The sequence below is a fragment of the Arvicola amphibius genome, chromosome 7, assembly GCF_903992535.2.
Source record: "Arvicola amphibius chromosome 7, mArvAmp1.2, whole genome shotgun sequence".
NCBI lineage: Eukaryota > Metazoa > Chordata > Mammalia > Rodentia > Cricetidae > Arvicola > Arvicola amphibius.
In genome coordinates, this window is record NC_052053.1 from 59,660,000 (window position 1) to 59,804,178 (window position 144,179).

The 144,179-nt window shown below is 41.4% G+C and overlaps 2 protein-coding genes across 2 annotated transcripts; one reads left to right on the forward strand and one right to left on the reverse strand.

The window, feature by feature from the left end:
- The first annotated feature begins 12,411 nt into the window (after positions 1 to 12,411).
- Positions 12,412 to 117,299, forward strand: Abcb5 (ATP binding cassette subfamily B member 5). The gene is given in 32 exon segments (XM_042055397.1): positions 12,412 to 12,453; positions 13,692 to 13,796; positions 13,798 to 13,858; positions 24,414 to 24,468; positions 28,350 to 28,541; positions 28,615 to 28,649; positions 28,652 to 28,785; positions 33,317 to 33,441; positions 33,517 to 33,576; positions 33,578 to 33,692; positions 35,521 to 35,634; positions 35,926 to 35,981; positions 35,983 to 36,039; positions 36,353 to 36,377; positions 37,879 to 38,034; positions 38,037 to 38,090; positions 43,053 to 43,223; positions 63,333 to 63,494; positions 68,423 to 68,572; positions 78,485 to 78,632; positions 79,809 to 79,927; positions 80,042 to 80,140; positions 85,209 to 85,227; positions 85,230 to 85,294; positions 96,694 to 96,887; positions 96,990 to 97,000; positions 100,270 to 100,369; positions 101,144 to 101,284; positions 109,510 to 109,646; positions 110,686 to 110,792; positions 111,178 to 111,364; positions 117,112 to 117,299. Coding segments are annotated over 32 exon segments (3,384 nt in total).
- A 13,985-nt stretch (positions 117,300 to 131,284) lies between these two features.
- Sp8 (Sp8 transcription factor) lies at positions 131,285 to 133,839 on the reverse strand. The gene is made up of 2 exons (XM_038337963.1): positions 133,819 to 133,839; positions 131,285 to 132,775 (listed from the first exon to the last, which is right to left on the reverse strand). Exons 1-2 carry the CDS (start codon positions 133,837 to 133,839, stop codon positions 131,285 to 131,287), a joined length of 1,512 nt encoding a protein of 503 aa, XP_038193891.1.
- Between the last annotated feature and the right edge of the window lie 10,340 nt (positions 133,840 to 144,179).

A 144,179-nucleotide genomic window follows, 5' to 3' on the forward strand; every position in this document is an offset into this window, starting at 1 on the left:
GACATGGGTAAGCTTCCACTAAATTTTACAATTTTTTCCTAAAGTTTTAAACATACATTATCCTTTCACAACTGGCACAAAAAGTTTTTCTTTTCAAAATTAACAGTTTGCAATTTGCTGTAATTTAATATAATTGTTATTACCACTACTATAATTGCTGTTACAACAGCTCTCGCATTGGTTTCAGGATAGGGAACTGTGACAGGAATTGTTGAGTTGGGACTTTGGCTAGCATCTCTCTTGAATTCTTTGGGGTAGAACAGATAGTAGAGGAAAGGGGGCTACAGAGCTTTATTTCAGCATTGATGGACAATTGTTTCTTTTTGGTACATTCCTTTCACTAAAGAGATGCCTTTGTGACTGTGTACAATATACTGTTTTCTATACACAAAATGCATTTGTGCAGAGATACAAAATAGAGTTTTAAATCTGTTTTCACTTTTGCCATAACTGCAGGTTATATTTGGATACATGCTCTGTATAACTGAAGAGCAATTCCCTAGTTCACATGGTTTTTGATGCCAAAATACCCAAAGAAGGGTCTCCCACCATTTTAGCAGTTTCAAACATTCACCAGTAAGACACCACCTACCCTACTCGACCTACTCAATCACAGCGAGTGTGACTTTTATTTTGCATAAGTGATATTAATGATCAGTGGTTGTTAACTCCGGTCATTATTTTTTTTTTTTTTTTTTGGTAGTAGAGTTTGTGTGTTTCCCTTCTTTGAGATGTGCTGGTGAAGGGTTGCCAGATGAATGAAAGCTTGGCTGGGTATAGTAATCTGGGCTTGCATCCATGGTCTCTTAATTTCTGCAAAACATCTATCCAGGACCTTCTGGCTTTCATGGTTTCCATAGAGAAGTCAGGTGTTAGACTGATAGGTTTACCTTTATAAGTTACTTGACCTTTTTCCTTTGCAGCTCTTAATATTCTTTCTTTATTCTGTATGTTTTGTGTTTTGATTATAATATGGCGAGGGGATTTTTTTTGGATCCAGTCTATTTGGAGTTCTGTAAGCTTCTTGAACCTTCATAGGAATATCTTTCTTTAGGTTGGGAAAGTTTTCTTCTATAATTTTATTAAATATATTTTCTGAACCGTTGAGCTGTAATTCTTCTCCTTCTTCTACCCCTATTATTCTTAGGTTTGGTCTTTTTATTGTGTCCCAGATTTCCTGAATGTTTTGTGATGAGAATTTGTTGGATTTGCTGTTTTCTTTGATCAGTGCGTTTATTTTCTCTATGGTATCTTCAGAATCTGAGATTCTTTCTTTTGTCTCTTGTATTCTGTTGGTTATGCTTGTTTCTGTAGTCTCTATTTGTTTATGTAGATTTTTCCATATCCAGCCAGCCCTCAGCTTATGTTTTCTTCCTTGCCTCCATTTCAGTTTTCAAGTCTTGCACTGTTTCCATTATCTGTTTGACTGTTTTTTCTTGGTTTCCTAGAATATCATTTACGGATGTACTCAATTCTTCAAACTTTTTGTTATTCTTTTCATCCATTTCTTTAAGAGAGTTTTTCACCTCTTGTTTAAGGAACTCTATTACTTTCACAAAGTCAATTTTTTCTACTTCTTCTTGATTAGGGTGTTCAAGTCCTCCTGTTGTAAGTTCACTGGGTTCTGGTGCTTTCATGTTGTTTTTCAAATTGTTGGAGGAATTCTTGCATTGGTGCCTGCCCATCTCTTCCTCCCTAATAATCCCCTATGGGTCTTCTTTTAGAAGTTCAATTCTCCTTGCTGTCCAGGCAGTTCTAAGGCAAAAGACCTACCTTGCTACAGACAGGCTATTGAAACAAAGGACCTCCCACCCACCTGGTGGCACTCAGTACCTGGTCCCAGTGCCCAAACAGGCTGAGCTGTGGGATTTTATGGCCCCGAAGACGGGAGGATCTCAATTCACTCATCTTTAAAATGGTCACAACACCACTGTTCTTGTGGGATTTTCATATACTGCCATGAACCATAGAAACGAGTAGATTCATGGGAACACAACAGCAAACATTTGCCACCTCAGAAAAACTAGAGAGGAGGAGGAGGCAGTTTTGTTGGTTATCAAGCTTAAATGAAACTGCACATTTGACTTCACTTGGAGGGGACAAGACTATAAAGGGGATGCAAGAAAACAGCCTGTGGCAAGGATTAAAGGCTAGGTTGGATGATTTTGAAAAGCCAGATTCCTGGAATAAGAGGTTGGCTCTGGCCTCAATATCTGGGCAAGATTCTGACAAGGTAAGCATGGCTCAGTTCACACTAAGAACAGAAATGTAGGTGCTTTGGGCCAAATAAAATTAATTATTAAATCACTAACTTACCTCAGCTTGCAGCCAAGAAGAGAGCACGTGGTGCCGGTGTGCGGGGACCCTGACAACCTTGTTGTACACTGCACATTGGCAGCTGGGCAGCTGAACGAGAGACAGCCTGTGGTTCCTCACTCACTTCTGGTAGAGAGGAAACAGTCATATAAACTGACGTAAACCCTGTGAAGGTCAAAAGCTGAGGTTAGCTGTGGGAAAATGACTTTACACTTTCAAAGCACCAGGGTTTTGTTTGTCTGTTTCATCTATGCCTTCCCCTGGACACTGGCCTGTATATAAATTATCCATTAGCCTGAGGCAGGAGAAGGGACACAGAAATTAATCACTGTGACAAAATTTGCACAGCTTGTCATCCATGAAGGCCGACAGAGGAGTACATATCAAAGCTGGAGAGAAGACATGGAAGGACACCTTTACAACACCTTACACTGTTCCCTTCTTAAAATGCTTTATGTGCTTCAGAAATGTGCATATTTGGTAGGAAGTTAATGTACAAAAGTCACATGTTGCAGCCCAGTGTCCTCCAAATGTGAACTGAGTTATTTTCAAAGAGACGACGAAATTCCGAGTGTCCCACGAAATGCACCTAACAGAATTCCCTACTTGCAAAGATCTCACAACTGCTCTGCAGAACCGCATTAGAGATTTCAGGGTTTTTGCTTCCCACTTCAGGCTCAGCAGGATGTGACTGTCGGGAAGAAAAGACCAAGTGGTAATGAGTTTGTGAGCAGCAGACTCTTGTGCTGCCCCTAGGAAAGTGCAGGAAACTACACACCTTTCCTTGAAATTTAAAACACAGGGCCAGCAAAGTGGTTCAGTGGCTAAAACTGCTAGCTGGACAAGAGTTGTGCCTGCAGGTCAACCCCTGGATCTCACGGTGGAAGGAGAAAACTCCCAAAAGTTATACTCTGTCCTCCATCCATGTGCTATGGCAGGCACGCTTGCGCGATCGCGGGCACACACACACACACATGATGCTGCAGAGATTTGAAATAACCAAAAATAGTCCTTTTCAAATAAATCAGTTTTAATAAAGGGAGAAAAATGGGATAAACTTACACAAACCAAGAGGAAAAGGGAAAAGAGAGGAGGGGCCTATCCCAAACCAGGTTCTTTTAAAGGTATCCTCTGCCCCTGGGGCGGCCACGCCCCTCAAACAAGGAAGTGGTCAGCCGCCCCAACATCTCCCCCTTTTGTCTAAATAAGACAGATACAAAAACCAAATACAACTATATACAATGGGAGCAGGTCATATATAATTACAAGAAGCAAACAATATTAGGCGAGGAACATATAACAGAAATTTTACTAAACATTCTACTTCAGGAAGTCTAAATAATGTAGAAGGTAGCTACAACTATCTAATCTTCAACCCCATCAAAGATCTGAGAAGGGAAATAATATTACTAAAGCAACCAGGAAGCACAAATGAGAAACTTCCAAAATGTGCAACAGATGACAGAGACAACTGACTATCTGGGAAAACACACAAAGTCTCAGCAATGTTGAGGCAACCAACTTTGGCTAAAGTCTGATACAACCTGACATACCATTTTTCAATGGCAAGGAACCTTTAGTAGAACTATCCTATCCTTTCTGGGCAAGATAAGACAATTCTGTTTTATCCACTTATGGATATTTTGTATCTTAGTCAGTAGTGGAGGCATGGGCTTTTCTTTGCCCAAAGGCCAGTTCTGCCAAGAAGACAAACTCCCAGTAGAGTGTCTTTGGTGCTCAACGTTCTCTCGGGAGTAGAGAATTGTTGCCAGGAGTGATTGTGTCTCATAAGTACAAAACTCTAGGTTAGATTAAAGGCCATGTTCTACAGCTCTTCAAAGAGGTCAAAGATTATACTATCTATACTAAATATAATCTCTATGTGTCTAAAAAAACTGATTATCCAAAATATAAATATGACAAACATATAATTCTCAACACTTGTCTAACTGTATGACTAATAGAATAGACAACTGTGCAATAAATGAAGACAATGATTTCTAAATGTAAACAGGGTCATTACATAAATAATATCCGAGCTAGGAATGTACATTTCAATATGGTAAACAATGTCATTACATAAATGATATCAGAGGTAGAGATGTACATTGCAATATGGTAAACAATGTCATTACATAAATAATATCAGAGGTAGAAATGTACATTGCAATATGGTATATATCTCAATATAACAATTGTTTCAAACAGAGGTAGGATCATACTCTCATACAATGTTCAATATATCAATATACGAGAATCAGTACCAATACAGTTTTCAAAAAACAATAACTCACAAATATCAATTATTCCTTCAGACCAGTTAATCCCTCCTTTTTTGAATAAATATATACATATACATAGTTTATACCCCTGAGTCCATATAATACCTCCCTCAACCCCTCAACCCTATACCAGCCACCAATTAGTGTCCCTAAACCTGAGGGTAAACTTTGTTGGGAGAGGGGGTGTCATCATCTAAGATTGCTTCCAGCTGACATAGGGGCGACTTTTCCTCTCAGGGGGTCCTGTGAAAGCAAATGATGGTAAAATACCCAGGGTAACATTTCATCTAGGAAGAATGTGTCTAGCCTCTGAATATTTTGAGGAGATCCAGCCACAATGTAACCAGTTGGAGTTGATGTTGCGGGGCCCCGTCTTCATCCTGGAAACCGCAAAGATTACTGAAGAAAAAATTTGTTGTTTGTTACGGGAAAGATAAGCATTATCTACAGAGACATATACAGACATATACGTGTATATATTCAATGAAAGTTGCATTAAAGACAGACATAGATATGAGGGAAGGCAAAGAAGGCAAATATATTAGTATCATTATTAACATTATTATTATTATTATTATTCTGTCTCATAACATGACTCCTGATCTGAGACAGAAACTCTGAGAAATCTTTTATAAACAAGCTTGGAATTGGAGAGGGACTGGGCCAGAGTCCAACTCCAAAAACCAGCTCTAAATATTTATAAAGAAATGCACATTGACACACATTTTTAAAATTAGTATTTCATACTAATGAAGATTATCCAATGTTATTGCTGATCCTTGGTGGGTTGTAACTGGTTTCCATCCATCCATATTTAGATATCCAGGGTCCCTCAGATCCTTTGAAGGTGAGTGTTTTCCTGTGGAGATAAGAAGAGAACCCTGCCCCCAAACTATATTTCTCTTACCATCAGTATGATATAACCAACTACACAAGGGAAAGTATCACATGAGTTCACTTGAATGAGACATCTAGGGCTGTCAGGTTCACAAAGACAAGAAGCAGAATGGTGACTGAGGAAATAGGACAAGGAAAGGTTTTCAAGAGGCACAGGGATTCAGTACTGCAGAAGAAGAAGAGTTCTGTGGATGGTGTAAACAATGCTTTGTGTGCCCTCATTGCTGTTTAAAATAGTTACAATGATGTCATCTGCTTTGAATATTTTGATATAATTCAAACATTTTTCACCCCAGACTCATGCATTCATTTCTATACAGAGAGCTCTTACCAATTTCCAGTGATTTTTCTTTAAAAAAATTGTACTCCCTCTCATTAAATCAGCTTTTGAAATTTAATAATTTGCATAATTTTGCTGTCAATGGTAATAGTTCACACTTTGGCAAAATGTTAACTGGAGAATTTTGTAAATTATATTAATAATTACCTTTTCTGTTTTCATATTTATTTTTCAAACCTCTGCAAGAACTGCCAAAAAAAGCAGGAAATCAAACTGTTGGACCTATTGAAATAGTAAGCAAAAGCAGGACACAAGTGTGTGCATTAGAAATTGTGGAAATTTACAGTAGCACATGGGATGCTCACATTTGTTTTGTAATTTACAGCCTCTGTGTGGAAAAATGGAGAAATAGAAAGAGATTCATCATAGTGATTGTCACAGCCGATTCTCCATTGTGTGAAGTTACACCATGACCACGGCAACTCTTATAAAACTGGGGGCTTGCTTACAGTTTCAGAGAGTTAGTTCATTGTCTTCATGGCAGGGAGCATAGTGGCAGGCAGGTATGGTGCTGGAAAGTAGTTGAGACCTACATTCTAATCCAGAGGCAGAAAGAGAGAGGAGATACTAAGCCTGGGCTTTTGAATCCTCAAAGCCAGGCTGGAGAGATGGCTCAGAGGTTAGGAGCATTGCCTGCTCTTCCAAAGGTCCTGAGTTCAATTCCCAGCAACCACATGGTGGCTCACAACCATCTGTAATGAGGTCTGGTGCCTTCTTCTGGCCTGCAAACATACACACAGACAGAATATTGTATACATAATAAATAAATAAATAAATAAATAAATAAATAAATAAATAGAATCCTCAAAGCCTATACCTGATGTTATACTTCCTCCCACAAAACCTCACCTCTTGATCCTTCTAATCCTTGAAACAGCTCTACTCTCTGGTGACTACACATTCAAATATATGAGACTATGGGGGTTACTCTTATTCAAACCACCACAGGTGTGCTTCCAAAATGACAAAATAAAACTGTCTCGAGGCTCCACAGTAAGAGATAGGAAAAACATGCAGTATCTGCACAGCTTTCCAGCAGCATAAAGTTCTAAATGCGATGAGCATAAATGCTACCATAAATGCTCAGCAACAAGAATAGTTACGCATGATGTTTGCTATGTTTACATTGGGGAAAGTTCCAATATATACGCATTAATGTATGTTGCTAGTATGCAAATCCTTTTTCAAATGTCTATTTTTTATTCTTTGAGAATATCATATATGTATATAATGAATTTTGATCAAATCAACCTCCAATTTCTTCTTCAATTTTTTCCAAATCACATCTCACCATCATTCTCTCCCACCCTCATGTGCCATTTTATAACAATCCTCTGAGTTCACTTGGTGCTGCCAGTATGTGTGGGGATGAAGGACTTTCTATTGTAACATGGGTATCCTCTTATGACATCATCCCTGAAGACAGCTAACTCTCCCGATACTACAAGTCATCAATTGTCAATGGCTCCTCTTAGGGGTGAGACTTCATGGGCCTCTTCTGAATTCATTCTGGGATTTTGTTTGGCTTGATCCTGTGTAGTTTTTTGGCACGCAGTCCCAAACACTGTGACTTCATGTGTGTCATAGCCTTGTCATATCTGTAAAATGCTACCCTCTGGATGTTTAATACTATATTTTTAAAAATTTTTTCTGCTTCCTCTTCCACAAAGATCCCTGAGATTTGGAAAAAGGAAAAGTCCTACTTAGAGCTAAGAACTCAACAGTTTCTTATTGTCATCATATTGATCAGTGGTGGGTTCCTATATTAATTACAATGTACTTTTAAAAAGAAGTTTCTCTAATGAGAGTTAAGAAATGCACTAAATGTATGGGTATAAATACAGAACTTGGGGACAGTTTAATTCTATATCCATTTATCAGAATTATACTATTAGGTTCTCCCCTAAAGTCTGCAATCTACCAAGCCATTGGATTTTGCCCAATTGACAGTACCAGGCTTGATTTACATCTTGTGAAATAAACCTTAAATCCATTCAGAAAGTAGTTGGTTATGTCCATGATGGTTGTGCCACTAATACACCATTAGACATATCTTGCCAAGTCAGTTGTTATTGTAGCTCAGAGGGTTTACATTTGGGAGAAGTCTGCTGATTCTTTTCTCTCCCCAAAGCTAGAATAACACCTCCTAGTCAGAAATGATAAAGCTTTCAATGGAACAAAAAACATTAAGCAGTTAAGGGGGGGGTGAGAGTGAGCATAAAAAAGAAAATACTAAGAAGGGATGAGTAGTACTAACAACATTTAAAAATACCTTATGAGCACCTACTACTGTAGAAATGTTTATATGTGTGTATACACGCATGTATATATACACATGCATATGTGTGTAAGTATATATGTATATATATATATATGTGTGTGATACTTGTATGTGTGTATACACACACATGCATGTATATTATGCATATATAAAAAGAGTTTAAATGAAGTTACCCTACAATAGAGTGACAATCCCTCCCTGGATTGGAATAGGCTCTCAAAGAAAAAACCTAGTGCCTGGAATTTGGTGCCTCTTTTCATGTTATTGGTCAATTAAGGCAATTTCATACACAGAGAGAGTTTTTAGTGGCCAGGTTATCAAGGAACCCAAACTTGCCAGCAGCTGTGAAGAGCGAATAGGGTGCAAATAGGGTCTGTGCACAACCTGCGGATATAGAGATCACTGGAGGGAAAAACATGGAAGACTGGAGAGGTTGCAGCAGTGTGCTATGGGTGGGGATGTCTGGGTGCCAGCTGGAAAGGCAGTAGCAAGAAGTGATGAGTCATCTCAATAGGTAAGGGCTTGTACCCATGTTGGGTGGCAGATGTACAGAGATGAACCTTTTTTACATAAGTTTTTAATTTTCACTTGGTTTATGTGGTAAAAAGATCTATTTTAAGATAATATATTTCCTCTGCATTAAAATTTCTGTAGAGGAAATTCTGGAAGTCAATATGACTAGAATACAATTAATATTTGGATCCACCTGATCCACATGTGCCTCCTGCAATTTTTCTTCAAGCACAGCTATTTTTTTTTCATCTTCAGTTATTAATTCCCTGAAACTATTTAAGTCTTTATCACTATCTAAGGTTTTGTTTAAATGAATTATCAGATCACGTGTTATCCAAACATCCGATTATAACCTGGAAATGTCTCCTAACAATCTTTGAAAGCCATTTAGAGCCCACAATTAGTCTCTCCTAATTTGCATCTTTTGTATTCTAATTTCTTGTAAATCTATTTTATAACCTGGGTAATTGACAGAATCTCCTGTTTATGTTTATAGGAGCAATTTGTAGTCCACATTTAGGCAAAACTTCCTTTACTTCTTTAAGCATTATTTTTAATGTACCTACATTTTAATCATATAAGAATATGTCATTCATGTAATGGTAGACTATAGACTTAGGAAATCGCTTACATATTATTTCCAATGGCTGACTTACAAAGTATTGGCATAGGTGAGGCTATTAAGCATTTCCTGTGGGAGGATGGTCTATGATATCTCCTAGTAGCCTGAGAATTATTATTATTATTATAAATAGGCACTGTGAAGGCAAATTTTTCCCTATTCTTTTCTTGTAAGGGTATAGTGAAGAAACAATCTTTCAAATCTGTAGGGCCCGGGTCTGCCCTTGTTCCTGGGGCTCATCTTGAGGACAGTTTCTGGTCAGATGACTAAGCATCCTGTTTGTTCCTGTGCTCCCTCTGCCCCGCCTGGTGATTAGCTGTAGGACATTGTTGACTCTATTGTTGGTATGGTAATTTCCCACCTGCCTGGGTGGAAGTCCTTGTGCAGCAGTTAGATATATAAGATTTTCCCCAAGGTTAAATAAACGGCATTCGGCTGATCTCCTTTCGAATGACACAGGTCTCTTTGTCTGTTCTTTCAATCTCCAGGCCCTTGTCTGACTCGCCTAAGGTACAGTGGTGCGCGAACTGTACCGAGGTGGTAACACAGAATCGGGTGTTACACAAATCAATAACTATAAGAGGCCATCCTTTAGGTAATAGGGAAAGCAAAGGAATTCTGGATTGTAGAGGGCCCATCGGTTGAATTATCTTGTTAACAGCTCTTAGATCTGTCCCCATTCTCCATTTTCCATATTTCTTTTTAACAACAAATACAGGAGAATTCTAGGGCTTGTAGATTCTTTAATATGTTGAGCATCTAGTTGCTCCTGTATGAACTGTTCTAAAGCCTGCAGTTTGTCTTCTGTTAAAGACCATTTTTTAACCCATATTGTTTTTTTTAGTTAAACATTTTAAAGGTAGGGTCTTTGGTACCTCTGATGGTTTGCTAGTTGCATTGTGTCCTTGTACTGCCTGAATGGCTAGTGACCATTTTTTACAGTATCTTAGAATATCCTTCACAGAAAAAAAATGAGTTTCTGGGACTACAGAATTGTTAATCTGGGTATTCCATTGCTGTAGCATGTCACAATCTCATAAATTCATTGTGATATTAGCCACATACAGCCTCAGCCTTCCTCTCTGTCCTTCTGTCCCTTTGCATTCAACCCATCTTGTACTTTGTTTCACTTGAGATAGGGTTCCAATTTCTAGGAATTGAACATCTGCCTCTTGAAGAGGTCAATTCAGATGCCAAAATATTGGAGTAATCATAGTGACATCTACACCCATCTCCATTATTCCCTCAATTGCAATGTCATTTATCAGCACACATAGCTTTGGTCTTTGATCATTTATAGAAGTCTGCCAAAATATATGTTTCCTATTTCCTAATGAAATTTTTGATTCATCCGCAATGTCTGTTTTAGCATCTAGAACAGTACGGTTTTTTATAGCAAGCACTGGATTTTTTTTTTAATTTTCCTAGTGAGACATGTCCTCCACAGTGACTGGGGATAACTGGACCATGTTTTATATGGGGACCTGTGAGAGGTACCCTCAAAGGAATTTTCTGGTGGTATTGGGTTACTTTGTCTGTCTTTTGTTGATCTATATTCATTGATCCAATATTGGCATTTGCCATATCTACTACATAATCCAGAAGGTTGAGACAGTTTCTGTGTAATTCTTTTGGGTTGGGCAGCTGGGAATGAACAAGCAGCCTCTGTCTACAATTTTGGTTCCATAAACCTCCCCCAAACATTAGAGAATATTGGCATTGCTCTTGTTTTCCCTCCAGAAGTGGATACAAAAATCCTATTGCTGAATTCCACATACTTGAGCTATAGGACACAGAGAAGTCAAGCTGGTACAAAGAGTTTTTAAATTATTACCACATGAATTTTGTGTGACAGAAAATATATCGACACATATATTTGGAACTATGCTCAAAGAATGTAACATGAAGGAGCCAGGCCTGATTGTTTGGGTTTCTGTCCTGCCCAGTACCCCACAGCTGGCAAGCCCCAAAGAAATAACACAGAGATCTCTTTAAGTTATAAAGCTGATTGGCCCATTAGCTCTAACCTCTCACCGGCAACTTTCACATCTTAATTAACCCATTTTTCTGATCTATGTTAGCCATGTGGCTCAGTACCTTTTTTCACTGGGGCAGATCACATCCTGCTGCTTTGGTGATCTGGGCAGGAGTGGGAGGAATCAACTTCTTCATTCCCAGAGTTCTCCTGTTCTCATTACATCATTTCTCTTTCCTGTCTGGTTTTCCCACCTTTACCTCCTGCCTGGCCAATCAACGTTTTATTTAAAACATGATTGACAGATTACAGACAATTCTCCTCACCAAAAGAATACTGTAGTTGCCGGGCGGTGGTGGCGCATGCCTTTAATCCCAGCACTCGGGAGGCAGAGGCAGGTGGATCTCTGTGAGTTCAAGGCCAGCCTGGTCTACAAGAGCTAGGTCCAGGACAGGCTCTAAAAAAAAAAAGCTGCAGAGAAACCCTGTCTCGAAAAACCAAAAAAAAAAAAAAAAAAGAATACTGTAGTGGTGTTTTGAACAGATATTGTTCCCCCACAGACTCATGTGTTTGAATGCTTGACCCATTAGGAGGCATGGTCTTGTTTTAGTAAGTGTGGCTTTGTTGGAGGAAGTGTATCACTGTGGAGGTGGGTTTTGAGGTCTCATATTTGCTCAAGATACAACCATTGTGAAGTCTACTGCACATTGCCCATGTTCCTGCCATGATGATAATGGATTAAACCTCTGAAACTGTAAGCCAATCCCAAATAAATGGTTTCCTTTATAAGAGTTGCCTTGGTCATGGTGTTTCTTCACAGCGATAGAACTCTAAGATAGCTGTCATGCATATCTTCTTGCATTCTACCCCCCAACACCAATCTCTTTGCTCAGTTGTCACTGCTATAGTTTGGTTTATGTCAATGTGATAAATGTCATGGCAAAAAGCAACATGAAGAGGAAAGGGTTTATTTCAATTTACATGTATAGTCCATCATCAAGGGAAGCCAGGTAAGAGAATAAAGAAATAGAAACCAGGGAGGAATGTTGCTTACTGATTTTTTCTCAGACTCATGCTCAGGTAACTTATTTAATAACCCAGACTCACCTGCCTAGGGATGGTAGCACCCACAGTTGACTGGGCCTTCCTACATTAATTAGCAGTCAAGCAAATCCTCTTATAGGCATGCCTTCAGTTCCTTCTGATGAAGGCAATTCTTTAGTTGAGGTATCTCCTTCCCAAGTGTGTCAAGTTGACAACCAAAATTATCTTTCACAGCGACACACATGAAACCACTTCTGAGTATTTCAAAAGTTAAAATCCTAGAAAGTATCAGATTGTAAAGAACTTTGCCAACAAGACAATACACAACAAACACATAAACATGTGGACATTAATGAATTTAGTAGTGTGTGGAGGGTATGTGTATTCATGCATGTATAGATGGGTGTGTATGTGTGTAACAATAATAATTATAGAAGATATTATGAATTCAAGACGAACTTGGAGTGATATGAGAGGACTTGGTGATGGGGGGGGGGGAAGGGGGAAGAAATGAAATATATCCACATATGAAATTCTCAGAATTTTTAATCTCAAAAATAAGAAAGAGCACTATGGTAGTGAAAGACAGGAACAGACACTTATTTATCTTATCATGTGTGGTGCTGACAAAATGCTATGGCAGTTACTTCATAACTACTGCTGAGCTATTGCAATGAGTGAAGAAAACATGCAGTCTGCATACACATTGTATGCACTAAGCCTGCCTGCTGTTCTTCCCATCTAATGCAGCTCAGCATACACTCGAATCCTCCTCTCTCAGCATGATAGAAAACCCACCACATAAGTCTCATTGTGGTTTGGTTTTAGATTGGTATTATGGATACTTGTTACAAGACAGAGCATTCCAACACTTGGCTTTCAAGCATTCTGTCAAACTACCAACACCCCTAAAAATCATTATTGACCCTTGTTTACAAGATAGGAATTGTTTGGGGGCAAATTTAATTTGAGAAACTTTAAAAAAATCAAAAGTATAATTGCTCACATTTTTACCAGCAGAATGTTTATAGTTAGTGATGGCAGCACACCAATGCTAATGAATGAAAATTTGCTAATTGGCTTTTCATCAAGCCCTTTAAAATAATTCATTTCGAACAGAAGATTTGGAATCATGCCCACATAGGATCTGACATTTGTTTTCTTATAGATTGTATTCCTTGGGCTGATTTGTTTTTCAGCCCCTTTTCAAACCTTGTTGTGAATCCTTAATAGCTAAGACTGAGTGCTTGTTTGTTTCCTTTTCACAGTATAGACAAAGGCATGCCCATAGTTTTATGATTGAGTTAATCTCATAATCGGATGGTTAGGTAACATTTGTTTCATGAAATGAGTTATTATTACAGGTTGGCAGTTTTGCTTGAGTATTACAACAGTAACATTTCCATGCTTTATTTTCCCAGTTCCGCTTTGCTGATAATCTGGACATTGAACTCACAACACTGGGGATCCTAGCATCCATCGTAAATGGAGCCACTGTTCCTTTAATGTCTCTGGTTTTAGGAGATCATTTTATTAATTTATTTTAGTGATCATTTTATTAATGGATGCCTACTACAAAATAACAGAAGTAAGTTCAAGATTTTTCTTTTACTGGAGACTCAAACACATTAAAGTAGTCAAAAATTGATCTTATAGATCATTATAAAACAATATTTGTATAATATGAACTTCAGTCTATATTATTTGATATTAAATAACCAAAGTCTGTATTAGTGCTCTTGAAAAAAACCACCAATAAGATGTGTGTCTGCAAAAATATGTAAAGGTGGTGGAAAGAAAGAGAAAAAGGGAAAGGAAGAGAGAGGAGAGAGGAGAGAAGGCAAGAGGAAGTGGGGGTAGAAAGGAACAAAAAAGGAAAAAAGAGGAGAGGGAATAAGAAGAGATAGAGGAGAAAAGGGGAGGGGAGGGAGAAAGAACTGCTTTATGGGACTATGGAAACATGCACCTACAGACACATGTGTGAATACACACACAAAATGTGTGTGCAAAAATGAGGGGGATACTGCAGGTGTTCAGGCGCTGAAGTGAACCTGCAAAGAGATGAGAATGAAAATCCAATTCATATTGATTTCATCATCCTGGATCAGTCTTTGGGGAATCTAATTCCAGATTGTTCTCATATTTGAAACAGAGTAAAACTTGGGGAAAAGTTTCCAGGCAACAATCATTCCAATTCCGGATACACAATAAAGTTTAGGTGTGACTAATTAGAAATTCCTTTAAAAAGTATATGTGACCAAGGGTGATGGGTTCTCTAGCTAAAGATAAAGGCCTAAGATGAGAGAGTCTGGGAGAAACATTATGGGGGATTTGAGTGAGGTCTGCCTCTATAGCAAAAAGTGAATGAGTTCTGGCACCACAGATAACAAAAAGGTCACCACATCATTAACAATATCCACTCCCAGTTCTCTGGGCAGGAAACAGGTATTTTATCTCTTCCATTGAGGAGGGGTCCCTGTGTGATTAACATTCCTGGTTTGCCTAGTGATCTGTGATCAAGAAGACATTTGTGCCCCATAACAAAGACATTTACATTTTATTGATATAAGCTAAATTTCTTTTGTTGTGAATATTGATTCATCAGTTCACTGAGTAGATATTTACTGATTGTTAATACTCAGTGAGGGAATGGTAAACCCAGCAGCCTAAGACTGTCTTCTGAGTAGTATTTATTTGGGTTGATGTATTCTATAATTGTCTTACTTGCTGTGGTGCTTTGAATGAGAATGGCCCCCATAGGCTTATATATTTGATTCCTTGGTTCCCTGTTGATGGAACTGTTTGAGAAGGTTTGGGAAGTGTGGTCTTGTTGGAGAAGGTGCTGTAGGGCCCGGGTCTGCCCTTGTTCCTGGGGCTCATCTTGAGGACAGTTTCTGGTCAGATGACTAAGCTTCCTGTTTGTTCCTGTGCTCCCTCTGCCCCCGCCTGGTGATTAGCTGTAGGGCATTGTTGACTCTATTGTTGGTATGGTAATTTCCCACGTGCCTGGGTGGAATTCCTTGGGCAGCTGTGGGGTATATAAGGATTTCCCCAAGGTTAAATAAACGGCATTCGGCTGATCTCCTTTCGAATGACACAGGTCTCTTCGTGTGTTCTTTCAATCTCCAGGCCCTTGCCCGACTTGCATAAGGTACAGTGGCGCACAAACTGTACTGAGGGGGTAACATGTAATCGGGTGTTACAATTGGAGGCCCCAGTGAGATCATCAGCAACTGCAGTCGGAGACCCATCTGCGAGATTGGGAAGTAGGGATCCCTGAGAGGTCACCCTCGGAAGGCTGGCCAGCAGGTAAGAAATTGAGTGGTGAGGGTGTATTGGTTATGGATGCAAGTAATTCTGTTCCAGTGTTAAGGGGCCAGTTAACAGGCCAGTTGTTAGGTCTTTTGGAGAAACAAGGCACCGGTATTAAAGTTGAGACAGCACAAGAGATCGTTAAGACTGTTTTAGAGTTTATTCCCTGGTTTTTACATGCAGGAGGTTTTAATATTACTGACTGGGAGCAGGTAAAGGCTGACCTTCAAAATGCACTGAAAGAGCGAGGGCCAGAAGAATTCCCCATAGCAATAATTTCGTTATGGCGCTTAGTCAGAGATGCTCTTCTCAGTGATGATGTTAAAGTAAGAGAGCAATTAGAGAATTTGAACAAAACCCTTGAGGAGATTCAGGAAGTAGAATCTGTGAGTTCTATTAAGAGTTTTGAGAAACAGGAAGTTAAGAGTATTAGAAGGGATATAGAACAGGAAGAAGAAATTTTAGAAAAGGAGATCGCACTGATAAAAAAGAAGTTAGAAAAAGAGGAAAGGAAGGAAGCAAACAGAGATGTCTCCATGAGACCTCTGCCGCAAAATACATTTCTTGACACTTCAAATCCTTATACCAGTGCTTCTGCCCCTATAGACTTAGAGGCAGAAATCTGAGAGATCCAAAACAGATTAAATAATCTAAGTAGAGAGAGGCAGATTTATTTTGTTGTGGAAACTATTGATCCACAAGAACAGAGGGTCAGGCAGCATAACCTCCTGGCCTTTAAGGATATTAAGCAGTTAAAAGAAGCAGTTATAGACTATGGAGCTCATGCTCCTTTCACTATAGCTTTATTGGAATCCTTTGCAGAACTCAACCTTACACCCAGTGACTGGAAGCAGCTTTGCAGGGCTTGTCTTTCAGGGGGAGATTATTTGTTATGGAGAGGTGAAATGCAGGAAAATTGCAAAAAGACCGCACGGAAAAATGCCGAGGCGAGTTTCCCCCAACATAACCTTGACATGTTAACTGGTGAAGGACAGTATGCTGGTTTAGCAGCACAGATTGCATATGATCCTGCAATTTATGCTCAGATCGCTGCCGCAGCTGTTAAAACTTGGAAAACTTTACCTAACAAAGGAACAGGAGATCAGCTTTCTAAGACCCTTCAAGGATCTTCAGAACCTTATTCTGAGTTTATTGACCACCTGCTACAGGTGGGGAGTCGCATTTTTGGGGATGTGGACTCAGCTATGCCAGTCATAAAGCAATTGGCCTATGAAAATGCTAATAGATTTTGCCAAGAGGTTTTATACCCCCATAGAAATGGAGATTTAAATGACTTTATCTGGTTATGCAGGGACATTGATAGCACTCATGTGAGGGGTCAGGTAATTGTTTCTGCCCTTAAGGAAGGTCAAGTGGAGCTAGGTCAAGGAATTGTATTCAATGCGGAAGGTCAGGACACATCAAAAGAAACTGCCCTGCGGGTAAAGGGGAAGTTAATCAGCCCAGAGGAAATCCAGGTATTTGCCCAAAATGTCAAAAGGGGGCTCATTGGGCCAACAACTGTCACTCTAAGACCAACAGTCAAGGAAATCTCATCCCTGTGTCAGGAAAAGGGAGGAGGGGCCTGCCCCAAGCTCCCAAAACACAAGTGTACGGGGCCATGAGCCGGCCAGCTGCTCCCATCAGATTCATTCCTCAAAGGAACGCCTCACAATCTACGACCTTGTTCGAGGCACCTCAGGAAGTGCAGGACTAGACCTCTGTACCTCCGCCCGGGCAGTATTGACCCCACAAATGGGTGTGCAGGCCTTGGGGACTGGAGTATTTGGTCCTATTCCAGAGGGTTCAGTAGGTATAGTCTTGGGTAGAAGTAGTTCTGTGCTTAAAGGAATTAAAATTTTACCAGTAATTATAGACTGTGATTATACTGGAGAAATTAAAATTATGATTAAAGCTGGGGTGGGAGTCCTTGTCATCCCTCAAGGAGCGAGAATAGCTCAACTAGTGCTTTTGCCCATGTTTCGCTCTACTAATCCATTCTTTAAACAAGAAGAAGGGGACAAGGGGTTTGGCTCCACAGGATTCCCTGGAGCTTTTTGGGTCTCTAATTTAGAGAATCGACCCACGCTTACTTTAACAGTCAATGGGAAAAGGTTCCAAGGCCTTCCAGATACAGGGGCTGATTCTTCTATGATTGCTAAAAAACACTGGCCTGCAGCCTGGCCTCTACAGCCAGCCCCCACGACTTTACAGGGGGTAGGAATGGCCAGTTTTCTAGAGTGCAGTACTCAGTATTTAAATTGGGAGGATGAAGAAGGCCATAAAGACATTTTTAAACCATTTGTCCTGGAACACCTTCCTCTTAATTTGTGGGGAAGAGATGTTTTGCAATCTATGGGAGCAATTCTGACCACTGAACCTGTGCAGCGCATGCTATCTAACCAGGGCTTTGTCCTTGGTCGGGGTTTGGGCAAAAATCTACAGGGAGATATATAGATTTTAGCGGACAAGAAAATAATACAACAGTTACCTGGACAGCGTGCAGGGTTAGGAAATTTTTCCTAGGGGCCATTGCAGAGCAGCCAGAAAGCATTCCCATAAAATGGAAAACTGAAAAACCTGTATGGATAGAGCAATGGCCCCTAAGTAAGGAGAAATTACAGGCTGCTCATACTCTGGTCCAGGAAAAGCTAGAGGCAGGATGCATAGTGCCATCCACTTCTCCCTGAAATACTCCTATCTTTGTTATTAAGAAAAAGTCTGGTAAATGGAGGCTGCAGCAAGATCTTAGAGCAGTAAACGATTGTATGGAAATTATGGGGACATCTCAACCTGGGTTGCCTCAGCCTGTGGGTATACCATCTTTTAGTTATTGACCTAAAGGATTGTTTTTTCAGAATTCCTTTGCATTCCTTTGATAAATTTGCTTTCAGTGTACCATCTATAAATTTCAAAGAACCATACAGGCACTACCAATGGGTAACTTTGCCCCAGGGCATGTCCAATAGTCCTGTTATTTGCCAAATGTTTGTGGCCCAGGTTATTGCCCCAATAAGGTATAAATATTCTCAATTGTATGTAACTCACTATATGGATGGCATCCTATTAGCTGGACAGGACACAGAGATAGTCCTTGAGGCTTTTGCTGATTTGCAAGAATGCTTAGCATGTGCTGGGTTAATAATTGCTTATGAAAAGGTACAACAACAGTTTCCATATCAATACTTGGGGCATCAGCTGTTGCAGACAGGAGTAAAACCACAGAAAGTTACTCTTTGCTTAGATAAACTACAAACTTTGAATGACTTTCAAAAATTGCTTGGAGACTTCAATTGGGTCCGGCCCAGTCTGGGAATTCCTACTGGAGACTTAAAACCACTTTTTGACATTCTGCAGAGGAATCCAGACCCAACCTCCTTTCATGAGTTGACACCTCAGGCAAGGAAATGTATTACTTTAGCTTGCCTCTGCTCATACTCATTATATTGACTATAGTCAGCCATTGCTATTGATAATTTTTCCCTCTCAGCATAGTCCTACTGGAGTTTTTTGGCAGCAAGGACCCATCCTATGGGTACATGAGCACGTGTCATCTGTAAAAATTGTTATCTCGTACCCATCAGCTGTGCTATGTGTTATTCAGAAAGGGTATAAACTTAGTTTGCAAACCCTTTGGAATGTTACCTGATAAGGTTATTACATCATATACCCAGGCAGAAATAACGTAGTTACAAAATTTTGCTGGAGACTGGACCTTGTTTTTATGTACTAATCCCTGAAAGTTTGATAATCATTATCCTTCTGATAAGTTGGTCACCTTTTTCAAAAATCATCCAGTATGTTTCCCTAAAGTTATTTCTTTACAGCCTCTGGCAGGGGCTCGAAATGTGTTTACTGATGGATCTTCCAGAGGGAGAGCTGTGGTAACCTCCCCTCCTGATTTTGATATTCAGCCTGTTGATACTAAATCTGCTCAGGTGGCTGAATTGATCGCTGTACAAATGGCCTTAGAGAAATATGCTGATATTCCATTTAACCTTTTTACTGATAGTCGATATATAAGCAAAATTCTTGCACCTTTGGAAACTGCAGCTTATATTGCCTCTGTATCTCAAGTCCAGACGCAGTTATTGGTTATTCAAACCTTGCTTTGGGCCCCGATCTGTTCCCATTTACGTAGGGCATTTACAGGCTCATACTGACCTCCCTGGTCCCTTGAGCAAGGGGAATGCATTGGCTGATCAGCTTACCCGCCAAATTTATGCGGTTAGTCTAGAATCTTATGAAGCTGCGGAAAAAGCTCATAATCATTTTCATCTCAATGCTGGGTCGTTAAGATTTCATTTTAAGCCACTGGCATTGTTAAAAAATGTTCTCTGTGTACAGAACTTTTAACTGTTCCCCATTTCGGAGTTAATCCTCATGGGCTTGCTCCTAATCATTTATGGCAAATGGATGTTACCCATGTTCCTTCTTTTGGGTGTTTGCAATATGTTCACGTAACCGTGGATACATATTCTCATCTTATTTTTGCCTCAGCTCATACAGGAGAAAAATTACGTGATGTTAAAAGTCACTGTCTCCAGGCTTTTGCCTACATGAGAGTTCCAAAAACTGTAAAAACTGATAATGGGCCAGCCTACACCAGCACTGGCTTTGCTAAATTTTGTTCTGAGTTCTTCATTTCTCATAAAACGGGAATACCTTATAATCCTCAAGGACAAACTATAATGGAATGAGTGCATCGTACGCTCAAAGCCTATTTGCATAAAACAAAAAAGGGGGAATATGGTTCCACCCCCAGAGACCATTTGTCTTTTATTTTATACATTTTAAACTTTTTGACTGTTGATGCTCAATCTCATACCACTGCTGACCAGCACTGGTGGCCAGATTCTTCTGGGATGCCTCATGTTAAATGGAAGAATCTAGCAGATGGCACCTGGTATGGTCCAGATCCTGTATTAGTGTGGGGAAGAGGGGCTGTTTGTGTTTTCCCACAAAATGCTGACAACCCAATATGGGTACCTGAGCATCTGGTGCATGCTGTGGATTTTCCTGTCCAGAAGCCTGAAGACAGGACAGAGCCAAGAGATCAAGTAGATACTGGCTTGTCAACTGAAGAGTTGCTGGGATCCTGAGGAGCTAGCTATGGTGGTCCGAATGCTAAGGACCTATCTACCCATCCCATGATAATGCAGCCATTGCTGTCACTACCAGAGCAGTTAGAGCTGCTGGATTTTCCATTAGTCCAGTCAGTTGCTTCTGCTTGCACAATGGATACTCTCTCAGGGCAGGTTGCAAATTCCTTGGCCATTCAAATTGAGCTAATTTAAAAAATGAATATTGCAGTTAATTTTGCTATTGGTTGTGGTTAAAAGTCCACTGCTAGGTTACAGTAAAGGCTTATTGCTGTTATTCACGGACACTGGAATATACAATTCACTAATTGGCTCTTGAGATTATTCTAGTTTACTATACCAGGGTTCCTTTCACCAACACTGAGACCGACTCCAATTTGGGCGAATTTATTAAGGTTTGAGCAGGCACAAGTCTCCCTAGGAGTGCTTATATGTGCTGGAGCATCATCTTCATGGTTTCATGGTGCCAGAGCCAAAGGCAAGCTCAGGTCAATGTTGCCACGTGGCAAGTCCTCTTAGCAATTGCCCCAGAGAATCTTTCAGCACATATCTGGCTGAACTCGGTGATGGGTGACTAGTGAGCCAATGATGGGAAAGATTTTTGGGGGGCTGCCCCAACTTAAGACAGGAAATGTGTTTTGACCTGGATGCTTTCCCATGACAGGAAAGGGGTATTGCCTGATGTCCAATGCCACCCAAGACAGGCCTAGTCATAATTTATATAAAAGGGGGACCTGTAGGGCCTGGGTCTGCCCTTGTTCCTGGGGCTCATCTTGAGGACAGTTTCTGGTCAGATGACTAAGCTTCCTGATTGTTCCTGTACTCCCTCTGCCCCGCCTGGTGATTGGCTGTAGGGCATTGTTGACTCTATTGTTGGTATGGTAATTTCCCACCTGCCTGGGTGGAATTCCTTGGGCAGCTGTGGGGTATAAAAGGATTTCCCCAAGGTTAAATAAACAGCATTCGGCTGAACTCCTTTTGAATGACCCAGGTCTCTTTGTGTGTTCTTTCAATCTCCAGGCCCTTGCCCGACTTGCATAAGGTACAGTGGTGCAGGAACTGTACCGAGGGGGTAACATATAATCAGGTGTTACAGGTGTGTTATTGGAGGTATGCTTTGATGGTTCAGTTATCTATGCCACTCCCAGTTAGCTTGCTCTCTCTCTCTCCCTCCTGCCCTCTCTCCTCCTCCTTCTCACACCCCCCACTCTTTCTCGCTTTCTACCCCATGCTTGTGAATCTGATGTGAGTTCTCAGCTACTGCTCCAGGACTAGCCTGCTTGCCTGGTGCCACATTCCCCAACATGGTGACCATTGACTCTAATCCTCTGGAACCATTAATTTCAAACTAAATGTTTTCTTTTATAAGTTGCCTTAGTAATGGTGTCTTATAACAAAAAGACACTTGCTTTAGGTAGGAACATGTAGCCCATGTGTAACAGATATTGTTGTGCTGTAATTTTTTTTTTCTTGGTTTTTCGAGACAGGGTTTCCCTGTAGTTTCTAGAGCCTGTCCTGGATCTAGCTCTTGTAGACCAGGCTGGTCTCGAACTCAGAGGTCCACCTGCCTCTGCCTCCCGAGTGCTGGGATTAAAGGCGTGCGCCACCACCACCCGGCTGTTGTACTGTAATTTTATCAGTGCAGTATACTATCATTTTTTTCAGTGCAGCAAAATACTTTAGATAAGTTTTTTGGGATAATATTTTTATATTATATATTACTAAAGAGTTGTTTGTGGTCTGGAAAAGTAGATCAGTGGTTAAGAGCACTTGCTATTTTTTCAGAGGATGTGGGTTCTGTTCCTAGCACATCACAGTTTCAAGGGATCTGATGCAGTCTTCTGATTTCCATGGATACCCGGTACACATACATGTAAGCAATACATTTATATACATTAAATAAATCTTTTAAAAGAAGTAGAAATATAAGGCATAGTCTTTGAACGTTTTACCAACAGCTTTGCTAATTATTAATGCTTATTTTCTAGAGAATAATAAAGGAAGGCTATTTATTTGCAACAAACAAAATAAAAATGGTAACTACCATTGATTAACTGTTCCTTTTATTGCAAACATCATACTTTTGCTTAGACTACTTATATTAATGTAATCTCAAAATTGAAATTGCACTATTTCTATTGTAGAAGCAGTGTTGATTATCGTTAGCAGTCGGGTTAAATCTAATTTAATATTTCTACTAGGATTATTTTCATTCCTTCTACATTAATTATGATTTTTTGAAATGGGCTAGTTAAAATTATGTATCTCAATTCCATAAATGGAATGATGGGGAATGACTATTTGCATATTAATAAATTCAGACATTATTATATGGGATATAACAGATAAAGGATTTTGAAGTTTCCAGTTTTTTTTCCCAAATGTTTACCACAACGATTTATTTTAAAAAAACTGTAATGTAGGGTAGTGATTATGACTTTGTGTTGTTGGCTAAATCAGAACTTGGATGTTGCTAATAATGGTAGATGCTATTTTTCCAGAAGATACACACACACACACACACACACACACACACACACACACACACACAAATTGCATCAAAGACTGCTAAACAAAGCATTGTTTGAAATGTTTTGGTTTTTTTGTTTTGGGGTTTTTTTTGCTTATTTTTTGGTTTTGATTTTTTGGTATGGGAGTGGGATTTGGTTTTGGGGGATTTTGGTTTGGTTTGGTTTGGTTTGGTTTGGTTTTTGGTTTTTGGTTTGTTTTGGGGGCTTTTTGGGGGGGTTGGTTTATAGTTTTTGAAGACAGAGTTTCTCTGCATTGTTTTTCTGTGTTTTGGAACTCACCCTGTAGACCAGACTGGCCTCAAACTCACAGAGATCCGCCTGTCTCTCACTTCTGAGTGCTGGAATTAAAGGCATGCACCACCACTGCCTGGTTGTTTGAAACGGTTTTATTATGTGGTTCTCTTAGTTATAACCCAATTGTTAGGAATATTTTCCTAATGCTTGCTCTCCACCAATGCAAAATCTCAGTCAAGCCAAATCAAAACAAGCCAAATTAAGAGATATCCAGGTTTAATGGGAGTTCTGTACTCTCTGGTGGTCCCCGAGGGGAGACTGGGAAACGGCACAAAACAACCATTGGAAGGATAAAAAGGAGACCACATGTTCCTCTTTTGGGGGGTTCACTTAAATATTCTTGGGCATGGTCCTGACCTTCACCCCCCTGGGAGGGGTCAGAACCTGACCTGCTGGGATTTGGAGTCCAGAGTGCTTACTCTCAGGGTCAGGGGGCTGGATAGATGCAAGGGGTTGGGGCCTAAGCTCCCAACTTAACACCAATATATTTCAAAGAGATTTGTGTCCATTTTTTGCCATGACAACTCTCTCTGGGACATGTTGAATTTAATTCTAAAAAGCATAACCATGGGCAGGAAGTGGGATGCTGTGAACCTGCTGGCAGACAGTGAATTAGTAAATGTTCTCCTAGAGGAGAACTTTCTGTGAGCACCCAAGTCAGTGCTCTCTCTTATTTATCATTTTGGGAAAATAGTTCTTGACAGAAGAGACAGCTCTTGCAAGTTCTCCTTTAAAAACATGGGCAGCAAAGAATCATGAAACCAGGGACAAGAACTTCATTTTCTATAAAAGCAAGCAAACAAACAAAAATTGTGTATTTGGTTCAGAGGAATGTTCATGAAACATAATAGCTAATTGTTAATTTCCTTTATAATTAAAAAGAGAAAACCTTTTTTTTTTGCAGCAAACTATCAGAACTGCTCTCAGTCTCCAGAGAAGGTAAATGAAGATATCATTATGTAAGTCCAGATGAAGAATTATGTTCCTACTTCTTGCTTGCTACTTTATCAGTCAATATCTATAAGAAAAAAACTGGAAACGTTAATCATTCATATTTGACAAAAGTGGTTAATGTAACCATGCTTTTCTCTCATCCCATATATAGAATGGTGAGTACATAATTTTCCCATATACTTAAAGGGTACGAGTCTGGGGAGATGGCTCCTTCAGTAAGGTGCTTTCTGTGTAAGTGGAACTGAGTTCAGGCCCCCACCACTCTCTCTAAAGTCAGGCATGAGGGAGACAGACAGATTCTTGAAGCTCATTAGCAAGACAGTATAGGCAAGTCAGCTAGCTCCTTGTTCGGTAAAATACCCTGGACAAATAAAGTTGACCTTTGGCCTCTGTATGTGAAAGCACACACATGTGAGAACATAAATATACTTTACAAATACAAAAGAATGAAAAATAAAAAGTATGTCATCATATTCTCTGAGTTTTATGGCAAAACTATCATCAACAGAAAAATAAGGATCTGTGTTTTTATTGCCAGTTTTACCCCTAGAACTGCAGTACCCCAATACCTCTGTTAAAGGATAAAGGATTTATTTTTCCTCTCCTAAAAAATTATTTTTAATTGTTATAGAAAAATGCAATTTAAATATATTTTAGAATTTGAAAAGATGAGCTAGCAATACAATTTCCTAGAAGAACTTAAATTGTGTAAGGCCTTGGGTTTGAGGCTCAGCATCACAAAAAGAAAAACAAAGGAAGGTGTTAGAAGGAAGCACGGTGGAAGATGAATCGAGGGAAACAGTGAAGTGAGTATTTCTTAAAATAAAGTTTAATTGAGACTAAGTTGTATCCAGATTAACAATCACAAAGTCTGAATAATAGAAAGCCATAAAGGCATTCTGTTTCATAAATCTGAGGTGACAGTAAGCTTGACTTTACTCACCACCACATGCAGAGTTAGTGTTTCTCTTTCCTGGGTTTCTTCACAGGATTTCTATACTTAATCACTAAGCTTTTCAAAATCTGTAAACAGACCAGAACGACACCTAGTATTTTCTCTGGCCCTTGACTGTTCATTTATTTGTTGTTTAAAATGGTCTGTATAACTGGGACTTAGAACTCTCCATGTAGCTCAGAGTAGCTTTGAACTCATGGTCATCCTTCTTTAAGGTCTATCTAAGGGTACAGTCCTGAGACTGTGCCACCATGCACTATCAATATGTTAAGCACAGCCTCGTGTGTCTCCATAGATACAAACTAATTGAAGTCAAATAAATTCTAAATTCACTTCCTCCTTCTCCATTTTTTCTAAGGACTCAGTGTGTGTATGTGTCTGTGGGTGCTCCTGTTGACTCATGTTCTGTGAAGTACACATTTCTTAAACTGTAGCATGGTTTCATGATTGAGCTGAAAGAGCTCTGTACAAATTCTGAATACACATTCTTTCCCAGATAAAGACAATTGTTTTTTCCCACTACGTTTTCATTTTCTTAAAGACTTACTGTGAAACAGAAAAGTTTTACATTTTGATGAATATCAGTTTATTGAGTATTTTTTTTTATAAACTGTGCTTCAGAACTTTAGAATTCTTTGAGAAACCCAGAATTACTGCTTTTCCTGTAGATGTTTGCATGGTTTATCCCTTACCTGAAGACCTGTCTTTCAGTTTGACTTACTTTGTGGCTAAAGAAGGGTTCACCCTCATCTTTCTCAAACGTTGTCCCCACATATTTTTAAAAACATGGCTATACTTTCTCACCCACACAACTTGTTACTTTTGCTAAAAGCCAACTATCTGTAACTGTAAGGATAAATTTCTAACCTCTAAAATGTTGTAATTATCAATATATTTGTCTTTACACTAGCACCATACAGTGTTCTTCTTTACTATAGAATTATTTAAATTAATAAATAAAATCAGAAATTAAGGTCCAGAACAACTTCTTTTTAAAAAATTATCCTGGATCTTCTGAGTCCTACAAACATTTTAAAATGTCATTGTCATTTTTTAAAGGAAACTATTAATATTTTTGTTTGGTTTTTGACACAGGGTCTGTCTGACTATGTATCCCTGGTCAGCATAAAAATTTCTGTGTGCACTAAGCTGGCCTCCCTGAAATCTACCTGCCTATGCTTCCTGATGGTATTGAAGGTCTGTAGCACCACTCCACAAGATGCCACTTCGGCTTGATGCTTAAGACTGCTTATCAACAGCAAAGACAGAAACAGAAGCACAAAAAATGAGACCCGCAGAATGGTAGGGTTTTGTTCAGAAAGCTAACTAAGATGACAGAGTAGCCTCAGTTGGGAATGCTGCATCACTTTGGAGATAAAAACAAAGTTTATTACTAGACAAATCTGTAAACCAAATCTTCAATGGACACCAGTCTTATTTTATTATTTAGTTCTACTAAGTGCTTAGCTCCATTGACTTCCAACCACTTACTTTCTTTGTAGGCTCTTTCTCTTTGGGCTAAACGCCACCTGTCTGCAGAATTTCTGAGCTCAGGCCTTGTCCCTCTTTTCTTAACCTATAGTTTAATATTTGTCTCCCAGAGTTATTTTGCTCAGGTTGTTTGTTGGAATTCTGCCTGGAAGCTCTGGCTTCCAAATTCCATCTCCAGCCTTCTCCAGTCCTAGAGTCTTTAGACTCCCATTTCAGGACATTGAATATGTCCAAACCAGAACTCTTGATAATACCTGAAAATCTGTCTTATTCTATGAATGGCACTCTACTGACTACACTGCTCAACCTTAAGCATACTATCATCTGTGCCAGCTCTTTTAACTCATGCTTACACACCAGTTACTCCCTTCAAGTACACCTGAACCTTTCTTTTGTGTCCTACCTTCCCCAGAATGTCAGTATCTGTACTGCACATGAGTACAGCTCTCGAACCTCACACAGTAATTCCCTCTAAGTGCTTATTAAATAACCCTGTTTCTTACCTATCCTCCTGGTTAGGTGTTGACTTAGTCAAGGTTTCTTTTACTGTGAAGAGACACCATTACCATGGCAGCTCTTATAAAGGAAAATATTTAAGTGTAGCTCGCTTACAGTTTCAGAGGTTTAGTCCATCATCATCATGGTGTGACATGGTGGCATGCAGGCAGACATGGTGCTGGAGAACGAGCTGAGAGTTCTACATCTTGACCTGCAGACAACAGGAAGTGGTATGAGTCGCTGGGCATGGCTTGAGCACATATGAAACCTTAAAGCCTGCCTCCACAGTGACACATTCCCTCAAAAAAGGCCATACCTACTCCAACAAAGCCACACCTATTAATAGTGCCATGCCCTATGGGCTTATGAGGGTCAATTACATTCAAACCACCGGAAGTGTTAAAACTTCTTTCTACTCTTCCATATTAGTATGATCCGTAAAATGACCACCCACAATATTTAGCCTTTATATACATTACCTTAACGTAAGTTCCTTACATTGAATTCTAGAATAAGGGTTATATATGTACACACACACACACACACACACACACACACACATACACACACAGTGTTTAGTTGTTAGTTGTTGTTGTTCCCCTCTTATTCCACTTGGACCTATCTTAATTACCTCAACATAATGTCTCCACCTGAAAACATTATAAATACTGGAAGAAAATAGAATGAACAGGTTTTAAGTACTAGTTTCTACTAATAACATCAAAAAAATGTTCTAGATCTGTAAATAGAAAATTAGAATATTATTTAATATTTGTTCATATTGTTATTATTGGTGCTTTTAGTCATTTTCTAGGTTCCAGAATAAATTTTATCAAATATTAGCTTTCTTTTCTATTTTCAGTAGTTGCTGATGGTCTTTGTTTTGTTTTATCACAGGGGAAAGCTGTGCTTCTGCCTAATGTTCCAATCATCTTACCTCAGGTTGGCTCTCTACTATGTTGGGATAGGAGCAACTGCCCTCATTTTTGGCTACGTACAGATTTCCTTCTGGGTCATAACCACTGCCCGGAAAACCACAAGAATTCAAAAACAGTTCTTTCATTCAATTTTGGCACAAGACATCAGCTGGTTTGATGGCAGTGACATCTGTGAACTTAACACTTGCATAGCTGGGTAAGGGAAAATACAGTTAGTGTATGGACTTGGTGTGTATGTAACTGAACCACAGGAACCTTCTTTGTTGCAGTGACATCAACAAAATCTGTGATGGTGTTGGAGATAGGAGGCGCTGCTGTTTCAGAACATGTCTGGGTTTTCTGTTGGCCTGGTGATGAGCTTGATAAAGAGCTGGAAGCTCTCCCTGGTGGTTCTGTCCACATCTCCTGTCATAATGGCTTCATCAGCAATGTGCTCGAGGGTGAGCAAGCTAGGTTGGGGCCTGGCAGCAGCAGAATGATCCCAATGTCTAACCAAGTTTGCAAAAGAGAGAGGGGTGTTTCTGTTTATTCTGTATGTCCTAAAGTATAAGAGATATTATCAACCTCTGATCATTTAATCAGTAATTACTTTTATATCTTAAAATTGTATGACTAAGATGTGATTTTCATCAATATCTTCTAACAGAAAAAAATAGCCTAGTGCTGCTTCAAAGGGCAGCAAAGGTAGAGGATGACTACACATTGAACATTAAGTTGTTGCTGACAGAGCTTTGTGTATTTGAAATCCCCCAATGAATGCACTCAGTGGAACTGAAGATTAGAAACCCCCAAGTAACACACTTAAAATATTGCGTAATATCAGTCTCTTCAGTTTTACACTTTACACACCTTTAAATGCTTCAGAATATATATTAACACCTAAGTAAATATATTTCAGCTTTCTACACAAGTTTCTATTTTCATTCTCAATTGCTTTCTGAGCAATGTTCTAGTGTACGTACCAGAAGATTGTGATTTTATCCGCAATCTGGCTTTGAAGCTACTGTATATGTCTGTGCATCTCTGTGTAATCTCTCAGAATCATGTCTCTGCAGCTCTCTAGTGGCCATGCCCAGTACTTACATCAAAGGCACTATAACTTTTAATTTTTTAATACTCATTTTTCAAAAATGAAATTCATAAAATCTCCTGTATCCCTTGCTATCATTATACAAGTCCAATCAAAGATTTCTAGCAATAAAAATATCCCATGATTGACTGATTTCTTAAAAGGAAACTTGGATATTTATACAACAGATATTTTTAAAGATTTCTATGAACATACATTAATTTTACATAACAATATATTTTGAATAAATATATTTTATACATGTATAAAATGTAGTTTATCATATTCACCTCAATGCCCTTTCTTGTCACCCTCACTCTGTAGAAAGAAACGGCAGGGCTGTGTCCGGCCCCCGGCTAGCTTTACCCGAAATAATTACACGGAAACTGTATTCTCTTAAACACTGCCTGGCCCATTATCTGTAGCCTCTTATTGGTTAATTCTCACATCTTCCTTTAACCCATATTTAGTAATCCGCGTAGCACCACGAGGTGTGGCTTACCAGGAGAGATCTTAACCTGCGTCCATCGCAGAGAGGAGAATCATGGTGACTCACTATGGCGACTGCCTGAATCGTCTCCCCAACTCTCCCAGAATTCTGTTCTGTCTATTCCGCCTACCTAATTTTCTGTTCTCTTAAAGGGCCAAGGCAGTTTTCTTTATTAATAAACCAATGAAAGTAACATAGACAGATAACTCTCCTCCATCATCACTCTCACCCCCTTGCACTAGTCACATCTTCTGTGCACATGACCCAGTGTGTTTCAATAGGGTTGGTCAACACAGTATGAGTTCACTGGAGTATGAGGGGTTCTTTGGAGGAACAGGAACAATGTACACTGGCTATTCCTCTGAAGAACATTGGACGATAGGGCTGTAATATTCTGGCTTTTGATGTTAACCTTGTAATCTTCATCTTTATTTCAAGCTTGCGTGAAATAAGGATCACTTGATAGGAAAAATACCTAGAATGTGTTACCAGGAGCAGATCTTTCTCTGGTCACGAGAAGATGGACAGAAGCTGTAAAGGAGCAGCAGAGGGGTCTAAGTTTCACTATTGTACTAATGGAAGAGCAAGCAAATGAGAGCCGAGGTTCCCCCAAATGACAAGAGGCATTAGGGTGGATGATCCCCTTCAGTTCAGTTTCTTTGTGCATAAGGAAAAAAAATCAATTCAAATCAGATTCACTAAAATCGGTGTCCATAAAACTAATGTTTCTAATGTCCTTTCCCAAATCAGATACTCCCCATTGTAACAATAAAACCACTCACAGCTAAAAGAAGCTTTTCAAATACAGAGAAAACAGTGGGATTTTCCTGGCAGAAGGAAAAGTCAGTAAGTGTTATTCTTTGGTCGCTTGTGCCTTTAAGAGGCAAGCAACGCCCACTCCCACTACCTTTGACCTTCTGCCGCCATCTTGGCCCCCCTTCTCACTGTTCTTTCGCATGTGTACACGTGTCTATCCTTTTCCTCTCTCTCTCTCTCTCTCTCTCTCTCTCTCTCTCTCTCTCTCTCTCTCTCTCTCTCTCTCTCTCCCTCTCTCCTTTAATAAATGTTTAGTTTTATGCCTATTTTCTGTGTCTATGTGCCTTTTTTTTTCTATGTGCCTTTTATCCGCTGCTGCCTGCACCCACCTGCTGTTGGGAACCTGCCGCCGCAGCTTGGCTCTCCCATTGGCGGCAACACCGTCACTGCTCGGGCCACTGCTCTGGGACCAGCAGCAGTCTCTGCCTTGGGACTGGCTATTCCCAGAGCTCATTGCCTGCCTACAGCTGCTAGGGACTCGCCAGCATTTCCCGCCATGGGGATTTTTAAGGAATAAAATTGGTGCCATGTGACTCCTGAACCGGGTTCTTTTTCCACTCCCACCACTGGCTTCCCGGCTTCGCTATGACTGCTTTCCTTTACCAAAATCGTGTTTGGACCTATCCAGAGTTCAGTCTGCCCATGTGTTAGCACTGTACACTTTCTGTCTGGTGCATTCGACTGGGGACTGGGTCCTCAGTTTCTTTATCTTTTTTTCATTTTTTTCACTTCTTCACTTTCCTTTTTTCTTCTCTCCACAGTTATGGTTAATCGCAGCTCGGAGTGGCTCCCCCTGGCCTCTCTGGGTTCTGGGTTACCAGAATCCAGCTAGATCATAGCACCCAGCTTGCAGTCTCCACAAGTCCTGGGTGTTCAAGCCATCTCTTTTGGAAGATGTTCCAACGGCCTTGGATGCCGTTCTTTGTGCGGGTTATCACGATTTTGGCTCTGGATAGCAACTGGCTCCCCGGCTTTTAAAATTCCAGCCAACTTTTTCAATTCCAGCCGTGGAATGGTGCAGTTTTTTTTTTTCGGTTCCAGCCTTTTGCCCTTTCCCTCTGCGGCTTCTATTATGTCATGGCAGCTCAGCAACAGAGCAAATCACACCTTTAGGTCCCTCTCATTAAGACAGCATGTGGCTGTGGCCATCTTGGCTGACCAGCTATGCCAAGATGTGACCAGCACCCAGCCTTCTCTCAGGTCCCCCCCCCCAAGATGACACCCACAATCAGCCTGAAGCAGTTTTGAGAATCCACCACCCCAATTCCTTCAAACTGTGGTGTCTAATCTGCTTTTTACTGTAAGCAAGACCTGGGAATGTTATTCTTTTGGTCCCCGCCCCTTTGCACGCCCACTCCCAGAGACCTCTGATCCTCATCCTGAATTTCCTCTCTTGCTCTCTCTCTCTTCCTGGACCACGCATGTTCCCCGCTTCTCCCTTCTTCCTTTCTCTTTTCCTTCTTTCTCTCTCTCTCCCTCTTCCTCTCTGCCCCTCCTTTATCTCTTTCCCTTCCATAACCCCCCTAAATAAACATTTAACATGTTCTGTCTGTCCATGTCTCTGACTCCTGTCCCTCTGGCCCTGCTGGCTAGCACTTCCCTCCGCTAGCTGTTCCAGACTCGCCGGGCACCCACTGTGAGCTCCCGCCCACTTGGGTGGCTCTCCTGGGAAAATGCAAGTCTCTGCCCTGGGACTGGCTGTTCCCAGAGCTCTCTCGTTGCCTGCCTACAGCCTCTCGGGACTCGCCAGCATTTCCCACTGCGGGGATTTTTAAAAAATAAAAATAAGGATGTAGATACTGGGTCATGGACATAAATTTTAAATTGTGTGTGGATGATGTGGTTAATGCCCAGGTTTCCTCTCCTGCTGCTGTGGCAAACAACTCTGACAAAGGCAAAGTAGGAGAGGAGGGTTTGTGTTCATTCACAGTTCCTGGTCTGTCACAGCAGGGGCGTCAAAGCAGCAGTCAGGGGCTGAGAGAAAAATGTTGCATGCTTGTGCTTAGCCTTCTCCTTTCCCACAAAACCCATGACCAAGGGAATGGGACCACTTGAAAAGGGCAGGTGTCCCCACCTCTATTAATATAATCAAGAGATTGCTCAACAAGCATGCTCACAGGTCAGGCTGATTGAGTTCTAGATATGTCAAGCTGACAATTTAAAACTAGCCATCAGTTATGTGTTCCTGTGGCATAAATAACAAGAGAAAGAGAGAAGTTTTATTTTAGGCTCATAGCTTGTTTTAGTCCACCATAACAGGATAAATAGAGGGGAGAGCCAGTGGTGGTGAAAAGGTATGGCTGGGCCTCCTAGCTCCAAGGACCAGGAGAGAGGGAGAGAGAGAGAGAGAGAGAGAAGGAGAGAGAGAGAGAGAGAGAGAGAGAGAGAGAGAGAGAGAGAGAGAGAGAGAGAGAGAGAGAGAATAGCCAGAAGTGGGCTCTACCCATCTGTAGGAGCCTATGTCATCAGCTAGACCCCACTTCTAAAGATCCCATAGACTCCCCAAAAATATGACTAGTTGAACCTCTGGAGAACATTTCACATTCAAACCACAGCAGATTCATTCTTTGTTTAACAGTGGTTGTGTTTACTGCAGATGGTCGTCTCATTGACCAGTAAGAAGCTTGATGCCTGTTCCAAAGCCGGGGCTGTAGCTGAAGAAGTCTTATCATCAATCCAAACAGTCACAGCCTTTGGAGCCCAAGTGAAAGAAATTCAAAGGTCTGTACTTTTAACTGTGACAGAGTGCTTGGTTTTGTTTTCTCCAAAGGTGACTTGGTGTTTCATCTTTGTAAGATATACACAGAATATAAAAGATGCAAAGCATGCTGGCATAAAGAAGGCTGTAGGTTCAAAACTCTCTTGGAGCCATCTACTTCTTCATGAATAGAGACTATGTACTGGCTTTTTGGTATAGAACCTCCTCAATTTTCAGTGGAGAGTCTGGCTACACCATCAGAACTATTCTTGCTGTAAGTCTTGTTTGAAAACAAAGGTGATAGGCTTAGGCATCTTTACTTACCTAGAGTTTAGTAAGAAAATTCCATTTTGAATGAGGATGATTTTTCAAATATGTTTTAAACAAATATTTTTCCTTCTCATAATTTGCATTTACTTTTAGATTCTAATATATAGAGAAAACTATATATTAGAATATATAAAACACATTTACATATAAAATATATAGTTAAGCTTTATTAATCTAACTTGTTTTGTGAGCTCATTATGCCAAGGATTGTGCTTTCAGAAGAATCATAGTCATAATTGAATTCCCCACTAATAAATACAGTTTTTTTTTTGTTTGTTTTTTGAGACAGAGTTTCTCTATGTAGCCCTGGCCATCCTGGAACTCATTTTGTAGAACAGGCTGGCTTTAATCTCAGAGATCTGCCCACACCCATGCCCGGCTCTGAAGACAGTTCTGTTAATCCAGCAGTGTAGTAATGCTTTTCCTTTCTGACTTCGTGGGATTAGACCACAGTCCACAGAGATGTTGCTAACTGAAAGGTTCCCTCTGTTGCTCTTCTATCCTTTCTAGCATTGAGCCAAATTTAAAACAAACTACATGAGGCTGGAGAGATGGTTCAGTGGTTAAGAGCTTGAACTGCTTTTGGAGAAGACCCGGGTTTGTTTCCAGGACAATTTGGGATGGAAATGGTTCATAGCTGTCTATATTTTCAGCTCCAACTCCAGAGGACCTCATGCCCACTGGTCTCTTCTGACACCTGAACAGATGCACACGCATGCGCACGCGCACACACACACACACAGAGAGAGAAAGAGAGAGAGAGAGAGAGAGAGAGAGAGAGAGAGAGAGAGAGGCACATAAATTTTAAGAAAAAAGAAAGCTTCACCTAGCCCTTTCCAACCTTGCAACCCAGATCCTTTAAACTGCTACAGTTATGTGTGAAATTGTAACTATCCTTCAGTTTCAACAGCAAACACATCAGTAAAGGCTGGAAAAGTCCAGCTCACTGAGCAAAAGGACCTGCTCTACTGCTTCCATTTCTGTTTGGTCTTCTCATCCTATCATATGTCTTCTTGCAACTAAGTAGAACTTTCAGATTTGAGACTTTCGTAGTTAATGCTTTAAGTTCAATCATCTCATATGAAGAATTTGCAGCTAATTTTTGCTCCTCTAGTTTCCACATCTACTTTGTAGAATTCTCTCCTTATTGGACATTTTCTGTCATAAGCGTTTTTCTAAATATGGACAGCTGTCCAGTGACAGATGACAGAAACAGTTGATTTTTTGAGACAGGGTTTCTCCATAATTTTGATACCTTTCCTGAACTCCCTCTATAGGCCAGGCCGGCCTTGAACTCACAGAGATCCACCTGTCTCTGCCTCCTGGGTGTGGGGATTAAAGGCATGTGCCACCACAGCCTGGCTGACCAGAACAGTTTTTAAAACAGGAACAGAAACCACACAATGTCTCTGAGCTATCAACTTCTATTACTCTCTTGCTAAAGCTTCCAGGGAAGGCCACAATGGAGGGGAGGAGTGCACAGCAAGAGCTGCTTGCTGGCAACTTCCTGTGGGCCAGCACAGTTCAGATGGCTCCGGTGTCACTGCAGGTGTAGAGACACAAACCCGTGACACAGCTGTTGAATGGAGAGTCGCCCTAAGAAAAAGCCAAGAACACTGGGGATCGTTTGTGTTTCTTTTATAGTTTATCACATCTTCCACATTCTTACCTAAGTTACCTCACATTTCTCTGTGAACCTAGACCACACATGGCCTCCATCCCATCGATTTCTCACTGCGGAAAGGTGACTATCGTTTGCTCTGTTTCTGCAGGTTTTCTTCAGTGTGATCCATAGTAGTTATTGCATTGGATCTGCAGCCCCTCCCTTGGAAACCTTAGCCATAGCCCGGGGAGCTGGCTTTAATATTTTTCAGGTTATTGATAAGGTAGGAGCTTTGAAATATAGCAGTCATTACTGCACGAAGGAGCCCAAAAGACAGACACACTCATTTCATTCAAACCATAGTGGTCATTTGGTTATGGGATGAAAGACTGCTTTTAACTCTTTTGTGGGGAATATGGGTCTTATTGAAAACTTCATGGCTAACTTCATGCACTTCTAAAACAGGAAGGAAATTTGAAAGGAAACTTAAAGCTCATCTCTAAAGTATTTGGGGAGAGGGGCATTATTAGCTTGGCCCTTTAAAGATGTATATCAATCTCTTTATTTTTCCAAGAAAGCCAATATAGATAACTTCTCAACAACTGGATATAAGCCTGAATGTGTAGAAGGAAACAGAATTTAAAAATGTTTCTTTCAGCTATCCATCAAGACCGTCTGTCCAGATAATGTAAATTCAGTTGCACTGTACTATTTTCTGGCATTATCTTCTGACGAGAATATTCTATTATGAGATAATTTCTTTCCCCTTACCTCCCCACAAAAGATGGACTGCACCCAAATAAATGTCATCACTCTAGAGGCAGTGGGACCAGGGCTGGGATTTTTTTTTTTTAAAGATGCGTTTGTTTGTGTATGTGTGATACGTGTGCGTGTGTGCATGTTCACTTGTGGGTGTGCTCATACGTGTGTGCATATGTCTGTGGAGGCCACAGATCAACATTTGGTGTCCTCCTTGGTCATTCTCCACCTTACAGATCAAGAAAGGATCTCTCACTTAAACCCAAAGCTCACTAGTTCATCCAGTCAAGCTAGCCAGTTTGCTCAGGGATCCCAAACCCCGGGATTACAGGTGGGCTGCCCACACACCTCCTAGCATTCTGCTAGCCTCACACTTACATGCCAAGTGCTTGCCCAGCGAGCCCCAGTCCCTCTCTGCGATAATTTTGATCCACATTTTGGCTAATTGCTTAGAGAGTCAATTAGACTGAGTGCGAGGCTGACTGATGAAAAATGGGGAAATATCTCTTAGGACAGTGTTTTATCTTTTCCAGCCTCTCTCCTATGGTTAACTGATAGGCACTTTTAACTCCGTGTTTCCTTGCCCTTTATTTCTGAGCACACCAAAATGTCTTGGATTGATGAATGCCGCCACCTCCTGGTAGCTCCTGGGTATTATCCAGTTGCACTTGGACTTGGGTGTTCCAACCACCAGTTATTATGCACTTGTTAGGCCTTCCCCTCTCCCAGCTCTGAGGCTTCTACTGCATCAGCAACTGTGTCTTTGATACACTTCCTCTCACTTTATAGGCGTTTGCATGCACACACACAAGCGCACGCACGCACAGAGTGTGTCCCACTCTTAGAAGGGGACTGCAGTCTAGCCTACTGCCCTCTTGGAGTGCACTCACTAAACTAATTTTTAACACCCTAATAGCTCTTGAAAAAACATATCTGTCCTTCCTGTTAACTTTGTCCTTACATTTAATTAATATGTTTACTCCCTTTGCTACCCACCCACAAAATAGTATTGTTAAAGATTGCAAAAGACAGCTATTAACAAAATTCATAATTAGGAGAAAAGGGAGGCACAATTTTAAGCAAGACAGATGAGATTACTATTGCATCAATGTACCTTAATTGTACCTAATGCACCTTACAGAATTTGGGTTAAAATTATGTGTCCACTCCCACTACCTTGTTTTTTCTCTATCCCTTTTACTTGGATTCTGTCATCACAGTCTTTTGTTTTATGATTTGTTTGTCACTGACTATTTGTTGCCCCAGGTTTTGCCTTTTCACCTCACCAGGCCGAAATTAAGGTAGCATTTTAGACTATATTTTGAATATACATTAAGGTTGGCTTCTGAGCCCGGAGCACCAATTGTGTCTGATGTGTCTGCGCTCTGGGAAGCCTGCAGTGAGCAAGGCAGACAAAAGCCTCTGCCTTTTGGAGTCCACATTCTTATATGTAGATTGACAACAAAGAGAGTAAATAGACTATGGACCAGGTTCAAGGTTAATGAGTGTAGGGAAAGAGTAGAGTTTGTAGTGCCAGTTGTCCTAGTGAGGGCTTCCATTGCTGTGAAGACACCTGACCATGGCATATATATATATATATATATATATATATATATATATATATATATATGTATATATATGTATATATATATATATATCCAATCCTTGTCAAGATACTACGTTTCGTTTTATTCTTCGGTTTAAGAAGATAGTCGAAAGCCAAGACCTCAGACAGCATCATAGCCTGCTTGGTTCCTTGATTTGGCAGATCACAGTGAATGAGAACGACATCCGAGATCAAAACGTGAGGCATTACCGAGATCACATCGGAGTGGTCAGCCAAGAGCCCGTTTTGTTTGGTACCACCATTGGTAACAATATAAAGTTTGGGCGTGATGGCGTTAGTGAAGAGGAGATGGAGAGATGGAGCCAGCAGCGAAGGAAGCGAATGCCTACGACTTCATAGTGGCCTTTCCTAAGGTGAGCATGGTGCTGCCCGGATTCTGAGCACTCCCGGGTTCTGCACAGCCCAAGGCGGGCTAACTCACACTGTGTACAGTGCCAGGGTTGATGTGGGGACTATTTCAGATGCAACACCTGCAGAGAAGGGAAAGCACTAAGTCCAAAACAGAAAGACCAGTTACAAAAGTTAATTATTATATTTATTTTTATTGTGTTTTACTGTACCTTGAAGAGAGAGAAAGATACCTATGTTAAAGCAGGACAAAGAAATTTGAGAAAATCCTGAGTGCAAACTTGAGAAATGGTTTCTGCAAAAATATTGGTTTGTACCACCACCTAGTGGTTAATAGTGAGAAAAGAGTGCTCAAAGACACTGTCAGGATTGTTTAGCAAGGTTGAGGGGACCGAGCAGAAGAAATGAACAATGCTTAAGAAATGGGGAACTGTACAAAAGACGTAATAAATTTGAAATTCTTGACAACAATACATGTATCAGTGAGCATTGTGTGATAATTATTAAATCATGTATCTACTTATCCTGTTTTTAAGTTCATTAGAACCACTTAAAAATTGTGGGATGCACCCAATAAGACATATTATATAAAAAAAATCTGACACTTGAAAGTTGAAATTAAAGTACATCTAAAATTCATCATTCCAGAAAGTTAAAATAACAAAAGCATTCATTTTGAAGGACATACTTACAAACCACACTGTGTGCATTCATTGTAACAAAATAACTCTTTTTAAAATAAAGTATATTATGCCATGATTTATCATAGTAATTAGCATGGAATGTAAGTCATAAATATAACTAGTGGCTTAAAGGCTTTTTCCCCCGTAGTTGAGAAGGTATTTTCTTTTGTTGACATCATTCTTTTTTTTTTCTTTTTTTTTCCTCATAGTTTATTTTTTTATATTTAAAAATTTCCATCTCCTCCCCTTCTCCTCCCCCTTCCCTCCCCTCCTCCTCCCCCTTCCCTCCCCTCCCCTCCACCCATACCTCCCCTCCCTCCCTCTCAAGGCCAAGGAGCCATCAGGGTTCCCTACTCTATGCTAAGACCTGTTGACATCATTCTTATCAACAAATTTCCTTATAACACACGGTGCTCTCTTGCCTCTGACTTAGATTGGGGAGAGTTTCTGTGTGCTCTTCAGCCCAACTCTACAAGTTAGTGCTCACTTTACTAAAAGAACATTTATAGACAAGATGCCTCTCACAGTAAACCTAATAGTAAATCACAATGCTGTAATCCAAAAAAGAAACTACATAGTAGCAAGATGAGTACTGAAGTCCACAGGTGTGTTTAACTAGAAAAGCGAGAGAGAAAGAAACATGAGAAAGGGTAAAGGGAAGAGGGAGCTGAAGAAGGAAAAAGAAGGAGTAGAGAATGGGAGAAGAAGGAATAAAGGAAGAGAAGGAGAATCAACAATGGAAGGTAATTCTTGACCACAGATCCTAGTCACTTAAAAGCTGTCCATATGGGAATGCCATGAGCTCCACTGGCCTGTGCACTTAACCATCTGGGAAAGGGTCACCCCTTTCAAGACACAAACTGCCAAACAAATTCAAGAAAAAACAACCAACTAATGATCCCAAACTTCCTTTAAAAATCAACTGAATCTTTAAAAAGTAGAAAACATAATAAAAAAAATTAAAACATTCACAATATCATCAAAATTAAGATTTCTTAAAAGTACATTTAATAAAAGATTGACCAAAATAATGAGAGAAGTCCAAATTAAGTTGTATCTTATTTACTAAAGATTCAGTGTGTTTAAGGTGATATATTCTTCCCAAGTTGACCTATAAATCTGATTCTTCACCAGAAAGAGAATTCCATGAATCTTTTGTATATGTATAGAAAATGATGTATGAACAACAAAATCATTCTGTATTTTTTAAAATCAAAATGTGAGAAGTAGACAAAGCAGTTTTAAAACAGAGCAACAAAACTAGCACACACTCACAGCATCTAGTCCAAGAGAACAACCAGTGCAGAAAAGGAGGAGCAAGAGGATGTGCAGAGCAGCAGGGCACAGGCTCCAGAAACGGCCCACGTACCCATTTTTAACAAGTGGAATAGAATCAAGCAGGTGAAAAAAATATAAATGGATGGTCCTGGAATAAGACAACCAAGGAACTGTGTGGGTTATGCTCATACCACACTCAAAAATTAATTTGTCTTAGAGCAAAATATTAGCTTGGATTTCAAAAATGAAAATTTAGAAAAGCACTTAATAGGCTGATGCAGGAGGATCACCATTTAAAGGCCAGCCCACACTACTTAGCAAGTACAAGACAATCTGAGCTATGTAGTAACACAGTCTCAAAAGAATAATTTATTAATACTGTAGATGAGAGAAGAAAATCACAATGTTGCAATAAGCAGAGAATTTGGAAGCTATGTAGCATTGTTTAAAGGGGTAAAATGAAAAGTAGAGAGACAGCTCAGCAGTTAATGGCACTTGCTGCTCTTCCAAAAGACCCAAGTTTGGCTCCCAGCACACATACTGGACAGCTCACAACCACCTGTAACTCTAGTACCAGGGGACGACATACCCTTTTCTTGCCTCCCTAGGCACCTGCACACACACAAACACACACACGCACACGTAAACACAAAGACTTAAAAAGTAAATCTTAAAAAAGAAATACTAAACTGGCCAAGCATGTGTGATCCAGAGGCAGTGGCAGGAGAATGTCATGTTTGAGTAGTCTGAGCTGGATAATAAATAAGACAATGTCTCCAAAAAGGAGTGAGGATATGATCAAGCTACATTGTACACATGTAGGAAATTTTTCTTAAAAATATTTAAAAATAACTGAAACTAAAGGCTAGGTATGTAATTTAGTGTGGAGTGTTTGCCAGGAGTGCACAAGGCCCTGGGCTCACCTACCTCCCCCCACACCTAAGAGAGGAGGAAAGAAACAAAAGATTAAATTAAATTAAGACCTTCTTTCAAAAACCACCATTTAGAAACTGAAAAGGCTAGACACATGGTACCAGAGCATGTTCTGAATGTCTCTGCTTGACCAGCTGCAGGGTACAAGGAGCTTCACATTTGGAACCCAACCCAGACAGAGTCCAGGAGGAGTTGGGAGCTGGATGGACTGAGGTCCTAGAAGGTAGACATAATCAGAATACATTGCATATGTGTGAAATCACCAAAGGAAAGAATGTAAAAACCAAAAAAACAAAACCCACAACACTACCACACTGGTTTGCCTGGCATGCAAGAAGCCCCAGGTTCAATTCTCAACACCATATAAATCCTGACATGGCCCGTGCTTGTAATCCCAGCACTTGGGAAGTGGAGGCAGGAAGAGAGACACAAAAACAGTTCAAGGTCATCCTGGGTTGCAGAGCAAATTTTAGATCACCCTGGTCTGCACTAGATACTCTCAAAAATAAGTAAATAAACCAGAGAGAGAGAGAGAGAGAGAGAGAGAGAGAGAGAGAGAGAGGGAGGAAGAGGACAGACAGACAGACAGACAGATAAGTTTGCATTATGGAAACCAAATGTAAATATTTTGAAACAATGTCTGCTTTGGACTCAGAACGATCCTGAGATTTTGTGGGTCACAGTAGTGTCCTGTTCCACGACTGTGTGACAGTCATGCTGTAGTCACTTGTTTGCCAAAAACAATAGGGCTGTATCCATAAAATGTGTCCATTTATTGTGCATGAACTATTTTACAGCAAGACTATTCTTTTCAGAAATCTTTCATCCTTTTAAAGGTTTTTTGTGTATATGAGTGTTTGATTCGTTATCTGCACTACATTTGTGCTCTGTCCATGGAGAGCAGGAGAGGGCATCAGATCCTTGAGAACGGGAGTTACACAAGATTGTTAGCACCGTGTAGGTGCTGGCAACCAAATGTGTATCCTCTACCAAAGCGACAGGTACTCTTAACCACTGAGCCATCACTCCAGCCCCAAGACTAACATTTTTTTAGAGAAAAAAGTCTCTAGAAATTAAATGTTTAGAAAGAATATTTAAACTTCTATCCTTGTTGAAATGTGTGCCATAATCCAACAGAATATGACTAATACAGATGACAGATGCTAGAAGCTATTTCACTATAATAAAATAATGCTCAATTTATTAAAAATGCTTTTATCAAGAAATAAATAAAGAGCAGAGCCTTAAATTTTTCCCAAGACTGAAAAATGCTTTTAGGAAAAAAATAAGGCTTTTAAAAAAGAAGTTGTGATAAATTTTGGTTCAGCTTGTTTGAGTTTTGTGTGGTGTTTTTGTTTTTGTTGGTTGGTTGATTTTGTTGTTGTTGTTGCTTTTGTTTTGTTTGTTTGTTTGTTTAAGACAGAGCCCTTCCTGTCCTGAGACTCACTACATAAACAAGACTGGCTTGAACTCACAGAGACCCACCTGCCTCTGCCTCTGCCTCTGCCTCCTCAGTGCCGTACACCACCCTGCCTGGTCTTTTGGGCTTGTTTCTAAGGCAAGTTCTCCTATACCCAACATCGTGCACTTGAGAAAGGCCTTGACTCCTGAGCATCCTGCCCAGACGTCTCAGCACTAGGTTTCCCCATGGGCACCAACACACCCTGCTAACTGGCGTTCATTCTTGTCATCCTGCTTTTCAGAGTCTCCGAGAGAAAAAGTATAGACAACCTATCAAACTACGAACAAACACTTACATTACAGTGTATGCTTCATATTCATAGATTTTTTTAAAGTATTCTGAGGTCATCTAAAAGAGATTTGAAAATTCACTACAACTAAGAATTTTTCTGTTTATCTTGTTTGGTCCTAAGTCACCTTCCCTTACTGTCTTTGCACGGACCTTTTCTCAGAGATGTTTGTTTTTACAATGATCAGATCAAAGAGTCTGGATGGCCAAGCTAAAGTAGTCATTAAGCTGGTACCAAAACACAAAATGTGCTTGTCATTTCCTCTTCTAATCATTTAATCACCCATCTATCTTTGTGCTTTTTCCTCTCTGTATCTCATTAGAAATTTAATGCACTAGTAGGGGAGCAAGGAGCTCAAATGAGAGGAGGCCAGAAACAGAGAATTGCCATTGCTCAAGCGCTAGTTCAAAACCCCAAAATTCTGATCTTAGACGAGGCTACATCTGCCCTTAACGCAGAAAGTGAGTCAGTTGTTCAAACTGCACTGGAGAAGGTAAGTGGACAGAATCTTTTCTGAGTCCCACATTGCTGGTTCACAGTTGTTTTAAGTACAAGAAAGTACAGATTTGGGGTTCTTTGGATACCAACTTGCAGTTCCCAGGTATGGGTCCAGGGTGTGACTTGGAGAAATAAATTCTATAGTTGACATTAAGCACACACACACACACACACACACACACACACACACACACACACACAAGCCATCACTCTGTATAGCATTCCATTCCAGCAGGTCTCACCTCCCTGTAGAAACATCCTCATCACAGAAACAGCAGTGAGTGTCTTGCTTCTTCTATTCACACTGATGGATTTTTCTCTTCTCTAATAATTTTTCTTCTTTAATGCCTCGCAGGGGCATTCACATTAACACAATTTCACTTAAAGCAGAGAAGCATTGACTTCCAGTACTGGAATCTGAGAGACTATATATCATTCAGTGTCCCAGTCTCATTTCTGAATGACACATTTTATTCTTCATTACTAACCCATTTATTCCATCACTGCTTTCCTAGCTATATTGGCTGATATAAAAGGTGCATGTATATAGATATAAAATGCACACATGTATAAAGATACAATCATATATGTATATACATATCATGTATATTTGTTTATGGATTACCTATGTATGTGTATACATTCAAAGTAAATGTGTGAATATGGGGTCAATGAGATAGTTCAGTTAATAAAGGCTGAGGTGACAAACCTGATGATCTGAGTTTGATCTGGGGGAAGTTGTCCACCGACCCTCATAAGTACACCTTGGTGTGAGCACACACACACACAAAGATATATATGCGTGTGTGAATATATATGCACATATATGACATCCACAAATACTTTAACATATTTTAGACTTAAAACTATTAAAAAGATCTGCATAATGCAAAAAATGGCTTTGATTACAATTCTCATGCCCAGATTAATTTTCTGCATAATTTTAAAGTCAAATCCCAAGAAGAAGACTCTAGTGTCATCTGGGCATGGGTGGTAATGTTCTAAATCCTAGAGCATAGATTCAACTGTTCTTAAGACATGGCTGCACAGCCCCTGTCTTCTAGTCTCCCCTTTTTTCTCACTAAAATGTCCTAGTGACGTTAAGAGATACTGGCTTCAGTGGGCAGCCTCTGGGATTTACAGGTCTCTGCATCCTGGAACAAGCGATTTGGAAAGGAGCAGAAGGATAGTAGCAGAAACAGAGGTAGTTTATCAAAAAATACATTTCCCAGAGAGGAAGCAGGTTAGAGTTGAGAGAAAAGTTAGCACAATGGCCTCAAGCCCAGTAGGCTTAGCATGGGCTTGCTTACTTTTGTGCACATTGGGGTTTCTTCACAGGGTCTTTCTTTTAATTCTGCCTTGGTGATGGGAGGGGCTTCCAGTCTTCAACTCTCCCCCTGGTTTCTTTCAAATAATAATCCACAGTAATGCTGAAGGTTTTCAGGCTTGTGCTCTGCCTTACTGTCCTGGATAGTAAAGAATTAAATGTATCCCAGTAGTCATTTCTCCAAGAAATCATGAGATGCTTTAAATAAAACTAGCAAAAGACCTTAATCACACCAAGGAACTATTTTCTGTTCTTCATGATGGGCATGGGCTCATTGGTGTGCACGCAGAGGTTACAATGGGGACACAGCCTTTCAGACAGATAATATTTTCCCCAATTATTTTATCACTTTAAGCAAAAGTACAATACATTTATATTAAATAAAATTCTGAAAATTAAGAAAATTACAATTCATAGGTCCAATAAGTAAATACATGCACTATTAATATTTTAATGTATCTTATTTAGTCTTTTTTCCTACAGATATTTTAAACATTGTCATAACAAAAGATATTAACTTTCTTCTGCATTTCCCATGTAGCATTATAACATAATTTCATTGGTTTTGATTCTGAATCACCAATGCTTTGAAGAGTTTCCTGTTCTTATAGATTGGAAATGCAAGACTTTGAAAGCAAACCTCCTTCACCTCAGGAATCATATCCATTGCAACAGAGACCTTTCAGAGGGATGAGGAAGAAACTGCATCTGAGCCTAACACCACCCTTCCAGGGCTGACAGGGGATCAAAACAAGCTTCTTGGTGTTCAGAGTTCCACTTTCTTCTCTGAAATGGAGGATAATATAATTAGAAATAAGAAAATTAGATGTCGAGTTCCATCTGGACTGGTGAGTGAGTATGGACCCTGGGGCAACCTGCCCTGGAAGAGAGCACAGAACCCCTTCCCCCAGCTCCCTCTGCAGGCTTGTCTTTGTTTCTCACGTCCATGCCTCTCCCAAGCCTTCCCTAGTGTTTTCAGGTGTCCTGCTCCTGTACTAAGGCCATCCACCCAAAGGGGTCAGACTCTAGCCTCCAGGCAGGTCTGAGGATTCCTGCAAGGGAATGCAGACTCCTTCAGATTGTGCTGCCAGGTTTGCTGTGTGATATTCCATCCCGCCCTGCCCCCACCTTGGCCCTTTTGTCTGGGCAGCATCCCTGGGCTGCCAGGAATCCCTGATCCTGGGCCCTGGAGTTCCATCTGGACTGGTGAGTGAGTGCGGACCCTGGGGCAACCTGCCCTGGAAGAGAGCACAGACCCCCTCCACCAGCTCCCTCTGCAGGCTTGTCTTTGTTTCTCACATCCCTGCCTCTCCCAAGCCTTCCCTAGTGTTTTCAGGTGCCCTGCTCCTGTACTAAGGCCATCCACCCAAAGAGGTCAGAATCTGGCCTCCAGGCAGGTCTGAGGATTCCTGCAAAGGAATGCGGGCTTCTTCAGATTGTGACGCAAAGAATAGTCCTCCTCTGGCACCGGGAGATCCAGCCAGATTCAGTCACAGCAAAGATTGGTCTAGGACACCAAGCACCTCCCGGCTCCATTTGAAGGAAGAGATGGGCAGGCGCCAATGCAAGAACTCCTCCAACAACATGAAAGGCAACATGACATCACCACAATCCAGACATCCTGAAACAACAATAATTGAACACCCTACCCCAGAAGATATAGAAGAAACCGACCTTAAACAGTACTTTATGAAAATAATAGAGGACCTTAAACAGGAGGTAAAAAACTGCCATAAAGAAATGGAGATGACAAACAAAAAGGTAGATGAAATAAATAAATCTCTCAAAGATACCCAAGAAAAACAAGAAAAAGCAATCAAACAAGTAAGGGAAACAGTACAAGACCTGATAAATGAAATGGAGGTAATGAAGAAAACACAATCTGAGGGAAGACTAGAAATGGAAACTCTGAGTAAACGAACAGAAACTTCAGAGACAAGTATTTCCAACTGAATACAAGAGATGGAAGAAAGAATCTCGGACTCTGAAGATAGTATAGAGGAAATGAATTCACAGATTAAAGAACTAAACATATCTAACAATTTCTTAACACAAAACATCCAGGAAATCTGGGACACCATGAAAAGACCAAACCTAAGAATAATTGGGGTAGAGAAGGAGAAGAATTACAACTCAAAGGCCAGAAAACATATTCAACAAAATATTAGAAGAAAACTTCCCCAACCTAAAGAAGGATGTTCCTATGAAGGTACAAGAAGCCTACAGAACACCAAATAGACTGGATCAAAAGAAAGCATCCCCACGCCATATAATAATCAAAACACAAAACATACAGAGTAAAGAACAGATATTAAGAGCTGCAAAGGAAAACGGTCAAGTAACATATAAAGGGAAACCTATCAGAATTACACCTGATTTCTCAATGGAAACCATGAAAGCCAGAAGAGCTTGGATAAATGTGCTACAGACACTAAGGGAACATGGATGCAAGCCTAGACTACTATACCCAGCAAAGCTTGCATTCACCATTGATGGAGAAAACAAGATATTCCAGGACAAAAACAGATTTAAACAATACGCAGCCACAAATCCAGCCTTGCAAGAAAGTAATAGAAGGAAAATCACAAACCAAGGAGTCCAACAACGCCCACAATAACTCAGGCATCTAGCAGTCCTTCACCAGCACAACTCAAAGAAGGGACACACACAAACTCTACTACAAAAAAATGACCAGAGTTAACAACCACTGGTCATTAATATCACTTAATATCAATGGACTCAATTCACCTATAAAAAGGCACAGGCAAAGAGAATGGATATGAAAACAGGATCCAACATTCTGCTGTTTACAAGAAACACACCTCAACCACAAAGACAGACACCTACTCAGAGTAAAGGGTTGGGAAAAGGTTTATCAAGCAAATGGACCTAAGAAAAAAGCCGGTGTGGACATACTAATTTCTAACAAAGTTGACTTCAAATTAAAATCAATCAGAAGAGATGGAAAGGGACACTTTATACTCATAACAGGAAAAATCCTTCAGAATGAAGTCTCAATCCTGAATATCCATGCCCCTAATATAAAAGCTCCCACTATGTAAAAGAAACACTTTTAGAACTCAAGGCAGCCATCAAACCATACACACTAATAGTTGGAGACTTCAACACTCCTCTCTCACCAATGGACAGGTCAATCAGACAGAAATCTAACAGAGAATTGAAAGACTTAATGGAGGTAATGAACCAAATGGACTTAACAGACATCTATAGAACATTCCACCCAAATAGGAAAGAATATACATTCTTCTCTGCGGCTCATGGAATCTTTTCAAAAATTGACCATATACTTGGTAACAAAGCAAACTTCCACAGTTACAAAAAAATATTAGTAACCACCTGTGTCTTATTGGATCACCATAGATTAAAATTAGAAATCAAAAACAATGCTATCCCCAGAAAGATTACGAACTCAGGGAAACTGAACAGTCAACTACTGACCCACACCTGGGTCAAGGAAGACATAAAGAAAGAAATTAAAGTCTTTCTTGAATTTAATGAAAACAAAGACACAACATACTCAAAACTATGGGACACAATGAAAGCAGTGCTAAGAGGAAAGTTCATAGCACTAAGTGCCCACTTAAAGAAAACTGAGAAAGCACTCATTGGTGACTTAACAACAAACCTGAAAGCTCTGGAAAAAAAAGAAGCAGACTCACCTAGGAGAAGTAGAAGACTGGAAATAATCAAATTGAGGGCAGAAATCAACAAAATAGAAACACAGAAAACAATCCAAAGAATCAATGAAACAAAAACCTGGTTCTTGGAGAAAATCAACAAGATTGACAAACCCTTAGCCAAACTAATCAAACGGCAGAGGGAGAACACACAAATTAATAAGATCAGAAATGAAAAGGAGGACATAACCACAGACACAGAGGAAATTCAGAGAATCATTAGATCTCACTACAAAAGCCTGTATGCCACAAAATTGGAAAATGTAAAAGAAATGGACAGTTTTTTAGATAAATACCATATACCAAAGTTAAACCAGGACCAGGTAAATGCTCTAAATAGTCCTGTTAATCGCGAAGAATTAGAAACTGTTATTAGAAACCTCCCTACCAAAAGAGCCCAGGACCAGATGGTTTCAATGCAGAATTCTACCAGAACTTTCAAGAAGACCTAATACCTATACTCCTTAAGGTATTTCATAATATAGAAACACAAGAGTCACTGCCAAATTCCTTCTATGAAGCTACAGTTACCCTGATACCTAAACCACACAAAGACTCAACCAAGAAAGAAAATTACAGGCCAATCTCACTCATGAACATCGATGCAAAAATTCTCAATAAAATACTGGCAAACCGAATCCAAGAACACATTAGAAAAATTATCCATTACGATCAAGTAGGCTTCATCCCAGAGATGCAGGGCTGGTTCAACATACGAAAATCTATCAATGTAATCCATCATATAAACAAACTGAAGGAAAAAAAAACATATGGTCATCTCATTAGATGCTGAGAAGCATTTGACAAAATTCAGCACCCTTTTATGATAAACGTCTTGGAGAGATTAGGGATACAAGGGTCATTCCTAAATATAATAAAAGCTATTTACAGCAAGCTTACAGCTAACATCAAATTAAATGGAGATAAACTCAAGGCTATTCCACTAAATTCAGGAACACGACAAGGCTGTCCACTCTCTCCTTATCTCTTCAATATAGTGCTTGAAGTTCTAGCAATAGCAATAAGACAACATAAGGGAATCAAGGGGATTCAATTTGGAAAGGAAGAAGTTAAACTTTCATTATTTGCAGATGATATGATAGTGTACATAAGCAACCCCAAAAACTCCACCAAAGAACTCCTACAGCTGATAAACTCCTTCAGTAACGTGGCAGGCTACAAGATCAACTCCAAAAAATGAGTCGCCCTCCTATACACAAAGGATAAGGAAGCAGAGAGGGAAATCAGAGAAGTATCACCTTTCACAATAGCCACAAATAGCATAAGATATCTGGGAGTATCTCTAACCAAGGAAGTGAAGGATTTATTTGACAAGAACTTTAAGTCTTTGAAGAAAGAAATTGAAGAGGATACCAGAAAATGGAAGGATCTCCCCTGCTCGTGGATTGGGAGGATCAACATAGTAAAAATGGCAATTCTACCAAAATCAATCTATAGATTCAATGCAACCCATATCAAGGTCCCATCAAAATTCTTCACAGAGATTGAGAGGACAATAATCAACTTTATATGGAAAAACAAGAAACCCAGGATAGCCAAAACAATCTTATACAATAAAGGTACTTCTGGAGGCATTACCATCCCTGACTTCAAACTCTATTACCGAGCTACAGTATTGAAAACAGCTTGGTATTGGCATAAAAACAGAGAAGTTGACCAATGGAATCGTATAGAAGACCTGGATCTTAAACCACAAACCTACGAACACTTGATTTTTGATAAAGGAGCCAAAATTACACAATAGAAGAAAGAGGGCATCTTCAACAAATGGTGCTGGCATAACTGGATGTCAACCTGTAGAAGAATGAAAGTAGATCCATATCTATCACCATGCACAAAACTCAAGTCCAAATGGATTAAAGACCTCAATATTAATCTGAACACATTGACCTTGATAGAGGAGAAAGTGGGAAGTACTCTACAACAAATGGGCACAGGGAACCGTATCCTACGCATAACCCCAGCTGCACAGACATTAAGGGCAACATTGAATAAATGGGACCTCCTGAAGCTGAGCAGCTTCTGTAAAGCAAAGGACATTGTCACTAAGACACAAAGGCAGCCTACTGACTGGGAAAAGATCTTCACCAACCCTGCAACTGACAAAGGTCTGATCTCTAAAATATATAAGGAACTCAAGAGACTAGACTATAAAATGCCAATTAACCCAATTAAAAAATGGGGCGCTGAACTGAACAGAGAATTCTCAACAGAAGTTCAAATGGCCAAAAGACACTTAAGGTCATGCTCAACCTCCCTAGCTATCAGGGAAATGCAAAGAAAAACAACTTTGAGATATCATCTTACACCTGTCAGATTGGCTAAAATCAAAAACAACAATAATAACCTTTGCTGGAGAGGTTGTGGGGTAAGGGGTACACTCATCCATTTCTGTTGGGAATGCACACTTGTGCAACCACTTTGGAAAGCATTGTGGCGGTTTCTCAGGAAATTCGGGATCAACCTACCCCAGGACCCAGCAATTCCACTATTGGGAATCTACCCAAGAGATGCCCAATCATACTCAAAAGCATTTGCTCATCTATGTTCATAGCAGCATTATTTGTAATAGCCAGATCCTGGAAACAACCTAGATGCCCTTCAGTGGAAGAATGGATGAAGAAACTCTGAAATATATACATGCTAGAATACTACTCAGAGGTAAAAAATCAATGACATCTTGAATTTTGCAGGCAAATGGATGGAAATAGAAAACACTATTCTGAGTGAGGTAACCCAAACCCAAAAAGATGAACATGGGATGTACTCACTCATAATAGGTTTCTAGCCATAATTAAAGGACATCGAGCCTATAAATTTGGGATCCTTGAGAAGATAATAAGAAGGTGAACGCCCAAAAAAAGATATAGTAATCCTCCTGGATATTGGAAGTAGACATGATCGCAGGCAAAATTGGGAACTTGAGGGTTGGGAAATACTGGGCCAAGGGAAGATGGGGAGAGAAAAGTGTGAAGGGGAGAATGGGGGGAGCTCAGAGGAATGGGATGCTTGGGATACAGGAAGGGTGGATATGGGAGCAAGGAAGCATATATCTTAATTTAGGGAGCCACCTGAGGGTTGTCAAGAGACTTGACCCTAGAGGGGTTCCCAGGTGTCCAGGGAGACGCCCCCAGTTAGTTCCTTGGGCAGCTGAGGAGAGGGAGCCTGAAAAGGCCAATTCCTATAGCCATACTGATGAATTTCTTGCATATCACCATAGAACCTCCACCTGGCGATAGATGAAGAAAATGACAGAGCCCCACATTGGAGCACCGGACTGAGCTCCCAAGGTCCTGATGAGGAGCAGAAGGAGAGAGAACATGAGAAAGAAAGTTAGGAACGTGAGGGGTGCGTTCACTCATGGAGACAGTGGGACAGAACTAATGGGAGATCACCAACTCCAGTTGGAATGGGACTGATGGAACATGCGACCAAACCCGTCTCTCTGAATGTGGCCAACAGTGGGGGCTGACTTAGAAGCAAAGGACAATGGCGCAGGGCTCTGATTCTTCTGCTTGAATGGGCTCTGTGGGAGCCTTCTCAGCTTGGTCGATCACCTTCCTGGACCTGGGGGGAGTTGGGTGGACCTTGGTCTTAACATAGAGTAGGGAACCCTGATGGCTCCTTGGCCTGGAGAGGGAGGAAGGGGAGGTATGGGTGGAGGGGAGGGGAGGGAAGGGGGAGGAGGAGGGGAAGGAGGAGGGGAGGAGATGGAAATTTTTAAGTATAAAAAAATAAACCATGAAATAAAACAGAGAAGTTGACCAATGGAATCATATAGAAGACCCAGATCTTAAACCACAAACCTACGAACACCTGATTTTTGATAAAGGAGCCAAAATTACACAATGGAAGAAAGAGGGCATCTTCAACAAATGGTGCTGGCATAACTGGATGTCAACCTGTAGAAGAATGAAAGTAGATCCATATCTATCACCATGCACAAAACTCAAGTCCAAATGGATTAAAGACCTCAATATTAATCTGAACACACTGAGCTTGATAGAGGAGAAAGTGGGAAGTACTCTACAACAAATGGGCACAGGGAAACGTTTCCTACGCATTACCCCAGCTGCACAGACATTAAGGGCAACATTGAATAAATGGGACCTCCTGAAGCTGAGCAGCTTCTGTAAAGCAAAGGACATTGTCACTAAGACACAAAGGCAGCCTACTGACTGGGAAAAGATCTTCACCAACCCTGCAACTGACAAAGGTCTGATCTCTAAAATATATAAGGAACTCAAGAGACTAGACTTTAAAATGCCAATTAACCCAATTAAAAAATGGGGCGCTGAACTGAACAGAGAATTCTCAACAGAAGAAGTTCAAATGGCCAAAAGACACTTAAGGTCATGCTCAACCTCCCTAGCTATCAGGGAAATGCAAATCAAAACAACTTTGAGATATCATCTTACACCTGTCAGATTGGCTAAAATCAAAAACAATAATAACCTTTGCTGGAGAGGTCGTGGAGTATGAGGTACACTCATCCATTGCTGGTAGGAATGCACACTTGTGCAACCACTTTGGAAAGCAGTGTGGCAGTTTCTCAGGAAATTCAGGATCAACCTACCCCAGGACCCAGCAATTCCACTATTGGGAATCTACCCAAGAGATGCCCAATCATACTACAACAACTATGTTCATAGCAGCATTATTTGTAATAGCCAGATCCTGGAAACAACCTAGATGCCCTTCAGTGGAAGAATGGATGAAGAAACTGTGGAATATATACATGCTAGAATAATACTCAGAGGTAAAAAAACAATGACATCTTGAATTTTGCAGGCTAATGGATGGAAATAGAAAACACTATTTTGAGTGAGGTAACCCAGACCCAAAAAGATGAACATGGGATGTACTCACTCATAATAGGTTTCTAGCCATAATTAAAGGACATCGAGCCTATAATTTGGGATCCTTGAGAAGATAATAAGAAGGTGAACCCCCCAAAAAAGATATAGTAATCCTCCTGGATATTGGAAGTAGACATGATCGCCAGGCAAAAATTAGGAACTTGAGGGTTGGGCGAGACTGGGCCAAGGGAAGATGGGGAAAGAAAAGCCTGAAGGGGAGAATGGGGGGAGCTCGGAGGAATGGGATGCTTGGGATACAGGAAGGGTGGATATGGGAGCAGGGAAGCATATATCTTAATTTAGGGAGCCACCTGAGGGTTGTCAAGAGACTTGACCCTAGAGGGGTTCCCAGGTGTCCAGGGAGACGCCCCCAGTTAGTTCCTTGGGCAGCTGAGGAGAGGGAGCCTGAAAAGGCCAGTTCCTATAGCCATACTGATGAATTTCTTGCATATCACCATAGAACCTCCATCTGGCGATAGATGAAGAAAATGACAGAGCCCCACATTGGAGCACCGGACTGAGCTCCCAAGGTCCTGATGAGGAGCAGAAGGAGAGAGAACATGAGAAAGAAAGTTAGGAACGTGAGGGGTGCGTTCACTCATGGAGACAGTGGGACAGAACTAATGGGAGATCACCAACTCCAGTTGGAATGGGACTGATGGAACATGCGACCAAACCCGTCTCTCTGAATGTGGCCAACAGTGGGGGCTGACTGAGAAGCAAAGGAAAAAAGCGCTGGGCTCTGATTCTTCTGCATGGACGGGCTCTGTGGGAGCCTTCTCAGCTTGGTAGATCACCTTCCTGGACCTGGGGGGAGTTGGGAGGACCTTGGTCTCAACATAGAGTAGGGAACCCTGATGGCTCCTTGGCCTGAAAGGAAGGGGTATGGGGAAGGGGAGAGGAGGGATGTGGAGGAAGACGGGAGGAGATGGAAATTTTTAAATATAAAAAAAAAAACCAAAAAGATCATTCTTTGGGGTGAGTGAGGAGTGAGTGCCCGAACCGCGGCAGCTGCCCGGAGAGGGACCACCTACACTCCACAACTCCCCCTGCCTCCAGCACACTTCCTGCTCTTCCTGCAGGGGTTATTCTCCCCAGATACCACCTCTCTCTCCCTGTCCCTTCCCAGCTTGCACCCAGAATCCTCCCCCCCCTCCTCCTGCCTCATCCTCCCATCTTTGGGACCACAAAATCCTACAGCTCAGCCTGTTTGGGCTCTGGGGACCTGGAATTGAGTGCACCCAGACCGGTGGGAGGTCCCCTCCTTCATTTGACTGCCCGGGGCAAGGTAAGCCTTTGTCTGAGAGCTGCTTGGCCTGCAAGGGGACCTGACAGTCTGCCAGAGGATCCATCATTCTTTGGGGTGTCCTGCTCCAGTTCTAAGGCCATCCACCCAAAGGGGTCAGACTCTGGCCTCCAGGCAGGTCTGAGGATTCCTTTAAGGGAGTGCGGGCTTCTTCAGATTGTGACGCAAGGAATAGGTCCTCCTCTGGCACTGGGGAGATCCAACCAGTTTCAGTCACAGCAAAGATTGGTCTAGGACACCAAACGCCTCCGGGCTCCTTTTGAAGGAAGAGATGGGCAGGCGCCAATGCAGGAGCTCCTCCAACAACATGAGAGGCAATATGACATCACCACAAGCCAGACATCCCGAAACAACAAGAATTGAACACCCTACCCCAGAAGATATAGAAGAAACTGACCTTAAACAGTACTTTATGAAAATAATAGAGGACCTTAAACAGGAGGTAAAAAACTGCCATAAAGAAATGGAGATGACAAACAAAAAGGTAGACGAAATAAATAAATCGCTCAAAGATACCCAAGAAAAACAAGAAAAACAAGAAAAAGCAATCAAACAGGTAAGGGAAACAGTACAAGACCTGATAAATGAAATGGAGGTACTGAAGAAAACACAATCTGAGGGACGACTGGAAATGGAAACTCTGAGTAAACGAACAGAAACTTCAGAGACAAGTATTTCCAACCGAATACAAGAGATGGAAGAAAGAATCTCGGACTCTGAAGATACTATAGAGGAAATAAACTCACAGATTAAAGAACTAAACAAATCTAACAAATTCTTAACACAAAACATTCAGGAAATCTGGGACACCATGAAAAGACCAAACCTAAGAATAATTGGGGTAGAAGAAGGAGAAGAATTACAACTCAAAGGCCCAGAAAACATATTCAACAAAATTATAGAAGAAAACTTCCCCAACCTAAAGAAGGATGTTCCTATGAAGGTACAAGAAGCCTACAGAACACCAAATAGACTGGATCAAAAGAAAGCATCCCCACGCCATATAATAATCAAAACACAAAACATACAGAATAAAGAACAGATATTAAGAGCTGCAAAGGAAAAAGGTCAAGTAACATATAAAGGGAAACCTATCAGAATTACACCTGATTTCTCAATGGAAACCATGAAAGCCAGAAGAGCTTGGATAGATGTGCTACAGACACTAAGGGAACATGGATGCAAGCCTAGACTATTATACCCAGCAAAGCTTGCATTCACCATTGATGGAGAAAACAAGATATTCCAGGAGAAAAACAGATTTAAACAATACGCAGCCACAAATCCAGCCTTGCAGAAAGTAATAGAAGGAAAATCACAAACCAAGGAGTCCTACAACGCCCACAATAACTCAGACATCTAGCGACCCTTCACCAGCACAACTAGAAGAAGGGAAACACACAAACTCTAATACTAAAAATTACTGAAGTTAACAACCACTGGTCATTAATATCACTTAATATCAATGGACTCAATTCACCTATAAAAAGGCACAGGCTAAGAGACTGGATATGAAAACAGAATCCAACATTTTGCTGTTCACAAGAAACACACCTCAACCACAAAGACAGACACCTACTCAGAGTAAAGGGTTGGGAAAAGGTTTATCAAGCAAATGGCCCTAAGAAACAAGCGGGTGTGGCCATTCTAATTTCCAACAAAGTTGACTTCAAACTAAAATCAATCAGAAGAGATGGAAAGGGACACTTTATACTCATAACAGGAAAAATCCATCAGAATGAAGTCTCAATCCTGAATATCTATGCCCCTAATATAAAAGCTCCCACTTATGTAAAAGAAACACTTCTAGAACTCAAGGCAGCCATCAAACCACACACACTAATAGTTGGAGACTTCAACACTCCTCTCTCACCAATGGACAGGTCAATCAGACAGAAACCTAACAGAGAATTGAAAGACTTAATGGAGGTAATGAACCAAATGGACTTAACAGACATCTATAGAACATTCCACCCAAATAGGAAAGAATATACCTTCTTCTCTGCGGCTCATGGAACCTTTTCGAAAATTGACCATATACTTGGTAACAAAGCAAATTTCCACAGTTACAAAAAAAATATTAGTAACCACCTGTGTCTTATCGGATCACCATGGATTAAAATTAGAATTCAACAACAATGCTACCCCCAGAAAGCCCACAAACTCATGGAAACTGAACAGTCAACTACTGACCCACACCTGGGTCAAGGAAGACATAAAGAAAGAAATTAAAGTCTTTCTTGAATTTAATGAAAACAAAGACACAACATACTCAAACCTATGGGACACAATGAAAGCAGTGCTAAGAGGAAAGTTCATAGCACTAAGTGCCCACTTAAAGAAAACGGAAAAAGCGCTCATTGGTGACTTAACAGCACACCTGAAAGCTCTGGAAAAAAAAGAAGCAGACTCACCTAGGAGAAGTAGAAGACTGGAAATAATCAAATTGAGGGCAGAAATCAACAAAATAGAAACACAGAAAACAATCCAAAGAATCAATGAAACAAGAAGCTGGTTCTTGGAGAAAATCAACAAGATTGACAAACCCTTAGCCAAACTAATCAAACGGCAGAGGGAGAACACGCAAATTAATAAGATCAGAAATGAAAAGGGGGACATAACCACAGACACAGAAGAAATTCAGAAAATCATTAGATCTTACTACAAAAGCCTGTATGCCACAAAATTGGAAAATGTAAAAGAAATGGACAGTTTTTTAGATAAATACCATATACCAAAGTTAAACCAGGACCAGGTAAATGCTCTAAATCGTCCTGTTAGTCGCGAAGAATTAGAAACTTTTATCAGAAACCTCCCTACCAAAAAGAGCCCAGGACCAGATGGTTTCAATGCGGAATTCTACCAGAACTTCCAAGAAGACCTAATACCTATACTCCTTAAGGTATTTCATAATATAGAAACACAAGAGACACTGCCAAATTCCTTCTATGAAGCTACAGTTACCCTGATACCTAAACCACACAAAGACTCAACCAAGAAAGAGAATTACAGGCCAATCTCACTCATGAACATTGACGCAAAAATTTTCAATAAAATACTGGCAAACCGAATCCAAGAACACATTAGAAAAATTATCCATTACGATCAAGTAGGCTTCATCCCAGAGATGCAGGGCTGGTTCAACATATGAAAATCTATCAATGTAATCCATCATATAAACAAACTGAAGGAAAAAAAAAACATATGGTCATCTCATTAGATGCTGAAAAAGCATTTGACAAAATTCAGCACCCTTTTATGATAAACGTCTTGGAGAGATTAGGGATACAAGGGTCATTCCTAAATATAATAAAAGCTATTTACAGCAAGCCGACAGCTAACATCAAATTAAACGGAGAGAAACTCAAGGCTATCCCACTAAATTCAGGAACATAACAAGGCTGTCCACTCTCTCCTTATCTCTTCAATATAGTGCTTGAAGTTCTAGCAATAGCAATAAGACAACATAAGGGAATCAAGGGGATTCAATTTGGAAAGGAAGAAGTTAAACTTTCATTATTTGCAGATGATATGATAGTATACATAAGCGACCCCAAAAATTCCACCAAAGAACTCCTTCAGTAACGTGGCAGGTTACAAGATCAACTCCAAAAAATGAGTCGCCCTCCTATACACAAAGGATAAGGAAGCAGAGAGGGAAATCAGAGAAGTATCACCTTTCACAATAGCCACAAATAGCATAAGATATCTGGGAGTATCTCTAACCAAGGAAGTGAAGGATTTATTTGACAAGAACTTTAAGTCTTTGAAGAAAGAAATTGAAGAGGATACCAGAAAATGGAAGGATCTCCCCTGCTCGTGGATTGGGAGGATCAACATAGTAAAAATGGCAATTGTACCAAAAGCAATCTATAGATTCAATGCAATCCCAATCAAGGTCCCATTAAAATTCTTCACAGAGATTGAGAGGACAATAATCAACTTTATATGGAAAAACAAGAAACCCAGGATAGCCAAAAAAATCTTATACAATAAAGGTTCTTCTGGAGGCATTACCATCCCTGACTTCAAACTCTATTACAAAGCTACAGTATTGAAAATGGCTTGGTATTGGCATAAAAACAGAGAGGTTGACCAATGGAATCATATAGAAGACCCGGATCTTAAACCACAAACCTATGAACACCTGATTTTTATAAAGGAGCCAAAAGTACACAATGGAAGAAAGAGGGCATCTTCAACAAATGGTGCTGGCATAACTGGATGTCAACCTGTAGAAGAATGAAAATAGATCCATATCTATCACCATGCACAAAACTCAAGTCCAAATGCATTAAAGACCTCAATATGAATTTGAACACATTGAGCTTGATAGAGGAGAAAGTGGGAAGTACTCTACAACAAATGGCCACAGGGAACCGTTTCCTACGCATAACCCCAGCTGCACAGACTTTAAGGGCAACATTGAATAAATGGGACCTCCTGAAGTTGAGCAGCTTCTGTAAAGCAAAGGACATTGTCACTAAGACACAAAGGCAGCCTACTGACTGGGAAAAGATCTTCACCAACCCTGCAACTGACAAAGGTCTGATCTCTAAAATATATAAGGAACTCAAGAGACTAGACGGTAAAATGCCAATTAACCCAATTAAAAAATGGGGCGCTGAACTGAACAGAGAATTCTCAACAGAAGTTCAAATGGCCAAAAGACACTTAAGGTCATGTTCAACCTCCCTAGCTATCAGGGAAATGCAAAGAAAAACAACTTTGAGATATCATCTTACACCTGTCAGATTGGCTAAAATCAAAAACAACAATAATAACCTTTGCTGGAGAGGTTGTGGGGTAAGGGGTACACTCATCCATTGCTGGTGGGAATGCAAACTTGTGCAACCACTTTGGAAAGCAGTGTGGCGGTTTCTCAGGAAATTCGGGATCAACCTACCCCAGGACCCAGCAATTCCACTATTGGGAATCTACCCAAGAGATGCCCAATCATACAACAAAAGCATATGCTCATCTATGTTCATAGCAGCATTATTTGTAATAGCCAGATCCTGGAAACAACCTAGATGCCCTTCAGTGGAAGAATGGATGAAGAAACTGTGGAATATATACATGCTAGAATACTACTCAGCGGTAAAAAACAATGACACCTTGAATTTTGCAGGCAAATGGGTGGAAATAGAAAACACTATTCTGAGTGAGGTAACCCAGACCCAAAAAGATGAACATGGGATGTACTCACTCATAATAGGTTTCTAGCCATAATTAAAGGGCATCGAGCCTATAAATTTGGGATCCTTGAGAAGATAATAAGAAGGTGAACTCCCAAAAAAAGATATAGTAATCCTCCTGGATATTGGAAGTAGACACGATCACCAGGCAAAAATTGGGAACTTGAGGGTTGGGCGAGACTGGGCCAAGGGAAGATGGGGAAAGAAAAGCCTGAAGGGGAGAACGGGGGGAGCTCGGAGGAATGGGATGCTTGGGATACAGGAAGGGTGGATATGGGAGCAGGGAAGCATATATCTTAATTTAGGGAGCCACCTGAGGGTTGTCAAGAGACTTGACCCTAGAGGGGTTCCCAGGTGTCCAGGGAGACGCCCCCAGTTAGTTCCTTGGGCAGCTGAGGAGAGGGAGCCTGAAAAGGCCAGTTCCTATAGCCATACTGATGAATTTCTTGCATATCACCATAGAACCTCCACCTGACGATAGATGAAGAAAATGACAGAGCCCCACATTGGAGCACCGGACTGAGCTCCCAAGGTCCTGATGAGGAGCAGAAGGAGAGAGAACATGAGAAAGAAAGTCAGGACCGTGAGGGAACCTCCAGCTGGCGACAGATGGGGAATGTGACTGAGCCCCACATTGGAGCATTGGACTGAGCTCCCAAGGTCCTGATGAGGAGCAGAAGGAGTGAGAACTTGAGGGAGAAAGTCAGGAACGAGAGGGGTGCGTTCACTCATGGAGACGGTGGGACAGAACTAATGGGAGATCACCAACTCCAGTTGGAATGGGACTGATGGATCATGCGACCAAACCGGTCTCTCTGAATGTGGCCAACAGTGGGGGCTGACTGAGAAACAAAGGACAATGGCTCTGGGCTCTGATTCTTCTGCATGGACGGGCTCTGTGGGAGCCTTCTCAGCTTGATCGATCACCTTCCTGGACCTGGGGGGAGTTGGGAGGACATTGGTCTTAGCATAGAGTGGGGAACCCTGATGGCTCCTTGGCCTTGAGAAGGAGGGAGGGGAGGTATGGGTGGAGGGGAGGGGAGGGGAGGGAAGGGGGAGGAGGAGGGGAGGGAGGGGGGAGGAGGAGGGAAGGAGATGGAAATTTTTAAATATAAAAAAATAAATAAACCATGAAAAAAAAAACCAAAAAAAGAGAAAAAAAGAAATAAATAAAGGAAAAAAGGTAAAGACAAAGTCAAAAAAAAAAAAAGGAAAGAAAATTAGATGTCTGTGATGGATGAGCAGCGATGCGAACAATCACCTGCAGTGCGCCTGCGCAGGCCTGCTCCTGGGCCGGGCTTCCATGGGAAGAGCTCAGCAAGGTTAGCACGTGCAGCCACGTGGAGCAAAACAAAGCTCAGAGGCTCAAATGGGTTCACAGAACTGTTTCAGCTCTGTGCCAGGTAGCACAAAGTATCATAGTATAGTGACAGGTGCCCGGGAGGGCAGAAACAGACCTTACCTATGATGAGGTCACTAGAACACTCATTTAATTAAAAGCTAACAATGACATCATGCACAAAAATCCACTCCAGGTAAATTGAAGGTTTAAATAGTAAAAACTGGAGGATAAGTCAGAAAATATCTATCTGTGTGTGACAGATGGTAATATTTCTGAAACAGGACTCAAAAGACACATTTGGAAAAGAGACGAGTCACTAAAGTGGACATCACTAAAATCGGAAGTTTCTATCCATCGGAAGACAGCTAGCGTGAGAAGAAAACCTCATATGTGGGAGAAACAGTTGTGATAATACATAGCTTCCCACCAAGTCCCCATAGCTAGACTGTGCAAACAACTCCTGATAATTAGGAAGAAAAAGATGGCTTCCAAAGTAAAAAGGGCAAAAGATTTGGGTTAAACACAAAGCACAATGTACATATTTTTACTAACCAGGTGAAAAGTTGGTCAACTGCATTAGCCATTAGGAATATGTAAACAAAGATTTCAATGTAATAGCACTCATCTATCTGATAAAAAGAGATCAACCCATTGGTGCAGATAGAATGCTGCCTGCACTCCCCTGCCTCATGGGGCTCTATAGATTGGACACCCTATGCCTCAGCAGTTCCTTTTGAGGTGTACAAATGATAGATCTTTATAAATTTGTTCACTAAATAAAGACATGCAAAAATCTATATTATAGAAAAAACTAAAGACAACTCAAGCCCAGTTAGCAGTAGAATGGACTGTTGTAGGAGGACGGTGGGCCTGCTTTTTGTCCCGCCCAGCTAGCTTAACCTGAAATAATTACACGGAAACTGTATTCATTAAATTGGTGCCTGGCCCATTATCTCCAGCCCCTTATTGGCTAACTCTTACATATTAGTTTAACCCATCTCCTTTAATATGTATTGCCACTTGACTATGGCTTACCCGCATGAGTTTAACCAGCATCCGTCTTGGATAGGAGAGCGATGGCGTCTGCCACACTGCCTTCTTCCTCCCAGAATTCTGTTCTGTCTACTCTACCCACCTAAGGGCTGGCCTATCAAAAGGCCAAGGCAGCTTCTTTATTTAACCAATGAAAGTAACACATAGACAGAAGACCCTCCTACACCAATGGATAAATTATATCTATATATAGGAAGAGGGACTGCTTGTTTGTCCTCCCAGTTGCCTGACTTTCTTACACCCAAAATAACCACACAAAAACTGTATTAATTAAAACACTGCTTGACCTTAGCTCTAACTTATTATTTGCTAACTCTTATATATTAGTTTAACTCATCTCGATTAATCTGTGTATCACCACGTGCTGTGACTTACCGGCAAGATTCTAACTGCTGTCCTTCTGAGGCAGAGGATCCATGGCTTCTCTGACTCTGCCCGTCTCCCTCCCAGCATTCAGTTTTGTTTTCTTCACCTACCTAAGTTCCACCTTATCACCTAGGCCAAGGCCATTTCTTTATTCATTAACCAATTAAAGCAACACACAAACAGAAAAAACTAGGTATGGGAAGCAAAATGGTTAGTCTCAAAAACATAATATTGAACCCAAAGACTCAAACATGTAAGACTGCAGATTCCATTACATAAATACACACAAACGTGTACACAGAGAGAGAAAGAGAGATAAAGAGAGAATTAATGGGAATAAGATAGAGGTCTCCTTTGGTGTGTAAACGGTGGCCGTGGCAGGATGCTGGTAAAGGCCTGCCCATGTGATCTGATGGATTTGCTTTGAAATGTATCTATCAATGCCCTTGTGTGTATCTTTCTATTGCTTGAAATTGTTTTAAAACATATTTTACCTTGAGTCTTCACATAACTTGTAAAGAACATGTTCATTTGGAAGATGACTTTGAGTTTAAATCTTAAAACCTTTTTAATGTTATGTTTAGACTGCTTAATTTTCTTGTTAGGTTTCTTTCCAGTGCTAAGATACTATGGTCTCTCTATATATAGAGAGAGGGGGGAAAGAGATAGATAGAGGAGAGAGAGAGACAGACGAGAAAGAGAGAGAGAGAGAGAGAGAGAGAGAGAGAGAGAGAGAGAGAGAGAAACATTTGAACTAAATTACTTTTTATATTCTAATTTCTACTGGCCTTTCTAATCTGCAAAAATATTCTGATTTTCTATATTCCAGGATAAGATTTCTTGTAAACTAATACTGCGAAAATAAGCTGTTCTGACTTTGGCAGAGGTCATTTCTAACACTCTTCTGCTTATTTCCACACCTTCTCTTTGGTAGGCGAGCAAAGATAGGACTACAATTTTGGTAGCACACAGACTTTCCACTATTTGTGGGGCAAACCTGATTGTGACTATGAAGGACGGCATGGTAGCAGAGAAAGGGACCTATGCTGAACTAATGGCAAAGCAGGGGCTGTATTACCCACTCGCCATGACCCAGGTAGCATTTACAGGATGTTACATCTGCATGTGTCTCTGTAACATAGGAAGCAGGACCAATGAGGACAGGGTTACAAACCTCAAGGAAGTGATTAGAAGGCTGCAAAGTTGGGGGTAAAACCAAGAAGAAAGCCAGAGGGATAGGACAGCAGTGCAGAAATAAACAGACAAAAGCAAACACTTCCTTGTGCAGCTGAAAAGGAGAGATCAGCTTTCCATGCAGACAGAGGAGTGCTGGGAGAATAATTAGAGAAAGTGAGAGAACGATATGAGAAGTTCCTTGAAGCCAAGCAGAAGGGCCAGAGCGTAAAGGTGCAAAGTACACCTGACACTGTGCAGCACGTGAAGGAGATCACTGTGTCTGTGGACTGAACATACAGACTCTGTGCCACATATACACATCCTCATAGATGGGGTGCAGAGCTCATGTTGGCAGTCAAAGGCAGAATAAAGCAGTTGGTCCTCACTCTTCAGGATCACATATCTGTGAGACACACCCTGCTATATTTCACACAGCTCAAGCCCCATCACTAGAAGTGATGGAGATTAAGCCCTAGGCATCCCCCTCACTCTGTTCCTGCTTTCTTATCTCATTCTAGAAGACAGAATTTTTACTAAAGGCTCTTCTATAGATATATAACTTCAGTCTTTTTCTGCTTATTTTACTTCTTCAATATCTGGCCCTACCCTTGATGTCTGGATTATTATTTTACAAATTAGGAAACAGAGAGTTTTGAGTCTCTGAATCCTCTTCAAGTTTATAACAAATCTGGAACCTCTAAGTTTGTCCACTACAGTAAGAAGGTGTTATTTAAGGGCATTACAAGAAGTTGCAAAAAGCTATTGGCCCCTTATGTGAAGATCCTGCTTCTATACAATGCACTTTCTTTGTAATATTGTGAACATGATAAAAGACTGTGGGGGGCCCACAGAAATGGGTTCACACCACCTTGACTGAAGGTCAGAGAGCTTAAGGCTACTCTTGTGCATTTAAAGATATTGACAAGAAGTCTGACTTAAGGAGTAGCTACAAACAAGATATCCTGACCTAGGCTGTAGTTACTTGGTGTTTTGGATGTTAAAATGGCCCATAGAGGTAGATCTGCTCCACCTTGACCAAAGGTCAGAGAATACAAGTCTATTCCTGCTCCTTCAAGGAAGAGAAAAGAGGTTTGACACAGAGAGTGACTCCCCACAGGATACACCTCTAAGGTAAAGTCCTTTAATGTCCTGCCTAAAACATCTGAATGCTTAACTTAGGAAATAGTGTCTTGATGTCTAAAACCTTGAAGCAAGTAGTTGTCCTAAGTGTCCTTTGTGTTATGTAAAAGCAGTCTTTTGCCTTCTTCCCTCCTTTATGTATTGGGATATATAAGCATATGGAAAATAAACACAGGCATATTCAGGAAAAAAAGAAGGTGTTATTTAGAATAATCTAAAAAGTAATGAAAACAAAACAGAAGTTAGAAATATAATCTTTTTTTGGTTTTTCGAGACAGGGTTTCTAGAAATATAATCTTAAATAGAGCATGGTGGCTCAGGCCTATAATCACTGCTTTCAGGAGGCAGAATCACAAGGATATTTGTGAGTTCAAGGTCAACCTGGGACACATAGTGAGACCCTGGTTGTTTTTGTTGTTTTGCTTTTAAAGTGGGGAGGGTGCTGGAAGGATACAATGGCTCCACTTGAGACTCCAGCTCTGAGATGGGCAGAGACAGGAGAATCTCTGGATCTCATTGGCCAGACTATCTAGCTAAAGTCAGGAACCCAGGTTCAATGAAAGACTCTACCTCAAAAAGTAAGATGGAGGACAATGGAGGAAGCTCCTCAGTTTTATCCTCTGGCCTAGACACATGTGCATGCACAAACATGTGCACAGCCACATACACATGGGTAAAAGAAAATCTGAGAAGCACCACAGTAGATGAGAAATGAGCTGCCATCACTACCAGTTGACTCTGTGAGGCTACATTTTCAGGGCCAAGGATAAATGTATTTATGTTTCTATTTTCTAATTCCTAACATGAGGGAAATACATTAATCAGTTCATTAAAATGAACTGATTCTTATACGTATTTGGAATGATTTGTATGTTTGTGGATATGAAATAAAATCAAGTACAGAGAAGCCAGAGAGATGGCCTAGTGAGTAAGAGCACTAGCTGCTCCTGCAAAGGACCCAGGTTCTATCCCAAGCATTCAAATTATGGTTCATAACTATCCATATCTCCAGTTCCACAAGATCTGATTCTGTCTTCTGACTTCCATGGCACCAGGCACACATTTGGGCAATTTTTTTCAGAAATAAATAAATCTAAAAGAATTAATCCAGTACAGATGCAAATTTTTTGTTTTGCTTTTTGTTGTTTTCTGTTTTGTTTTTTGAGACAGAGTTTCTCTGTGTGGTCTTAGCTGTCCTGGACCTCACTCTGTAGACCAAGCTGGCCTCGAACTCACAGAGTACTGGGAGTAAAGGCATGTGCTACCCGCTCCGGGCTAGACATTTTGTACATGTATACAATGTATCTTGATTCCTCTCTACCCCAACTTCTAAATGTACTCCTCAACACCTCTCTCCCACCTTCATGTGTAGTTCTTTCCTTTCCTTTTTGCTTTTTTCTTTTGTAAGCCTCTGAGTCCAGTTAGTGCTGCCTGCTGGAATATTGATTGACCTTGTTGGCTTGATTTTGTTCATGTCATCATGGCTGAAGTGAGTTACTGAATAAAACGGCTATGTCGTGTCCAGAAAAGGGCACTCACAGCACTCTTCCCCCTCCTCTGCCTTTTCTTCTACTATGTTCCTGGAGCCTTGAGGTATCCAGTTTCTAGCTAAGCACTCAACAGTCACTTATTCTCAGCATCTTAGCCAGTCTCTGCATTAACTGCTGTCCACTGCAGAAGCTATTGTCTTTAGCCAAGCTTGATAGCAACACTAATCTATGAATATAAAAATAAATATTTCTTTTTTCTTTTCTTTTCTTTTCTTTTTTTCTTCAGAGCTGAAGACCAAACTTAGGATTTTGCACTTGCTAGGCAAGCGCTCTACCACTGAGCTAAATTCCCAACCCCAAGCATAAATATTTAAAAGACAATTTGGTGTGTTGTTCATTTAACAATACAACATATGTTCCCTTCTAAGACTTATGACCATTCAATCCATGGGCTTTTAAGCTTGTTTGCAATATTATACAACAATTCCCTCCTGTGTCCAGGTCTCAGATCCAATAAGAAAGCAGTTGGTTACCCCAATAACCTTCATGCTGCTGTTGTATCACCTTGACTGGTAGTCAGTATTATAATACTCAGGTCCCGTGCTGGGCAAGACTATTGCTGCCTTTACTGCTCACTCCTGTCCCCACCACCACCACCACTACCCAGCTACCTATATAAAGCTTTCCTGCACTAGGAGAGCTAGCCTACAAGAAGGAAGTTCTTAGGTCAGTCTTAGCGTGCTTTCTCTATGTCCTTTAACAAAATCTGTTTTATTTTCAACAACAAGGTCTCACAATCTGGCTCCGGTGAGCAACCAAGAGTAATGACAACAGCCTGTATTTTTTGGAGGCCTCTGAGGACTCTTTGAGTTGTGAGGAGGTGTTTGAAGCCTGGCACTAAGATTTTCATTTACCCATGCAGGGTACCTCTGTTTAAATGCCTTTTTATATTTTCAATTATGTTTTGTAGTTACCTTACAAAGTAATGAATTTCTGTAAGGAATTTTTCATACATCCTTAGTTTTGGTTGGCCCTTAATCTTCCTGTCTCTACTTAAAATCTTTAACATCACGTACCCTTATTATTCTTTTGTCTAGCAAACTCCTTAGAAAAATGACTTGTCTTTGACCAATAACAGAATTCCTCCTTAGAAAGCTTTACTATGAAATCGGGTTAAATTCTATTTTAAATTTTCCACTGATTAAATAACTCTGGACAAAAAAGAATAGTCAAATAAAAGATTTCTTCCACAATGGAAAAATAACAGAAAAGAAGGTGATAGTGTAAAAGTACCAGTAATTACAGACTTTGAAGTTTACTGTGTCTTTGTGTAATTCATTAACTGCTCTCCAGATTGCTGAGGAATCCGACCATCCCTGGAATGTGGTCCTGTCCTTGCCCACCTGATTCTGCCTCCACTTCCCTCCCATTCTCTCAGCTGCTGTTCTCTCTGAGTTCAGGCTTCTCTCCTGCCAGCTCTTCTAGTGGAGTCAAAAATCTACTTCCTCTCTCATCCCAGCTCACTGGCGAGCTCTGCTTGGGGGTCTCGTGAAACTGCCCTCATGTTTCTAATTACAAGAAAAAGAAAAACTATGTTCATTGCAATCTATTTTATAATTTATCACTAATGCATATTTTAATATTTATTCATAGTTAGTTTGATTTCTCTGTATTTTTTTTTATTCTCAAGAAGTCCCAATGCACACAGACCCATTTTGCTTTGAAGTCTCAGTCTGGATTGAACTGTGGCTAATGGCCAAGAAAGTATTACTGTCTCCTAAGATTGATCTCAGGTCCTGGCCACACACACAAGCTTCGAAGTGACACAACAAAGACCTTTGTATTTTTTCTTGTGTGTGTGCATGTGTGCATGTTTGCTTGTTTGTTTTTAAGAACGAGTCTCTAACTGGCCTAGAACTCACCAAGCAGGCTAGACTAGCAAGCCTGCAAGCCCCAAGGATCGACTTATCTCATCTATCCCTGCACATCTTCACCCTCCAGCTGTCCCCCTACCTCAGCTCCCAACCCATCCTGCAGCTCCCTTTCCTCCCTTCCCAGCTATAGGATATTAAGGACATTCCGTCATTCCCAGCTTTTTTAAAACCTTGAGTTCTGGAGACCAAAATCGGGTCCTCACTTTACCAGCTGAGCTGTCTCCCTACCCTGCCTTTGTATTTTTAAGGCATCGTTATAACAGCTGATACCTTCTTGGTTTAAGGATATTTAAAAAGCTGATGAACAAATGGAGGCAAAGACATGTTCCACTGAGGAAAAAAGCAGCTCTATTTCTCTGTGTGACGTGAGCAGCTCCAAGTCCCTCTGTGCTGACCAGTCTGAGGAAGTCATCCCCCATCAAAAGATAATGCTTGTATACATGTTCTCCGATACCCAATTAATCCTTATGAAATTTATAATTGATGTGCAATAAAATAGTATTGTGCCATTAAGTTCACATTCACTCCCACGGCCCACAACACTAAGGAGGTCATCGACTGAACCACATTTATGTCAAAGGTCTTTGCTGGGAAAGAAAAAAATCTTATAAAGGCATGTTGTTCCTTCCTACAGGGCAAACCAGGGGTTAAAACAGCAGCCTGAGGTGTGGGGAATACCACCAGGGCTACCCCAGATTAAACTGGGTCCGGATATTGTGTCTAGAGGGCAACTAATGGGACTTCCCGGGCCTTGTGGACCAGGAGCAAGTGAATAGCCATAGAATGCAAACCTGCTGTCAAGGGAGGAAAAGGCAGCCAAAGCACGGGAATGAGCTTGAGAGTAGCAACCAGCACAGCATCAACCCCTCGACCGCCCACCTTCTCTGCGCGGAGTCCTGGTGGAGAGGGGTTCTAACTAATCTCAATACATCTTTCACTGGCTCCTCCCGCTGCAGCAGCCTGGAAACAGACCAGCCGCCACCTGTACTTTGGGTCTCTAAGCCAGCTCCCTTGGGTAGGGGTACCTGATCCCAGGCGTCCTCTTCCCTGCTCCCAGTACAAAGGTCACCCTGCTGTATCCCTCCCTGCCCCCAGCACCACTCAGTACTCTCCTCAGTCACCACCCTACCCGGTACCATTTCTCTTTCACAATTCCTTCCACTTAACCCACCATGGCTTCCAGAGCCACAATTGAATGTCCTCAATACCTTACCTGCTTGGGTTTCTTTTGCCGCGAAAAGCACTGTGCTCAAAGGGAACTTCGGAAAAAAGGGTTTATTTCGACTGAGAGTCCTTCATGAAGTGAACTCAGTGCAGGAACTCAAGACAGGAGCCTGGAGGCAGGAATTGAAGGGGAGGCCCATGGAGGCTGCTACTGACTTGCTCAGTTTGTTTTCTTATACATTCACCTGCCCCAGGGTGACACTGCCCACCCAAAAAATCACGCACAGACTTGTCTACAGGCCAATCTGTTGGAGGCAGATTCTCAATTGAGGTTTCCTCAAATGGTGGTGGATTGAGCCAAGTTGAGGGAAACAAAACAAACAAACAAACAAAACCAACCAACCACCCAGCACACCTTTTCATTAGCATCTTCCCTCCACACGCTTCCCTCAGCCCTAGGGCTCTCCCTCTCCTCAGGCCCCATTACTGCCCCTGTGTGCTGTTATGTATTTGTTAACCGCCAACCAGAGGTCCCTCTTCTGGACAGTTCTTCTGTGTGGCTTCAGTGTCTTTGCCTCCAGCTGACAATCACCCAAGAGCTCTCTTGGGCCCATTGTTATCTCCCAAACTAGAAATCCATTCTTCTCCCAACAATTCAGATTAACACACCCTTAGCTCTTCCTGCTGACTCCCAACTCACCTTCTCCCTCTCGGCCATCAGTTTTCTGCCTGAGGTCTGGATTGCGGACCCCAGCCCTCCTGATGGCCTATGTGACACAGCCAATTAGTTGTCTCACACTTCAGCTACAACTATGTGATCTTCACAGCAATCACACTTAGACTTCCCCCTCGTCTCTCTCACTTTGACTTTTGTAAAGGTTCATTTGTATAAACACATAAAAATAATTTTCAGGCTGACGATACCTGTTAAAAAGAGCCTTGTGTTTACCAGACACACAAAGCCACACATGCACATACATGCAGGCATGTGAGCAAAATAAGGTAATAAAATTAATTTTTTAAATATTTTAAAAAAATAATTTTTAATTTTGAATCCTATTCTTTGAGATTTTGTTTTGTTTTTTGTTTTTTATTTATGGTCTGTTCAGTTTTCTGTTTGTTTGTTTTGTTTTTAGTATCCAAGCTGCAGAGAAACCCTGTCTTGAAAAACCAAAAAAAAAAAAAAAAAAGTATATATACTCCACAAGCTTAGAGAAGCTCTCTGGAAAGAAATCAGAGGTCATTAATCTAAATAAAGAGGAAAAAAATAACTTTTTCCACTAGCCCTTGAATATAAGAACTTGTGAATATAAGAACTAAACTCTTGTAGGATTGTTCATCGCTGTGGATGTCATCAAAGGTCACTATAGGAATTTTTATTTATTTCAAGTAACCAACAGACTAAAATTTACAACATCTAGCATTTGATAAAAAAATCAGTAGTGAAATAAAACAAAACAAAAAACATCTGACAAGATGGCTTGGTGAGCAAAAGTCTTCTGCCAGCCGAGTGCAGTCGCCAGCTCTGGCGCGTTGTCCTCTGACTGCTGAGTCCAGTTGCCAGCTCTGGCGCAGCAGACTCTGGCACGTTGTCCTCTGACCTCCACCTATACCCTGTGGCATGTGCATGCATAGATGTGCATGTATACACACACACACACACACACACACAAATTTTACTAATGTAAAAACACTGATTTTATGTGAGAATACTCAGTAGAAAATCTTTATGACTTTAAGATTTCCTAGATAATATTACCAAAAACATACTGATAAGAATAAATCAGACATTATTAGTGAAGAACATTTCCTTTTATAAAACAGATTTAAGTAACAGGACAAACCATAAACTGGAAATATTTATAAACCAATTATTTTCTATAGAACTTGAACTCAGGCTAAATTAAAAACTACCAAAGCTGCCACGCTCTTCCTGTCCCTTCCCAGCTTGCATCCAGAAACCTCCCCCCCCCCTTCATCCTCCCATCTTTGGAGCCACAAAATCCCACAGCCCAGCCTGTTTGGGCGCCGGGACCGGGAATTGAGTGCACCCAGGTCAGTGGGAGGTCCCATGCTTCAATAGCCTGCCTGCAGCAAGGTAGGTCCTTTGTCACCCAGCTGCTTGGCCAGCAAGGAAACCTGACTGTCTACCAGAAGATCCATCATTCATTGGGGTGAGTGAGTGCCTGAATCGTGGCAGCCGCCCAGAGAAGGACCACCAACATTCCCCAATCCCCCCCCCCAACATACTTCCTGCTCTTCCTGCAGGCCTTATTCTCCCCAGATACTGCCTCTCTCTTCCTGTCCCTTCCCAGCTTGCACCCAGAAACTCCCCTTCCCCGCCCCGCTTCATTCTCCCATCTTTGGGGCCACAAAATCCAACAGCCCAGCCTGTTTGGGCGCCGGGACCGGGAATTGAGTGCACCCAGGCCAGTGGAAGGTCCCCTGTTTCAATAGTCTGCCTGCAGCAAGGTAGGCCCTTTGTCAGTGAGCCGCTTGGCCAGCAAGGAGACCTGACTGTCTACCAGAAGATCCACCATTCATTTGGGTAAGTAAATTGAATTCATTGGGGTGAATTGAACTTCTAAAAGAAGACCCAAAGGGGATTATTAGGAGGAAGAAATGGGCAGGCGCCAATGCAAGAATCCCTCCAACAATTTGAAAAACAACATGAAAACACCAGAACCCAGTGAAGTTATAACAGGAGGACTTGAACACACTAATCAAGAAGAAGTAGAAAAAATTGACTTTATGAAAGTCCCTTAAACAGGAGGTGAAAAACTCCCTTAAGGAAATGGACGAGAAGAATAACAAAAAGTTTGAAGAATTGAGTAAATCCGTAAATGATATCCTAGGAAACCAAGAACAAACAATCAAACAGGTAATGGAAACAGTGCAAGACTTGAAAACTGAAATGGAGGTAAGGAAGAAAACACAAACCGAGGGCCAGCTGGATATGGAAAATCTATGTAAACGAACAGAGACTGCAGAAACAAGCATAACCATCAGAATACAAGAGATAGAAGAAAGAATCTCAGATTCTGAAGATACCATAGAGAAAATAAATGCACTGATCAAAGAAAACAGCAAATCCAACAAATTCTCATCACAAAACATTCAGGAAATCTGGGACACAATAAAAAGACCAAACCGAAGAATAATAGGCATAGAAGAAAGAGAAGAATTACAGCTCAATGGTCCAGAAAATATATTTAATAAAATTATAGAAGAAAACTTCCCAAACCTAAAGAAAGATATTCCTATTAAGGTTCAAGAAGCTTACAGAACACCAAATAGACTGGATCAAAAAAAAAATCATCTCCTCGCCATATTATAATCAAAACACAAAACATACAGAATAAAGAAAGAATATTAAGAGCTGCAAAGGAAAAAGGTCAAGTAAATTACAAAGGTAAACCTATCAGACTAACACCTGACTTCTCTATGGAAACCATGAAAGCCAGAAGGTCCTGGATAGATGTTTTGCAGAAATTAAGAGACCATGGATGCAAGCCCAGATTACTATACCCAGCCAAGCTTTTGTTCACTATAAATGGAGAAAATAAAATATTCCAAGATGAAAACAAATTTAAACAATACGTAGCCACAAATCCAGCCTTACAGAAAGTAATAGAAGGAAATTCACAAACAAAGGAGTCCGGCATTGCCCAAAATAACTCAGACATCTAGCAACCCTTCACCAGCACATCTCAAAGAAAGGAAACACACAATCTCTACTACCAAATAAAAAATGACAACCGGAGTTAACATCCACTGGTCATTAATATCACTTAATATCAATGGACTCAATTCACCTATAAAAAGGCACAGGCTAAGAGATTGGATACGAAAACAGGATCCAACATTCTGCTGTTTACAAGAAACACACCTCAACCACAAAGACAGACATCTACTCAGAGTAAAGGGTTGGGAAAAGGTTTATCAAGCAAATGGACCTAAGAAACAAGCCAGTGTGGCCATACTAATTTCTAACAAAGTTGACTTCAAACTAAAATCAATCAGAAGAGATGGAAAGGGACACTTTATACTCATTACAGGAAAGATCCATCAGAATGAAGTCTCAATCCTGAATATCTATGCCCCTAATACAAAAGCACCCACATATGTAAAAGAAACATTACAAGAACTCAAGGCAACAATCAAACCAAACACACTGATAGTGGGAGACTTCAACACTCCTCTCTCACCAATGGACAGGTCAATTCGACAGAAACCTAACAGAGATTTAAGAGACTTAATAGAGGTAATGAGCCAAATGGACTTAACAGACATCTATAGAACATTCCATCCAAACAGGAAAGAATATAACTTCTTCTCTGTGGCGTATGGAACATTTTCGAAAACTGACCACATATTCAGTAACAAAGCAAACTTCCACAGTTACAAAAGCATATTAGTAACCAAGAAGACCTAATACTTATACTCCTTAAGGTATTTCATGATATAGAAACAGAACAGTCATTGCCAAATTCCTTCTATGAAGCTACAATTACCCTGATACCTAAACCACACAAAGACTCAACCAAGAAAGAGAATTACAGGCCAATCTCACTCATGAACATCGATGCAAAAATTCTCAATAAAATACTGGCAAACCGAATCCAAGAACACATTAGAAAAATTATCCACTCTGATCAAGTAGGCTTCATCCCAAAGATGCGGGGCTGGTTCAACATACGAAAATCTATCAATGTAATCCATCATATAAATAAGCTGAAGGATAAAAACCATATGATCATCTCATTAGATGCTGAAAAAGCATTTGACAAAATTCATCACCCCTTTATGATAAAGGTCTTGGAGCGATTAGGGATACAAGGGTTATTCCTAAATATAATAAAAGCTATTTACAGCAAGCCGACAGCTAACATCAAATTAAATGGAGAGAAACTGAAGGCCACCCCACTAAATTCAGGAACACGACAAGGCTGTCCACTCTCTCCTTATCTCTTCAATATAGTGCCTGAAGTTCTAGCAATAGCAATAAGACAACACAAGGGAATCAAGGGGATTCAAATTGGAAAGGAAGAAGTCAAACTTTTATTATTTGCAGATGATATGTGTACATAAGTGACCCGAAAAACTCCTACAGCTGATAAACTCCTTTAGTATCGTGGCGGGATACAAGATCAACTCCAAAAAATCAGTTGCCCTCCTATATACAAAGGATAAGGAAGCAGAGAAAGAAATCAGAGAAGCGTCACCTTTCACGATAGCCACAAATAGCATAAAATATCTTGGGGTAACTCTAACCAAGGAAGTGAAAGACCTATTTGACAAGAACTTTAAGTCTTTGAAGAAAGAAATTGAAGAGGATACCAGAAAATGGAAGGATCTCCCTTGCTCTTGGATTGGAAGGATCAACATAGTAAAAATGGCAATACTACCAAAAGCAATCTATAGATTTAATGCAATCCCCTTAAAGATCCCATCAAAATTCTTCACAGATCTTGAGAGGACAATAATCAACTTTATATGGAAGAACAAGAAACCCAGGATAGCCAAAAAAATCTTATACAATAAAGGTACTTCTGGAGGCATTACCATCCCTGACTTCAAACTCTATTACAGAACTACAGTATTGAAAACAGCTTGGTACTGGCATAAAAATAGAAAAGTCGACCAATGGAATCGAATAGAAGACCCGGATCTTAAACCACAAACCTATGAACACCTGATTTTCGATAAAGGAGCTAAAAGCACACAATGGAAGAAAGAAAGCATCTTCAACAAATGGTGCTGACATAACTGAATGTCAACCTGTAGAAGAATGAAAATAGATCCATATCTATCACCATGCACAAAACTCAAGTCCAAATGGATTAAAGACCTCAATATTAATCTGAACACACTGAACCTGTTAGAGGAGAAAGTGGGAAGTACTCTACAACATTTGGGCACAGGAGACTGCTTCCTACATATAGCCCCAGCAGCACAGACATTAAGGGCAACATTGAATAAATGGGACCTCCTGAAGCTGAGCAGCTTCTGTAAAGCAAAGGACATTGTCACTAAGACACAAAGGCAGCCTACTGACTGGGAAAAGATCTTCACCAACCCCGCAACAGACAAAGTTCTGATCTCTAAAATATATAAGGAACGCAAGAGACTAGACTTTAAAATGCTAATTAACCCAATTAAAAAAAATGGGTCGCTGAACTGAACAGAGAATTCTCAACAGAAGAAGTTCAAATGGCCAAAAGACACTTAAGGGCATGCTCAACTTCCTTAGCAATCAGGGAAATGCAAAGAAAAACAACGTTGAGATACCATCTTACATCTGTCAGATTGGCTAAAATCAAAAACACCAATGATAGCCTTTGCTGGAGAGGTTGTGGAGTAAAGGGTACACTCATCCATTGCTGGTGGGAATGCAAACTTGTGCAACCGCTTTGGAAAGCAATGTGGTGGTTTCTCAGGAAATTTGGGATCAACCTACCCCAGGACCCAGCAATCCCACTGTTGGGAATTTACCCAAGAGATGCCCAATCATATTACAAAAGCATTTGTTCAGCTATCTTTATAGCAGCATTATTTGTAATAGCCAGAACCTGGAAACAACCTAGATGCCCTTCAGTGGAAGAATGGATGAAGAAAGTGTGGAATATATACATATTAGAGTACTACTCGGCGGTAAAAAACAATGACATCTTGAATTTTGCATGCAAATGGATGGTAATAGAAAACACCATCCTGAGTGAGGTAACCCAGGCCCAAAAAGATGAACATGGGATGTACTCACTCATAATTGGTTTCTAGCCATAAATAAAGGACATCGAGCCTATAATTCATAAAAAAAATCCTAGAGAAGCTAAATAAGAAGGTGAATCCAAAGAAAAACATATAGTTATCCTCCTGGATATTGGAAGTAGACAAGATTGACGGACAAAAAATGGGAACTTGGGGGTGGGGTGGGATGGGGGTATGGGGAGAGAAAAGTGTGAAGTGGAGGATGGGAAGAACTTGGGGGAATAGGATGGTTGGGATATAGGAAGGGTGGGTATGGGAACAAGGAATTATATATCTTAATTAAGGGAGCCATTCTAGGGTTGGCAGAGACTTGACCCTAGAGGGGTTCCCAGGTGTCCAGGAAGATGCCCCCAGCTAGTTCCTTGAGCAGCTGAGATGGTGCCAGAAATGTCCAGATCCTATTGCCATACTGATGAATATCTTGCATATCACCATAGAACCTTCACCTGGCATTGGATGGAGAAAATGACAGAGCCCCACATAGGAGCACCGGACTGAGCTCCCAAGGTCCTGATGAGGAGCAAAAGGAGGGAGATCATGAGCAAGGAAGTCAGGACTGTGAGGGGTGCGTTCACCCATTGAGACGGTGGGACAGATCTAATGGGAGACCACCAAGTCCAGTTGGAATGGGACTGATGGAACAGAGGACCAAACCGGACTCTCTGAATGTGGCTGACGGTGGAGGAGGACTGAGAAACCAAGGACAACGGCGATGAGCTTGAACTCTACAGCATGGACGGGCTCACTGTGAGCCTTGTCAGCTTGGTTGCTCACCTTCCTGGACTTAGGGGGATTTGGGAGGACCTTGGACTTAACATAGTGAAGGGAACCCTTATGGCTCTTTGGCTTGGAGAGGGAGGGAGTGGGGGTATCGGTGGAAGAGAGGGGAGGGCAGGGGGAGGACGAGGGGAGGAGATGTAAATTTTTAATAAAAAATGAGAAAAAAATCATGAAAAAACTACCAAAGCATTTAAAAAATAAATAAATAGCAGCATTCCCATGACAAAGTGAGGAAAAGAGGAACAGTGAGGACCAGAGCCAGTGTGAGCTGTGGGATGAGGAGCTGATGGCAACCAGAGGCTGAAGAGAATGGGCTGGCAAAAGGTGGGGGTCCTTCCATGGAAGTTGTATTATCTATGTAATTGCATTAATAGTCTCACCAATAATAGGCTACTTCTAAAATCCCAAAATACACACGCATGTACAATTGGTGATAAGCAAATTACATATGTACGTGTAACTGGCTATATGCAAATTACAACTCAATAAAATTCAAAAACAGATCAGATGAAAATTTTAACTTTATTAGACTGGTTTGTATCTCTACAGAAAATGCCTACTTCATATTTTTACATCAGATTATCTTAACACATTCTATAATCCATAATATATTAGATATCACATTATTCCTGATTTTTCAGGGATTTTCATTTTGATTTTGTCTTACTTTATTCTTTTCTATCTAGTTAACACTGTTTAAGCAATACTCCTTTTTTAAAATTGCATTTTTTTAACTCCTAGAGAAAAAAAAATTCCACCTTTTAAAACTGTGCCTCATAACTGTATATGAGGGCATGGAACTGAATGCTGGGATCACAAAAATTTTTAAAAATGACAACAGTAAAATGTTTCTGAATGCATGACAGCTAAATATGAATTCAGTACCAAACACGCAATGAGCATATAGCTTTCCTGGCCATCTCACCTGTACTGCATGGGACGCCATCACTCCAATCTTAGCTCTGGGCACACACCTTGAAGTGCACGTGCCCCTCCCACCATGCCACACAACCACACTGGAACACTTTCAAGGCTGACCTCCTGCACCTTCTCTGCAGGCTTCCTGCCTAACCCTTGTCCTCGCTTAGAGCCTGATATTGAATTCAGTCTAACAAGATTAAGGAAAGTTGATTCTGTTATTTCTTGTGATGATTAGCTACCTGACATGTGGCCTAATATTTGCTTTCTCTTTTTTATTTTGCTTTTTGTGTTTTCCTGCATGTATATTTGTTCACCACATGTGTGTAGTGCCTGAGGAGGGCAGAGGAAGGCACCAGATCCCCTGGGTCTGGAGTTACAGGTGGTTTTGTGGGTCCTAGGAATCAAACCATGGTTCTCAACCATTGAGCCACCTCTCCAGGCCCAGTTTGTACTTTCTTAGTGATAGCAACTGAGTGGAATTTCAAAAGCTAACATTGTATAAATCATCACTTTGATGTAAGATTCCTTTATGTATGAGACTCATCATTAGTAATAAAATTGGTAAGTCTTTCTAAGAAAAATACAACTGCACACTGCCATCTGCTGTATTTCTAGGTTCCAGTGTGCTTCTCTTTGTCCTGCCTCACTTCTCTAAGTTCCATAATATCCTCAGACTGATGTTGTCCTTAATCAACTTGTTTTATTTATAGATAATTCTTCCTGAAGTTTCACTATTAAAAATATTTAAATTAAACAAGTCTGAATGGCCTTTTGTTGTTCTGGGCACACTGGCTTCTGTCCTAAATAGATCTGTTCACCCAACGTTTTCTATCATCTTTGCAAAATTAGTTGCCATAAGTAACACTCACCGGTTTGTGCTTTAACAACTCAAGCATCGTCAGAGAACAGAGCTGAGCACAGTGATCCTCAAAGGGGGGACACAGCTTTCAGTGGGCCATCCCTAGGACAGGATCCCTGGTAGGAAGGGCAGCTGCTGTGCCTGAGAGATGAGCCATAGCTGTCTCACACTGTCCAGCTGGGTCCTGATGGCTGGGTGAGCTGTAAAGAAATTGCTTTGTTTACTAATTCTGACTCCAGTGTTATATCAGCATTCCTAAACACTGAAGCAAGAAAAAACAGACACAGCTTCTCTCTTTCCAACCTGTCCAAACAACGACAAATTTTTATTACCAGCCAGCTCAGAAATAGGGAATGTAAGTTTGGGAGTGTGCCAAAGCCCCAGAAGAGTGGACTGGTTCAGGAAATCACTAGACCCTACACGGTCTTTAGCAGCCCTGTGCACAGCTATATTCCACAGCAATGTGTGTGTCTAATACCTAACTTTGTGAGCAACTTTTAGGAGCACATACAAATGTCTCACTTTTGATGAGTATTAAGAAATGCGAGTTACTAGAAGTTATTAGAAATAATAATTTAAACTGCTGACCTAACTGAAAAACATTATAAGGTCAGAAAGCTGTCTGAGCAAGTACAAATCTGACAACCTGAGTCTGATTCCCAGAATGCTCATTAGAACCAAATGCAATACACACCTGTAACCCAGCACTCTATGGCAAGATCTGAGGCAAAGACAGGACCATAGGCAGGAAGCTGATGAATGGGTAGACTAGAGTGTGTAGTACAGAAACAGAGAAGGTGCCTGCCTCAATAAGGCAAAAGGCAAGAACCCGCTACCACAGCTGCCCTCAGGCTTATGCACACGTGCTCCAGTTCACACGCATATAGCCAAAGCAGGGAGGGAAAAAAGGAGGGAGGATGGGAGGAATGGAAGGAAAATTCAAATAATAATAAAAAGAAAAAAATATTATGATAGTAGAAGACTCATTTGTTTGATATATTTACAGAGCAAAGGTAGGGAAATTAAAAGTAAATTAATTTTATCATGTATATAAAAAGTAAACAGAGTAGTTTTTTGCCCAGAAATGCATAGTTTTTTTCCATGTGTTGCAATTCCTGTGGGAAATGCTGACATCTGTGGACATTTTATGCTCTTTGTTTGCACTTTCCTCCAAGCTTCTGATGGAAACTCTGCTCCTTCTCAGATGTCTGAAAATGACAATAAAACCACATTAAAACATGACACGGGACTCTAATCCATGCTCCTAGTCATCTTGGGCTCTGCTGCCCTTGTTGCACCTGATGCAGGTAAACTTACCAGCCCTAGGCAGGATTCCTGTTTACATGGTCTTTTCTTTTCAGTTAAAAATAAAACTAAATGATACAAAGAGAGTTAAGAATAACTGAAGAACTTTTTGCTTGTTTCCTAGGGGTTATTTTATGTCCAAGCAGAGAAAAATTTAGCCATGAGATTAAGACACTTGGCATTCAAAGCCATGCTGTATCAGGTCTACTGGAATTTTTTTTCTTTTAATCGAGATTTGTTGTCAATGCTAACCTTGAGTTCTTTCTCATTTCTTGACATAGTCTCTCTATCGATCATTGAAGAGCATAAATTTTTGTTGTTGTTCTAAGTAGCTAAAATCTGCCTTCAGAATTCTTATAAGCATATTCTTCTGTCAAAAGCATATACAAGGGCTGGAAAAACAGCTCAGCAATTAAGAATGCATACTATTCTTGCAGTAGACCAGATCTGAGAATCCACATCAGGTAGCTTACAACGCCTTATATTTCTGATTCTGGGGAATTCTGGTTCTGATCACAGATGTGATCATTTGTTGTTTCTGGGGGAGCCACACTCACATGCACATACCCATGTACATACACACATACACATAATTTTCTTTAAAAATCCCCAAAGCAAAGCACATCCGAATTATGAGGTTTGAAAATAAAACAAAGATTTCAGGTCTATTAGTATTCATCTCATTCGATTCCCATTTGTTTATTTATTTAGTTGGTTGGTTGGTTGTTTAGTTGTTTGTTTGGTTGGTTTTTTGAGAAAGGGTTTCGCTGTAGCTTTGGAGCCTGTTCTGGAACTAGTTCTTGTAGACCAGGCTGGCCTTGAACTCACAGAGATCCATCTGTCTTTGTCTGCCCAGTGCTGGGATTAAAGGCATGAGCCACCACCACCAGGCTTCTCTTTAACATACCACTTTGTGTTAGGGGATAAGAAAGAAAGAACACAAATTAAAAGTGAAAGAAACTTGAAGCCCTCAGAAGAGCGGGGCAGGAGTCTGTGATTCCCTTAGGTCTCATCCATGGGCAGGTGAGGGTTTTCCTGCTCCACACTCTAAAGCGCCCGGGTCTCACAGCTGTCGGGGAGAAAGTCCTCGCCTCAGACAGCATCCATGTGCCTAGCGAGTCAGACCGCTGCCTATGAGCAGTCGCTCTCAGAAATGGCTAAACTAGGTGGATCAAATTCTAATCTCTCAGGAGCAGTTACGGTGGGCGGGGTTCCTCCGCGAGCTGGCAGTCATTGAAGCCTGCTTCCCACTTCTGTCTTCCAGCTGGAGGAAAAGGTTCCCTCCTGTCAGCTGCTTTCCGGAAATGGAGTTACTGTCATTCCAGGGGAGTTGTCACAAGCAGATTTTACATCTTTTTAGCAGTCTAGGGCTGCCATGAGAGGAAATCCCACGCTCCTCGTACTAAGGCACTGAGCCTCCAGCATAGAGGGCCATCACACTCGCTATGCAGAAAGGTCCTGGCTCAGAGCTTTGTCTACTTTAGAAACGGCCTCTAATCTAAAACAATTAAAAAATAGATCTAACCCCTGCATGTAACTCTTAATAAATTTATATTTCTTTACTTACTAACACATTATGTCCCCACCTCGGATCTTAATCAAGGCGAGACTATAACTAATTAAAACTATATTTTGCAATTATTGACTTACAGTTTTAATCTTCATGAATTCATTTTCCCCAGTTGAAGTACATTTATTTTCATAGAATTTTTTAGCTGTTTCTTGAATATCTTGATATTTCACACAGACAAATATAGATTTTTATGTTTTCTCGGTGTCACAGAATATTTTTAAATATGTAGTTTATTTTTAATTATTAGTATGCATGTATGTCTGTAAGGGTGTGTACAAATGGATGCAGGTGACAGAGGCCAGAGACTTAGGGCTGCTAGAACTGGAGTGCGAGGCTGTTGAACTGCCTGACTTGCATGCTGGAAACCTAAGTAGGATCCCATGAAAGATCAACAAGTGCACTTAAACACTGAGCCATGTCTCCAGACCCTGTTCACAAAATGGTTTAAGAACATTAGATCCTGAAGTGCTTTAAACTGGAGAATGCTGTCAAACCTCCTGGTGGTCTGGCATGAAGCAGCGTGGACCCTTTAGCGTTAACCATGCGAAGGCCACCAGCAAAGCAGCATTCTTTATCAGGACTTGCTGTGCTACAAACCGTAAGTGCTGCCCTCTGAAAGCACAGCAAGAGGACAAAGAAGCCACGTGCTGCGTAGCCAGCATCACTCAGTCCCCTCCGTCTCACCGTGTCTTCTCTGTTTCAGTGTCCCTCAGCATTCTTCTTGCTTCTTATGTTTGCTTTTTTTTTTTTTTTTTTTTTTTTTTTTTATGGAGGAGCTGGTAAAGGCGCAGCATTTTTACCTTTTCTTTGTAAGTGCCTTCATGGCACTGCTGATTTTCCTGAACTTGCATTGCCTGGGTTTCTGTGCTAAGACAGAACTTTGAAACCTGACAAAGCATGCTGAGGCCTGCAACTCCTTTTTACGACCATTTTGGAATCTCACTGAAGTAGACATGTTTATAGAATCGGGCGTGGCTTTCTGTAGGTATACAATCTATCTTTTATGTGATTACTCAAGAGCCTTTCAGCTGAAAAATTATTCTGATTGTTCCTAACTTCCATGATAGAAAATATTGTTCCTTTTATCTTTCAGTGGTCAGTAATTGATCTACAGAGCTGTGGGGGTTTGAAGTTTGGTGGGGGATTTTGTTGTTGTTTGGGGAGTTGCTTTGTTTTCTGTTTTTGGGTTTTTATTTCTTTTGTGAATTGGATTGTTTAGGGATTCTTGGTAAAAATGAGCCTTTCAGCCATCAGATAATAGCATTGAAAACCGTCACTTAGAAGTCTCCAAAAGGCCTGAAGCTTCTTCCAAAAGGTGTGGTAACAAATCCCAAAGCTTAAGAAGCAAGAAATAAAACACAACCAAGAATGTTTCAGATGAGAGGCTGAACAAAACAGCATAGCTTCTCAACAGCTGATGCTCAAAACCTGGCCCTGGCACTTCCAGCTATGTGCCCTTGCCCTTCCATCCCTCACTATATCCATTTTCCAATCTACAAAATGTGGATTACATGGTACCTCATGCAGAAGTGTAGTAAAATTCTAATTTGTATTAGTAATAAAAACCCAGAGCGAGATATAGGGGTTAATGCTGAAGATCAGAGAAAGAGAGAGGTCAGTCACTAGAGAGTTCTTACTTCTACCCATCATCAGACCAAAGGGGCACTCCTGTCCTCAGACTGCATCATCAGACTTACTGTCTAGACTGCATTGCTCCTCAGACTGCATTAAGCTCCTGTGTCTTCCCGACTTATATTCCTCTCTCCGCCCAGTCATATCGCTCCTGTCTCCACCTCCCTAGTGCTGGGATTAAAGGCGTGTGATCCCTAGTGCTGGGATCACCTTTGTGTGAGATCTGTTTCTCTTTCAGACTGGATCAATTTCATGTAGGCCAGGGTAGCCTTGAACTAACATAGACCTGTCTGTGCCCTGAATCCTGAGATTAAAGGTGTATGCCACCACTGCCTGGCCTCTAGGGCTTAGCTCTGCACTCTGATCTCCAGGCAAGCTTTATTTGTTAGAACACAAACAAAATATTACTACAGGGCAGCTGAAATAACTACAGAAAAGAATACATGCCACACTCTCCTTGGAGTGTGATTGTATTCTTATTTCTAGTAATATTATTAATAGCAAAATGTATGTCGAAATTTCTGATAGCCTCTATTTATACTTATTTTATCTCTGAGAGGATAGAAAGTAAGCCAATTTTCACTCATTGCCAGCTAAATTCCAGAAAATCTACTAAATATTTTGGCATAGATTGCATACACAAGAAGATAATTACTTACATGCAGAAAAGCAGTTCGGACATACTGTTGATTGGACAAGTAGCTGAAACTGTTAATTCTGTAAGTTACTACAGAATCTGGAACATAATATTTAATATTAATTTTCTTTATTTTCTATATAATATCTAAATTTCCTTATGTATTCCATGTCATGTTGAAGTCTAGAAACAACTAGAAAGTAGATGAAATCTCTTCATTTGAGGGCCAGTTATCTAGACTGACAGTGCTTGACTTTTGGTTCCAATGCTGCTCCTGCACTGCAGCTGTCATGCATGAGAGTTTACCTCTTGCGGGGGTGCTTCGCTCACAGACGATGGTCTCCAAAGACACCTGAGACCCTTTGGGAAAAGCTTCCATGGCCGTGGCTCCAAAACACAGTTCTGTGCACAGTTCCACCCACCCACTCTTGACACATTTCTCCACAGATCCTTCTTCTAGCACACTGCACGATCCCTGCACAGCCTGCTTCTCTTTTACTTTGGTTTCTTTGACAGCACTGGGTAACCTGGGCCTCAGAGCCCTGGCTCGGTTGTATAAAACCAAAAGTTTTTCTTTCTTTCTTTACCTTTCTTTTCTTTTCTAGGGAAGCATATTTGTCAGCTTCTCCACTGGTCTTTAATTCACAAGACTCTCTGAGTCAGCGGGAGGCAACACTTAATGAAAGAAAACATTTCTTCTGGTTGAGAAGTGCTTGGAAGCACTCTCTCTATTAGCTGCTGAGATAAAATCAATTCTTACCTTGCGCTTTGATTGCTTGTGTTTCTTACCTTTCTCTTTCAGACTCCACGCTTCTAGGCAGCAGTTTTTCAGCCTTCCAATTCTTGTTTCACGGTAGCTAAGGCTTACCAAATGGAGGAGTGATGGAAAGTGCCCAGTGAGATCGTACCTCTGTCCTAAAGGAAAAAGAGAGAGTTGATGTTGGTGTTGGTTTAATCACTGATCACTTTAGGAAAAAAATTTGAAGATGTTTCTAAATTGTACTGAACATTACTATGCAAATAGAATGCTGTAAAAATATGGCTCATTGCTAATGGGTATGTAACATGCATTGAGCATATGATCCCCAATACCAAAAACCTAAATCAATGACTATTCTGTTCCTCACAAAGCTCTTGTGGAGTAAAACTGCCAGTCTTTATAGTGGCAAATAGCCATTTCTAACAGTAATCGTCCTCTATCTGTAATTCTACATTCTCCATATTCTAATATGGTAAGCATCCATGATTCAGCCTTACATTCCAGTCTACACATAAAGCTTTATGAACAAGATGCAGAAGTCAGTTGACTCGTACTGCTTATGGGAAAGTGAGAGGTAGCCATGTTCTTTCCAATTGGACAGAAAAATCACAGATCTGAGAAGAATGTTTTCCTAAGCATGTGTGTGTGTCAATTCCCCTTCTCTCTAGGATATCGCCTGGTATGATGAAGCGAAAACAGCACGGGAGACTTGACCACAACATTAGCCGTGGATATAGCACAGATTCAGGGGTATGTGGATTGTGATTTTTAAATTCTTTATTACACTTATGTATTTTGTGGGTGAGTGAGCATGAGCCACAGCCCACATGTGGAGGACAGAGGACAGCTTTCTGAAGTTGATTCTGTCCACACACCAAATGGAGCCTGGTAATAAACTGAGGTCATCTGTCTTGGCAAAAGGTGTCTTTTCCTACTGAGCCTTCTTTCCAGACCTGTGGTTTTATTTATTAAATAGCATAGTATGTGTGGTATGTATGTGTATCTACACGTGTGTCTGTATCTACCTGTGTGCTATGCTGAGGTGGCGTACGGTTAAAGAGACCCAGAGTATCATGGCCAACAGCGAATTCTTAAGGAAAGACTGAAGGATATCTTTGAGATCAGGCTGTTTTTAGCCTAAAATGAAGACGTGTTGGTCCGTGTATTAGGATAAATCTAAAACTAAAAAGATTCTAAGAATTAGAATAAAGAGTTTACAAGGAATTAACAGAACAAGAAAATAGGAAGAGGAAAGAAAACACACCCTGCACAGACTGTTTCATTGCTTTGTTTTGAGATAGGGCATCATTAAGCAACCCAGGCTGGTCTTGAGCCCATGAAGTTCCATCCTGCCTCAGTCTTTAAACGCTAGAATTAAAAGCATGCACTTTGCCCAGCACCAGAAATGTTAATGAAACAAAAAGTTTAATTTTCATTTCCCCAGAAACTAAGACCTTACTCAAAGGGATATTTAGTAATTATGATTTAGGGGTGTACTCTGAGTGAATTGTTAAGCAGATAATGTTAGACAGTATGTATAACATCAGCCTGTCATATTACAGGTAAAGAATATGTCATTCATCATATTCAGGTCACTGACATGGTAGCATCACACTTAACCTGATGCTCAAATAAGTGTGGGAATGGGGTTATTGCAGGAGGAAAAGAACAACTTGCTAAACAAGTGTGGTAGTTTATGTCTGTAATTTCAGTGCTGGAGAAACTGAAACAGGAGGATTGCTCCAAGCTACAGGCTAGCTTGTTTCACATAGTGAATTCAAGGTCTGCCTGGGCTACATGGTAACATTAGACAGATGATGAAGAAGAAGAAGAAGAAGAAGAAGAAGAAGAAGAAGAAGAAGAAGAAGAAGAAGAAGAAGAAGAAGAAGAAGAAGAAGAAGAAGATAGACAGATGATAGGTAGATAGATGATAGATAAATAGATAAAGATAGATAGATGATAGATGATAGATAGATAGATAGATAGACAGATAGATGATTGATAGATAGATAGATAGATAGATAGATGATAGATAGATAGATAGATAGATAGATAGATAGATAGATAGATAGACAGACAGAGGACAGATAGATAGATAGATAGATAGATAGACAGAGGACAGATAGATAGATAGATAGATAGATAGATAGATAGATAGATAGATAGACAGACAGAGGACAGGTAGATAGATGATAGATAAATAGAGAGAGAAAGATAGATAGATAGATAGATAGATGATAGATAGATAGATAGATAGATAGATAGATAGATAGATGATAGATAAATAGATAGATAGATAGATAGATAGATAGATAGATAGGATAAATACTGTTTTTTCAAGTTATTTTAATAAAATTAACCTTTATAAAACAAATAAAATTTAATATAATTGAAAAAAAATGAGTACAAAGCAAATTGTCCCAGTCTTACTTTAAGTGAGGTTGCTTTTGTTAGTGCGGGTGTGCGGGTATGCGGGTGTGAGCATGTACATGCATGCCCAGACACATTTGGCCAGTGGAGGATGTCAGGTACCTTGCTCTGTCACTTCTTCCTCATTACCTTGAGACAAGGCCTCTGAGTGAAACTGGAGCTCAGCCAGTACCAGCACAGCCCAGCCATCTCTTATCTCCAGCTCCTATGTGCTGTGGATACAGGTGTGGTTAAGTTATATGGTTGCTAGGGACCAGAACTTAGACCTTCGAATTCACTGTGCCATCATCCCAATCCAATATAAATGTTTAAAGCTGTGTTAGAATATGAACTCTAACAGATACTAAGGCCTCGTTAGATAAGATTTTGATTCTAAATAGGGCTGAAGACCTTAAAGTGTAGAAACACATTAAGTACAGTATTCGTGTAACAGACAACAGGGTGAAGGGAACAACCACTGCATCTGAGGTGCCGGTCCTGGCAAGTCCATGAAAAACCCCAATCCACAAAAGTGGTATTTTTTTCTTTACTGTGCTAATGTGCTAATTTTTTCTTACTACCTATCTTTCAAATGTTTTGAGTGAAATCCTTTATCAGACAAAAAAGAAAGAAAGAGAGAGAGAGAGAGAGAGAAAGAAAGAAAGAAAGAAAGAAAGAAAGAAAGAAAGAAAGAAAGAAAGAAAGAGAAAAAGAAAAAGAATATTGCTAGTGGGCCTGGAGGACTCAGCAGATAAAGGCAGTTATTACAAGCAACTGAATCCTAGACCCAAAACCAACATGAAGGTGCAAGCAGACATCCGACTCCACGGAGCTGTCTTCTGACATTTACACAAGGATGTGTATGCAAACACACACAACATACACAGACACACACACACATATAAATAAAAAATACAATTAAAAAACAGAACATTGCCCAGCTTGACCCTTTATAATCATCTAATTAGGGCTGGTAATCATTGAAACTTCCTTATTGCAACTGAAAATAGTGCCCATACAGCAACTTTTGAACAAGTCAAAACATTCTGCTTTAATCAAAAGTAATTGTGATCGAACTAGAAAGATGGCTCAGTGGTTAAGAGCAGTTGTTGCTCTCGTAAAGGACCTGGGTTGGTTTCTAGCACCCACATGGTAGTTCACAACCCCCTGTAACTCCAATCCCAGGGCACCCAATGCCCTCTGGTGGCCTCCGAGAGCACCAAGCATGCACATGGTGCACAGACATTACATGTAGGCAAAACACCCATATACACAAAATAAAAGCAAATAAATCCTTTTCAAATATCAATAACTATTGAAAAATGATTAGGTCCTAGACACTGTGAACTCAATGAATTTGAAAGGTAAAATGAGAAAAGACGTCGAGGTGTGAGAGTGATTTAAATTTACATAAATATTTGCTTGGCTTCATAGCACTGAGTTCACATCCACCATGGTGGATACTCTTCATAGCAGACAAGGAATGGCCTGCCTGCCTGCCTTATTTGCTCACTAATTCCTTTCTCAAGAAGAGATACTAGAGAATAAGTCTAGAAATAATTTCATGTCGTATTTCTATCATATGAATGTAGGTAAATCATATTCCAGTTTCTGTATGATGCAATTTCAGTTATAGTTTACTAGGTTTATTAGGGTGAATTTCCATAAAACAGATCTTTAATAACAAACAATATGTCATAGTTAGAAACCTTTAGCTCAAAATATAGAATCGTATATACATTATATTATATGTGCATATACAGTCAGGTTTTTTGAATTGTCCAACAAATTCTTTTTCTGCTGACAAATATTCTCACTATCACTTTTAGAAGCTCTGATGTTAGCAGGGCCGTGGTGACACACACCTTTAATCCCAGCACTCAGGAGGCAGAGGCAGGCAGATCTCCGTGAGTTCAAGGCCTGTTTGATCTACAGAGTGAGTTCCAGGACAACCAGAGCCACACAGAGAAACTGTCTCGAAGAAGAAGAGGAGAAGGAGAAAAGGAGGAGGAGAAGGAGAAGGAGGAGGAGGAGAAGGAGGAGGAGGAAAAGGAGGAGGAGGAGGAGGAAAAGGAAGAGGAGGAGGAGGAGGAGAAGGAGAAGGAGAAGGAGAAGGAGGAGGAGGAGGAGGAAGAGGAGAAGGAGGAAAAGGAAGAGGAGGAGGAGGAGGAGGAGAAGCAGGAGGAGGAAGAAGAGGAGGAGGAGAAAGAGGAGGAAGAGGAGGAGGAGGAGGAGAAGGAGGAGGAGGAAGAGGAGGAGGAGAAAGAGGAGGAAGAGGAGGAGGAGGAGGAGAAGGAGGAGGACGAAGAAGAGGAGGAGGAAGAGGAGGAGGAGGAAGAGGAGGAGGAGGAGAAGAAGAAGGAGGAGGAGGAAGAGGAGGAGGAGGAGGAAGAGGAGGAGGAGAAGGAGGAAGAGGAGGGGGAAGAGGAGAAGGAGGAAGAGGAGGAGGAGGAGGAGGAGGAGGAGGAGGAGGAGGAGGAGGAAGAGGAGAAAGAGGAGGAGGAAGAGGAGGAGAAGCAGCAGCAGCAGCTCTGGTGCTTTGAGAACAATGATCAGAACATATTGGTGAGGTGTAGTCACAGCATGACAACATGTTTCCAGAAAGAGGTGAACACAGCTTCTTTAGCTGCTGTTGTTTTAGCCCCAGGTAATGGCTTTCTGCCCACGTATCAATCAACAGACTCCCATATAATAAGCAGTTTTAATAAAAAGTATAAATCCATTTTAGTTTCTTTTGGAAACTAGATTCTACAAAATTACAAGGTATAGTTATTTCTATGAATTCTAGTAACTCTGTCATCAACCAGAAGTCTTACCTCAGTTTTGCACACACAAAAAAACATGTTATTGATGCCATGGTGCACACTCTGTGCCACCATCACACCCAATCCTGATGTCAAGAGCTCAGCTCATCAGAGCTATAATTATGTTGCCTCAAGAAATCATAAACATTTACTTTATTTATTAATTCCAGAGCCAATGTACTGATCAATTTGTGCTAGCATATTAACTTGGGCAATGCTGACCTCATTTCTTGATTTCACTCTGACATGGGATGTACATAAAACAACTTGATAGTCCTTTTGAGTCAAACAACATTAGTAGTCATTGAAATGACTTTATTTATCACAGTATAAGTTGACATATAATTACAGTCCTGTCCTGAGGTTTTAGGCTAAGTCTATTAAAAATGATCAAGTGTGTAGCACAATCTGACATCCAAAACTATGGTAAATTCAATGGCAAATTTAATGATTGTTCCACAAAAAGCACACTGATGAATTATAACAATGAGTAAATGGAATGTACATTCTTGTGACAAGCTTTTGTCTGTTTGTCCAACTAATTGTTATTTCTTCTCATAAATATTTTCACTACCACCACTTATAGTACCATCTTAGCAGATTCACTTCAGGTTACATTGATATAGTTATTTCTTAGGTTCTGTAAGTATTCTAATTTATAGTTGATCCATATAGAAATTCTTAACATTCTGTAATTTTTCTGTCACCTTAAGCTTCATGTGTCAAAGCAGAAACAAACTGAGTAGTAAGTAGAATTAACATATACAAACCCATTGTGAGCCAGGAAACCCACTGAAGAAAAGAAACTTTACACATAAATCTTTATATGTGTAATTTTTATATCTGCATATCTTTATATTAATATAGAAACAATCACTGTCACACACTCAGAGAGAGAGAGAGAGAGAGAGAGAGAGAGAGAGAGAGAGAGAGAGAGAGAGAGAGAGAGAGAGAGAGAGAGAGAGAGGAGGAGGGAGAGAGAAGAGTCTTATTATGTAACCTAGGCTGGCTTCAAACTATGTAGCATAGGATATCCTTGAACTCAGTATCCTCTTGCCTCAACTTCCCAAGACAGCAAGTGTGTGCCATCTGATTGGCTATTAAAATAATCTAGTTATCAAAAATTTACTATTGATATTGCTATTTTGGTATCTTTAACTCTTAACAGCAGTTATTAACCAATAATAGTGTTATAACAAGGTTTGCATCCTGGACACCTCTCCTCCCCTGCTACAACCAGATGTGATTAAGTTAACTATTATCTATGCATAATTACTTTGACTGGTAAATAGGCCACTTACAAAATTAGTTTAAGTCTCATTTTTATATTTTTGGAAGAAATTCTAATATTCCATTTCAAATTTCCTATTTTTTTCTGAATGTTGTTTTTCTACAAAATGGGATTGTTATGGTAAGTGTCACTTTGGCAATACTTAAATTTTTTTAGATATTTGTAGTACATAGTATCATAGCATACAAGCCAAAAGCCATGTGATCTAATTAGAACACACAGTGATCCATGACATAATATGGCTGTAAAGCATAGTGTTTAAGGGTCAGCTTCTGGTAGACACGGCATTATTGTCTTTCTATAAGCTTGCTGTTTTCTGAGTCTATGTATAAGCAAGAAAACCCAGCATCTAACTCTCCTTCAGTTCTGGAGTGATTTCAGTTGATTAACTTCTGGTCATACTATGAGTCTCACTTTACTACATTTAACACACCTGGCTATTTTTTATTAGATACTACACATTAGGAAATTGGCCATTTAGATGCCAGGTATTTCTATCTTTTTATATATTCTTGAGTGTCATTCTTCAATAAATTAAAATCACCTGGGAAGGGCTCGTTCCATTCAAGTGTTTATGTTATGATTTGTTCAACATGGCTGTAGTCTACTTCCAAGGCAAGATGATTCTGTGCACTCTACCCAGAGTCCTGTGAGTCACAACTCTCTCTAGCCAGGCCCTCTCTAGACAACCCAGTCCTCACATACATGCATATTTTAGTTAAATACTCAAAAAGCACCTTCGGTTAATGTTCTGCTTTGCCTCAATTTAGCCCTATTTCCTTTCTGGTAAATATTCTGTAAACTGGGGCTGGAGAGATGGCTCAGCAGTTAAAAGCACGGGCTGTTCTTCCAGAGGTCCTCCTGAGTTCAATTCCCAGCAACCACATGGTGGCTCACAACCATCTGTCATGAGATCTGGTGCCCTCTTCTGGCCTGCAGATGTACATGCAGGCAGGACACTGTATACATAATAAATGAATAAATAAATCTAAAAAAAATTCTGTAAACTGATCTGGATGCCTCAGCTCTTCAGCTTGCTCACTCAATCCAGGGAATCTGCTGTGCTCTGCTTCAGTTCACATCTCTGCACTGCTCTGAAAACTTAATGGAGAAGCTGAGGCAATCACTACGTATGTCTGCCATTTCTGCCACTGGTTGCCTTATGTCAAGTACCTTAAAAGTCAACCTGCCATGTACTTCCTTTGTGTTTCTGATAAAAGATAAATGTTACTCCATCTTGGCCAGAAGCAGAAATTCCTCCATGTAGAATGTTACTATAATTGTATCCTAAGATCCCTTTCCTTTGCCCAGGCTAGCCACTCCTCTGTATATAGTTTTCTTACCAGTTATGCCCCCTATAGCTGTTTTTTTCTTAAATAATTTATTTATTTTTATCTTATGTGCATTGATGTTTTGCCTGTATGTGTGTCTAAGAGTATCAGATTCCCTGGAACTGGAGTTACAGGCAGTTGTGGGTGCTGGGAATTGAACTCAGGTCCTCTGGGAAAGTGGCATGTGCGCTTAACTTCTGAGTCATCTCTCTACCTCCCCCACATCATTTTTTATAGTTTACTAGAAGTTGTATACTTTGTGAAAGGCATAATTTTACAAAGCCCATCAAGTTTGTAAGAAAATCTGTCTTCCAGCATCACAGATTTCTAATAAAAATTAATATCCTTGACCAATTTGGAGTGGAGTTTTGTTCAAGGTAAGAAATGAAGATATACTTTTATTCTTTTACATGTGAGCATGTATTTTCCAGGCATCATTTGCTGAAGAGGTTATCTGTCTTAATTATGGTTCTACTGCTATGAGGAAATATCATGACCAAAAGCAACCTAGGGAAGACAGATATGATTTAGCTTATACTTCAACATCATAGTCTATTACTGACAAAAGTCAGGACAGTAACCCAAACAAGGCAGGAACCTGGAGGCAAGAACTGATGTAGAGGCCATGAAGGAGTGCTGCTTACTGACTTGCTCTCTATGTCTTGCTCAACCGATCTTCTTATATAACCCAGGACCACCAGCTTAAGGATGGTACCACCCACAATGGGCTGGGCTGTAGGAAGAGGGCCCCTTGTTCATCCCAGCTGCCCAGAACCGAAATGATCACACAGAAATTGTATTAATTAAAACATTGTTTGGCCCATTAGCTCTAACTTCTCATTGGCTAACTCTTACATTAGTTTAACCCATTTCTACTAATCTGTGTATCGTCATGTGGCAGTAGCTTACCGGGTAAGATTCCCAGCATCTGTATCCGGCAGCTCCATGGTGTCTCTCTCACTCTGGGCCTCTACTATCAATCACTAATTAAGAAAATGCCATATAAACCTGCCTACAGACCAAACTGAATGGGGTCATTTTTCTCAACTGAACCCCCCATCAGATGCCTCTAGCTCCTGTCAAGTTGACATGAATACTAGTCAAAACAGTGTCTTTCTTTCAATAAATATTTTTAGACACCTTTGCCAAAAATCAGGTGGCTGGCTAAGTGTAGTGGCACATGCCTTTAATCTCATCCCTTGAGAGACAGAACCAGGAGAATCTCTATGAGATTAAGGCTGCTGGTCTACACTGAGAGTTCTTACAATTTTTATTCATAGCACTAAAGAAAGTTAACATTTTAGTGCATTGCCTAAGTATCAAGTTCCCCACTGAAGGAACATTCATAAGACATAAGAAATATTGCTCTTTGTTTGGGCTTTCTTTAATGGCAGTGGAGTGAGGGTGTTAAGACAGAGTCTCAATACATAGTATAGACTGGCCTTGAACTCACTACATAGCTTGAATTCACTGAATTCACTATATAGGCCAATCTGGCTTGAACTTATACAGACCCCCTGCCTCTGCCTCTGCCTCCTGAGTGCTAAGACTGAAGGCTTCTGACACTACATTAAGCATGCAGTGCTTATATAACAACTATAAAGACAGTTCTACTTACTTAAAGATTATTTTAGGGATAATTCCTTACCTAGCACTATGATGTTTCCACCTTTTCTGTCTTAATATTTCCACTTACACTTTTACTTAATGAGACCAATCTGTTAAGTATAAAAACGAAAATGATAAATACTTGAGTAAAAGAGAACCTCTAATATTTCCATTGAACACTGTAGGATAAATAGCTGAATGCAGGTGTTCTATCTTTGTGGGAAAAGGAAGGTAGGTGCTAGAGCCTAGATATGATGAACCAGGCATGCAGGCATTGTATCAAAAACGTGGGTAGAGTACCCAGAGCAAGGTGAAGATGGTGCCAAGCAGGAAAAAGTAGTCATTGTGATAGCCAAAAGGTTATAGATGGAGAGATAAGTCTATTAAGAAAAATTAAAAGTCAAGCATGTCCAGTAATCTCAGTACTTGAGAAGACAGAAGCAGGAATATTTTCACAAGTTCCAAGCCAGTCAGAATCATAGTATGAAACCTCATGTAAAAACACATAAAAGGGCTGGAGAGATGGTTCAGAGGATAAGAGCATTGGCTGTTCTTCCAGAGGTCCTGAATTCAATTCCCCGCAACTACGTGGTGGCCAACCATCCATAATGAGATCTGGTGCCCTCTTCTGGCCTGCAGGTATACATGCATACATAATAAATAATTTAAAAAAAAAACACAAACATTAAAAAAAAGAGAGGGGGGAGAGGAGAAGAGGAAAGTGGAGAGGAGGGGAAGGAGCAGGAGGTGAGGGAGGAAAAAGGAGATGCATATTTCTTCCTTGTGAAGAGAGAAAAAAGAAGGAAAGAAGGAGACTTGGGTGGGAATTTGGAAGAACTACAAAGATTCTTGGATCCAAGAAATTTTAGATGCCAAGCAGGGGTGGCTCATGCCTTTAATCCTGGCACTTGTCAGGCAGAGGCAGGCAGATCTCTGTGAGTTTGAGACCAACCTGGTCTACAGAGCTTCTAGGACAGCCAGGGCTGTACAGAGAAATCCTGTCTGGAAGACCCAAAGTGTGTGTGGTGGGGGAGAGATTACATTAATAAATGCAGATATAAACACGTGCACGCACACACACTCATACTGCTTCCCATTTCAGCCCATGGCCAGAGCAGTGATAATGAGCACAGCAGCAGAGATCTTCCTTGATGATGAGCTTCTTCACTCTCCTACAAGTGCTCTTGTCAGGCAGTGCTCCCTCAAGTGTATAGTCTAGGACTCCTGGAGGTGCCTTGTGGCTCAACACCGCTGAGACTGAGCAAGACAGACTGATGGAAGTCATATGAGAGGTTAACTCTGCCGAAGCTACACAACAATCTCAGCTTTACAGATTCCATAAAGAAGTTTTGTTAAAATAGAAACAGGAAGTTCATTCGAGTATCTTTTTAGAAATAAAAAGTTGATTTTAATAACTATGTAAGCAAAAGCACAGAATTCTTTTATTTACGTATAATACATGAAATCTTTACAAAGTTTATATACACAATTTAAAACATGTTTCCCAGGCACTTAAATTTTAAGAGCATGTCATTATGTAAGTCTGTAAAACTGGTACTTTAGTGGTATTAAATATTAAGATATTTATTTTCCTTTAAAACACCAAATAAATGTCAGTGCAGTTTCATAACAGCAAACACTAAAATATTCTTCATGAAAGACTAACTCACTCTTACTTGTTTGCTCTATTGTAGTTCACAGTGCCCATCATTCTGCTCTTTCTTCAAGTGCCAGCTTTGTTTTCACGTTTCTAAGTTAGGAGCTGGTAAGATGAGTCAGCACTTGTCATTTCTGAAAGGCTGGTAAGATGACTCAGCACTTGTTGTTTCTGAGTTAGGAGCTGGTCAGATGACTCAGCACTTGTCATTCAATCCCCAACTAAAATTTGAGTGTGATTCTCAGAACCCACATAAAGGTGGAAAGAAAGAAATAACTCACAAAACTGTCATCTGATCTTCTCATGTGTGTAGCATATACATATACAATTAATAATAATAATAATAATAATAAAGAGTAATAATAAAACCAGTTATTTAAAAGAAAATCCATTTTAAATTTAAATTAAGGTTGAGATAGGGTATGTATATTGTGTGTGTATGTGTGTGTCTGCACGTGCACACGCACGTGTGCCCACAGGCACACACAAGAAAGCAGGAACATTTATTAATGAGACAAAAGAAACCTGTTATTTTAATTTTCAAGACATTTAATTAGAATCAGAGCATGAAGTCCCACACATCTAAAAAGTCTTCTCAGCAGGACTTTTAAGCGGGTCTTGCTTGTGGGAGATGGTGATGCCCACCCAGCAGCACTCAGGACTTAATCCCAGCTCTCAGCAGGCAGAGGCAGGTGACTCTCTCAAAGTCTGAGGCCAGTCTGCTCAATGACTTAAAGGACAGCAAGGACTGTGTATAGAGATCCTATCTGAAAAAACAAAAAAAAAAAAACCACTAAAACAGTTCATATTTAATTTCAAATAATCCAAAGCCTCTCTAGTCTTTCTACACTGTGAGAACAGATGCCATTTTGTGCGGCTGACAATCCTGAATATAAGTTGGAAGATGAAAGGAATCCTTAGCCAGGTTTTCACAAAATATATGTCCTCATTAATCTTTAAGTCCAAGTGAAACTTTAAAAACACCTTATTTTACAGGAATATATAAGAATTCTTCTAAATTTCATGCCCTGCCCCAAATATGTCTGATTCTAGGCAGTAACTTCAAGACTTGGTATCATAACCCAAGATGTGACCAGCATGGTGCTGTCTGTTCTTATCTCCTTCATACACAGGTAGGAGATGACTCTCCTGATTCTCAGCTTCGCACCTGTCCTCGCCATGACTGGGATGATTAAGACTGCGGCAGTGGCTGGATTTACCAGCAAGAACTCAATTGTGCTGGAAAGGTAAAAGGCAGGCTCTGTTTTTCTCACTAGTCGCATGTTTATGACTTCGTCTCTTAGGAATCTGCAGAGCGCTGTACACATACAGAAATGCAGGTAGACCAGTGCTGGACAAGGTGTGGATATATTACAGCAATGTAGTCTATGACTCAGAACAGAGCTGAGCCAGGCCTACACGTGTGGCACAAATATGTTAGATATACATTTGCCACCTTTCATTTGCTCCTCTGAAAAGCAAGGATGACAATAAAAATATCCATGTACAGATCTGTGTATTACACAAAACAGCATCTTTATACAAAACACTTAGAATGGCAGCCAGAAGATAGCAAGCACACATAACCGTGCCATCCGCTATTACTCTTACTGTCAAGGGGAATTTTCTAATGCCATGATTCCCTATCCTCTATTTACTGAATAATTAAAAGTTCTCAAACAACAATTCTGGGTATTTTATTTCTCAAAATGTACAGGAAATTTAACAGCTACTGAATACAAGACAATGAAATTGATAATACCTAAATACTACCTATCATTTTTTATGATCAAAATAAACAATTCATGCAAATATATAGAAAATCCTTTGGCACATTTAAGCTTCTCAGGATCTCAGGATCAAAAGAGTGAGCATCATGTTTTAGGTTTAGGAAAACACTGCCATAAAGTAACCATCTGTGTTGAAAGAGGTCATTTGGTGGAAGAACTGACCTCACACATCTTCTGCTCATCCATTCCTTTAGTGGCTAGCAAACATTACTGTCTCGGGCTTCCTACTCTTGCATTGTGTTTTAATGCTTTGGTAGGGGGATGGCTTTTGTTTTTGTTTGGTTTGCTTTGTATGCTACAGTCCTTTTTATTATGACAGACGTTTTAGAAGCTGCAGTGTGTTCCAGGCCTTAGGCTTTTTCTCTTTTTATACTGCTTCAAAGCTGATTGCCATCCTCTGAATATGAAAATAACTTTAATGTCTGTAATGGTCTGTCCTATCCTTTAAGAAACAAGTCCCACCCACTTCCCCACCCATCTACTGCTAAGGCAGGCAGATCTTCCTTCCTGCCTGCAGCCAGAGTCCTTCCTTATACATCTCTCTTTTGAAGAGGTTGCTTCTGTATCTCCCTTCCCCCCACTCCTCCCCTTCTCCTTTCTCTCTCTCTCTCTCTCTCTCTCTCTCTCTCTCTCTCTCTCTCTCTCTCTCTCTCTCTCTCTCTCCCTCTCTCTCTGCTGTTCCCTCTTCTCCCCTTCCCATCCATAACCCACTAAATAAATATCCAACTTCACTCTACATGGTGTGCCTATCCATCTCTGTCTCTCAGCTTCCTGGGACCCAGATGCCCTTGTGGCCTGCCATGGTCTCAGGACCTGCTGCCCACTGCCTACCACCACTCAGGGACCTACAGCATTTTATTTAAACCATAACAGTGTCATCTATAGTCCACATCATAGTAACTAGATTAGAGCTACCATAGTATAAAACATCACACATATTCTTAAGTGTAGACAGTTACTTAGTGATCTGGTTTGCCTAACCCTGGACCTTTCCACATTTCTTACACTAGAAAAAGAACGAGCCTTGGAATGTCTGCTTGTACTGTATAAACAGAACTACTTAGCAAATATTTGCCTCAGAGACAGTGAAGAGTTGTTTAGCCTTCCATGTATGTTTTTAAAATGGTGATAATTTGAACATTTTCTAAATTATTGAGACACTAATTAGATTTCTTTTCTCATTTTTTTCTGTCATGAGCTTTTGTTATAAATGTGCCCTTTGATATTTTATTTTTGTGTCATGAGATTAACCCGAGATTGTACAATAAGTAACTGCTGCTAAATTAGGCAATCTGAGTCTGTCCCTATTGCTTTCAGCGAGTCAACTTACCAGAGACCCACTTAGAATATAGACCAGGCCAGAGAGATGGCTCAGTGGGTAAAGGCACTTGCTGCCAAGCCTGATGACCTGGGTTTGATCCTGGAATCCCACACGGTGAAAGGAAAAGAACAAAACCAAAGCTGCCCTCTGCCCAGCCCATTTATGCCCTCCCATACAAAAGTGCATATACATAACCAATTAATCTATGTAAATTTAATTTTTAATAATAAAATATGCTAGCCTTCCTTTTCTTTGCTTATGTAAACTGGAAGAAATCATCAAATGCTTGTCTTTATTCTGATGAAAATGGCTTTATTAGTTTTTCTTAAGACTACAGTATTTCCTGAGACTTCAGAGGTGGCTCAGTGATTAAGAGCTCCTGCTGCTTTTCCAAAGGAACTGAGTTTAGTTCCCAGCACCCTACTGTGACTAACAACTGTCATAACTCCAATTCCAGGGGATCTGTGGACACCAGGCATGCATATGGTACACAGATGCAGACATGTAGACAGCAAGACACTCATATATATTTTAAAAGGTTAGCGTATTTTCTAATTTCTATAGTGATGTCACACTCTAGACTGTGGGAAATGCTCACAAAGAGCTTCTTATTAATACTCATCTCTCTTTTGCTCTAGAGCAAGACTCCAGCATTCTTTGTCATTTTCTTTGTCAACAACATACATGAAAAGTGAAACGTTCTTTGAGATTAATAGTTATAAAGTTAATAAGGATTTGAAACAACTGAACATGAAAACTGAGAGCAGAATTCTAGTACTTTAAAACCATCTAGTCAACTCTAGCAACCCCAAAATGTCCTTTTATAAATGTGAAGTGTTCACATGGGTGCCCTGTATGGCAGTCTACAGAGGCAATCTGAAACAAAATGTGGCAACATAAAATTTATCTTTGAAGATAACCTACTCTCAGATTCACATGGTATTCTACGCAGAAGACTTCCCTTACCCATTCTGAAACTTATGTCATTGCATTCTTTTTTAATACTATATAAACATAAAGAAACATTAGTCATACTTGAATTACTTTTTTGAGTTTCTAGACTTCAAAATAGAACTAGTTTTGTCTTAGAAAGCATTTTGCAGCCACTTTGAGTGGTGCCTTGTTGAGTTGTTCCTGAGTCCTGTTTGGCTATGATTTACAATTCTGTGTTGGGATAATTATTTACTTGACTTGTCTGTTATCTTTTGTAAGAACAGTTTCATAATTTATAAGAAGCCATTTGCATGGGAACATGCCTGCCAATGTTTGATTTCCCCACTGGGGAAACAAATAAAATTAAATTCAGTGAAGACTTAAGGCCCCTAAACTGTATGAATTAAATCTTTTTAAAAGAAATTTCCATCAAGCAATTTTTTTACCTTATTGGGGTGGGGGTAAGAATAATTGCTGGGAAAAACTGGAAAGACTGGAAAGACTGCATCCTCAGACTGGAATTCACTACCAAGGAGTTTAACATCACTAATATTATTTTCATATTCTAGTGTGCCACCTTCTAAGATTGCAGCAGAAGTGTGGAGAACATACATACTGTACTATCATTAACAAGAGAAAATGCCTTTGAGCAAATGTACGAGGAGATGCTTCAGACGCGACACAGGTGAGGAGAGCTCAAGTCCACTCTACTGGCTCTCATTCTGGAAGTACAGTGCTCAGGGTGACGACCCCTTTGGCTTGCTTGCTAAGCTATTTCCATGTTACTCTTTCCTAAGAACAGCACATCCTAAATTCTCAAGTGACTTCACCAATAGAAAATAAGAATATCAAGGGATAGCACAACAAAGAAGTTTAGGTTCCCCCATGTGACCATTGGCACAGGGTCAACTTATTTCTGAAAGAATATTGAGGAAACAACATGTGGAAGAAAGAAGATAGGATGGCTCACCCTTTTACACTAAACATCTAGTAAGAGAGTTTCCATGGGAACAAATATGTACATGGTGCTTATTTAACAGGTCCTCCTCATCACGCTGCCTCTGGTTCTCTGTGTTACTTTACCAGAGATCATTGGCACTGATGTCTGTGGTCTACACCACCCATTAATAGTCACTATGTATTCTACTAATGCAAGACTGTAATGGAGATTAGAGAACACTTCTAAGTACTACTGAGGCACTGCTCCTTAGTTCTTACATAAGCTGTTTTTTCATGACATATGTCCACTCATTAGAAAGTAGAGGCAGATATGGTACAGTAAACTATCTACAGGTGTAGAGAAAAGTGCCTGTCCTCTCTGTGATAACCTTATAATTCTTAGAAAAATGTATATCCACAGAATTAGAGCATTTCAACGTCCTCTGCACTCGTCACTCTGAGTTTATTATATTGACCTTCTATTATCCACATTCTATAATTTGGTATTTGTGTCTTTTAGAAATGCCTTGAAGAGAGCACACATCACTGGAAGCTTTTATGTGGTCGCCCATGCTTTTGTGTATTTCGCCCATGCAGCAGGATTTCAATTTGGAGCCTATTTGATTCCAGCTGGTCAGATGACATCAGAAGGCATGTTCACGTGAGTTGTGCAAATATTTAAACCCTGTACGTGTGCACACATGTCTAGCTTAGGGAGGAGTCCCATCTAGTTCCCCTGTGGGAAAGGCTTTCTAAAACATTTAAGTGTATGCGTAGTATGTGTGTTGTTTTATTTTTAACTGACAAGTAACATTTGTGTTTATTTAAAGGGTGACCTGTGATAGTTTTGTTTTGAAAGGCGTCTCCATTGTATAATGATTCAGCCAGGTTGTTTTGTTGGTGCTGTGTAACGATAAGAAACACTGCATGACTAAACTTGATGCACTAACTTTGGACCGTGCACTGTATTATGTACTGATGCAATGCAAAGGATCTGTGGTAAATTCCCAAGTAACTTGCTCCCAAGTTTAGCTCACTCCAATGTGGGTTACAGCAGCAAATCCGGTTTCTCACTGTCCTTTCTTTGGGGGAACTCAGAGACTACATGGAGTTTCCCATTAGGAGGCGGCTTTCATCAGTATGAAGTCAAGTCAGCGCTTATATACACACACGTCTCATTATGAATTGGCCGCTGCAATGTTGCAGCTTCTTCCCAAAGTGGCTTGTGTTCTCAGGGCCTGTTTATAACATGAAGACTTTCTCCACTCGATAAAAACACCTTGTAGAACTTTAAGACAATTCTGAAGCTATTTCTGACAACTCTCAGTACTTCCCCTCCTCTCCTGGGAACAAAGGACATAACAGCTATGCATGTATGTACTGAGATGTTGGGAACTTTCCATCTCCCTGAATAGGGGCAAAATAACCCTTAGGTGTTGGGGAAGGGGCAAAGTGACCCTCAGAAGTTTCCCTTTACCTCATCTGATCTAGCAACCACTCTCCAGCCAGTTATTGGCAATAGCCTTTTTGAATAAGCCAATCATAATAGTTAAAGAACAACCCCCAGACACCCCTTCCTTCTGTGGTTTTTCCCTTTAAAAATAGCCTGTAGCAGACATTCAGGGTCTTCTAGCCTCCCGACTGCTGGAAGACCCTGTCATGACAGAATTAATAAAATCCTCATCCTTTTACATCAGCTGTGATATGAGAGATGGTTTCTTGGGGCGACTCCTTCTCCTTGGTGATTGGACGGTAGGGTCCAACAACCTAACCACTGCAATTGCAAAGATTTTGAGTGTTTTTTTCAGCTGCCTGAGTCTAAAATGCCAGAAGTGTTGCTGTTTATATCACAGTTCTCATTGTTAGACACTTACAAGTTCAAAAAAAAATCTGTAATTTTTTAAACAACCCCTCCTGTGCCCTGCACATTAAACCTAGGCACAGTCCCTAATGATAATGATTTTGTTCTGCACCTGGGTTACTCAGGAAGCCCTGGGGCTCCTCCTAGATGCTTAGCTTCCCACAGCTCTTGAACCTGTCTGGAACTCCACCATGACTGGGATGTTATTGTAATTTGAGGATCTTTTCAACCAAAAGAAATGATCAAAACTCATTTGACGTCATGTGATTTCAGATAACTTTTATTATCTACTCTCACAAAAACATCTCTATTTGTAAGTATCCTAGGACATTCTTGGCTAATCACTGGTAAGAAACAATTTTCAAGTCACCAAATCAGCATTCCCAATTCTTACCAGTTAGCAGTAACGGCAGATTCACAAGGAACTGCTGCTCACTGTTGCTCTAGGGGCAAAGCTCCTCTCAAACAAGTCCCTGAACTGAAAACTGCACCAGAGCAGGGTGGGGTTGAGGGGGAGGATGGCACACCACTGCTGGTGGCACACGCCTTTAATCCCAATCCTCAGGAGACAGAGGCAGGTAGATCTCTGGGAGTTTGACATCAGCCTTGTCTACAAAGTGAACTCCTATCTTGAAAAAAGAAACAACAGAAAAGTTTAGGGTCCCTGTTCCATTTTCTTCTCTCTTACGTGTTGTGGAATGCTGTCTACTTAGATCCGTAAAAATACAATTAAGGTGTTTGCCTTGGGCTTCATTCTGATTATATAGTTTGACTAGTTTGTCAGATTAACAAGAAAGAAAACCCAGAATCACATGGATTAATTTATACAATTCACAGGCCTCATTAAACTAGTCCTTTGCTTTGGTTCTGATATCTTGTGGCCACTCCCAGGATTAACCATACATTGTCTTCCAAAAGTTTGATTACAGGAAACTTAGAAGGTACTGTCCTCTTGGCACTCCCTCCTCTGCCCCTGTACGTGCCCAGAGCACTGCGCTGTCAGGGTGCCTGGTGTTAGCTGCTAGAGCAGACCCACCAACAGCAATGGAGGATGGCCTGCCATTTTACAAGGCAGACTTGTCATCTTTCCACCCACTTTTTGCCACTACTCTTTCTTTGCTTTTTGTCATGCTTTGTGTTTTTCTTTCATCTTTAAAATTAACCCTTATATCACATTCCATACCCCATCACACACAATCGTAATACATAAAATAAATGATAATAATAGCATACTTTTCCCCAATAAAACGTGAGTATATTTTCAAGGTTTTTAATTACAGGTACAGATAAGCAGTCTCTTCCAGAAGGGGCAGCGTGCTTAGAAAAGGAGGTGAGCAGCACAATTTCTTCATGCATTTGTAGTTTGTTGTGCTGTTGCTGAGGGGAACCGTCTCTTTAAATAAAGGGAGCATGCATGCCTTGTGACAAAAGCTGACTAGTGTCGTCTCCACAATTGGAGAGCTTTCCATAAAATGAGCATTTAAACAAGATTATAACATCTTTATACTGTTGACTTTTGGTGAGGAGTTAAGGATGGTCCTCATACTCAGAAGGTAGTAAAACATCCCCTCTCTGTTAGCTTGGCAATGCAAAACTGATCAGTTCGCTATTAACACACAGTTTGGGGAATACAAAATAAGCTTCGTTTTCCCTGTCTCATTCTTCATTAATAAAGTAGGTATCCTACCAAAAGCCTGTAATCCTAGCACTTGGGAAACTAAGGCAGGAGGATGGCAGGTTGGAGGCCAACCTAGGTATGTAGTGAGGTATAGGCCAGCATGAACTACAAAACAAGACTCTGTCCAAAAGCAAAAATGAGAGGTTTGGCATTGATGCCACAAGGCAAGGTCCTAGCTGAGGTGCCTTCAGAATACCAACCAGACACCACTGGTGACCCACAGAGGCTTCTGGACCTTCCCACCACAACCACTTCAGGTTTTCCTCTGTTTGTGAGTCACCTCCATCTTTGTGGTATGCATAGACAATGCTAAGCACAGCATCTAGGCAAGAGGGAAAGAAATCAGTAAAGGGCATTACAGTAATAATAAAGGCTCTGTGTGTGTATGTGTGTATGTGATGTGTGTATGTGTGTATGTGATGTGTGTATGTGTGTGTATGTGATGTGTGTATGTATGTGTGTGATGTGTGTGTATGTGTGTGATTTGTGTATTGTGTGATGTGTGTATGTGTGTATGTGTATATGTGTGTATGTGTGTGTATGTGATGTGTGTGTATGTGTGTATGAGTGTTTGTGTTTGTATATGTATGTGTGTGTATGTGTATGTTGCTTGTTCTTCAAAATCTAAGGACAGTTCTCAACAGAAAGTTACTCTGGACTTTCAGTATTAAATGTAGCAATCAGAACTATAACAACATAGCTTCATTTTATTTATTTATTTATTTACTAAAAATTTCCACCTCCTCCCATCCTCCCATTTCCCTCCCACTCCCCCCACTCCTCCTCCCCCTCGCCCTCCAGTCCTAAGAGAAGTCAGGGTGCCCTGCCTTGTGGGAAGTCCAAGGCCCTACCCCCTCCATCCAGGTCTAGGAAGGTATGCATCCAAATAGACTAGGCTCCAAAAAAGCCAGTACATGCAGTAGGATCAATATTAATGATATTAATGGCTAACTGAGACTTTGAAACACCAAGGGCTAGAAAGAAGTTCATTAGGCGTTTACGTTCATCTTTGCTTACAAGAACTGATCCTTGAAATTGAGACGGTCACCTTAGCAAACAGGAAAGATTTTTTTGCTTGGGCCCTGCATGACAGTGGTCCACTTCTGCTGGCTCCTCCCTAGGAGGCAACTGGAAGAAAAGGCACATAAACCATTTAGATTAACAGAGAAGGCATCTACAGAGAGAAGTCAAAATAGAGGAGACATCTAGGCCTGTGCAGATCCCAGGACAGGGATGAAGACTAATGAATTAAAGCATGAGGCAGACACCACGCTCACCACCAGAAAGCATGGCATGTGACAGAAACAGTCAGCAGGAGGCTTGCTCACATGGAAATCTCTGTGATCCTGGGCAAGCTGCATCATTTTCACAGGCTGGGGTTTCCTAATTTGTGAAGTGGGAAGTTCCTGGCCTAATTACCTCCTAGGTGGTCAGATCGTATCATGAACTTGAAAACATTCCCAAGCTCCAGAATACAAAGCCAATCTCAGTGGCTTGCAGTGTTCCTCCATTCATCATGGAAAAGATGTGGAGTGGGAGGAGAGGACCACTGAGTTTAATCTGGTCGAAGGGGGATAGAGGATGAGCTAGGGAAAGTCACTTAATGAGCACTTCCAGGATGACAGCTACTGTACTTTCCACCCGAAGAGGACCTTACACTCCAGGGAATCGACTGCTATGATGACAACTGCTGTGTACTGGATTTCTCCAAAAGGACGGAAGCTCATTTTCCAGCAGAGTGTCCCAGTAGTTCTTCATTCCATGAAAGGAATAGCACACAAATTCATTTGTTAACACTTCCAGGTATCATATATCATTTATGCATTTAATTCTGACAACCACCATGCAACATAGACTTGCTTGGCTCCTGTTTACAATTAGGAGTCAGATTCAAAAAGAAATCCAGTCACACCTGCAAGGCAAATACGCATGACTTTAGATGTGATGCTGGGAACCCAGCTCACAGAACACTAAACTTCCTCCCAGGATTGGTCAATCACTCAAGGCCCACAAACTGGAGCTGGGCTCAGGAAAGACACAATGATTAAGCTTAGCACATATGCTGGTCACTCCTATTTGGATCCTTTTTGTTAAAACTGGAACCACTCATGTCTGTGTTCTAGGGGATTGTTTCTATTGAAAGAAACTTTGTAAATTCTGTTTTTATCTTAATAGTTACAATACATATTGGCATTTCACAGTGTTCATATGTGCTCAGAAGGGCCAGTGGATGAGAAGATGCAGTGCTGTCCATGTTAGAGAACTAAGGGAAAAGGGAATAGACCCTCAGAGTGCTAGGCTGCTCCTTCCTAACTCCCTCCTCACCTTTCTCCCTCATGCTAGCCAACCCAAAAGGTTTCAGGATGGACTGAGTGGCATATGCTGTACTGAGATTTCTTCCCAAGGACAAGACAGGCATATGAAAACTATGAAGTCAAAGAATATATGAAAATGTCATGATGAACTTCATGACTTTGTATGCTAGTCAAAAACTAATTTTAAAAGAGAAAACTGGCTGAGAAGGAAATTTCATGCATAGAGTGCTCTCCTAGCTACATATATAGTGAATTCAGTTCAAGTCCAGCCTGGGCTACATACACTGGAACCTTGTTTGATTCTTCTTTAATTCCTTCTTTACATAGTTGTGTGTCAAGAGTTTGTTCAATGGAAAAACTCATTTATGACCTGTAGTATGCTTCTTGCTTAATGGAATTAATGTACTTTAGTAACTAAACATGTTAATATATCTCACCATTCTTGTGGCTCACCTTTGCGTGAGCTAAGCCCAGATTGAAAGCACATTTCTCTGGGTAGCCCTCCATCCAGATGCCCCAGGAGTTTGGGCAGGATTTGAAGGAGCTTGTTTGACTGTATTGTGGAGTCCAGCCCTGGTTGCTGTACATAAATGCCTGTTGAGTTGCAGAGGCTTGAGTTTAGCTCACTGCTAGGTGAGGCAGTCTAGGCAAATCCAATAACAATCCAGATGTTTAGGCATGTGGACACTGACCTAGCTTTATACAAAGCTAATGGGGGAAATCAAGAAGCTCGATTCCCCTGACTTAGCCCTTAGGTGGCCTATCACCACAGAACTCATCTCTCCATCTGGGTACCTAGGATAAAACCCACCAGTCCTAGCTCCCTCATACAATGAGAAAGCATGATGTTGGGGTTTTCTATCTAGAGACTTCTTGCTCTGTTCACCTTTCTTCAGGTCATCGCTCTTCCCCAAGAACAAGGCCTTAAAAGAAACCCCTTCTGAGTAGTAACACTTGCGTTCTAAAGAGGGACCTGGCACACACACAAACTTCAGGGTATCTGTGTCTAATACTTAAAATGACTCAAAGAGTGGAAACTTTGGGATAGATGGGTATTAGGGCACATAGTAAACCTCACTGTAGCAGGTTTTAGTAAGAATGACCCACATAGGCTCATATATTTGAATGTTTCGTCACCAGGGAGTGGGACTTTTTGAAAGGTTAGGAAAAGAAGTGTGGCTTTGTTGGAGGAAGTGTGTCACTTGGGATGGGCCTGAGGACCAGGATGGAGAACTCTCAGCTACTTTTTCAGTGCCATGTCAGCCTGTGTGTCACCATGCTCCCTACTTTGATAACAACGCACTAAGCCTCTGAAACTGCAAGCAAGTCTCCAATTAAATTCTTTCTTTTATAAGAGTTGCCTTGAAGCTGGGCATGGTAGCGCACACCTTTAATCCCAGGCAGAGACAGGAAGATCTCTGTGAGTTCAAGGCAAGCATGGTCTACAAAGCAAGTTCCAGGACAGCGAAGACTATACAGAGAAGCCCTGTCTGCCTTGGTCATGGTGTCCCTTCACAGCATAGAACAGTGACTAAGACACACAGAAGGCTGTTTTCCAGCCCCTGCGCATTTAGGGCCAATGTCAACACACTCCTAGTGCCTCTCTCTTCCCACCTCACTTGTTAAATCCTGACTTCAGTTTGATCCAGCCTGACTTGTGCTTGCACTTAAAACAAATACACCTGGGTACAGAGACACACACCTGTAACCCCAGTGCTCAGGAGACTGAGGCAGGAGGATCCCAAGTTCAAGACAGTCCTGGCCTGTATAGTAATTTCAAGAATACCTTAAGTGACATAAATTACATTGTATCAAATAACAACAAACAAGCATGTTTAACATGCTACATAATTTGACAAGACTTCTTGTTACACTTTATATTTAGTTTCTGAATGGCATTATGTTCATAAAAATTTCTGTAAAGGGTGAAAAAATTGTTATCTCAAAACTATTGACAATGGTAGTTTTAGCAACAGATAATCTGTAAACTGGTTGTTTTTATATTTCCTGTTTCTTTGTACAACTAACAGTATTTGGGGTTTAAGGTCAAGGTCGCTAAAGAGATTACCATCCCTACCCTTCGGGAGGTCACACAGAGGAAAGGATGACATTCACGAGGAATCCAGACATACTTGGTTTTTTTGGTTTGGTCTTTGACACAAGGTGTCTCTCTAGATAGTCCTTGCTGGCCAAGAGCTTGATATGTAGACCAGCCTGGCCTTGAACTCACAAAGATCTGCTTCTTGAGGACTAGGATTAAAGGAGGCACTACCCTGCCAGACCTCCAAGACATGTCTGTGATGGATCAAAGCAAGCGAGCAGCTGGGTTCCCTGATGCCCTTTGACCTGGTGTTTAAATGTTGCTGGTAAACTGTGTCCAGTTGTAACTTAATTGTTCTTTATTTTTACATCTAAAATGAAACAGAAAACTAGTAGGAAAACATTTAGCCACATGTTAGATCATAACTCCAAGACCGTTGGCCTGTTTACCAGGTTCTAATGAACACGTGTCGAAACAGATCAGAATCTACAACAAACTCCAAGATCACACAGCTCCTCCTTCAGGCTTGGTTGAAGTGTCCTTTGGTCACCGCAGAACGGGGAAGAAACTGCAAGTCCACACTTTGCTTTCTAAACAGTTTATCTCTAAGGCCGGTGATTAATCTGAGCCCAGCTTCAGTCACCTGTGTAACCACATTGCAAGAAAACAAAGAAGGGCCCTGCATCAGACCTCACCACCAGGGACACATTCTCCCTATTGTCAGTGCATTCTCTGCCAAATCTCCCAACAGGCACACCTTGTATCAAAGTGGCTGAAAGGTTTCAGGCTCACTGATTGGAATCTTTGATAACTAATCAAAAGAGGAATTTTTGAGATAACTCAAATTCAAAGGTTGTTTTGCCCTACAGAACACCTGGCAGAGAGCTCGAAAGGGAAGCCATTGCTGAGCCCTCAGCGTCAGGAATGCTATCTGCCTTCTGTCCACTCTTCCTTTTCTCCCAAGTTCTGCTGATGTCTTATCTTTCAACAGAGTTTTTACTGCCATTGCATATGATGCTATAGCCATTGGAGAAACACATGTTTGGACCCCAGAATATTCCAAAGCCAAAGTTGGAGCTGCACATCTGTTTGCTTTGCTGAAAAAGAAACCAACTATAGACAGCTGCAGTCAAAGCGGGGGGGGGGGGGGGGGGGGAGGACGGGGACTAGTAAGCGCAACTAAAGTTTACGTGTTCACTTTCTTAGTATGAGTATTGCTGACATAGAATATTCTAAGATCAGGCGCCAGAAGTTTGTATGGACAAATTTTAGCACTACAAAGGAGAAAGAATGCCCCTAGAATATTCTCACCTCTACTCCTAAAATATATTTTATGTTAAAAGAAATCTTCTTTAGTGTATATGCCCTATGCCATAGAATGTTCTATGAGAGATTAATTACTAAGTCAAAATATATTTAGATAGCAATGGTTTTGGTCTTGCATGTCTTGTATGAATGTTGGCTAAATTTCAATTTTCTTTTCATATCAAATGGGAGTGGGCAGTATAATGAAGACCAAGGTTAGTTTGGGTAAATGAAGTCCCAGAGATGGCAGAGAGAGGGTTGAAGCAAAGCAACCAGGTTCTGAAGAGGCCTTCTCCTTTGAATCTGTCTCCTATCAAAAATGAGTTTAAATCTGAATGTCCAGTCAAGAAAATTCAAGGAAGATGTCCTCTTCCAGTTTGTTCTTCTCCATTGGTGCTAAACGAACTAGTCTGTGTCTGAAGCAAAAAACTGCTCCAGGGAGACCATTCTGCTTATTCTACTGTCCCACACTTTTCTGTGATGAGAACAAAATGAGGTGGCAAAGAGACACAGGTATGGAAATCCTGGCATTGAGCTTTGGACCATCTCCTTAACTATATAACCCTTCCAATTACACCAGCTATCATGATGCTCTTCAAACCCAGTCTTATTCTGAGTACTTTTTCTCCATTTAATTGGATGGCTTGTAGTTCAGAGGTTCAGTTCATTGTTATGGTGGGGCATGGCAGCGTACAGGCAGACATGGTGCTGAAGAAGGAGCTGAGTTTTACATCTTGATAAGCAGACAACTGGAAATGGTCTGTCTTTTTTGGGTGTGGTTTGAGCATACATGAGACCTCAAAGTCCTCCTTCAATGATACACTTCCTCCAACAAGGCCACACTTCCTAATGGTGCTGCTAGGCTTCCTGAGCCTCCTGGGTGCTATCTGCCCATGCCTGCAGCCCCACAATGCAGGACAATCAGATGCAATAGGGAGTCGAGTCAAAGCAGGAACTCAGTCTATTACAGTGAGTGTCTGCTTATAAAGGTTAAGCGACACTCTGTGATGTAAGGGTGCCTCCAGCCAATGAGAGGCAGCCACATCCTCCCCCTGGCTGGAGGAGCATCTACCTAGTTTTTGCTGTCTCATTCTCACTCAAACTCGAGCCAGGCTTTTCTCTGTCCTATAGGCCTCCGAGGTACAGGCCCTGAGATAATTTTGGCCCTACACAGCGCCACTCTCTTAGGAGCCCATTTTCTTTCAAACCACCACATTTTGACATTTCCTCTGGGAATAAGCAAGTGCAGCAAAAAAAAAAAAAAATATCATTAGATTACCTTAATGGCTGAGCTTAGGCCTACTTATGAACATCTGCTCCAAACTGGAAGTCATTTGGTCCTTTTCTTTTCCAGATGGTTCAGCATGCCCTTGAAAAAGCCCGGAGAGGGAGGACCTGCCTAGTGGTGGCTCACAGACTCTCCACAGTACAGAATGCAGATCTGATTGTAGTTCTATAAAATGGGAAAATCAAGGAGCAGGAAATGCATCAGGAGCTCCTGAGAGACGGAGACACATACTTTGGATTAGTAGCTGCACAGTGTATGCCCTGAAGCTACCAGCCTTGCATGCATTTTGATCTTAATGTAATGTAAAGAGTACTTAGTAATTGCTTGGCCTGCTATGGTCTCTCACTGCAAGTGTCAATACCTAGAATCCTGACACTTGAGTACATGCCTGTTCTGTTCAAGTGTCTTTCCTTCAGATTTTAAAAAGCAAATCAGGTAGGTTGGAGAGATTGCTCAGTGGTTTAGAGTTCTTCTGGAGGAAGCTGATTCTGGGGGTTGATTCCCAGCCTTCATATGATGGCTCACAAGCACCGTCACTTCAGCCCCAGAGGATCCACTCGACTTCTGGCCTCTGTGGGCACCAGACATGCACATAAGGCACATCCACATGTGCAGGCAAAACACTATATACATAAAATAAAATTTAAAATTAGAAAAAAGACAGAGTTTACAAAGTTTACCTGGAAAAAGTGCCTGTATCTCTCATTTCATAAAAATATCCCAATACATTTTCTTGTAAACAGTTTTATGCAAAATATGGGCATTTCTGTGTCAAAGTTCTGTGATGAAATTGGGGAGAACATTGTCTAGTTGAAAGACTTTAGCTAAAAGATAGGATGCAGCTGGTTAGTTCTGGGGGACTGCTGCATCTTTCCTCAGGAAGACTGAGCTTCTTAGCATGTCAGCGTACTGTTTGTGTCTCCCTTTGCTCTGGAATGGCTGAACGTCTCTAACTGTCCTCTCAATAAATATACAGTTTCTAAAATTCTGTAACAGCCCCTCAGTGGGCAGGAGTGGGGAGTTCAAGAACTGTACAGGAAAGATGGCTCATGCTGTCCCAGGGAGCACAGACTTCACACAGTCCTTCCTAAAGATTCCATTCCAAACTTTGGGTGTTGGCTTACTGAAGTGTGAATATTTACTTAAAATAAAAGGTATTTCTACTGTGGGTGAGAAATTAAAAAGCTTTTCTGTATTGTTATCAAATAACTTATTTAAATCTATATGTACTTAATAAAATTATTTGTAAGTTCTATATAAATGGCAATATCAGTTAACTGAGTCATGTTTTCCACTTAAATACATTAAGGACATCTTTACTTCCTCTCTTTCTAAAGGTTTTTAGGACATATTAGTTATGTGTAGTAATGGATTTCCTCATGGCATTTTTGTACCCGGATGCATTTTGGTCCCATTCACTCCCTGATGCCCTTTTTGTCCATCTCATCTGCCGATCCCCTTGCTCTTCCAAAGCAGCTCCCTCCCACTTTCATGTCCTTTTGTGTGTTAAGCCACAGGTGTAATAAGGGTTGTCTGCAGGAACGTGGGGGAAGGGGTTCCTTACAAGAGTATAGGCAATTTACCCACTGACAAAAATGTCACATGCATGCACAGTTATACACACACACATGCATGTGCATGCACACACACACATGCACGCATATACTCAGCAACCACTAACTGCCTATAAACCCTCAGAGAGCAGGAGTGACTTGTGAGACCCTCTCTCTTCAGTGACAGGATGTTGATGGCACAATTTTGTGCAACTCTCATGCAGATAGTCAAAGCTCCTAATGGTTCAATTGTGCCAGGGCCATAAGAACAGGGAAGAGGGGATTTAAAACCGGGCTAAGGAATTGTGGTAGTTTGGGTGTAATTCGCCCCCATAATGCTATAGAGAGTGGCACTATTAGGAGGTGTGGCTTGTCTGGGCTGAGTAGGGCCTTGTTGAAGGAAGAATGACAGACACTGTGGAGGCGGGCTGTGCGGTTTCCTCTGCTCAGGATACCACCTAGTCAGTGTCTCAGTCAACTTCCTGTTGTCTGCATGTTATAGGACTCTCTGCTACTGCTCCAGTACCACATCAGCCGGCACACAGCCATGCTCCCATCAAGATGGAAATGAACTGAGCCTCTGAAACTGCAAGTAAGCCACCCAATTAAATGTTTTTTTTCTAAGAACTGCCATGAGTTACAACCACTCCCCAAACCTAGGGGAAGTGCTGTGTGCACTGCGTCTATCCGCTGTTTCAAGCCCTTTGGAGCCTATAAGACGGTGAGTCCGAGAAACCTAAAGAGAAAATATTTACCTTGTTTTTTTAAATTTTTTTTTTTTTACAATTTTTATTTTACAGGCATCCACAGACTTTGGGCATTTAAAGAGACTTTGTTTTAAATACTGGGACTTTTAGCATTTGGAATGTGTTTTATATTGATGTCTTGATACTTTTATGAAATCCTAGAGTAAACAAGAAAGGAAAGGTTGTAGTTGAATAGTCATGTATTTGTGTATCAGGTTGATAATGGTCACTTGTGCAGGTTAGTTTTATGACAACTTGACATAAGCTAGAGCCCTTTCTGAAGAGGGGGCTTTAACTGAGAAAATGTCCCTATTAGGATGCCCTGTGGGCAAGGTTGGGGTGCTCTTCTTGATGCATGATTGCTGTGGGAAGACTCACTGTAGGTGGTGCTGTCTTTGTTGCAGTCTGGAATTATAATAGAAAGCAGACTATAGGCCAAGCACACCTTGAGGACAACTCAGTAAGCAGTGTTCCTCCACAGCCTCCGTGACTCCTATCTTGACTTTCCTTAGTGATGCACTGTGATGTGGAAGTGTAACCTGAAAATATTCCTTTCCCCTGTCCCCTCAAGTCTCTTTTTGTCATGGTGTTTTATCACAGCAATAGAAAAGTAACTAAAATAGGCATATTTCCTAATCGTAAGGATTTGTGACCTGAGAAAGGATGATTTCTGCCTGACAGCCTCTCACTTATTTAGACTCGTCTTAGTCCAAATTTGTCTGAAGACCTTCAGCTACTTGCTTCTCCTTTCCCTCTGGAATTGGATATCATTATGAAATAAGACATAAAAATGAAACACTGGGTAACACTGAAAAAGACAAGAAAGCCTAAGTTCAACATCGAAGGTGTCCAGAGAGGTAAGATGCACTACAGAAACATCTAGAGATGTGGGTCACAGCAGCTGTCCGTCATGGCCACACCTTACCCTCCTTTTCAGGGGATACGCCCGTCTGATGAGCTGTAAAGCAACTGAAGCACCATGAGGGCATCAAGGGACAAGAATGGCCTGAAAAGAATAAACAACGCACAGGGGTCAGTGAAACAAAAGATATGACAACGTCACAACATTTTATAACTAAGCCAGTCAGTGTACCCTACCACCTCTTACTCAAATTATAGTGTGCCTTCCTGTTGACTCTACTTAGGCCAAAGCAAATGAACTGACTTTCTACCACTGAATATTTCTGTTTCCTATGAAACATAGAGATGTCATATGACTACATGAAACTTGTAGCATATTAACATCAACTCACATATTCATTTTTTGTTTGAGATTTTATTCTAAAAGGATTTGTGAAGTGGCACTATAGGCTGGCTAGAAAATTTACCCATAAGAAACAGTTAAGGGACTGACCTACTTTCTAATTGCAGTGACAAAATACCATGACCAAGGAAACTTATAAAACAAATAACAACAACAACAAAACAACATTTAATTGTTCCATAATAGCAGAATGAAGGTGTGGAGGCAGAAACAGCGGAGAGCTCACATCCTGAGCCAGAGAGAGAGCACAATGGCAATGGCATGAGTCTTTGGAAATCTCACAGTCCACCCCAATGACACATCTGCTCCAACAAGGCCACAACTCCTAATGCTTCCCAAACAGCTTCACCAACTGGGAACCAAGTATCAAATATATGAGCCTATAAGGGGCATTCTCATTCAGACCACCACAGGGAGGAAATAGAAAGTTTGAAGTGGAGGTATAGGGGTAAAAGATATGATGGTGTTGTAGCTTTTAAACCTAATCTCCCTATCAATAATAATTACAGAAACTTAAAAGTTCACTTTAAAACCATAAGTGTAGGGGCTGGGGAGATGGCTCAGAGGTTAAGAGCACTGGGTGTTGTTCTACCAGAAGTCCTGAGTTCAATTCTCAGCAGTGACATGGTGGCTTACAACTGTATGTAGTAAGATCAGATGCCCTCTTCTGGTGTGCAGCTGTACATGCAGATAGAGCATGCCTATAAATAAATTAATTTATTAAATAAATTAATTAATTTTTAAAAACCACAAATGTAAGAAATCCCTTCCGCACAATTGATAGTCAAGAAGAAATTCTAGGAAAGGGTTGATGTTTGTTAAGTTACCAAAATGTTGTAAACAACTGTGAAGCAAAGACTTGAAGAGAAAATGAAGGGAGGAATGAAGAAAAAGGAACGGAGGGGGGAGGCTATAGGACATTGCTCAGACACTAAATAATGTAATACACTCTAGCAATCTGATTAGGAACAGAAGAAAAACATATTTCATCATCAAATTCTCAGAAAACCCTAAATAAGAAAAGAATGCAAATTCTTAGTCCCCAAGCTTTAGTTTAAACAAAAGTTTGACTGTACCAGTTTCATAAATTCTTTTACTCTTCAGAATTCTGTTTCCTTTTTTTCAAGACAGAGATTCTTCTTCTTTTTTTTTTTTTTTTTTTTTTTTTTTTTTTTTTTTTTTTTTTTTTTTTTTTTTTGGTTTTTCGAGACAGGGTTTCTCTGTGGCTTTGGAGCCTCTCCTGGAACTAGCTCTTGTAGACCAGGCTGGCCTCGAAATCAGAGATCCGCCTGCCTCTGCCTCCCGAGTGCTGGGATTAAAGGCGTGTGCCACCACCGCCCGGCCTCAAGACAGAGATTCTTTGTGTAACTTTGGCTGTCCTGGAACTCATTCTGTAGACCAGGCTTGCCTCAAACTCACTGAGATCCACCTGCCTCTGCCTCTCAAGTACTGGGATTAAAGGCGTGTGCAACCAAGACCCAGCACTACTCAGTTTCTTAGAGATGTGTACCATAAGAGGGCAGACTAATGAACAACAAATTAGTTTAAAAGAAGATCCTGACTCTACAGGACAGACAGAATTCACAGAACAACAGGCATGGAAACTCAGCAAGACCAGTGTGATTTCCCAGCATGGGACAGAACAAATCTCCAAAGAAACAGAGAAGAAGTAAATGCCTGATTAGTACTTCTGAAAAATTCATGCATGGGACACTAAGAATTGCAGAATAAACTGTAAAATGGAGTTTTTCTGGCACTTCGTATGAGCATAAGATTAGCAGCATAGACTCTGATGGAGCCCAAAAGAGTGTGCTCACAGTCCTGATGCTCTCAGTAGAGGGCTGGGTCTAGGTACGTTGGCTCAACTCAAACCTTATTGTGCTGTGAGTTTGATGTCAGCTTGACACAAGCTAGAGTAATTTTGGAATTCTGCCAGCTAATCAACCGACCATTCCTCATGAATGGAATCCCACCAGTTAACTCGGCATCCCTGATAGATGGAATCCCACCAGCTAACCCAACATCCTTCATGCTTGGAATTCCAAGCTAAGCCAACATCCTTCATGCTTGAAATCCCACAAGCTAAGCCAACATCCTTTCTGCTTAGAATCCCACCAGTTAACCCAACATCCCTTCTGGATAGAATCCCAACAGTTAACCCAACATTCCTCATGGATAGAATCCAACCAGCTAACCTAACATCCCTCGTGGATGGAATTTCACCAGCTAACCTAAGATACCCCTTCCACAATTTTTCTTATACATCCTTACTGTAGCACAGGGGAGTTAGAAATACAGTGCCTCCAACATTGATACCCAGCAAGGCCTCAGGCTTCCCAGTCTTTGTCAAAAGTGTTCAGTGCAGGGAGATATTAGATATGATGTCTACACTGATTGCCTCAGACTTTTGAATCATCTCTGCTATCTTCACTTTCAGGGTCTTATCCTAACCTCTTTGTTCTTTCTGAAGCCCAGTTACATCATCACCCTCCTTCCTCTAAATCAGATCTTGATAACGATCTTGTGAAAACAAGAGAAGCACTAAGGAAACAGATGCTCAAAGATCTCCCACCAGGAGTTAAAGGTTTACAAAATCATTTTAAAGGGACAGATTTACAACATTGAAATTGGGAGAGGGTATCTTTTAAGTAGAAGCATAAATATTGAGTAAAGCAATGGCTAAGATTTGGAAAAAAGTGACAGTAAGAGCCACAACTCAACTGAGTTTCAGTTCTCAGTTCAGGCGCTACTGAGGTTTGGATTGCTGAGACTGATTTTCCAAATATTCTAAAATAAATACTGCCTCAAGCATTGAGGATATACAGCATGTGACTTGCATGTACTAAGTCCAGGATTCTATCTCCAGCATTACACCCACACACACACACACACACACACACACACACACACACACACACACACACTTTGCTAAATACTGACTCAAATAATAAAAAAATTTTGTAGTGATATTTCATTTGTATTTTAGTAAATAAAGCTTGCCCGGAGATCAGAGAGTAAAACATCTGCACTAGTCAGCCATACAGACCAGGCAGTGGTGGCACACACCTTTAATCCCAGTTAACACTAGTTAGTCACAGAGGCTGGGTGGCAGTGCACACCTTTAATCCCAGCACTAGAGAGGAATATAGGACAGGAGAAGACAGGAACTCTCTCTTTCAGACTGTGGATTTCTTAGAGGTAAGAGCTCTCTAGGGGCTTGGCTGATTTGCTTTTCGAATCTTCAGGTTGAACCCCAATATCTGTCTCTGTTTTTTATGATTTGGGCTACAATTGTTTTAAAATTGGGATGTACACTAGTGACAGCCCAGAATGACTTGGCATGTTCCCATATATTGGCAGAAATCTTATGACATTAAACCACACAAAGTTAAAGCATTTGACAAATGATATCACAAACCCAGCATAGCCAGAACTAGTCAGAGAGATGGAAATCCCAGCATTCAGTCCTATTCTGAACTTGAGCAATACTTCAGTTTTTCTCTTTGATGAAGATCCAGAACCCAACAGTGTAGTCAGACAAAATTTAACCCTACTTTCTCTGCATTAATTCTTGTTAAGGTGGACTACTGAAGCAGCGATTAAAGAAGTTTTTCTTGACTCGACTCCAACAAATATTTCTGAAATGAGTCCCATTTTAGTGCAGCATACAAATATGCTCACTCCCCAATGGAGCCCAGTGGTTCCCTGACAGGCATCAGAGAGTGTGTGAGACATGTTGGTGTTTGTTTGCTGTTGCTTTTCTTTTGGTTTGGTTTTTCAACACAGGGTTTGTCTATGTAGCCTGGCTGTCCCAGAACTCACTCTGTAAGCAAGGCTTGCCTCAAACTCACAATGATCCACCCACCTCTGCCTCCTGGGTGCTGGAATTAAAGGCTGAGAAATGTATTTTCTAAGGGAAAATATATAGCCTGCATCAGCATCTCAAAAAAAATTTGTTAATTCAAGAAATAAAAAATTTAAAAACTAATGAGTTTATATACAAAATGCTTAGGTAGGAGTTTTAAACATAAACTTTGAAAACAAGCATTCTTTGCTTTTGAAAAATTCTTAATAAGATTTATTTACATTTATTCACTTATTGGGGGAGCACACATGTGGCACAGTGTCCAATGAGGTCAAATAACAATTTGGGGGAATTGGTTCCAGTTCCACCATGTGTGTCCTGGGCATCAAGCACAGGTCATCAGGCTTGTGACAGGAGCTCTTGCCCGTAAGTTGAGACATCTCACCAGCCCTCAAGGTTTTAAAAAAGATGATGATTCTTTTCTCCACTTTTATTATCTTCAGTGTGCTGTGATTTGCATGCAGTTAAAACAGGAAACCTGTCACTTTTCTAAAGGCCTAGTGAATAACACTACTGAGCTAGTGACGTGGTAAACACAGAGAATATGAAATCATCAGTAACTATGAGGACAAACTAATCTCTATTCTCTCACTATTTTTAAACAAAAATAGAAACTGAATTCTGAGTAAATCCTTGTATACCCAGAGACTAAAGTTTATACTATTTTAAGATACTTTCAAGCATTGTAAGATGACAAAACTTTAATTCCTAAACATTTTAAAATAGAATAGTTAATAGTAGCGACATAACGACAAGATGATGGGGGTGATTTACTTTTCAAACAAAGATTATTTTCTCTAAAGCAAGAACACAAGGATAGTTTCAGTTTTCTTTTATGATTCTATATTCTGAAATTATGACTGACTCATCCCCATACTCAGACTTATTTTTAATAATTCAAATGAGTTACTAAACACAAGGAGGCACACGGTATTCCTTGATTGAATTTTTGTTTCTGAACAGAAACAAACATAACATTTAAAACATCATTATAAATTGGGCATGGTAGCACACTGCAGTAATCCAATATGTGATTGGCTGAGGCAAGAGGATTGTCATGAGTACAAGACTAACCTGGGACACAGTAAAAGAAAAGGTGGAAAAAGCCAGTTGATGGTGGTGCACACCTTTAATCCCAGCATTCAGGAGGCAGAGGAGGGTGGATCTCTGTGAGTTTGAGACCAGTCTGTTCTACAGAGAGGACAGCCAGTGCTATGAAGAGAAACCCTGTCCAAAAATGAAGGAAGAAAGGAAGGGAGGGAGGGAGGGAGGGAGGGAGGGAGGGAGGGAGGGAGAGAGGGAGGAAGGGAGAGAAGGAAGGAAGAAAGGGAAGGAGGGAGGGAGGGAAGAAAGGAAGGGAATGAGGGGAGGGAGGGAAGAAAGGAGGGCAGAAGGGAGGGGAAGGAGTAAGGGAGGGAGGGAGGAAGGAAGGAAGGAAGGAAGGAAGGAAGGAAGGAAGGAGGGAGGAAGGGAAAAATTAAGGGAGGGAGGGAGGGAGGGAGGGAGGGAAGGAAGGAAGGAAGGGAGGGAGGGAGGGAGGGAGGGAGGGAGGGAGGGAGGAGGAAAGAAGGAAAGATGGAAGGAAGGAAGGAGGGAGGGAGGGAGGGAGGGAGGGAGGGAGGGAGAAAGGGAGGGAGGGAGGAAGGGAGGGAGGGAGAAAGGGAGGGAGGGAGGGAAGGGAGGGAGGAAAGAGGGGACGAAGGAAGGAAGGAAGGAAGGAAGGAAGGAAGGAAGGAAGGAAGGAAGGGAGGGAGAAAAGGGAGGGAGGGAAGGGAGGGAGGAAGGGATTAGGGAAGGGAGGGAGGAAAGGAGGAGGGAAGGATAGAAGGAAGAAAGGAGGGAGGGAAGGATGGAAGGAAAAAAGGAGGGAGGGAGGGAGGGAGGAAGGAAGGAAGGGAAGGAAGGTTGGTTCATAAATCCTCACTCAGCTACAGGTGAGTTTGTTAGCCTGGGGTACATGAAACCATCTCAAAATGAAGATGAGGAAGAAGAGAAGAAAGAGGAAGAATGATTTCTTTCTTATTAGAGCAGCAAGCATGTGTGCATGTGTATGTGTGTTTGTGTGTGTGTGAGTGTGTGTGTGTGAAAGTGTGAAATTTCACAGTGCTGTAGCTTGAGACTAATTGCTGTCTGCTGGAGTCAAAGCTGCTTTGTCCTCCTGGGGGGAGCAGTGTGGCCATTTCTACCTTGCACTTTTAAACGCTCTTATCATACAGTAATCTGTGCTTTCCTAGTGTCTTCAAAAGTTTATCAGAAGTTTAAATATCAGGCCCCAGGATATATCTGCCTACCATGAATATCTATATAAACAATACCAGTTAAAGAAGAAGAGGTCAGGAGGTTGAGGAGTAAGGCCAGGGAGAAGGGCAGACACCGGTTGAAAAGGAAGTGGGAACATGATGTCATCTTAGTTCTAATTTAAAAATTAGTTTTAAATAGCAAAATAAAAAGTTGAGGCTTCTATTAAACTTTTATTTTATTTATTTATTTATTTTTATTTATTTATTTATTTATTTTTTGGTTTGGTTTTTCGAGACAGGGTTTCTCTGTGGCTTTGGAGCCTGTCCTGGAACTAGCTCTTGTAGACCAGGCTGGTCTCGAACTCACAGAGATCCGCCAGCCTCTGCCTCCCGAGTGCTGGGATTAAAGGCGTGCGCCACCACCGCCCGGCTTAAACTTTTATTTTTTTAAAAGTTTATTGAACAACTTTAGTATAAACATGATCCAAATTTTGTGGAAGGTACATTTATATTTTTTAAATATTTGCTGTTAGCCTAAAATTCAAATTTAACTCACTATCTAGTGTTTTGCTAGAAATCTAGTCACATGAGATTTCCTAACTAGAAGATTTTTTTCTTTTTTTCTATAATCTTAATTGAACAAGACAAAAATATATGCAACTTTTTAAATATAAAAGACAAACAACTTGTACTGAAAGAGAAAGAAAAGAGAGACAGACAGACAGACAGACAGACAGACAGACAGACAGACAGACAGAAAAAAGAGAGAGGCCCAATTTTTAAATCTTTTTGTACTCTGACAAACTCAATTTCCAAAACAAACATAACCTAAAAATCAAGTCAAAAAATAAGAAGAAATAAATGAATCATTAAATTGCTCGTATTTTGAAAGGTTATATTAAGGAAAATAAGTCCTTTCGAAGTATAAAAATTTTTTAAATATAGATTATAAATAAAATGCTGCTAAATATGTCCATTTAATGGACTGGGACTGAAGGAGCATGTGATCAAACCAGATTCTCTGAATGTGGCTGACTATGAGGGTGGACAGAGAAGACAATGATAATGACACCGGCTTTTGATTCTACTGCATGTACTGGCTTTTTGGGAAATTAGTCAATTTGGATGCTCACCTTCCTAGACCTGGATGGAGGGGGGGGGGGCCTTGGACTTCCCACAGGGCAGGGAACTCTGACTGCTCTTAGGACTGGAGAGGAAGGGGAAGGGGGAGGATAAGGAGGCTAAGGGAAATGGGAGGATGGGAGGAGGTGGAAATTTTAAATAAATAAATAAATAAATAAATAAATAAATAAATAAATAAATAAATGATGTACATTAAATTATTTAAAGTAAGAATACTGACCATAGCTGGGTGGTGGCGTACGCTTTTACTCCTAGCACTCACTCAAGAGGCAAAGACAGGCAGATCTCTAAGTTTGAGGCCAGCCTGGCCTACAGAGTAAAATCCAGGATAGCCAGAGACCCCTATCTCAAAGGGAAGAAAAAAAGAAAAAAGAAAAAGAAAGAAAGGAATGCTGACAGATTTTTGTTTTGTTTTGTTTTTTGTCTTTTTTAAGACCGGGTTTCTCTGTGTAACAGTCCTAGCTGTCCTGAAAAGAGCTCTTGTAGACCAGGCTGGCCTTTCATTTACAGAGATCCACCTGCCTCTGCCTCCCGAGTGCTGGGGTTAAAAGTGTGCACCCTGACTGCCCAGCTCTGTCAGATTGAATCTTTAATTTGGCTGTCCATAAATGAAATAAAATTATAGACTTAAATTAGATAAGTTTTCTTAAAATTTTTGGATAAAATATTGGGTGAGGGGAACCATGGAAATTCTGTATACTACCTAAGATCCCATAGCCAGTGGTTCACCTTTAAGTGAATTTTAACATACCCAACTTTTAGAGCAAAGAAGAACTGAAGAAGTGGCCGACAGAGCACTGTCTCCTCCCAGCGGTGCTCAGCACACCTTTGTGGAAGTAACCTCCCTACAAAACAAGTAGAGTTTTAAGAGTGGAAAAACTTAATTAAATCTGACTTTCAGGGTATTCATACTAAAACACACAAGTAAGCACATGTCACTGGTAACACGTTTCATTGAATAATTACATACTAATGAAAATGTGTCATGCGTCCTATAAAGTGTGTATATAGGACACACAATGTTCTGTTCTCAAAATATTTGTTAAGTGGCTTTAGTGATCTGCAGTCATTAATACAGTACTTAACTATGATATTATCTTAAATATGTCAATACTGAGAACATGTAAAGTGTCATGTGTGTGTGCAACTTACTGAGGACATGGAAAGTGTGTATGTGTGTAACTTACCAAGGACATGGAAATGTCATGTATTTGTCTAACTTACTGAAGACATCGAAAGTGTCGTGTATGTGTGTAATTTACTGAGGACATGGAAAATGTCATGTATGTGTGTAACCCAATACAGCTCATTTAATTAGAGTTGAGGGAAGACATATTACAAAGATTATTTTCTCCCAGATGATGAGTTCGTATATCTAACAAGTTAGAGTAGATATAACTCAACGATATTTTTAAAATGCCACTGAGGCAATGAAAATATCTTTTCAATACATTTCCACCAGCCACAAAGTTCCTTCCTTTACAAAGGCCATTGTGAGCTAAATTGAATGGGGAAAGAACCTGCTTAGGGAAGGGGGTGGGGCTGAACTAAGGGATAGGTATGCAGGGGGAACAAGCACTGATCAACACACAAGCAAGGACACAGCCTCCTGAAGTGGTGGGAAACCTGATGATAGGGTCCCCTTGTAATTGGGGGCATTAAATTGGGTACAAAATTGGGCAGTACAAACCTTTTCTTTTCAGTTGAACTAGTCAATTACTTGAACTCCGTGAAGGGAGAGGCCAACTACTTTCTTCTATTTCAGGATTTAAAATGCAGTGGCCAAAAACTTGAGAGCTGGAAGGATTGGTTCCCCCACAGACATAAAGATAACCCAAGGTGAATTATTGAAAGTATCCAGCATTTGCACAGAGTTTGGGGTGAAGTAATCATAATGTAAATCAACTCATTGTTTGGGCCTTTCACAGGGCTGCTGGGAGAGGAGCAAAAACTTGATAAGCAGGCTCTGATTTCTATGTGTTGATTTAGAAATCGTGATGCTTGTGGGAGTTCAATTCATTTCAGGGAAGAAACTTAAAGAACATAAACTAAACAAGGAAAACAGTGTGGAATGGAACACTGGTGTGAATGAAGAACAGGGTTTTTCTTAATAATAATAATAATACAAAAAACCAAGAAAGCCTTCATTGTGCTTAAAATGACAAATTTAGAGTTCTTTTATTTTTTAGGTTTAGGGACTGCTTTCCTTTTGATATTAAATAGCCATGCTACATTTACAGTGTCCAAATTGTTGACAATTTTTATTAACCTTGGCATAAGATTAAATGTAAATTAAAATCTCCAAGATATAGTCCTCCTCAGGTAGGGAGCATGGAGCAACAAAGGTGTTTTTTTCCTTTACACCTTCTCTAGTGAAGAAGCCATTTCTGAGCTGTGTGGATGCAAAACTAGGCAGATTCAAAGTCTTAGGGATCAGACACCTCTTAAAAATGTGGCTACTTTTCTGCAATTAAGAAAACAGAGCAGCAGCAGCAGCAACAACAAACCCAAAAATAAAAGCAAAAAAGGGTGAGCCAGACCTAAATCTAGTGTGAGGGCAAATCTCAGGTGGCCCTTCATTCTGGGTGTGTGTTCCCTTTGCCAGAATACTGCCCCAGCTTTCGCCAAGGTCATGTGTTTGTCATGGTTTAATCAACAACACAGTTCTTTTTTTTTTACTCTCAAGAACTATTTAAGTACTGATTAAAAAACTTTTAAGTATTGATTGTTTCCAATATTTTTAATCACCAAAAAAAAAAAACCCTTGAATGTAAGAAAAAAATGACACTGCTTAGCAGAGGCGAGAAAGATAAAAGTAAAAATGGCCTGGATTATCGTCAGGGGTCTTGAAAGACACTTGTGGCTTACTTGCGAAGCTTCATTTAGCATTGAGCATTCTTTTCCTGGTGACAGCGCAGTGGGAATTCCCACTCCAACAACCCATGAAATGTTACTGCATAATTATTCTCCTTCTGAGGCCCATTAGAATTTATCAGCAGAAAAAGAAATTTAATTTAAACCCACCCCTCTGTGCTACAGAATGGCAGGGCCATGAGATCAAAGCACAAAGCTCTGTACTTCAGTGGTTTGCAACACCTAGGCACAAAAGGGTGAGAGAACGCGGCATTCCAGTGTTTCCTGGCTTTCCGGACTCGGGGGTGGAGGGTGGGGGGTGGGGGTGGGGGCGGGGAGGAGGGTGGTGCTCCGTAGGGGGACTTGTCAATTATGTTCTAGAGCTGTTGGTGACTGCATTCCTTGTAGGCCGCCACAAGCACTTTTGCATTGCTTGCGCTGGGCACACGTACGGCTCCGCGGTACGTGGGAAATCAATGGAGTAACCTTGAGAGCTCTGTCTTGCAGCGGTGTGCCTCCTGGAGAGTTCCCTGTTAGTACTTCAGAAGAGGCCTCACTCAGTCTGAGGGCGCCATCCTTGACCAGTAAAGGATACAAAGTGGATCTCAGTTAACACAAACACCCATGACAGAAGGCCTAAAGGAGCCAAGGTGCGAAGAGTTTTGCTAAATGCCGGCTCCTTCCCTCAGACAGCTTGCAGGTTGCAGGTACAGTCTCCAAATGAGGACCCTTAGAGGGCTCTTTCAAAGTGGTTGATCTTCCCCGGTCTCCTTTAAATTATCACCAAGATATGGCCTGAAGAAGACTGATTGCTACCCCCCACCCCCCCAGAACCTAGAAGCCCAAAGATTAGAAGGGAGAGAGCAGAGAAAAAGCAAGAAATAAAGATGGTTGAGTTTTAGATACAACGCTTTAAGCAAAGTTTAGTTGTTCTGCTCAAGGTCCTATGAGTCTGTACCTTCCCACCAAATCTCTTCTCTCCTAGACGCTAAACTGATTCCTAAAACCAAAAAAGCGCAGCACATTTTCGCATTGAGCCAGACTTAGTGGCAATGAGGTTTGGGGTGGGGAGTGAGGTGCTGCTGGAGCCTTAGGCCCCGGGCTCTGCAGAGCGGCCTCGGGGCACAGGGTGGCGCTCGCTGTCCGCGCAGAAGGCTCGGACGGCCGCGGAGCCTTTGTGTGCTGCGGGTCTCAGAGGGTCCCCGGCAGAACTGCCACTGACACCCTAGGCCTCCACTGCTACCCCGAAGCAGTCGGCACAGGTGGAGCTTGGCAGTCGGGAGCCTTCCCGGGGCGGCTAGCTATCTTCCGGACAGCGGCCTGCGTACGGAAGAGGCACAGCTGAGCCTCGAGTGGCGGAGGGAAGGGCTGGGAACTCCTCCCCGGCTCCCATGGTTGTTTTCAGAGAACCCCAGGAACACGGAAGGACCTCAGCAAAGCATAGGTCACACTCACTTCCAGTTAGCCTTCAGTAGAATTTACGGCCTGAGCAGCCAGATTGGCAAGTGAACTTCAAACAAGAACCCAAGCATTCGAGTTTTAAAACTAACATTAGGAGACGTGATTCGAGCCCCCTTCGCTGTCCCCAGGGTCTCGACTCTCCTTAGGAACCAAAACTAATGTAGAAGGCTGTTTCCCTTGCTGCCAAGAGACCCCATAGAAAATTAAATTAAATTAAACACGCGTCCAGGGACTAAAATAAAATAGACCTCTTCCCTCCCCCTGAAGCAGCGAATCAAAGTTCAGTTCCCAGAGAGAGTCTACGGGGTGGCCTCTCACTCTTCCCCTGGAACCAGGGGGCTGAGGTCCAGGACACCCAGGGATTACTGGCTTTCCCTTAATCCGGAAGCAGGAAATAAAGGCGCAAGCAAATTCTCTATCTTAGTTTTTTAAATAACAGCAACCATTGTGCTGAGCGGAGCTTTTGGAAGATGGCCTCGGAGAACTGCGGCATGAATCCGCAGAGTACTCCATTACCCCCTTACACAACATCTCTTCTCAAAAGTCAGTCGTAAAACTTTAAGTTGAAAGAGAAGCGTGGAGGAGGCAGAGGGCAGAAAGAGAATTCGATTACGTGGTTATTTTAGTGATGTGGGGGGAGCAATAGAAATGCCTGCAACGTTTTTTAAGGCAGAAAAATTTAAAATCACACTTTATTCAAAATTACTGGGATCAAATCAGTGCCTCATTTATATGAAAAACAAATGAGTATTTGTCTCTACTATCTCAGACAGATTTGTCTCTACTAACAAATTTGTCTCTACTATCTCAGGCAGTCTGAGTATATTTAAATCTACACTTTCTCCCCCAAATGTTTTTTGCTTTAATTACCAGCGGACCCTATCCTCTGACTTGTGAGGTAATCTTTTCTAACAAATATTCACTTTTTAAATAAATTTTTTCATTCAATAACCTTACTAAAAGATCCATGGGGAGACAAAAATGGTAGACTGAAATACTTAAGACACAGGAGTCTACTCATTGCCTGCTTCTGGGCTTCGTTAGCTGTAGGTTCCCTATGTAAAAAGCCCCGTGGAGAAGTTATGCCAAGATGAGGGGAACAGGGCAGTGGAGAGACAAGCCTGCCCAGAAACAATCTCCAGTATCACTCCTGTGGAAGACCAACTACCACATTGGTTTAAATTAGGCTTCCTGCATAACATATCTTAGGCGACAGTCCAGCTTCACCTAATCAGTCAGGTACCTAAGTGAACAAGCTCATCTAAAAAGAAAGGTGATAAAGAAACCAGGGGAAAAGCAGGCAAGGTGGGGAAGTTCAGACTCAAGCTTGGGGAAGGCTTGAGGGAGGAACCAGGAGGGCTGAATAGCACCAGTCCTTGGGGAGGGGCAGTGCCTTCTGAAACTCCGGAGGGTGGGCTGACACAGGCAGGCCTGACCTCTGGGTCAACAGCTAGTTTGACTCTACCTTGATCTGCAAGCCCGGAAGCTTGTCCTTTGGTTCAAAGTGACAGCCTCTCTGGCTTCATGGCAGTGAGTTTCCAGCCATTATCGGCGACACAGAAGAGAACCTCTTTTGTGTGTCATCTTCCTTCCTCCCCAAAGACACATGTTGTTCAGCACCCAAAGAGGACTCCCCCCACTCTGTGAGACTAAGTTAGAAATACCGCTCCAAGCAGATAAAAAAAAACAAAAAACTAAAAACTAAACTAAATTCAAGCTAAACTGAGGGAAGCAAAAGAAAGTGAAAGTTTGAACACCACAAGACAACAATAAGCCCTCCTTTCTGCACCCCAAAGAAATCATTTCTCAGACAATCCACCTCTCCAATCAAATATTCATCCCTATGAATGGACCAAGCAGTTGGTCTCATACCTGCCTTTCCATTAACTGTAGCAGTGGCTTCTCTGCATCCCTCAGCTACTGCGACTTTCAACAAAAAAGAAACACTTAAACTGTGTTCTGCATTACTCCTAGGAAAAAGGTGACAGAAACTATTTTATTTTTCTTAGTAAACATTTCTTAGAGCCACAGTATCCCAAACTAATTTGTTTGTCTCTGAGCACAGGACTTGAGTGTGAGTGGAGTGGACAGGTGGTGAAGACTCTGCTGATTGGACACCAACAGTATTTATTATTATACAGCATATTGAACTACAAACCTGATTGCTTCTGTTTAGACTTTTCATAGGATTTATAATCTGCTGCATTTTTTTCACTTCTTCCTATGTATTATAACTTTACATAAATTTCTATGAAAATATTTTCAATTCAAGATGAATACCAAGACTGGACTGATGTGAGGAGAATGTGAACAGAAAGAAAGAAGCTAAACTTAGCAGAATCTCAACACACTAACTTTTTATTCAGTTTGATTCAAAATAATATTAATCTAATAGTGAAATAGTTTGATATAACATCAATCAACATTTAAAGTATATTATGTTTCAAAGTATGGCTCAAGGAACACTCATTGCTTAAATGCACTTAGACATAACAAGACAATGCTTTTTTATTGGCATCATTGACACCTTTGAACAATAGCCTCGTAGATAGATTAAGGTTTAACCTTCCTTTTCTTTGGTGACCGTTTAGAGACTTTTAAAGAACAGATAACTCATTTCAACAGGAATCTACTAATATTTACCTCTGCAGAATCTTTAGCTATGACAGAATGCCAAAAAACAAGCTTTTGATAGCTTGACCTCCTCTGCCTCCTAACAACAGAAGCGATCTTCAAATGATGCTTTTATTTTAGATGTATTGATCTTTCATGTTAAGTCTTGGCCTTTTAAATACTAAATGCAATCAAAGGCCAACAACCTGAGGCCTTCTGAAGCCTGAGAAGGAAGCAGCAACATGAAATCTCTTTGAATTGTTTGGTAAATTACTACAAGTTCTAAGAGATCAATAAATCCTGATGCTATGAGCTAAATCTAATGGTAAATAATTAATCACATATCTTATACACTATAAACTTTATCTTGATAAACAAAGAAAACACAGCTTTGCCAAATAGACCTTCCATCTACATAATATCTTAAAGGCAAATATTTAAATATTACCAAAAAACAGGGTCATATTTTGTTTAAATTAGACATTAAAACTGAAGATAAAATGCAAATGCCCACAGTTTTAAAAGGGAAAAAAATACAAATTAACTGACCTAGTCTTTTATCTGAGTTTATTAATACCATTTAAAATATTACAAATAAATCAATTACATTTCATGCATTTAAAATGCAAGTCTAAAAAGTTCCAGAGAAAGGCTTTTCATTTCAATGTGAAATATCCAAATTATTTCAACATTACAATGAATAGTTAGTTTGCAGACTCTGCAAACAACACTTAAATGTAGTGTCAGGAGTGTTTGTCAACAGTTAACAATATCACCTTCAGGAAATACACAAAGGCCAAAGTTAGTCGAGTATCACTTGGACAATTTATTTAATACATGGGTTTGCCAGACCCCGTTATTATGAAGTATAGGAAGAACTCTCACTTTAACTACACCTGGACTGCCAGCAAATGCAAATAAGTACATGCTCCATTAAATTAAATGTCATCCAACATTTATCAAACAGTGTCTTAGTTACAGCTTGATACCTATCTAAATTCATATTCGAGCAAAACTAGGCCGGGAAAGTGCGTGTGTGGCTCTGCACCTCCAGAATTGAGTTCAAAAAAACCTGCAGCTCATCAGAACCTCAGTAGTAACTCTTAATATTTTCTTCTGACAAAAAAAAGAAAAAAATCAAGTTTACTTCAATATATTTTCAAATATTTACCGGAAGTAATGTACAAGAAAAATACTATACAAAATCGTCTCCTGGACAATGTGCCTCACACCTCACAGCGGCAGAGTCATGTCTAATGGGAAACTAACCAAGAACGACTTTTCAGCTGTACAAACCATTAGGTTCAGATATATTTTACAAAGAATTTCAATTTTATTTCCTATTTCCCTCTTTTGGCATTTAAACTGCAGCCTCATCTGAAATAAACGATAGCTTTTTCGTTTGAGTTTAAAACACAAAAAGTTTAATCCTAAAATATTAAACGACTTGCAATAATTTACAGAAATGAGTAAATAAACTGACTGTTGAATTAACCCAAAGGGGGAGAAAAAAAAGATTAGAAGAAGATGATCGGGAATGATGAAAAAACGAGGTAGAAAGGGACAAACACGAAGGTGGTTAATCTGCTCTCACCGGAAAGGGGGTATTTTTGCATAAGAAAAAGACACCTACCCTCAGTCCCACCCCCACCCCATAAATTACTGCCATTAAAATAACTTTGGGACCGATAATAGCAGTTTGGAAAGACGTGCTCACAGGCAGAGGAAAAAGTATTTAAACGGGAAGCTAAGAGGAAGATTGCTTGTTTATTTTTCCTCTCAGTTTTTCAGTTTAAAAAAAAAAAGTCACAGAGATGAAAACCGGTAGCGGCATTGATTTCCCTTCGCACAAGTCGCAGGGGTTCACACGCAGGGCGCAAAAGAGCTACGCAGAGCTGAGTGGGAGAGCTAAATTCTGCTAACCCGGTCTGGGAGAGCTAAATTCTGCTAACCCGGTCAGGGTGCAGCAGAGCTGCGTGCAGGGCAGTGCTCAAAGTGGGACAGCGGCACAAGGGGCGCGCTCAGGGGTCCGGGCAGGGTGCCTTGCCCGACCTTCCGCTTCTCCTTCCCTGCAGCTTCTGCTCAAGCCGATTGAGCACTGAGCTTTCCGCAGCCGCAGAGGCCGAGGGCGGGTCTATCAGACACCCCATTCTAACTCCAGAGGCTTCTGCCCCCTCGAAGTTTCGCCGGCCGGGAGCTGGAGGAGCGGGTTCCCACTGCGCCAGGCCTCGCTGTCACCTTGCAGAAGGGAGCCAGGGCTCCAGTCGCAGATGCGTGCTTACTTACTGTCCACATCCCTTTCATAAAATCAGGAGAGGGAAGTCGGAGAAAGGGGGAACCGGGAGTTGGGGAGAGAGCGTAAGACGGTGAGCCGACACTGGAGCCCAGGCCAGGCGTACGAGCCCGACAGGGCCAGGAGAGAGGCTGCGCGACAGTCACTCCAGGCCATTGCGGTGGCCGGGTTCCGGGGTCTGCAGCAGCTCAGGGGAGTGGCAAGACGGGCTGCCCGCAGCGCTGTGCTCGCTGTCGGTGTCGCTGCCCTTCTTGCCGCCGCTGGAGCCAGCCGATCCGCCGCCGCCGCTGTGCGTCTTCACGTGCTTGCTCAGGTGGTCGCTGCGCATGAAGCGCTTGTTGCACACCGGGCAGGCGAAGCGCTTTTCGCCCGTGTGGGTCCGCAGGTGCCGCTGCAGCTCGTCAGAGCGTGTGAAGCGCTTGCCGCAGAACAGCCAGTTGCACACGAAGGGCCGCTCGCCCGTGTGCCAGCGCAGGTGCGCCTTCAGGTGCGACGTCTTGCCATAGACCTTGCCGCAGCCCGGGATGTGGCAGCTGTGCAGCCCCTTGCGCCGCAGGCTCGCCCCCGCGGGGCCAAGCCGCTCAGCCTCCTGGCAGTTGGGGCAGTCGCAGGTGGCACGGCCAGAGTAGCGGCGCGCGGACGAGCGTGGGGACCCCCCCAGCGGCGCCGCGGGCCCGGCGCTCAGCATGGAGCTGCCCGCGCCGGCCAGCGGCGACGGGGCCGAATCAGGGTAAGAGCCTGGCAGCACCGGCTTGAAGCCGTCCATGAGGTGCTGGCCCGCCGGGCTGAGCAGGTGAGACGAAGCGCCACTGCTGAAAGCAGAGTGGCTCAGGCCCGAGTATTCCGAGTTGTAGCCTCCGAGCGGCGAGTGCAGCGACGTCTGAAGACTCCCGGCGGCCGGGTGCAGCGAGCCAGGCAGCGCAGCCGCCCCGTTGGGATTCTGCACGTCGATCCAACCAGCGCCCACGTCCCACCAGCTGGAGGCGCCCGCGGAGCCCACGTCGCTCGCGGCGCCCAGGCCCGGGTGAGAGGGCTTGAACCACGATTCGTACGGGTGCGCCATGCCCACGCGCGGGTAGATGCCCTGCAGCCCGTCCACCGACGTGTGCACCTTGGAGATGAACACCGGCTGGTGGGAACCGTCCTGTGAGTGCGCCCCGGAACCGCCGCCGCCGCCGCCCCCGCCGCCGCTGCCCCCCGAGACGCCCGTCGCCTGAAACACGGAGTAGTCGTTGGCGAAGGGCGAGCTGGAGGCGGCGGCTGCCGCTGCCGCGGCCGCGGCTGCGGCGCTGCTGGAGGTGAGGGAGAAGGCACTGGAGCCCGGCGAGCCGCCGCAGCTAAACGAGTCGGACACCAGGGCCGCTGCCGCCGCCGCCGCCGCCGCCGCCGCTGCTGCTGCGGAGGACGATCCGCCGTTCCGGGGGGCTCCAGACACGCCGAAGCTGGAGAGACTGGAACCCACTACGTTGCAGCTGCTGGAGGAGGAGGACGAAGAGCGTTTCCAGGGGTGGAAACCTTTACCGAAGGAAGAAGAGCTGTCCGACAGGGAGGAGGGAGACGGGCTGGGGCTGCCGATCTTATTACAGGTAGCAGCAAGCATGGCCAGAGGAGTGGATCCCAACCTCGGTTCTTCCTGAGACCCGGAGCGGAGGAGAGGGGTGGGGGAGGGGTGGTGGGCAAAGGACCGGTAAGGGAGGGAAGAAATGTGCATTAGTCCCCTGGTAGCCTCTAGACGCCCCACTGCTCCCCATCTCTAGCTGCGGCACGCCGCCACAAACTCACCTGACACCCCCAGCTGCCCCGGCGCCCGGCTGCCTCCTACTCTACAGGAGGGGACAACTTTGGTTGGGGCGTCTGATTCCGGAGCAAAACGCCACGCTAAAGAAGAGTTTAACAAGAATTCTCACCTAAGACACTCTTGTGTGCACAAAGCCCTAGATGCTTTTGATCAAACCAACAGAAAGTCCAGACTGGGGCGGGAGAAGTTCCCTTGGCCGTGCCACCTGGGGAAATCACTGGCCTGCATTTAAGATCGCTACTCTGCAATACAGAGAGCTTTGAAAATACTGTTCCGGTATCCCTCAACCCATCCTTGGTTGCTTCTCCTGGGCCGAAAGAGGCCGAACTGTAAGGCTTACTCGCTTTTCCAGCCTTCCTTCCTTCCTTCCTTCCTTCCTTCCTTCCTTCCTTCCTTCCAACCTTTCTTTCTTTCTTTCTTTCTTTCTTTCTTTCTTTCTTTCTTTCTTTGTGTATCTTCAATAATAGAAATAAGACGAGTTCAACGTACCTGCAATACAGGGCGGGCTGAGGAAAAAATTTAACGGGAAGGAGGAAAATCCGCAGTATGCCCAGGAGGGAGAAAACTTACTCGCGTTCCCCCTCCAAAATCGAATGTATTAGGGGCTACGCGATCTCCCGGGCAGGGAGCGGCCGGGCGCTGCGAGGTTGCGGGTCTCAATGACCTCCAAACCTTTCCTGTGCTGAAAAAAAGTAGCTCTGCCTCCTCTTCCCCCCCCCCCCCTTTCTTTTCTCTGAACTCACTTGTATGGGGCGGGGGGGGGGGGCTCTCAATAGAGAGACTGATAGCCCGTGGCCTGGCCGGGGAGACTTTAACCCCCTCCAATCGGCAATAAAAGGAAACTAATTAAACCAGCAAGAGAAGATCCTGAGACTCACCCCTAGAAGTGAAGTTGCCATCACACAGAAGCGCCCTCCTCCTCTCAGAGGATCTTTTTTATATTGATAAATCAGAGGCAGTGTTTTTTTAGAGGTGTGCAATACAATGATCAGTTCCGCCCATTCCGCCACAATTGTAGCTCCCTCTCCGGCTTTGAAGTGCCGCGGAGGCGCGGCCAACCAATCTGCGACCTCGCCGGGCCGCGCTGCGCGCGCGCCGTGAGGTCATCGGCGCCGGCGGGAGGGGGTGAGAGTGTCGCAGAATGTACGTGCACGCGCGTGCAAAGTGATTGCGAGTGTGACCCACCCCGGAGAGAGCAGTCAGAGAGCGGAGGGGTGACTGGGTCAGGGTCTCAAGGACGTGGTCAAGAAGTGGCGAGCAGACGTCGTGCTAGCCCCGGGGGAGTGTATGGGGGGGCGGGGGTAACTGAGTGTGTGACAAAAGGGGCAGGGGACAGAGCTGGGAAGTGTGTAGCGTAACTGAGTCCCTTTAGCCTAGTAAATCAGGAGCGACAGTACGTTCAGTCCCGGGTGGGGAAGTGTCGGTGAAGTGTGGGTGTGCGATTGTGAGCGCACGAGCGTGAGGGAAGAGGAGTGTGTGCGTGCGCGCGCTCACCAGAGCTGGGGGTGGGGAACAGGAACAATACAATAAACTGTACGTTCAGGAGAGATTGAAGATCTCGAGAAACTCACTGCGAAGTTGAGTGAGGCTGGGTAAATAAATGTTCCCAAACCCTACCTCAATTACTAAGTTTCTCTGCCTTGTTGAACATTTTAAAAGGTGCAGTGATTTTTTTTTTTCTCTTTCTTAGCTTCCTGGACTCTATCTGTATAGTTCTGAAGAAAATCGTGATACTTACCCTCCATTTCCTGACGGTTCAGCCAGATAGGAAGATTGAAAGGTTGGGAAGGCCTGCGCCTTCCAGTTCCTTACTTTGATCTGGTCACTCCTTACTCTCTTTTCCGAGGTGGCTTTGGAAGTGCCCGTCCTGGAGGAGGTGTGTTTGCCCGGCTGCGTGCAGTAAAATTACAAAAGGATTAGGTAGTAAGGGGTGTGTCCCCCCATTGGATGAGAAATTGAGGAGCATTTTACCCAATTTAGAAGTTTTCACAGGAAACCCCACTGTACCTTTCTGACAGAGAAATCAGAGTGACCGAAATCTGTTGGCTCCATTTATGTAAGAATGGAAGTGAGCTTTTGACAAAACTTTGGCTCGGTTTCATTGGCGTCCGTAGTTTGAGAACACCATCTATGAGTGCTCGAGGCATCGTGTGCACCTCCTTCCAATTTGCTGCCTTTTGGTCACTTGCTTGCTGTTTTTAATATTAATTGCCTTCAGAAATGTTGTTACAATTCTCTGGTCATCACAATCGAACTTCTTAGACCACAAAAAGGCCAACACCAGAATTAAGGAAAATCCAGTCCTTGGAGTCCTGTTGAATATTCATGCTTTTTAAAACCACAGTAATTTCTGCTTTACCCTGTTAGGAAAAATCTCAGAAGTCTAATTTTAAGAGGGAGTTGATTAAAATGTGAGTACATGAGAGAACTCTTCTGTTTTTACTTGGGAGATTCTCTCTCTCTCTCTCTCTCTCTCTCTCTCTCTCTCTCTCTCTCTCTCTCTGTGTGTGTGTGTGTGTGTGTGTGTGTGTTTCCCTCTCCTCAAATGTATTGCAGTTTCTGAAGATATCAAAAAACAAAACAAAAAAAATCTCTTGGGTTTTGATGAAGTCCAAATCAAGCTTCATCATTTGTGTAAGTTTCAGCTGCACTGTTGAGGCAATGTTTGGCGATGCAGCAGTTTGCATTTCTGAACCTTTTTTCACATATGCAGGTATTGACTGCACATCATATCTATTGATTAAGGGAGTAAGGGACATCCACATACTTTGAAGTAAGTGTGAAGTAAATTAATGAACTACTTTCTTTCTCTGAAGCCTAATGCTTATCATAAGTGCTGTGTTTCTCCCAGCAAGCCCCTCTGAATGATTTTAGCGTGTTGAGAAGGCGTGACAGGCCAGCCCAGTAGGAGGAAGGGGTGGGGGGAGGAGGGAACTCCGTTTAACAAATAAAAGAGAATTAACTTCATTCCTTTGGTCTTTTTCTATAATGATATTCATTTTAAGAACCTAATATATAGTTGTTCAAATTTGGGGTTTAACTTTAATCAATACCACCATGCTCAAAGGTGTAGGGAAGCACTTTGAAGGAGGACTCCTTTATGAGAATAGTTACTTTAGCTATTTATCCTCCGAGCTTCTAGAAGGGAAAGAGGCAAGACTATTAAAAAGTTAAATGCTGAGCATGCGAGTAAGCAGAGGCGTTAACTACTGTTTCCTCAAACCTGCGAGGAATTAGAAAAACTCAGCAACATGTGACTGCAATTTTGAGCTGCTCAATTTTAAGCTAACTCTTAAATGTTTCATTTGTATAAATGCATTTTAGAATCACATGTCATTCTTCCTATGACAATGAGTCACAATGTTGGTGCGAATTCAGTGAAAATACTAGATTCTTCAATTTGCATGAGGTTTGCTTTTAGCTTAGGTGACTTTGTAATGTAATGTGCAGCTTTCATTAGAAAAATATATATCAGTGTGTCACTAATGTATACTGTACCCCCACACATACACACATCAAAATTTACACATTCCACTTACTCCTGCTTATCTTTTGCCCCCCCCCCCCCCGAAGTGGTTAATATTTGTATCATGAGACTGTCAAGTTAAAGAACTCACAGGCTGGCTTCTACTTTAAATGAAACTTGTCTTAATGGCACTCCTCCACTCTTTGGAGAAGTGACCCCAGCACACTTGAATCCTGTACCACGGAAGAGAACTCTATGTAGCACATGACAGATACAGCCAGCCTATTTAAGCCACTGAGGGCAGAGTTCAGTTCACCTGTTTTGGAATTGCTCACTGCTTTGCAGTATTGTACTGTAGTAACTGAGATGTTTAGAGAAAAGGAGGAAGAAATACAGGAAGTTCAGATTTCCAGACATCAATGAAAAGTTTCCCCTACCCAACAAGAAGCTTAATGTGCTGGAAGGAATAGGAGTACACAGTGTGCTGTTTTCTTGCAAACTTGTGGGATCCACTATCAATAAAGATAAGAATCTATTAGCATTCTGTATGCATCTGCAGCATAAATTTCATTTGAATTTCAAATTTAATAAACCAGGAGGTTTTTAATCATCCCTGGTTTTATTTGTTTGATATTAACATGCTTATTGACCGGGTCTGGTGACCAGTTTGATCATTACAGGACAGCAAAAAGTTAATTAAAACGACCACAGCCCCTTAATCATATCATCTGTCTCATCCATGTCTCCCTCTTTATTACCGGTGATGATGGATAGTCTCCCAGATTAATTTCTCTGTTTCTTCGATTTGGACAACAGCTTTTGGGACCTAATTTACATCCCGGGAACTACTTGCTCAAGTATATTTAACACCTTGCGGCTACAGTGTACATCACCATCTCTTTAGATGGAGCAGAGAAAGGGAGGGTTTTTTTGAGATGGTGGTTTGAGTGTGTGTGTGTCTGTCTGTGTGTGTGTGTGTGTGTGTTTACAGGCGGGGTTGAAGACCCAGTCGATGCTGGGAATCTCTCAGGACCAAAGAAACAAGGTCCTAAAAGCAAATCAGAGGTTTTGATCTCTGCATTTTCTTTCCGGAGAGAGAGGAGTGAGATATGCCTCTGTTTCTTGGTTAATAGATTAAAATGTGTAGATTCCGAGACAAGTTAATAAAGCCATTTGCAATCACCAAGTACAAATTGAGATTTATAGTTGAAAATATCAAAGCTAGCCAGGTTTTCAACTGTTCGGCAACGCATTTACAACAAATATAGTTTTGAATAGAAGTACGGTCTACATAAACATGGGCTGAAAGGGAGAAAGGGGACAGGGAGGGGGGCGCGGAGATCGGAAGACAAGTGAAAGCCTAGTGGGAGAAGGCGCGGGAACTGAGCGCGTACCTCTGCAGGGTACGGATTAAGACAGCTGCTGGCGTGCGAGTTGCCTGAGACTTGGAGGCGAGTCCCCAGCTCTGCTAGCCGCCTCGCGGGTGTCCTCTGCGAGCGAGCGAGCAAGCGAGCGCGGTGCCAGCGGCTCGACCCTGGCAGGCAAGATAAGAAGGAACCGCCTCGCCCTCTCCCCAATGTGGGCACCTGGCGCAGAAACGGGAGGGCTTACTAGATAAAGCGTGAAGCCGAGCGAGCACGCCGGCGACCACTGGAGGAGAGGGCTGAACCAGGTGGGGGTAGGTGAGGGCTACTGGGCATTCTATAGTCAAAGTTTCTTTCCTGTTGAAAAGAAAGCCTGGCCAGGCGTGGACCTGTGGATTCCTGAGGGCCCCCTTCACGGGGGCCGTCCCAGTTTTCGGGTGGTTTTACTTAAGAACTTGCCTGGGAAAGGACGTAATAAAAAGCCCCTCGCTGGTGGCAGATTGTTGAGCCGTAGGTGGGAAGGGATCAGTCTGCTGGAGCTGAGAGAAGGCTGTATTTTCCTGATTGGAAAATGGGAACTTCCACGCTGAACAATAGCCCCTATTAGTGAGGTTATTCGGTTTCAACTGTCCGGCCACATTTATAGCCGGGTCCCTACTTTCCTGGCATTGCTTAATTGGATGCATTTGTTGGCCACAGCGAAGCCGCCCGTGACTCTTGAGATACTTGCCCCAGGGACTCTTACAAAGCATTATTTCTTGAATAAACGAGAAAGAGCATTTTCTTTTCTTTTTGTCCTTTTCTGAATCGACTCGATATATTCTTCCATTTTTCCTTAATATTTATAGGTTTTCTTTTCTGTTATTTTAAAGCATTCAAAGTTAGGAACACTTTATAATTAAAAAATGTTTACGGGTTTAACCTAGAGGATTATGCACTTTGATTTCCTTTAGCTGGGTAATTCAAATTGCATATAGTCAGAAGACAAGGGCTTCTCCCCATACATTAAACAATCAGTCGTCTTAACAAATAGTTAGGTTCAGAGAGAGAGAGAGAGAGAGAGAGAGAGAGAGACTGAGAATTTTCCAAGATACATTTCCTAGCTCTCCACTATATGTGTATAGCCTATTTTAATGAAAAAAAACTCACACTTCCTATTTATTGTCTCCACATGTGCTCATATCTTCATATCATGTTGGTGTGGCCTTGCTCTAGTTCTACAGGCAGACATATATTCTATGATTCATTTTTGATTCATTTTTTCCAGCCTATAGATGAAATTGATAATCACTTCCACAACATTCCATCCTTCTTCATCATGTAAATGAAGGAAACACTTATAAGGAAGAGGGTTTGCTTGTTTGTGGAAGATGGTGTTACTGTTCTTGTGCAAGCTTGATGTATAAAAACAGCATCTTAAACATTCAGATGAGAGTGTGGTGGGTTTTTTTTTTCCTGAAATAGATTTGTTTGGGCTGTTTTCTCTTTTGATATTATACATTACTTTCTCACAGCTAACATGCAGAGTTAAAAACTATTAAATTCTTATCCTCAACACTATTGATTTCTTTTCATTCTGTTCTGTTCCTGGGAGAAGCAATGCTCCCAACTCACCCTGCCGCGTTTCCTCCAGACGGTTGACAATTGCAATCGCAGTTTCGGGAAGATAAATGTTACTTTGGGAATTGTGTCTAATTACAAATAATCTAGGAGCTGCTCTGGGTCTCTGGGCTTCATCACATGTGTGTTCATATCCCAGCACATGGTTGGAAAATGGGAGCATTTGTGATCAGGGTTACAGTTCTCTTTCTAAAACACAGGGCAAACCAGGATGCTTTTTTGGTCTCATCGCACAAATTAAAACACCACCACCAAAAAATGTGGGGACTCCAAAATACTTAAAAGCCCGAGGAAGAAAATTTTCTCTGGAGTTTACTTTTGGCTTAACTTTCTTAAAATGAGTTCTTCAGATCCTTTGCACAAATCCATTTCTATAGGAAGCGTTTTTGAGCTTACATACGTAGATTTTCTTCATGGGTTGTTTTTCTGCAGGAAATTCTGTGCCTTTCTGTGGTTATGTTTTACAGATCCTCTTGTAGCTGTTGCTACCTTTGTGTGTGTGTGTGTGTGTGTGTGTGTGTGTGTGTTCTTACGTGATTCTTTGCTTATATGGCAGTCAATTAGTGCTGTTGTGTGTATGTGCTTGTTTTTTTTTTTTTCTAATAGTCTTATTAACAAGGAAAAAGGTGGTGAACAGGTTATTCTCTTAACCTGACCTGGCTGTAAGAGTAAGATGAGCAGCACTGAGCAGATGTCCCCATTTAAGCCGCTCTTTTCCCACATGCCTGCTGGATATTGCAGGCGCGCAGGAAGCTCGCTTCAAACCTGGCCCATTTCAGGCCATAATGGCCACGTTATTTCGGCCCAGTGAACACGAACAAAATCGCGTGCTTTAGAATCATTCGACTCTGAGTCCAGGAAAAGCGGGGGGTGTGGTGGCCGTGGCGGTGGCTAGGGAGGGGTGGGGGTGATTTCATCTCGGATCGCAGGAAGAGAACTTGTTCAAAAGAATTTTTCCCCAGCAAATATAGTATAATTTACAGCGCAACTTAATAATCCGAAGGGCAATGCAAAAGCCCTTTGCGTTGTAAACCGCTTCTAATTACCTGCCAGAGCAATTAGCTGACTATCACGAAGAAATTAGATCGCTCAATGTAGCATAAATAATGCGAATAATTTTGTAAGAAGAATGGAAAGCGAGACCTGGTGTTTCTTTATAAGGAAATAACACCTCGTACTGTACGAACCCTCCATGAACACATATTAATGTCTAGGCATGCATGGCAATGAGTCCAGGCAGGAGCCCTCTGGCTGCCGTTCAGCACTTTTTCCGTTTACGTATGCGGGGTGAAAGTCGGCTTCCAGGCGTTCGATCTCCAGCCTTCCAGCTCACAGTAATTAACACATAGCGACTTCAATGGGAAAACCTGTTTTCCAGATGATTTTTACAATGCAGCTTTATGTCTCATTTGGCAGTTTAAATAGCTGGAGTTGTTTTCTGGCTTCATCTCCACTATCATCTGTTGAGCTTAGAATATTGAATCCCAAACAAAACTTGGGCGCAGTCTTGTACTGACTTTTATTTTCTCAAATGGGAATATGAGGAGTCACTTTATAGGACTCGAGGGTCAGGGATTCTTGTGAGGAGGTATTTAGCCTGCCTGTGTATAAGGATATTGAAATGTTTGCTTCTGGGCTTCTCTTGGACTTATAACTAAAAATCTATCTTCATTAGGTTTCAAATCTAGTTTGTTTCTCTTAGTGTTTCCTATCCACATAAGAGTCCAGATGTGTGAGTTCACACGTTTCTCAGTAAAGCAAGCCAAGAGGAAAGGAAGACCTAATTTTGGAAGAAAGCTGACCGTGCAAAAAGTGAAAACACCATCAAACTCTTGGAAATTTACTGGATTTGTAAATTACAAATGAGAACAGAACTCCCAAAGCTTTCCAGGAGGAGTATACTGTCAGCACCTGTGCGACTCTCACCCCCAGAGATGGGGAAGGGTAGTGGGCTTTGCTTCAAGTGAATGACCTTCAAGGGAATAGAATTGAGAGCCCACCCTTTCTCTGGCTGTGTAGGCATTTATCACATTTAAATCAAATATGAGAACTACCTAGGAGAATTTGGTTTCTGTGTTGGTCATAAAAGTGTGAAATTTCAGCACTTTTGCTGAACGTCTCACAGTGATCTGTTGCCATGAGTTCTGTTCCAAGAGTCGTGCCCCCCCCCACCAGACTAAGGTGGGCAACCCCTTTCCCCATCTGCAGCTCATGTCTGCTCTATGGGAGTGTTGTCACGAGATATTCTCTAAGGATCTTTTCGGTTTTCAGTCAGTGAGTTCTGAGTTTTAGAAATTTTATTGGTCCAAGGGGCCACACGCTCATATTGTCTCCTCCTAAAGAAATAACAGTTTTGCTTATGAAAGATCTAGACTGAAACTGGAGGGATCCAAGCGATTATTTCCACCAGTTCTGTCCTGCCTGTAAAGAGGGCTACTTTTGTTTGACGTGTGGTCTATACAGTCACCTCTTTAGAGAGGCATTAGTCACCTTAGGCTCTTTTCTATCTGAATTTGGAATTCGTGGGCTGAGGGCCAGGCAACAGGGTATACATCTACACAAAGACTCATTTTGCAGCAACCTTCTTCACTTTAAGAGATGCTAAGGTGTTTTTTTTTTTAAATCCATACAAATCAGGGAAATTTTACAACCACCGGGTTCAAGGGCACTGGACTCTACTATCATCAGAACCAAGTTCCCCCTTCCAGTCCCAGAAGAAAAGCCTCCCATCTACAGAGAACAGAGGTACTATTCTTTCTTTCTTTCTTTCTTTCTTTCTTTCTTTCTTCCTTCCTTCCTTCCTTCCTTCCTTCCTTCCTTCCTTTCTTTCTCCCTTACCTTCCTTTCTTTCTTGTTTTTGATTTTCTTTAGGCCTGTATTCAGCAGTGATTACTTATTAAGAGGAAATACAATCTTCATTATTGCTTATCAATTAGAAAAGTAATGAATGTTGGAAACTTTAAAACATCTTCAACCTATTATTCCAATTTGAATTACGTTTTGAAACTTTGTTTCTCCCAAACAATTCAAATCACCTGCTTCATCAACATTAGCCAAGAAGATTCTCTGTCTCAAATGATAAGAACCCCTGCTGGCCACCAAAGGAGTGTGCCCCATTTAAATTCAAACTAAGGCCCAGAAATGCAGAGGGAATGAGGATCAAACTTTTTTCAAGCAATGCCTGCACTTAACTGGCCACAGCCAATGTCATTCCTCCTTCTGTCTCTTTTGTCTGTATTAAAATGAATGATTCTTTTCACAATTCATCCCTGCCTCTTTTTTTTTTTTTTCGGGGAAGGGGGTGAAGATTCTGTAACGTAAAGGAAGTTGAATAGATTATTGTCATTCTGTAATTATCCAATGCAGCCTCATAAGGCAGGCACGTTGGTCTTTGATCAATACTGAAGAGAGCAAACATTTGTAGAGCACAGACCCACAACTCTTCTGTCTACACATGGTATTTACAGCCCTCAAATGGAGTGTCCATTACTTTCAAAGGGTGGCTATTAAGGACAGTTTTTCTATAGATGGTGCCTCAGTGATATTACAACCTGGACATCTCCCCTGACCCCCACTCATTTGTACAGTAGGGAAAATCAGTTGTCACCAACCACAATGTTGTTAGCAGTGCTATGCTTTGCCTGTACACTTGACATATGGACAGTAACAAACTCGCATTCTTTGTCTGCCTTGGTTATGAGATCCCCTAGTCTTAGAGAACAGGAGGAGGAAAGGGAAGCGACTGTCAGAACTAACATACAGACCAGGTGGAGGCAGCCTCAGAAACAAGGGTGCAGCAAGCCAAGAGCCCGCAGCAAACCAACATATGCAAGATTTTAAGTTAAAAGGTACCTGTGCTGTTATTTTCTTGACCGATATTAGGACACTGAGTATGTTAATGCATTTGGTGTTTTAATCAACGTTATCAAACACAACTGAAATAGTTAATTAACATACAGTGTTTAAACTTCACTGTATGCCTTCGATATTCATAAATAATCGTATTAGGCAAAATGCCAACCAAGTCAAAAGTACACTTTTGCTTAAGCGACGATGAACAGAATTTCCTTCTCCCATAGCACAGTCATGGGAAAGATTTGGACACCGAGTGCATTCAAGGCACTTAGCTGCTGTGTGTCCTCGCCCTCTTCAGTGCAGGGCCCAGTGAGGACGCCTGCACACAGAGAATCACCCGGAGCCGCGTTTCCTGCAGTTAATTGTCCCAGTGCCTGACACAGTAGACCCGACTTTCCGTTCCCCGTGAACCTGGACGGTTTTACTGTATCGATTTACCTGGCTAGCAGTTTCCAGGCTATGTCTAAGATACTGGAAGATTCTAAGGATGGAAAGTAAATGGGGTGGTACAGGAGGAAGAAGACAGGCTCCCTGTCTCCTTCACCGCGGGAGACAGCCACCTAGTCTCCCCAGCAGCAGCGTCCCGGGAGGGCAGTCAACTTTAGCCGCCTGCGGTCCTTGGGGGAGTGGAGTGAAAGTGACTAAAAGGCCACTTTTCCCACCAGTCGCCTGAGAAAGCCATGGCCGACGGTGAAGAATATAGCAGTCGAGGGAAGTGTGACAGCTTCAGACGGGGGTCGTGTAGGCTTCCCGGCCAATGGGCCGGAGCCTGGGATGAAGATCGCTTCAAAGACACCTCGAATACTCGGCGTCCCCTGCAGTCACAGCATTTGTGCTCTCTTTCCTGCCGATTCGCCCTCCCTCCTTTCGCTGAGCCGCGTTCTCCAGCCGGGGAGCGCACGCGTCCCCAGCCGGGCTCCGACGTCCCGAGAGA

Bases quoted from the DNA above. Each gene is read 5' to 3' on its own strand.
- Sp8 (XM_038337963.1), bottom strand. From the start codon at position 133,839: ATGGCAACTTCACTTCTAGGG. The intron at 132,776-133,818 runs GTGAGTCTCAGG...TCCGGGTCTCAG, and splicing joins TGGCAACTTCACTTCTAGGG to GAAGAACCGAGGTTGGGATC.